Source organism: Cataglyphis hispanica, chromosome 23, assembly GCF_021464435.1.
Source record: "Cataglyphis hispanica isolate Lineage 1 chromosome 23, ULB_Chis1_1.0, whole genome shotgun sequence".
In the NCBI taxonomy this organism is placed as follows: domain Eukaryota; kingdom Metazoa; phylum Arthropoda; class Insecta; order Hymenoptera; family Formicidae; genus Cataglyphis; species Cataglyphis hispanica.
The window spans coordinates 1,006,933-1,116,208 of record NC_065976.1 but is presented as its reverse complement, the minus strand read 5'-3'; the positions used below and the strand labels follow the sequence as shown (position 1 = coordinate 1,116,208).

General features: G+C 32.2%; 16 protein-coding genes and 1 pseudogene across 24 annotated transcripts; 4 read left to right on the top strand and 13 right to left on the bottom strand.

The window, feature by feature from the left end:
- Nucleotides 1-1,443: 1,443 nt before the first annotated feature.
- Nucleotides 1,444-30,272, top strand: LOC126857923 (rab3 GTPase-activating protein catalytic subunit). Its single transcript, XM_050607825.1, has 14 exons — nucleotides 1,444-1,891; nucleotides 2,281-2,569; nucleotides 2,649-2,785; nucleotides 2,926-3,139; nucleotides 3,355-3,760; nucleotides 3,874-4,088; nucleotides 27,755-27,812; nucleotides 27,911-28,004; nucleotides 28,071-28,209; nucleotides 28,529-28,709; nucleotides 28,793-28,892; nucleotides 29,299-29,618; nucleotides 29,759-29,959; nucleotides 30,027-30,272. Exons 1-14 carry the CDS (start codon nucleotides 1,696-1,698, stop codon nucleotides 30,258-30,260), a joined length of 2,784 nt encoding a protein of 927 aa, XP_050463782.1. The 5' UTR covers nucleotides 1,444-1,695; the 3' UTR covers nucleotides 30,261-30,272.
- LOC126857924 (vasorin) lies at nucleotides 4,094-28,018 on the bottom strand. The gene is made up of 8 exons (XM_050607826.1): nucleotides 27,896-28,018; nucleotides 25,542-26,181; nucleotides 8,128-9,002; nucleotides 7,526-7,841; nucleotides 6,708-7,273; nucleotides 5,708-6,140; nucleotides 5,333-5,506; nucleotides 4,094-5,226 (listed from the first exon to the last, which is right to left on the bottom strand). Exons 2-8 carry the CDS (start codon nucleotides 25,543-25,545, stop codon nucleotides 4,943-4,945), a joined length of 2,652 nt encoding a protein of 883 aa, XP_050463783.1. The 5' UTR covers nucleotides 25,546-26,181; nucleotides 27,896-28,018; the 3' UTR covers nucleotides 4,094-4,942.
- Nucleotides 30,273-30,641: 369 nt separating the features above from the next.
- On the bottom strand, nucleotides 30,642-34,587 carry LOC126857922 (transport and Golgi organization protein 6 homolog). 2 transcript variants are annotated; one of them, XM_050607822.1, is made up of 8 exons: nucleotides 34,247-34,587; nucleotides 34,070-34,172; nucleotides 33,744-33,984; nucleotides 33,128-33,655; nucleotides 31,713-32,927; nucleotides 31,444-31,645; nucleotides 31,020-31,171; nucleotides 30,642-30,947 (listed from the first exon to the last, which is right to left on the bottom strand). In XM_050607822.1, the coding sequence occupies exons 1-8, from the start codon at nucleotides 34,305-34,307 to the stop codon at nucleotides 30,642-30,644; spliced, it is 2,808 nt and encodes a 935-aa protein (XP_050463779.1). In that variant the 5' UTR covers nucleotides 34,308-34,587. The 2 variants fall into 2 exon arrangements, with proteins under 2 accessions (XP_050463779.1, XP_050463780.1); XM_050607823.1 differs by lacking the exons at nucleotides 33,744-33,984; nucleotides 34,247-34,587.
- A 405-nt stretch (nucleotides 34,588-34,992) lies between these two features.
- LOC126857941 (WW domain-containing oxidoreductase-like) lies at nucleotides 34,993-37,190 on the bottom strand. 2 transcript variants are annotated; one of them, XM_050607865.1, is made up of 7 exons: nucleotides 37,042-37,190; nucleotides 36,830-36,894; nucleotides 36,346-36,582; nucleotides 36,077-36,272; nucleotides 35,810-35,995; nucleotides 35,464-35,719; nucleotides 34,993-35,226 (listed from the first exon to the last, which is right to left on the bottom strand). In XM_050607865.1, the coding sequence occupies exons 1-7, from the start codon at nucleotides 37,134-37,136 to the stop codon at nucleotides 35,023-35,025; spliced, it is 1,239 nt and encodes a 412-aa protein (XP_050463822.1). In that variant the 5' UTR covers nucleotides 37,137-37,190; the 3' UTR covers nucleotides 34,993-35,022. The 2 variants fall into 2 exon arrangements, with proteins under 2 accessions (XP_050463822.1, XP_050463823.1); XM_050607866.1 differs by having other exon boundaries at nucleotides 35,575-35,719.
- Nucleotides 37,191-37,419: 229 nt separating this feature from the next.
- LOC126857960 (39S ribosomal protein L15, mitochondrial) lies at nucleotides 37,420-39,358 on the top strand. The gene is made up of 5 exons (XM_050607906.1): nucleotides 37,420-37,560; nucleotides 37,768-37,919; nucleotides 38,006-38,171; nucleotides 38,274-38,433; nucleotides 38,519-39,358. The coding sequence occupies exons 1-5, from the start codon at nucleotides 37,453-37,455 to the stop codon at nucleotides 38,818-38,820; spliced, it is 888 nt and encodes a 295-aa protein (XP_050463863.1). The 5' UTR covers nucleotides 37,420-37,452; the 3' UTR covers nucleotides 38,821-39,358.
- Nucleotides 39,359-40,167: 809 nt separating this feature from the next.
- On the bottom strand, nucleotides 40,168-48,527 carry LOC126857961 (homeobox protein mab-5-like). 2 transcript variants are annotated; one of them, XM_050607907.1, is made up of 6 exons: nucleotides 48,472-48,527; nucleotides 44,115-44,580; nucleotides 43,469-43,757; nucleotides 42,655-42,962; nucleotides 40,784-40,941; nucleotides 40,168-40,695 (listed from the first exon to the last, which is right to left on the bottom strand). In XM_050607907.1, the coding sequence occupies exons 3-6, from the start codon at nucleotides 43,750-43,752 to the stop codon at nucleotides 40,606-40,608; spliced, it is 840 nt and encodes a 279-aa protein (XP_050463864.1). In that variant the 5' UTR covers nucleotides 43,753-43,757; nucleotides 44,115-44,580; nucleotides 48,472-48,527; the 3' UTR covers nucleotides 40,168-40,605. The 2 variants fall into 2 exon arrangements, with proteins under 2 accessions (XP_050463864.1, XP_050463865.1); XM_050607908.1 differs by lacking the exons at nucleotides 44,115-44,580; nucleotides 48,472-48,527 and having other exon boundaries at nucleotides 43,469-43,786.
- LOC126857921 (thyrotropin-releasing hormone-degrading ectoenzyme-like) lies at nucleotides 47,063-56,514 on the top strand. 5 transcript variants are annotated; one of them, XR_007688558.1, is made up of 16 exons: nucleotides 47,063-47,197; nucleotides 47,600-47,810; nucleotides 48,458-48,799; nucleotides 48,999-49,154; nucleotides 49,308-49,616; nucleotides 49,831-50,014; nucleotides 50,371-50,799; nucleotides 51,518-51,722; nucleotides 51,985-52,238; nucleotides 53,535-53,725; nucleotides 53,943-54,107; nucleotides 54,518-54,676; nucleotides 54,833-54,905; nucleotides 55,046-55,150; nucleotides 55,471-55,598; nucleotides 55,927-56,514. XR_007688558.1 is itself a non-coding variant. In XM_050607818.1 (15 exons), the coding sequence occupies exons 1-15, from the start codon at nucleotides 47,176-47,178 to the stop codon at nucleotides 55,537-55,539; spliced, it is 2,874 nt and encodes a 957-aa protein (XP_050463775.1). In that variant the 5' UTR covers nucleotides 47,063-47,175; the 3' UTR covers nucleotides 55,540-55,920. The 5 variants fall into 5 exon arrangements, 4 of the variants coding, with proteins under 4 accessions (XP_050463775.1, XP_050463778.1, XP_050463776.1 ...); XM_050607818.1 differs by lacking the exon at nucleotides 55,927-56,514 and having other exon boundaries at nucleotides 55,471-55,920; XM_050607819.1 differs by lacking the exon at nucleotides 55,927-56,514 and having other exon boundaries at nucleotides 47,080-47,197; nucleotides 47,697-47,810; nucleotides 55,471-55,920.
- Nucleotides 56,515-57,516: 1,002 nt separating this feature from the next.
- On the top strand, nucleotides 57,517-72,677 carry LOC126857933 (anosmin-1). Its single transcript, XM_050607846.1, has 8 exons — nucleotides 57,517-58,135; nucleotides 62,022-62,146; nucleotides 68,403-68,595; nucleotides 68,932-69,270; nucleotides 70,841-71,037; nucleotides 71,352-71,496; nucleotides 71,615-71,826; nucleotides 72,078-72,677. The coding sequence occupies exons 1-8, from the start codon at nucleotides 58,060-58,062 to the stop codon at nucleotides 72,300-72,302; spliced, it is 1,512 nt and encodes a 503-aa protein (XP_050463803.1). The 5' UTR covers nucleotides 57,517-58,059; the 3' UTR covers nucleotides 72,303-72,677.
- A 36-nt stretch (nucleotides 72,678-72,713) lies between these two features.
- On the bottom strand, nucleotides 72,714-75,111 carry LOC126858036 (uncharacterized). The gene is made up of 4 exons (XM_050608041.1): nucleotides 74,327-75,111; nucleotides 74,022-74,127; nucleotides 73,011-73,166; nucleotides 72,714-72,914 (listed from the first exon to the last, which is right to left on the bottom strand). The coding sequence occupies exons 1-4, from the start codon at nucleotides 75,109-75,111 to the stop codon at nucleotides 72,858-72,860; spliced, it is 1,104 nt and encodes a 367-aa protein (XP_050463998.1). The 3' UTR covers nucleotides 72,714-72,857.
- Nucleotides 75,112-75,938: 827 nt separating this feature from the next.
- Nucleotides 75,939-78,487, bottom strand: LOC126857952 (uncharacterized). The gene is made up of 5 exons (XM_050607889.1): nucleotides 77,709-78,487; nucleotides 77,257-77,356; nucleotides 76,522-76,629; nucleotides 76,084-76,239; nucleotides 75,939-75,989 (listed from the first exon to the last, which is right to left on the bottom strand). The coding sequence occupies exons 1-5, from the start codon at nucleotides 78,485-78,487 to the stop codon at nucleotides 75,939-75,941; spliced, it is 1,194 nt and encodes a 397-aa protein (XP_050463846.1).
- A 1,538-nt stretch (nucleotides 78,488-80,025) lies between these two features.
- On the bottom strand, nucleotides 80,026-82,007 carry LOC126857950 (odorant receptor 67a-like; annotated as a pseudogene).
- A 1,563-nt stretch (nucleotides 82,008-83,570) lies between these two features.
- On the bottom strand, nucleotides 83,571-85,472 carry LOC126857949 (odorant receptor 67a-like). The gene is made up of 5 exons (XM_050607887.1): nucleotides 84,673-85,472; nucleotides 84,303-84,402; nucleotides 84,053-84,159; nucleotides 83,739-83,895; nucleotides 83,571-83,621 (listed from the first exon to the last, which is right to left on the bottom strand). The coding sequence occupies exons 1-5, from the start codon at nucleotides 85,455-85,457 to the stop codon at nucleotides 83,571-83,573; spliced, it is 1,200 nt and encodes a 399-aa protein (XP_050463844.1). The 5' UTR covers nucleotides 85,458-85,472.
- Nucleotides 85,473-87,435: 1,963 nt separating this feature from the next.
- On the bottom strand, nucleotides 87,436-89,295 carry LOC126857965 (odorant receptor 4-like; the record flags this gene model as incomplete). Its single annotated transcript, XM_050607912.1, has 5 exons — nucleotides 88,526-89,295; nucleotides 88,211-88,310; nucleotides 87,984-88,091; nucleotides 87,567-87,722; nucleotides 87,436-87,474 (listed from the first exon to the last, which is right to left on the bottom strand). Coding segments are annotated over exons 1-5 (1,167 nt in total), but the record flags the coding sequence as incomplete, so codon positions are not given.
- Nucleotides 89,296-90,202: 907 nt separating this feature from the next.
- On the bottom strand, nucleotides 90,203-92,607 carry LOC126857946 (uncharacterized). The gene is made up of 7 exons (XM_050607878.1): nucleotides 92,547-92,607; nucleotides 91,593-92,472; nucleotides 91,293-91,395; nucleotides 91,062-91,169; nucleotides 90,688-90,843; nucleotides 90,494-90,555; nucleotides 90,203-90,239 (listed from the first exon to the last, which is right to left on the bottom strand). The coding sequence occupies exons 2-6, from the start codon at nucleotides 92,357-92,359 to the stop codon at nucleotides 90,505-90,507; spliced, it is 1,185 nt and encodes a 394-aa protein (XP_050463835.1). The 5' UTR covers nucleotides 92,360-92,472; nucleotides 92,547-92,607; the 3' UTR covers nucleotides 90,203-90,239; nucleotides 90,494-90,504.
- Nucleotides 92,608-93,829: 1,222 nt separating this feature from the next.
- LOC126857945 (odorant receptor 22c-like) lies at nucleotides 93,830-96,433 on the bottom strand. The gene is made up of 5 exons (XM_050607877.1): nucleotides 95,546-96,433; nucleotides 95,124-95,223; nucleotides 94,523-94,630; nucleotides 94,044-94,199; nucleotides 93,830-93,942 (listed from the first exon to the last, which is right to left on the bottom strand). The coding sequence occupies exons 1-5, from the start codon at nucleotides 96,319-96,321 to the stop codon at nucleotides 93,892-93,894; spliced, it is 1,191 nt and encodes a 396-aa protein (XP_050463834.1). The 5' UTR covers nucleotides 96,322-96,433; the 3' UTR covers nucleotides 93,830-93,891.
- Nucleotides 96,434-97,664: 1,231 nt separating this feature from the next.
- Nucleotides 97,665-100,984, bottom strand: LOC126857944 (uncharacterized). The gene is made up of 5 exons (XM_050607876.1): nucleotides 99,221-100,984; nucleotides 98,795-98,894; nucleotides 98,339-98,446; nucleotides 98,082-98,237; nucleotides 97,665-98,001 (listed from the first exon to the last, which is right to left on the bottom strand). The coding sequence occupies exons 1-5, from the start codon at nucleotides 100,003-100,005 to the stop codon at nucleotides 97,948-97,950; spliced, it is 1,203 nt and encodes a 400-aa protein (XP_050463833.1). The 5' UTR covers nucleotides 100,006-100,984; the 3' UTR covers nucleotides 97,665-97,947.
- Nucleotides 100,985-101,181: 197 nt separating this feature from the next.
- LOC126857959 (carbonic anhydrase 2-like) lies at nucleotides 101,182-108,528 on the bottom strand. Of its 2 annotated transcripts, none has more exons than XM_050607904.1 (6): nucleotides 108,422-108,528; nucleotides 104,646-104,693; nucleotides 102,652-102,807; nucleotides 101,983-102,206; nucleotides 101,645-101,878; nucleotides 101,182-101,481 (listed from the first exon to the last, which is right to left on the bottom strand). In XM_050607904.1, the coding sequence occupies exons 1-6, from the start codon at nucleotides 108,468-108,470 to the stop codon at nucleotides 101,287-101,289; spliced, it is 906 nt and encodes a 301-aa protein (XP_050463861.1). In that variant the 5' UTR covers nucleotides 108,471-108,528; the 3' UTR covers nucleotides 101,182-101,286. The 2 variants fall into 2 exon arrangements, with proteins under 2 accessions (XP_050463861.1, XP_050463862.1); XM_050607905.1 differs by lacking the exon at nucleotides 108,422-108,528 and adding an exon at nucleotides 106,844-106,991.
- Nucleotides 108,529-109,276: the final 748 nt, after the last annotated feature.

Genomic DNA, 109,276 nt, shown 5'->3' with positions numbered 1-109,276 from the left:
GATACATATTTTACTCTACAGACAGAATAAAAAAAATGACTATATTATTTTATTCATACTATATTTAGAATAAAACTATGAACTGTATGCACATTAAATTGCACGTGACAAATTGTGCAAATTCCAATGAATATTTGCAATTTGATTAACATTTGAAAATCGCTGTTTTTTATGAAAACAAGCATTTTTTATACATACTAATAAATTAATGAAAGATAAAATAATAATAAAACAGACAATATAAAATTTAAAACATCAAAAATTTGACAGCTCAATTTTGCTATTTAACTTCTTTAAATAATAATATAAATAATATAAAATTTTTATTGAAAGATTTTAATCTTTATAAATAGATAACTATAAGACTATAAAATATGAGTTATACAGGTTTTTTTTTATATCATATTAATTAAAAAATGAAAGCTAAATACATTTCTTTAATTGATAGAAAGTAAAATGTTTAGCGAATAATTATCTCTTTTTTTTTTGGAAAAATTAAATATTAATGCAATTGTGAATTTACTAATTTATTGACTGTTCTTAGAGGAATTCATCGTTTGAGCATCACTGCGTGACAGGCTTCCGCCTTAAGCGTACGTTTCTCCCCTTTCTAATCCTCGCGCCGCGAGTTCCCGTGGCGATATAAAAATAAATTTTGACGCCAGCACGCTGATTCTCGTGAAAAAGACACTCTGATTAAAATCATTCTAGTTTTTTTTTCAAATAGGCGGAATAAATGACGGACAAAGAATAGACAGCAAATCTTTCTCCGGCAAAAATTTGCAGGTAATCAAATTTCGAATGCTATAAATCAATGCAAGACGAAGATAGATACTCGTTATCATGACAACAATAATAAAAATGCACCGACATTATCGAAAAACATTGCATAATTGATAGTACTAATTACTCACGCCTAAATATTGTCGCATCGAGAGAGGTATGATGGATAGTTCGTCTTGTAAAATAATTAGATTAATTAGACATATAGAGTGTCTATATATGTAATCAATTTGTGCGTATTATATTCCTCAAATTTGCAATTTTATTAATTTTACATTACCTGCGTTGATTTATGCCCAATTTGCTTTTACGATCACCGTTATGTGTTTGTTCTTTGAAATAAATAAATCACAAAAATATATACACACAGTATTTAAATATAATCCGTTGCTTCAGTTTTGATGGACTTTTTAACATTTATATATTACTATTTATGTTCTATATATTTATATTATAACTCTGTTATCACTATGTATATGTATTCTCTATATTCTGTCTTTTTATTATATTCTCTCACAATCTATGAATCTTTCAATTTGAAAATTTTGTGTACTCAGCGTAAGATGTCGCTAAGATAAGCTAGAGATAGATTTAAGCACCATCTATGCGAGAAAGAGTAAAACGTGAAGGCAATCAGCTGAGACGACCAGCTGACATCAATTGTGGAAATGTCAAATGCATATGTGTGTACAAAGTTAGCAGGATTGTCTAAAGAAAAGGAGAATTTTTAAAAATATCTGTGGAATATTTTTAAGTGACATTAGAATTTATGTCTTGTGAAGAAAAGGGGACAGAAAATTGGAAAAGTGGTGCTGCATTCTCATAAGGATAGATATATTTATAAGCTAGAGACATAGAAATCACGACAAGAGTGTACATTGCTTCTTTAGATTGGAAATCGCGCCGGAAAAAATGAATCACGTGGAGATCGAGGATTTCTATCATCACGATTTCACTACTGTTTCCGAATGGGAAGTGTTCATCGCGCGGCTCGAGGAGATCATGCACGAATGGAAGCTGTCTCATGCAAAGATCGCGGCCCCCCTCAAATCGGGGGACTTTCTCAACTGTCAATGGCATGAAGCTTCGGAGAAAATAAATTTTGCAGGTCACGATTAATAGATATTTTACTTAAAACTTTATCGACATTTTAAAAACTCGAGAACTTACATTATGGTATATACAATTTCAGTATCGGATGTAATAAACAATTATAACAAACCTATTTGATAAGGAAAAAATTCCTAATAAAGAAATATTGATTCTGCATTTTTCATACAAATTGTAGCTAAAAAAAATATAATATTTGTGTGGGAGTATCTTGTATAGAGACATGAGATAATTGGAGCTTAGTTACATAGATTTATAAATTTGTGGCTACATCATTACACATACCATGATTTTAATTTCTATGTACCATATTATAAAATCTGCAAATCTTATAAATGTTATTTTTAATATTTTTTTTTTGGATTTTGACAATTACATATATTTCAGATGTTGAATTTTTGCTGAAACATTACAAGCTAAAGAAGGAGAATGAAGAGGAGGATATGACAAATCCTCAGGAGGAAAGTGACGAGGAATGGATACAGTGTCAAAAAGATGCGCTGGATACATCCAATGATTTTGTGAGACTCAATGATAATTGCATGGAAATAGCTCGTTATTACGGTGTTCGAGAATTTCTCATTTTAATACCAGCTCGAAAAGCAAGTTTAACAGATGAAACACGAATCAAAATTCTACTTAGTTCATTGACAATTGCAGCTAACAATGCGAATTGGTAAGCATAGTTAATTTGCGACATGAAAACTAATTTATATTTTTGATGCAGGAATCTTTACTGTTTCTATGTATTTTAGTTATATTCCTGCGTTGGTGCAGGTACAAGAACTTTGGCAGAAAATGTATCTCGGATGCTGCGCTGGTAAAGGAACTTGTGTGAATCTTGATATGGTACATCTGAAAAAAGTTCCACCACATTGCAAATATCTCACTGGTATGCATCTTTTATATTTTAATTCAATCTAAAATAATGCGAAATTTGTCTTGTAATTAAAATATTTACTAATAATAAATTATATTAATTTTGATAATTCTCACAGATATAAAAATTTTACAAATAGGTATTATTTATAGGTTTACTTGCTCTTTTCAAGCAGAAGATAGGAGAGGGTTGTGGGGTAAAGCTTGATTCCATAATGGTGTCAGTTAGGTTCTCCTATTTGTTGAAGGATTGGACTAACAGTACATGGACACAGGAACCTCCAGATTTCGATTTTATGCAGGGGGAAACATTAGGCGTGGCTGAATTGGGTAAACTTCCCTTTGGAGCGACCTTTGATCCTGTCGGGTACTTAAATTGAATATATTGATTGTCAGAGGCATAGCAATAAAGAAAGCGATTTTTTTTACTTAGCAAGTAAAAAGATAGTTAATAATTGTTAACAGAAAAAAGATAATTTTATTTTTCTGAAAAGGTATAAGTTTTGAGCCGGCTATGCCCTTGATTATCATAAAAAATTTTAATTTATGTGTGAAATATGTCTTATTTTACAACATTTTCAGAGAACTTCATTTATTCACTACATGGCCGGAAATGTCGGATAATGTGGTTGTGGATAGCGAAGGATATTCGGATCTTGATCCACAACTCGCTCCCGAATGGTCAGTACAAGTAAAAATGGTGACTTTACCGGCTTGTCTGCTTGGCGAGTATATGACGGACTTTCTGCATCTGTGCAACAATCAAAAAACTATGGTGGAGCTGCTGGGCGAGAATGCATCTTATATCTATGACGACCAAATGCTGAGTTCGGCTTTCAACATACTAACTGAATCTAGAATACCCACGATTTCGACGGTAGTAGGCAGAACGAGTTCGAAGAAGAATAAGAATGTCGAAGGTCCAATCTCGGAGGAAATATTGTTACCTATACTTTATTTCCTTTTTCCTGACGCGGATGATACCTCGGTACGCGTAACTTTGTTAAAGCTTCAATGTTTTATTTTACATGAACAATTTTCATATAAAAAAAGGTTTATATGTAAACGCAATTAATAATCGTAGATTAAAAAATCTTGCAGAAGTTTCCCTACAATGACTTCACCACATGTAACGTAGAGGACGATCAATGGAAGGGCGTGAAGACCTGCACGATAGACAGCTTGGTATGGCGTTTATCGGTTGTTGCGGCGCATTGTACGCACAATCTCGGTGGCGTGACAGCCCTGGCTCAGCTCTGGCACGAGTTCGTGCAGGAGATCAGATTCCGCTGGGAGAGAAGCATCCTGATACCGGGGTGAGTAGTGAAGTAATTTCTTTTTATTCGTCATTAGTACGCCGGACGAGTCGTTCTCGTCATTGATACGCACACATACGAATACACGTGCGATTACACTGTTATAAAAGATAGACTTTACAGAGAGCTTTATAAAGTCTCTCATTTTACGTCCTTTCGTATTTCCTCTCGTTCAGAGGGATCGAACAACGTGGAGTTTTCACGATATGTTAGTTCGTTTGATCATGATAGCACTTGTCTCTAGAGACGGACACTTTGATTGCAGTCTTTGAATAATAGAATCGCAAAGTCCATCGCGTCACGATAAGAATCTGAAAATTGTGCATTCAAGTAAATCGAAAAAGACACTCAGTTTGTTCGCTTCAACGATTTGGTAATTAAGAGTATTCTCTTACATAAAACTGCTTAGAGCTATACAAAGACATATATCTAAGGCCGTTTCTCAACTTTACACTCCCAAATCGCACTGATTGTACATATTTGCATCAATAGTACACATCAATATTATTAATGCCTGCTGCGTCATCTTAATATCGATCATGATCGAAGCCGGAAGTTTTGAATGTGCCGAAAAAATATTCTTTTATCATACCTCAAACCTCTCAGAAAAAAAGTTAAATTCAGTCATATAAATATTGTGACGAATATTTTCTGAAATAAAACACTCGACGCATTCGAGACTCTTTTCTCCTCAATTGAAACTATTGTCAAGATTACCTAGATTACGCCCGGCATCGTTTCAGCTTGAAAGCGAATTGCACGAACGAGAAGCATGGTCTGTCAAAAGGACTGGATATTCTATTTGAACACGCTTGAGCAAAAATAAACAACAGGATAATTGAGGCCACTGAATTTTAGAGCGGTACGAGGCCGCTCCTCGTAGTTGGATTGCGGGCCATATAGATGTCCATGTCGTGATCGGTCCAGTTGTTCTCATCGTAGTTGTTGAGAGTGTGTGTGGAGTCTGCCAGGCTGTACCGGCTACCGGGTCGCGGCGGATTCGACTCGAGATTGCGGTTGCGCGATCGGGGTCGTTGCCGCCTGGCCGATGAGTGTGGCGGCAGGTGATTGCTGGAAAAATTCGATCGCGACATCCGGTCCGAGGCGGCCGCCAGCGATTGACGCGATTGTCGCAATTCTGAAATGTAAAAATGAAACGAAAATACGTCAATAAGATTCGAAGATTAAAAAAGCTGATGAATACTACAGAAACAAGTGCGAGGACAGAATGACAGTAAACTGACCTGGTCTCGTGTTGACGAGATTGGAAGCCAGCGCGGTATTGGCGAAGTACCGCGTGGAGTTATTGGAGAAACTGTGTTGGGATTGACCGTCGGCGATCGACCGAGCGGCTTTGCCGCTGTAGTGCCCGACCTGGGAGCGCACGTCGTCGATGCAGGATGCCCTAGTGATCGATCCTGAAATCCATTTCGTCACTTATACCTTGGTACAAGATGAGCAATGGCAATCTATACTACTATGCACACAAAAGTACTTGCCCATTTATATTTTTATCTTAAGAAGGATCACACAATAGATAAATACTATGACTGATAACTCGTTTTAAAAATTAAAAAAGAAATAAAGAGGAAACTGTAAATTCTATATATATGGATCACCTTGTCGATCTATAGGGAAAATTCTTGGCCGTGGTATACTTCTGTTACTATAGGCCGACACTTGGTCCCACTCTTTTTGAGCATTGTAAGCGCTCAGGGTGGCCATCGACGACAATGGTCCACCGGGGCTGGGCGTCGGACCCACGTTCGAGCAACAGTTGACCGGCAGACCGGCGATCGGACCACCCATCTTTGTCTGATCGATGTTGTGTAGGGTGTGCAGCTTCCGAGCGCGACGTCGATTCGCTACCACGAAGATGATCACCGCGACGACGATCGTGGCACAGATCGCCGCGCTCGCGGCGATCGTGATCTTGTCCATGTTCGAGGTCGGCGAGTTCTCCGTCCTGACCTCGCGGCACTGATTGTACGGCACGTTCGCTGGTGTGATATTGGTCTCTTCCAGCGAGACCACGCAAACCACGATACACTCCTGCGAGATTAAAAAGTAACTTGGATAAAAATTTCATACTCTAAATAAATTATGATTTGAATTAAATCTCTCTACAGAGGAAATTAAGAATATACCTTATTATTATTTTATTATACATATTATTGAAGAATATTTTAATTATCGTAATTTATTATAAAGCTCTTTATATACTCTTTTTCAATTTAAATTAATGAATATTTTTTTAACTTTGTGTGCTTTTTAATTCGCGAACGTCGAGTAGCTTGTCTCAATACAATTTATTGAAAATACTTTACTAAGACTGTGCATAATATAAAAATTATATAAAATATATTTATATATAACATAGTTTTATATGTTATACATATTTTATATATTATAATATATATATATATATATATATATATATATATATTATATATGTATAATATATAATACATATTTTATATTATATAATATATAAAATCGCCGCACGCGTTTATAAAATCGTATATAAAAATCGATATCTTAATCAAGATATCGATTTTTTCACCATTTCATTATATTTCTCTGGATATCAATTTCTTAATAATAAGATATATTTTCTACCTGTAAAGGCACATTCTTGATCTTGAACTCTCGTTCGCTGGCTTCAAGCGGCGGTGCCTGTTTGAAACTGTTATCTCCGAACAATCGATAGATCACTCTAAAGCCCAGAATATTGGTTGCTTCAGTATCCCAATATATAATGACAGCGTTATCTTGTCTGAGAACATCTTTTACAATGATATTTTCATTCGACTTTGATTTGTACAATGGCGATCCCAAGACCAATGGCGGTCTCGGTTGATGTTGTTGCATCTGTTCCTGCAACTTCGGTGGCGATGGGGTGGTTCTTACAACCACGACATTTCCGGTTCGCGCAACGGTCGGTCGAGTCGTCGGGACGAAAGTCGAGGATGATATCGTTCTCTTTTGCTCGGTCGACGACAACACTGCTACTGTGGTCGTAGACAATGTGCTGGTGATTAATTCGGTAGTGGAAATTGTAGATCGAACGGTTGGAAGATGGCTACTGACATCCCCATCAGCTACCATTTCTGTTGGCTCTCTGGTGTCCACGCTCTCCACAGTTCCGATTCCGATTATTTCCGGTAGTCGCTCGCAACTCATATCTGCAATTGATTTTTATAATCTTTCAAATATATGTAATATTTCTCAACATTGAATATTAATTTTCTTAGAATCGACTTTTTGCTTTGTATATTTATATATTTTATTTATTTATATAAATCAAAGTTAATTTTAAAATTGGAATAATTTAATATTCGATGCATTAAGAAAATTAAAATTTCTGAATTAAAAATATTAAGAATTTTCCTATAAAATTAATTAATTTTCAAGCGAACATTGCGCGCAGGATTTACCCTCAGGATCGATGTTGTAGAAGCGTTTGTCCTGCAAATGCTGCGGACTCCCGCAGAATTGTGGCTTGCGTTCGCGACTGGTGACCTGTAGATCTCGCGTCTTGATCCAATCGACGATCCATCGTAGCCGACAATCGCAGACGAGAAATCGCCCGCCCAGACTTAGGCCGCGTAGGGTACCGTTCAGCCGAGCGAGCGCCTCTTCCGGGACCGTGGACAACGGGTTACCGTCGATCGCCAGCAGCGTGATTGACGGGTTGCCTTGAAAGGCGTTGACCGGTAGTTCGGTAATCAAATTGAATCCGATGTCCAGCACCTGGAGAATAGCTCAATCATTTCATCGGGAATAATATAGCTTGATCGCTATCATAAAAAAAATTAGTCAGTACAAGCAGTAAATAATTCTCAAAAAGAAGTATGCTAGTAAGTCGAAATAGTCGAAATAACTGCGGAAAAAAATTCCAACCATTTCTTATATTTATGAACTGGTGAAGAGAAGACGACTAAGCCTTATTAATAATTTATAATTTTTTGTATAAATTTTCTTTGAAAATTTAAAACTTTGCGGATTTTAGGATTTTTTACAATTTTTTATTTCTTACTCTCAGGTCGTGGACGCTGTTGATAGCGGCTGTAGGGAAATCTGGGATGAGATTGTTCAACAGACTCAAGGAGCTCAAAGTGTTCCTGATGCCATAGAACGCATCCGGGCCGATATTCTGAATCAGATTTCTCTCGAGATTCAATCCCGTGAGGGAATCGAGACCGTCGAAAGCTTTGGTTCCGGATGTGCCCGGAAGCTCGCGAATACTGTTCTGCGATAGATCGAGAAAGGCCAGGGTCTTCAGACCTCTGAGCGCCTCCGGCACCTTCTTCTGCCGCGTTCCCTTGAGGTTGAGATTCTTTAATGTCCTCTCCAGGCCGCGGAACGATCCTGGAGCGAGAGTGACCTCGTTGTCGGAGAGCTTCAACGTGATGAGCTTGGTGCCAACGAAGGCGTTGTCATTCACCCTCGTGATCTTATTCATCGAGAGATCGAGCACGGTAAGATTCTTCAGAGTCTTCAAAGTGGCGGTGGGGAGCTCCGTGAGCTCGTTATCCTTAAGATTCAGACTTTTCATGTAGTGCTCCTGACCCTTGAAAGCTTCCGGCTCGATGCTCCTGATGCGACAGCCGGAGAGTTGCATGTTGTTGATTCTCAGATTGGCGAATGAGTCGTTCCTCAAGACGCCGATCGTACTGTTGTTGATGTAGAAGAGATCGATTGACGCTTTGGTGGCATAACGTCGCATCGTCGACAACAGCTGCTCATAATCGACGATGTCGCACTGCACCGAGAGCTCTCCAGCTAGATTGTTGTCGCAGATGCACGAGCTCTCGAGATCCACCACGTGTTGCGCCCACGGGCAGGCGGACGTCGTCGCCGCGACGACGAGCGCGCTTGCAAGCAGCAGCAACATCTCCTTCGGAATTGCATCTAAAAATTGAAATATAAAAAATAATTCTAATAATTTTTTTGATAATTTTAATTTTAATAATTTATGAAAGGTGAAAATTATATATATGTTTTTTTAAAACAAAAATTATATATGTACAATATAATTTTTACACAGACTCTAATTTTGCGAGTAGCATGGATATTATAACATATGTCATAATGTACCGACGAAAATATATATATATATATATATATATATATATATATATATATATATATTAATAAACTTTCATATAAATAACATTTAAATCTTAAAAGCAATTAACTAAAGAAAAAATTGCTCGCGAAAAAGAGAATTAAATTAATAAATGTAAAAAGATGTTTAAAATAAAAATGAATTTTTAAATCAATTTCTTAAAATATAACAATGTTTATAAAAATATTCTGATAAAACCAAAAGACTTAAGTACTGATTACAAAATGTGACAAAGTAGAATTAAAATCGATAAATGCTGAAGACAAAAGCGTTACTGAAAAAAAATTGATAATTTTAATAATTTATGAAAGATGAAAAAAATATATTATTCGTATATACAAAGTTCTGCGAATAGTATGGATGTCATTATAACACATGTCATAACGCAGATAGATGCAGGGAGCGCATCCTCTTAGAGAAAGCGCCAATTCCTTTGGGCGCGCGTGAGTACACGCGTGATTTCGAAACGTGTCGCAACTCGGCTTGTGCATTCTCTCGCAATTATGTCGCTTTTCATTATAATGCCTTTCGCGCCTCCCTTCGTGGAGCCTTGGGACAGGCCATTTCACAAACGCGAAATACCATCCGGCCATTCTCGCTCATTGTCAGCATTATATTCTCTTATTTTCCCGCTTTCGTCTCGTCTGTGTATTTGAAGAAACGGAGCATGCGATTCCGTGTGTTTTATTTTTTCTCGTAACGTTCTATTAATTTTGAGCCGGTGAAAATTCCAACGTAATGTTATCGTCGGAAAATCTTTTGCCTTAACTGTAAACATTTGGCGTAAACGTTATGTACATATTCTTTTCTAAATTGATTTATTCATACAATCGTGAAATTATAGAGTAGTTAGATTTCTTAGAAGGCGTTGCGTTTTTCTTTGCAAGTTTATTATGCCATACACGGTCAATCGTCACGGTAACGACGAGCATGATCCATTTCTCTCCATATACGAGCGAAGGAAATCATTCGTTAGATCGTGCGACAATGAACCTTCAAAATCTGCGAGAAGAGAAATCGATATGATACTTTGCGTTATAAACAGTATCGAAAAGCATTAACTTAGATGTGCAAATATTATTTGTTATCTGAGCTAAATTTTACTACATTTTTTTTGAAAGTTTACAACAGAAGTTTTAATTTATTTTACACAAATATAAAATAAAATATTTTGATTTATATATTAAATAAACACACTATAGAGGATTTTAGAGAGTAAAGTATTTAGTGATATCGAAACCGATCGTAGTTGCATTAGATTTTGATCCAAAAAGTTCCGCGTAATCGAACTTTAAGAGAAAAAATCAAACAGTCAATTTCTTAATGCTTGCGCAATATAATTACGTAATATCTATTAAAAATTATTTTTTATGTAATAGAAACAGGTTCGGAGAAGTCAAGCAGAGAGATTTTGAGAATTTTCTTTTTTTAATCTTCTAATTAAATTTACAAATACCAATCAATAATTTCATGTATAATTTCTCTTTGCATGGTGCAATCTGTTCTCGATTTTCGGACTTTTGATTCAGACTATTAATAATAATCACGATAGGTAAATTTTTGAAATAGGCACGTAAAATTTCGAATAGGTGAACAGTAAATTTTAATCGATACATCAGCTGGAATAGCTGTCATCAAAACCCACAGGAATTCGTGCACCGTAAGGTGCGTGGTTATCGATAGCGAGATCGGGCTGAAGACACGTATCGCGCGTAACACTCCGGCCGTTGACTCGTAACGGGTTCGTTCTATGGGCTTGGATATGTTCAACGAGGCGTTCTCGAGCGCTGGTTACACCGACTTTTCTTGCAGCGATTTTCCATGGCTATCGTTAAGCTCTCGCAACCACATATCACCAACTGGCCCAATAACCTTTCGACAGCCAGAGGCTCTTTTGTAATTTTTTGAAAAATAATTTTATATATTTATGACAAAATTTTTTAATAAAGCAAATCTTGCTTTTACAATCTCTTTCTATTTTATAAAATAATTTCAAAAGAATTAAATTAAAGAGATGTGTTATATTTCTCTCCTCCTATATATGTATAATAAGTATAATTTATGAAATATTTCTAATATCCCAATTATATCTGAATATTTGCGTATTGATTTTTCTTATCGGTTAAAAATCAATTTTTTTTTTTTTCTTGACGGATCGATGTATCATGCACGCATTATATGCATATGAATAATTGTTTACCACCTATACGCAGTACGCGTTGCGCCGCATTTCCGTTTCAACATCTCACAGCATTGCGACCGGACTTTCCGAGTTTTTGCCGGTCTCACGAGTTTGGTCATGTTAACACGCCCACATCTCGCACGATTTCTCGCGAACGCGTATCGTGCATCATGCGCGGCGTGATTGCAGCGATGCAATTCGTAATCCTGGACAGGAACGCGAACAGGTAGAAGCAAAGTAGGTTGAGTCTTCAACGTAAGGCATATTATTCGATTGTCGAAGAAACATCGGAAGAAACATCGCGTGTTCGCGATGTTAATCGTTTCAGCAGTCGAGAAGGAATTTGAAGATGCCTTTCCACATTCAACACTCGACTGGGAAGAGTTGACACGAAACACGCAAAACATTTATTTTTTTATTTTTAAAAAATAATTTTGTATCGAGAAAGCCACGATGTGTCAAGGCCGATAATATTACGAGAGACATCGCGGGTGTCGTTCAGAAGAATATTCATGAAGGACGAAGCGCGAATATATTATAGCAAAGAATATTCGTTTTTTTTTCTAATAATTCCACGTGAATAAAATTTATAAAGCTAGTTTTTTTTTCTCTGAGATTTTAATTGTCGTTGCTTGCAAACACTTTTTTTCCACACGCTGGGAACACTTACCTAAATACGCGAAACTATTTAACCCAGTTTTAATTACACTAGTCTCGTGTATGTCATTAACGGATAGATTTCTTCGCCGTATCTCATGGGATCGACTTCCGACTACGTTCGCTTAAACGCGCGCGACTATTATAGGCGTAAAATCTGGGAAAATCTGGCTCACCTTTCACGTTTTTCACACTCGCCGCCGCGATATCTCGAGACTTCCGGATTACAAAGGGTTCGTGATAGAGCCGTATCACCTACATTGCCGGTATGCGGTTATAATGCGACGTTCGAGGTCGACGAAAGGAACAACACGCGGACCTTTCACTCACGATCTGATTGTTTCCGCGCAAATACGTTAACGTATTCTTTTCCGATAAACGCGGATATCGCGCCGTTCGGACGCTCGTTTCCTTCCTGCGTGAAAAATGGCTTGGCGAATCCCTCCGGCATAGAAAAAAAATATTACGCGATCAATAAAAATACCGATGATAATATATATATATATATATATATATAACATTATACTTACGAGTATAAAACAAAGAATATTTGAGATTTAAATTCCCAGAGGATGTGACTTATTTAAAAATAAGTATAAAACTCTCTCTCGCTATGAAAACAGATTATTATGGGCGCAAAATGCTAGTGCGAACTAACTCATTAATTACACAATTCATCCTGTTATTCTCTTTATTATTTGAGAGATATCTTGCGTAACAGTCCAAATATTTTTATAATTGGAATTTAAATTTTGCATAGTTCTCACCTGGAATAAAATATGGTCTCATTGTCAGTAAAAAAATTGTTGTATGCTAAAAGCGCAGAAAAATTATTCAATATTTTTCGCATTTATTATTTTGCGTTCTCCGAATGTAAATTTTTGTAAAATTAATTTGACAAACATTGAGCTTTTCATTAATTCGAATAATTGTCAAATAGTAAGATTCTTTCCATTTCTTATTTTTATTTATCTTATTTTCGATTTAATGGTTTTTTTTTATGTGTGATGAAATTTATTAATTATATACGACATAATATATTTTACACATATGTGTAATATTTATACATGTGATGCTATTGTTTTACTCGTAATTTAATAATTGCAATTAATCAAATTAATTCGAATTCAATTATAGTAGAGACTTCAATGACGTGTGATTCGTATGAAAATCCTGCGCTTGTAGCATTCGTGTAAGGAATTTTCAGAGCGCAATGAGCGATTCGAATTTCCGTATCTACTAGAAAAAGGAAAGATAAGAACAAGCAAGTGCGTGTAATGAATTAATTAAACTGGCCATCGTTACGGCGCTGAATCTCGGAACACTTGGTAATGGGAGCACGCTGCTAGTTAGCGCGGCGCATTTATTATCATTAACTAAAGCGTGGAACTCGTTAATAATCATTATTCACTATGACGAATGATTCGCGCGAAAAAATGCACAGAAAATTTATCTTGATGTGTATACGTATTGCGGAAGATCGAGAAGCGATTCCGACAAGTTTCCGGTCAAATCCAAGCCTAACAGATTCTTTCGTCTAATTCCGAGATTAACTGTAAATCGAATTAATTGAGGAATATTTCTGCACTAAATTTTGTTAAAACTCTACATATGTAGTTGTAGAAATTTAATTTTAATCGTTAAATTTTGAAATTATTGAAAAATATCTTTAATTTAATATGTTTTTTAATGATAAACGAATACTGTGCTCTCGCGCGCGTACAATGCACTCGTTTTTTATATTCTCGAGATAATCTTGAGAGTATCGCCTAATTACGTGGTCAAGCCGTTGAAGTAATTAAATCGTAACTGGCTCAATTAGTGCTTCTACCGCACCGGCAATTGATGATCGGTATAAACGTTATCAGAGTGTGACTGAACGATCATTTTCCACTTCCTGATGTTAGTGACTTTGCGTACGATGCTATCGGTGACAGATAGAAAAGTTTAATCATTTGATATTTTTTAATCATAACCGTAGCAAATGCTCTCTTCTTCGCATATGTTCTCTTTTCCATGTAAATATAGATTTTGTTGACTTTATAAATTACAGAGTACTTCTTAATAAATAATAATAATATAATTAATTAAAAAGAGATCTTAATTTTTGGGAGTTTCTCGCAACCATATATTATAAAGCTGTCGAAATTGTTCTTAAAAGATTGAATGAATCGCGATATCGACAAAGACGATTATCAGACTGTAACAGGATTACCGGTATCTGCCTCGTAAAAGATCTGCCTTGACTATGCCAGATTAGCTCGATTCGCTGATGATCATCTGACAGAATGATGAATAATCAAGACTTGCGATACTAATTTTTTAATCAAGAATTATATAAGATCGTTCTTAATTGCGACTATAATAATGTGCGTGTGAAAAATATGGAATTATAAAGATGAAAATATTTTATCGAATAATCGTGCAATTTGTAGAAAAAAACATTTTTCAACGAAGTATGTTTTTTTCTCTTCCTAAAAAATATGTTAAAATTATATTATTGCGAACAACCCCTATGAAAATATTCTACGTTATTCTTTCGAACTAAAATGATTAATTTGATGAACCTTGGCTAACGGATCAGATTCTCCCTAAATGGCGATGCTTCTTCTTCGCGTGACAATGTGATTAGTCATTGGGCGAAAGACCTCTCAGCTGTCCCTGGAGAACCTGTCGGTTGATTATACAGTATTACGACATCCATTGGGGCGGGCGAGACCGGTCGATTGGATAACCTTTCATCGAAGAATGCGACCGATTGTAAGGAGAAATCGCAGAGAAACACGACGCACACCTGGACATGCGGATCCGGCAAGGGCGAGCATCGTCCTCGATTATCGTGTTGATCTGCCAAGCAAGTTAAAGAAGAGGCGGTAGACTAAAGTGTGAGGAAAGAATTATGTCGCGACAAACTGAGTTATTTTAATTTTTTTTTAATGTCAATTTATATCAGAAACTTAAAATCAATTATATTAAAAAATCTATATATCAGTTTTAACAATTTTTATTTATAATTGCCTTTCTTGATTATATCTATATTTTTTTTAATTATTTACAATAATTATCAATTTCGATTTTTCTCTCCTCTCTTGGATACAGACACGAAAGACTCTATCCGAGATATTTATTGACGCATAAGACAGGAAAGATTCTCTCTCGCCATTAGTCAGTAAGATATGTTTCCTTCCGACCGATTCGCGTTCTCGACGATTGATACGGTTTCTCATAAACCGGCATTTCCGCCGTGGCGCGTGCAACGCGTGCAGGGTGCACACACATCCAGGCACGCGTGTACGAGCTCATGCACCTATATATATATATTCGCAAAGGAATCTGATCCTTTCACTTTCGTTCTCTTTCGGCTTTCCGTTTCTTTCATTCTCTATCTCTCCCCCCTCGCATGATGGATACATTATTGGTCAAGATTTATGCGGGATACGGAGATTAGAATGTTGCGATATATTATAGTAATCAATGGTTGGCGAAGGTGTCAATGTTTGGCCCGAGACAAACGATCAATTCCCACGATTAATACGTCGCATTTTTCTCTGTATCGAATAATGCACATAACGCTTTCTCTGCAATGCGATGCATATCTTTCAAAACAATCGAAATGGCGAATAATTCCAATCTACGAGCCAGTGTTTTCCTTTACGAAATGACAGAAATTAGTCATTGTTCGATCTATAATCTGTATGAATAAAAGTTTTAGATTTTACGACAGATATGTGAATATTAGCAGAGAGTACTGCCATTTCAACTAATCTCTTTGTCTAGTACATTTTTTTAAACTAATAGTTTCTTCTTGGAATTATTTTCTTAGTTTAATATTATATATTTTGCAATAAGATTTAAAAATAAACACTTTTAGAGAAGCTAACCAGAAGATAATTTCACAAAAATTGGTAATTATTAATTTTTCTATCATTTGGGATTTTTTTTTTTTAAATACGTTACTATGATAACAAATATGCACACATAAACATACGGGAAATATGGGAGAATAAGAAAGTGCGTATCAAAATGCGAAAGTGCGAAATCGATCCTTGCAGTTCATCTAATTACTAAAGGCGCTATCGCAGAATCGCATTGAATTAAGCAAATACGGAGAAAGTACTATGCTACGCCTACTTTACATCTGTACTCTAATTTAGAGTATTGCAATCGTGCGTAAACGCAACGTTAAAACCGTTTCTCTTGCGTCTCGTATTTTATCTCGTGAAAGCTGAAAGCGTTTCGTCTGAAAAGGAAAACGTGCCGATAAAACGGCATCATCCCTGTATATCAGCTGTTAATTATTTCCCGGCGATGTTTCCTCGCAATGATTTTATAGTAACAGCCATGAAGTTTACCATAAGCTGTTCCTTTGTAAATCTTAACTAAATTAAGATTTATTCAATCCTCCATCTCTTCTTACTTTCACAGCTAAAAAAAGACTGCGCATCGATTAATCTCAGTTACTTTGAAACAATGTTAAAGTTAATAAGTTGTATCCTTTAAATATTCCTAAAAATTATAATTGCAAATAATAGCTCGTGCGTATTTCTCTCAGACAACGTGTCGTTATTTGCGATCGTTTGACATTTGCGAGTGACGCATCTTTCGTTGACGCAAAAATTCCACGAGTCGACTCCGAGTTGAATAGAATCCTGTTAATAACATTTCACGCCTTCTACCGCGCCTTTCTTCGCTTAGTGTTTTCGCGTTTTACCAACAAATGCGTACAAGATCCTGGACAAGAGATCGCGACATTAATCCGCTTGTCGTTTCTGCCCGCGAGAGGCTAAATGTCCACTTTAAAGGTCTGAAAGAGTCGCTCTCCAGAGACCAGCCCAACACTCGAGAGATCTGTCTGTACTTGACCCATCTGCTATTTATCCATCTCTTTCATAGAGAGACATCTTAACTTGAAACTAGACGAGAGCTTGTGTAAATAATAATAGCGAAAATAAAAAGGCGATACAAGAGAGTGAGATCTCTTATGAATCGACATCGAGTCAGGATTAATCGGGATTCAACTTGGATGTAACGCACGTCGCTGCATTTAACTCCTTTGACATCCTTTGGACTGCTATTATCCTCGACGCTTCTCTCTCGTACTTCCAGATAGGATTTTTATATGCATTCTGGCCGCGGCTGCTTTACGACCCGCCGAACTTTCCATATGCCTGTAACGGTCCGCGCTACCAGTCGGCACAGTATGCCAACCGTCTATCTAAGTACTGTTACCTGCTCCATCTCGCAGGACGCACATACACGCGGCCAACGGACCGGTGAACAACCAGGAGTTCCTTCGAGCGAATCGCGCCGCGATTGTAACACGTGCTATTCAATAGTGTATCGTGTCGATCGTTTAGCAGGACCAATGACAAATCGCTCGAAGACAATCCAGTTGTTATCGAATCTCTGGCGGAGTCGTATTAAATTAAAGTCAATAATAAAAATTATATATATAGGGTAGGTCAGAACGTTTGGGCCTCCTTTGTATATAATACATGAAGTATTATATCAGGAACAAATTTTGAAATTTAAACAAGATATATATTGAAAATTTAATTCTTGATATTAATCTTAACATGCACTTAATTTACATATATATATATATATATATATATATATATATATATTAAAAAAAAACTATATTTATAAGAAATGTTATGGCTTTGTAATTTTCAATGCGTCTTGATGGAAGTAGTTTTATCTTCAGAGCGATTCACGTAAAATTTTGATTCTTTGCTATGTCTCTGTTTATTCTAAACACCTCAATTATGCGGATTGCACACGGCGAAAGTTCTCGCAATTTTTACGAAGTATACACTCGGCGGTCAATTGAAAAATTATCCGCGTGTCCCAGTTTCGCTTCTGTAAGTCCGCGATATTTTTGACGTGACGTAACTCGCTCGTCGTCGATTAAGTCTCCAGATAAATAAAGAAAAAGCGAATTCGCCGCTTTGTACATCTTATTTGCGAACGACTGTACGATGTAAATGTCGGCTGTCTTTTCTCCAAATGTCTCGTAGAAAAAGAACAAAAACGGCTCTCGCGCGAAATCGCGGCTGATCGCTATCGACCGCGGCGATTAACATTTCACGGCACGCGGCTCGGAAGAAGACAGTGTCGTGATTTTTTTTTTCATACAAATTGTTCTACGAGTAAAAAGCGGAGACGAAGAAGGAATAAATCCGGATCGATCGCTCAATACGGAGTAATTCTCGACGATGCGGCGATTCACGAAGTTTGACAGACTCAATTCATTCATATAGATATCGATTAATCAAGCTTGATTTAAATCATGATAATAAATCGAAAGTAGTGCACGGAAAATTACTTCTCCAAATATGAATACTCTAAGTGGCTTATTTTAGCAATTTCGCAGCTAAGTAATTCTAAGCAACAATTGTACTGTCGCGACGAATTGAGGGCTCCATTACCGAGGGAAAAATACGCACGCATTACGCAGCTCACGCAGCAAACGATGCAGTGGGACACGTTATGCGGCGGTTTGTTCCGCTCAACGGAACATATCGCTTCAGAGCTTCGAGCATCGATCATCGTACGCCGATGATCATCGCGTTACGGCCGGCCGCGCTCGATCGACGCTCGCTTTTCTCTCGAGAATGCTCGTCTTGATTCTAATGCTCTTTTTTCGATCATCTTTGACCGCGCGGTTTCCCCCCCCCCCCCCCGCGCTCGATCCGAGAGAAGAGGAATAATCGGCTGGCTTTCTCGCCGCCTTCGCGCTTCCGTGAAATAATTTTTCCGATGACTTCATTCAGAAATTAGAACGTGAAAATTTGAAATTTATTAATCTGAATTGTATTAACATGAGAAGCAAAAAAAAATATACATTAATATGTTATTATTGTGAAAATATTTTTCGTCTTAATAAAATAAATGAAAAATTATAAAAATTTTATAAAAATGCTGCTATATAAATTAATAACAAGGAGATAGCGAGTTTTTCTTTAAGTAATCTTTAAGGTTTTAAGTTCTATGAAAAATAAGGAGTAATTAATACACACACACACATGCGCGCACATATATATATATATATATATATATATATATATATATATATATATATATAATACATTTACGTACAAAAATATAACACTGTTAAATTTTACATTTATAGAAACAATGTCAGAAATGCCAGAAATATTATCGTCCATGTTCCGCTGTTTATGTTTACAAACATGTAACATGTTGTCTCGATTCATATTCTACAGCAAGCTTTCGTAAGATGGGGGAAGGTGTTTTGCGAGTCTATAGGGTGATGTTTACATTTCGAGTTTCTCAACAACATTTTAATTTCACAATGCCGAATCGCACAGTCACGTATATATGTGACTTCGATACTAGAAACCGTGACATATGAATAGATTCTATCGTTGAAATTTTGCTCCCTCTCTTTTTCTCTATAGAGTATCGTCGTCCAGAACGTCTCTCCCGGGGATTTCGACATTTCGTAGTCTTTCGACGATTTCGCGACAACAATGCGTCATTCATACGAAATCGTTATATACTCAGAGGTCAGCTAAATTTGACGGATGGTTGATTTGTCGACGAGATAGCGGCTAATAATTAAGGCTGGCTTGTGTAATATCAATAACGAATAAACATTAGCAGCGTACACACCATCACTTTAGATAATCATGTCAGAATCAATTTACATATAAAAATTTCAAAAGAATTTTTATTTGGAAAAAAAACTCTCCTATGTATAAATTTTTGTACATTTTTATACGATATATAAATTTATACTCATTTCGACGAATCAAACTTTGTAAAGGATAGAATGTTCTATCTACCAGCTAATCTCGCGTTAATTATATTTTAATAGAAACTTAATGAGGGATTTTTTAATTAAAATATTTGAAAGTTTAGAATTAAATTCTAAACTCATCGAAATATCTGCATCTGAGAAATTCCATTTGATAGTTATCTAATATACTTGAAGGAAAGCGCGGTTTCAGGCGAATAATGCGTACAAGTTACATATGTAACTTGCGATTTCTTTAACAATGATAGCTTGCAAAATAACTAGTCTAGTCTGCTCCCTCACTGACTTCGCGCGTAAATTCACCGAGAAAGATAAGTAACGCCTTTTCACATACTTTTGTCAGTTTTATGGAAAAGATTTCGCCGAATTGCGTTACGCGAGACGTTTCATTTTATATCGCGTACCGTGAGAATCGTCGCACAATGCTGAGGTGGGCCCGAGCAGCACAATAGCGGGGAAACGTAAGCTAGCACCGATCGTACCCGTTAATTACCAGCTTGAAAATCCGCCGGCGTGAGTAAATCTTTCCGTTCGCGTGGAACGGAAATGCGTCGCCACGCGGCGAATTTGCGCTCCGAAATCGATTCGAGCCCGGCATTCAAGTCTCCGAAGCGTGCGTGTTATACTGGGTGCTTTGAAATAGTCAGACATGCCTTTTGTTAACTTCAACACTTTCGGAAACGTTCCTTGCGGTGACAATAATCTCACACTTTTTCCAATTTAAATAAGCAATATTGCACATCTAAATTATGATTTGAAATTATATTTAAACTAAATTATATTCTAATATATCTCGCGCGCGAGAAATACGGGGGGATTTATTCGCTAAATAAATCAAGTTTCGAGAATACGATGGCGGGTAAATATCGATCGATTCGTGACCGGAACACTTATTGGGCGGCAGGTGCCTACGACGGAAGTCGAGAAGTGGTTCCGGAAATGAGAGCCGCGACGTTAACTCAGTTTCTCTCGGCCTCTGGGATGTGGGTCGCACCGGGTTACACTCTGGAGGATCTCCATGCTGTGACAATCTCGACGGAGATAATCTCGAGATAATCTCGCCGACGCCGACTTTTCTCGACTCTTGTGTCTCGTGCGTCCATTTTATTTTGCTTAACAAATTTTATGTGAAGTGGAAAATAGATATGATAATTGGCGCGTATGAGATGATCCGCTGTTATTGATCGGCGTTTAGGATATGATAATAAAAATGTTACATAACGATGATATTGTATAATATAGAATAATATAATAATCGCGGCTTTAAAGATTTTCAATAAATTGTAGTCAGAACTTTATCCGCTTTTGATTATTGCAATGCGAAAAAGAGATTCCTACGCGAAGAACTTTAAACTTTAAACAATTCGATTCTTTGCGGTTTCTTGCGGAATGAAGTATGTGAGAAACGTGACCATGGGCACGATCGCCGTCCACTGATGCACGTGCCTTTCTAAAACGTAAGCTTGATTGTAGCCGATTTATGATCTGTACGAAGGGTTCCTTTATGGATAAATCTAACGAAGACCGCAATTGCAAAGCCGAATCCTGCCACGCAATCGTAAAACGTAACGTAAACCAAGTACGCGTATATGCTCATATTACCTGTCCCAGAATTATTGAGTCCCTTTGTAAGGATTTTTAATCATTTTATATTTTTTCTAAATGATGAAATCAAAAAGGCTATTGTGTTCTTAAAAATTATTTTAATATTTTAATAACTTTATATATTTTAATAATTTTAATTGTTTTAATAATTTTAATTATTTTAATAACTTTAATTATTTTCATAATTTTAATTATTTTAATTATATTAATAATTTTAATTATTTTCATAATTTTAATTTTCTAACTGTGCATATATACTTATGTAACAAGATACATTTTAGAAAATTTTGAAAAGCACGTCAATGTTTTATAAATCTTTTGCACATACACACAATAATTGTATTATTCAAAATTTTTTTTTAACATCCGATTATCATTATTTATATATATTATTTGAAAATATTAATCGGAGTATTTGATCCGTATTAATTTAAATCGTCGCTAATACGCCAATCGGAATTATCAAAGTGTCACAATCTGTGACGTGAAAAAAGCTAGCGCGCGTTATATTCAAACGTACACCTTAATCGTGTAAGTAGCAGGTACAAAACAATAGCGCTCACTAATTGCAATTGGCATAAAAGAGTGCCGCGACTCGTTAAAAAGCGCTAACGCGAGTTGACATCAGTTCTCGCGATAACGACGACTACTTCCCTCCGATGATTTACGATTTACATCACAACACTAAACATGTTATATACACACACTGAAAGTATGTGTATTTAATTCAATTATACTTTTCAAGATTTTATGAAAATTTTATGAGCTATAATTGTGCGTGGTATATTTAATCGTGATTTATAAATCCTTTAATTATTTGTTAATCTTTTCTTAAATCAGACATGAATTAATCAATATAAAAATTTCAATTATGTTAATATATGCCGTTCGAATATAGCCCTCTTTTATCTTTATTTCATTAATGAGAGATGGCTGATAAAAGATATTTCTGCGAACAATTCAATTAATGCGCTTCAGGTGAGTCTCGCGATCGGATTTAGCCGGCGATTGTAGAAGTGCAAGTAATGGAAGGGGGATGATGCGGGAACCGAGGCAGGAGAGCATCATGGTCCGATGATCACGACTCGCGGACAAACCGACCACCATACCATCGGTTCGTCGGCCGGTTCGCGGGTAAATCTCGGCAATTTCTCCGTAATGATTGCCAGACTGGACGCCATTAGCATACGCCCTGATTTTTCTCGTCAGACCGACCGTGACGGTCGGTTAACGCTTTGCTTGCGCTCGCATGCGATTCGAAAAGTCATTCCGGTGCGTTGAACCGGAAGCGGACTATCGCGAAAATTCAAGGGTTTGGCCGATGAATTTTGTGAAACGAAAGTGTTCGAGGCGCTTCAATAACGCGTATTGCTTCCTGTAATTCCCATAAATTACTTACATTAGGAAATACACATATGTATATACTATTTCACGGAAGAGTACGCGCGAATGCTCGCTAAAATAAAGATTCTTCGATAATTTCTTTGAATATATTGTATGCATTTTGTAATTTCGTTCTTCTCGAACTCTCTACATTTTTTTTTTTCAGAATTATATTTAATGATTAATTTAATATAAAGAGAAAGAGATCGACTTTCAAGTAATTAAGTATGAAAATTCTTTTTAATTTAATCGAACGTTCTCTACTTAAAAATAATTAATCGCGTGATTATTTTAAACTTTATCAAACGTTTTACTTTAAAATAATTAATGGCCATAATTGATTTAAAATGCTCCATTTGTTAAATATCCAAGACTTGATATCAGAAACCGCGAGAACAATATATGTCAATTGTGCATATTTTAAGACACTTCTAATCTTAATCGCGAGCAATGTTATCAGAGTTATCAGAGCAAATGTACATTTTTCATGCCCGTATTAATTCGCTCGCAACGTGTCATTAAATAAAAAGAAATATTCTCCGATCTACTTACGCAATGCTTGCGTAATATTGTTACTCGCGTAAAATGATTCCAGTAATAATTTAGCAATAACGGATAGAGGATATGCAATCCATGAGAAATACTATTCGACTTTTTTTATTCTTTTGCTTTTATTAGCCTTTGAATCTTTGCAGCTTCTTTCCAGCCTTCCTTTATCGTGTATATAAATTTTCCACTTATTATTCTTTTTTTCGATATCTCATCTAATGACGCGGATGCGCGATATCATTCCTGATCACTTAGTCGATCGGGCGGAAATAAAAAATAAACTCTCTCTAGGAAGCTCGGATTACTTCATGCACATTTATGCAAAGTGTAGAATATTGTCGCGATAAACTTGCATCATTCATTCCTTTAACATTGAAGAATTCCACGCGTTTCCTGTGGCATCATATAAATTATGCTATCCAGCTCTCAATCTATCGCGACACAACGTAATTCATTTCTTAAATCAATCATCTTTGAAGATCATGATTGATGATTTACAGCTTGTCCACGATTTCGCGACTTCGTCGATCCATTTTTGCGATGCCTTTCAATCAAAGATGTTGAAGAAAATTAAAAAGCAAGAACGATGTAAATTTCATATTTATGTAAAGTTCACTTTTATATAATAATCTGAGCTAGATTTTACAAATTATGATCTTTTTTATCTTTTTTGTGTATTAAATACTTCAATTTATAAATTAGACAAGAAACTTTATACTTTAAATTACTTTAATTATAAAAAATTTAATATTTAATATTTTATGTATATATTTATAAAATATCACATATATTATTTTATGTAATATGAATATCTATAAATAGAATGATTGATATAAAAAAATACCAATATTTGTTATAATTTAATTATAAAGGTAATAACATATTATTCTTTTCTGATCGAAAGATTTACGTTTTATATTTCTTTAGTATCTCGAATAAATTATCTGGCTCTGAAAGAATCTTTGGCTTTGCGCTTCGTAAAGGGTTTAAAACGCGTACGTGAACTTCTCGAACGTAGCGCAAACTATTCGATATCCTTGTCTGGATATGGGAGGTACCAGTACATCGTGTATCTATAGTGCGGTTCAAGGTCGGACGGTGTACGTTGAAGACGATAGCCGTACGATACGCGCGTAGGTGCATTAACCCTTCGAAGAGTCCGCCGCCACGCGACGTGGCTATAGCTTCACAAAGAGTATAATACTGGCGCTTGTGAAATAAACCGGATAAAATGAATATTTTTATAGCTGAGAGGCAAAAGAAAGTAGATCCAGTGTTATCACTTTTCGACACATTTATCATGAGAAGAATAAGTTAGAAAATTCTTCAAAAGAATATATAATTATTTGAAAATGGTGCAGTAATGCAGTAAAAAGATCTGATGCAACAAAAAATTTTTATCATTTGCATAAACAAATTTTATCTTATAGAAAAAAATTTATTTAAGCAAACAATGAAAATCATTTTTATTTTTCACGTAATTTTTTTTTTTTTTAATTTGACTAAATATACATACTTGCTTATATTTTTAATTTGATTTGATAATAAATGTGCATGATTCTGGAATCTTTATTCTGACGAACTGAGTTTTTGTATTTAATTGTATCACTTCTACAAATTTATTTGGCACGGTGCCTTGAGGTAATTTGATGAGAGGTACTTAATTCTCTTGGTATGTTGAGCTAACTAATACCGTTAGATGACTATTAACGAGTCAAGAAAATTCAGGATATAAATGATCGATGGATTTTTTGTAATCCTTCAATGCGTATGATTCAATCCTCATTTTGTTTAAAAATAGTATAAGATTCTACTAAAATTAAGTGCGAGAAAACGTTTATATGGCTATCACAATATATTTGAGTCATCTTAATTTTTCCTGAAATTATATTCGCATAAAAAATTATGCTATTACACTGTAGACACAGCACAATTTTACCTTCAACCAAAGAACCTAAACATTTTTCAAAGTTCAAAACACTATATAATGATGTAATATCAAACGGTCCTTAAAAAAAAAAGTTTTGCGAAGAAAATTAAAAGATTAATTAAATTAAAAAGAAAATTAAAATTAGAATCAAATCTCTCCATAAAGTTGCAATTTCAGATGCAAACACAACATATGAAGTGTTTTTTATTAAAAAAGAAAGAATCATTACTCACTCATAGCTGTTTATGTCGTCCTCTACGAGAGAGCAGTCTGGGCCATGGTGCGCCGACGAGGAAGTTTGGCCGCACCTCGTGGGGAATGCACCTGAGCGCTCGCGGGCGTTCCCTTCGACCCTTCGCAGAGGCAGGATCGTAGGCGTAATAACCGGAATCCACGGAATGCGGTTGCAATCACGTCTACGAACCGATCATATCCCGCTCAAAAAAAAAAAAAATATAGATAAAAACGAAGAGAAAAAAATCGGAAATCCGATTATGCACTCCGCGGTGAACTTCCGATGCGAGCGCGGATGTGGAAGACGAGGTGCACGACTTGTCTCTTCACCGTTAGCTCGGCCGCCGCATCGCGGTCTTGTAGTCGACTGCAAGAACCGAGCACGGCCGCGTCCGTCCTCGGTAGAAATCCTGTCCCATGCCTGAGCACCGTAGCAGCGTGGTAGGGCAGTAGCCTTCGGCGGTAGGCCTCGTCGTAGGCTGGATACAAGCTTCGCCTTGACGAAGTTTGCCGGCGGCGGAAAAACCTTGTCGAAGGGCGGAGTTGACTCTTGACAATCCCGCCGTGATCACGTCCAGTACTGGATATCATTCTTTGATCCGATGATATTTAAATTGTCTCGCACATCTTGCTTATGCCCTAAAAAACATATCTGATGAAATATAAATAATGATAATTGAAACAAATATAAATATAAAGAGTCTCAAAATTATAATCGTTTAAAATAGGAAAAAAATAGCAATAAGAGAGCATACATGTTTTATTATAAAAACAAGTTTTGTATTTTTGTTTTGATTTTTATTTTCTTGACTTTTTTTGACTATTTCTTTCCTATCTTAAACTAATTATGATATGATAATATTACAAATACATATGTAGTAATATTTTCTTATCAATATTATTATAAAAAAATATAATATTAAATAAAATGTATTATATGTAATTATACTTTCGGCAATTTTTAATTACAATGATTTATCAATGCTATTTTATCAGCGTGTATGTCAAATTCTTTTAATTTGATAAACAAGGCTTAAATCGATCAAGCTTATTGTTAGTCATTTAAAATGCGTCTTCCTCTATCATGATTGCATTGTATGCCGTCACTTTTTTTAGAAAACCTTTCGAAGGTTGGAGACAAGCTTATCCCACACCTGTTGCTTCCTCGACTTCCAATCATGTCCTTGAGCTAACTATACGCGACGAGATTTTATAAGTGCATTATATGTACGATACAATTGTTTCTTTAGTTTCGCGGCTATTCGCGCTAGCCTAATTTTCTATCGAAAGATTTGATAAATTATTCGAGAAAAAAAAGAATCCTTTATTAAATGAATCCTTCTTTATGTAACAAAAAATATTTGAATTTTTCTGAATAGTTTGCAGCTTCTTCTTGCAAAAAATAAAATGAAGTTAAAATAGAATTTTGAATTTGTTTCTGGAAAATAGAATATACTCTTTTGGAAATAAAAGTTTGAAAAGTGAATATATTTTTATTATCATTACTTAACAATGAAATTAAATGCTAAGTATAGTGTGTGAAAAAAATATCAATTAATCAGTTTTGAAAAAATAAATAGTTTAATATAATAGAAATAAAAATAGATTTAACTGTTATAATATGTTAATTAGCATCATTTTATTAGTTATAAGATATAGAAATTTCTCGAATAACTTTGACGATTCCAATAACATCGCGCGCGATTTGATATACGTAATTAGCACAATTAGCACAATATTTATTGTCGATAGAAGATGCAATGTAATTCGTTGCGACTGCAGGGATACAGATTATTGATTGCGGATATACGGATTACCGCTATGCGCATATATGTTAAAATGTTGATATAATATATGAAAGGCAAGTGATTACTAAATTAATGACCGATGTCACATATAAACCTGTTCGTTTCAATATTTCAGCATTCAATATTCTTTCGTCATATGAGCACTAATCTGAGGTCTTTCAGACCGCATTTATTTATAAATGCGTTACTTATCGATATATTTATCTATAAGATATATTATGTATAAGATATACATCAAATTTCTATTTACAGTTTTCCTTTGACGACGTTTAGAAAATTTATCTTTCGGGAAAGCACAGATGTGATGAGATTTATTTAGGGCGATAGATTTCGACAAAATGATGCTCTCAAGTCAATCTAATATCGTTTCACGATATGTAACAGTTTTTGTACTCTTGTTTCAGAGTCGGGCCTGGCTTTCCAGATTCCATTCGCACGTGCTTATTGCATCAAAAGTTGCAGGTACGTGAATTACCAAATATTTTATGCAACGCTTATGTAACTTATGTATCTTCGAGAAAGAAAAAAAATGGCTTCATTCTTACCTTTCGCGCGTATAGATGATGAACTGCTGCATAGCAAGGAAGAAGGCGAGGGAGGATAATGCGCAACATAGATCTCTAAGCATGGAGATTGACGATGTAGAGGAGACAGGTAATATTCGCAATAATTGTGTAGAAAATGGAGAAACTTGAAAGCTCTTCGCTTCGGTTTCCGCAGAATCCGAGGAAGAGGAATTCTTCGAATGCTCGAGTGAGGAGCAAGCGAGTGAGGAGATTTCGTCAACGAGGCAATTGAAGGCGAAGCATCTGCTGTGGAACAAACCCGCGGGAAGATTAGCTAAACATCCGTCACTCAGGTTGGCTTATTTTAGCGACAATGACAAATTGGCTGAGATTCGTGTGAAACTTATAGAATGAAATTCCACTTCCTGATTTGCAAAGTTGAAGTATTTCAATTTGATTAACTGAGAAAGAAAATTAAATTATTATCTTGAAATATATGATATATATTCTTTTACTAGTGTGCTAACTGCTAGCAAAAGGCATTTAAATGAACAGATTTAAATATCTCTATTTTTTATAATCACGTATATAATATTCGCATTACCTGCCGGCGGAGTAAGTTTGAGAAGATTTATGATTTTGTGACTTAACGGGATGGAAATTGATGCGTAGGCTGATTCAAACTGGAGACCCTCTTTATCTACCAGTCACACAGGATCCCGTACCGAAGACGGAGGACCAGTTGGAGGAGGACGCGCAGGTGATGATGCAACTTGGTACCGACAAATACGCTTCCGAAATGCGGGCTCGAATGATGAGCGCATCTCTGCTATCTGACATGGAATCCTTCAAAGTTTGTATTGATCTTAAAATCTTATGTATTTTGTTTATACACATAAAATGTATATATATATATACTTTTATTATATAATACAGGCGGCAAATCCTGGCGCAGTGTTGGAGGATTTCATTCGATGGTATTCCCCAAGAGATTGGATCGATGACGAAGGCATCGATGAATGGGGGCAGGGAAAAGGTCAGTATTGTTTTCATTATACATACAAAATTTCTGAAAATATATATAAATATCACTTTTTGAAATCTTTGTTATTTGTAATCACGTTTATATTTATCTCGTCTATCTCATTTAAATAATCGAAGATTTTTTGATTAAAAAAATTTATTATGACTGCGGTATTCGCAAAAAAATTATTATTTTTTACTGAAAAAAGTTTGATGTCTTAAGATATAGTGATATGCAAAAAATTGCACATCATTTTCATTGCATATTACTTATAAGAATACTTATAAGCTACAAATATTTAAAAAAATATAGTTTTTTAAGCTTTTTTTAATTGAAATATTATAATATAAGGAAGAATGTAAGGAAGGCCCTGAGATTTTTATTGATAACCTTCATTGTTCTTTATATCGAAATACAGGTCACTTGTCGCCGCGTATGATGATCCCCGATAATCCGTGGTCGACGACGTGGGCATCGGCGCAGCCAGTTCCCGCGCACCGGCAGAAACGATTGTTCGACGATACGCGAGAAGCGGAGAAGGTTCTGCATTACCTGTGCTCGAAGCGAATAGGTCAGGTCGCGCAACTTCTGCTGCCGTCTTTAACGCATGCCGCACTCCATACCCTGAGCTTGCAAAAGCAGGAGGCTCTACCAAGCCTGCCTGACGTAGCGCAGAGCATACTCAATAAATTACAATTTGCGACGAAACCGATTTATCAGAAGCTAAAATTGTATGAGGTATGTGCATCATATGTGATGATCAGAATCTCTTTGATCTATAATTAGAATTATTACGATTATTAATAAATGTGGATTATTAAGATTATTTATAATGAATATTATATAAATGTTTAAATAACATGTAATTTCTTTTCTAGGAAATCACGCGCGACATCGAGAGCGTGGAGGCACTAGTCGCACAAGTGAATTCGCTGCAGCACAAGCTAGGCGGTAAAGACTCTAAAGAATTTACATCCTTTTTGATTCAGTTGATGCGAGGAAAGGAAGTTAGCGTGCCCGGCGGTTCTCGGGGAAACATCGGAGCACGAATAACGACGATGTTTCGCGATGCTCAGAAGGTGGCAATTTTTATAGGTCATGATCATTATATATTTTAATATAAAATACTTTTATTTTTTGTCTCAGGCCGCTCACATGATGACGTCCGTAAGCAACAGTAACAACGATGCAGCGAACGCCGCGGGAGATAACCGACATAAAACTTTTCCGGAGCCGTCGTGTAAGGAGTTTATTCTACGGGCAATAATGCCGCGACCTTCGCCCGCTTCCACCCCGCTACCGCAGCGACTATATGCCTGTCTTAAACGAGATCACATTCGCTTGGCCGGTTTCTTCTCCGAAGATACGACATTCTTGTAATGTGGACCGGAATTCGCCGTCGTGGAATTTACGTAATTGTCTGCAACGTCGAGTTTGCGATAACTAAAAGTGATTACGAGCTATATCATGCGTCGTACTTTTTCGTTTTTTCCAGGCATCTTGGACAGTTTGCTCAATAGTTTATTTCTCCAACATATCAGACGACTTTCGATTTTGTTCCCGTGGTAGAAACAAATGCAAGAAACAATCGTGTGCGATATTTTTTAGTCAGGATTTAATTTGTTCTATCGTATTGCATGTTGTGAATAGACATTTTTTATAGAAAATATTTATCTCTAAGCTTAGAGAAAGAAAGAGAAATTGAACATAATTTACATTGGAGCATTGTATATACAAAATATATCGCGTATTTAGTTGGATTCATGGAATTGACGGTGGATCCAACAAAAATATTCTTTTTTCAAGTTTAGACGGTGCGGATAGAAAATCCCGTACAATGTAATCGATCTCCTCCAAGGCCAATTGAGCGTGAAGCCGTAGTACGGGATCGTCATCATTATCACGCAAGTACTTTAATCCACGATACAAGTCGACTAAATCGCTACCAAGACTACTCAATGTATTCCGGCCGAGGCCGCGAAATAGAAGCGTAGCTACTAGCACAGCGGCACGACGGCATTCGGGTATTTTGTCCGATTTTATTATACACGTGATGCAGTAAAGAATCTAAAAGTTTTAAAATCAAGTTTTCAGAGACTTTTTTTGGTAATCTGCATTTTAAACACATCAAATACGTACCTCGATGAGAATGTTTCCTAATCGAAAATTCAACACCTTGCAGAGTTCTCCCAAGCAAGAGAGACTGGAGGCTCGTACCAAGGGGTCCGAATCACGCGTCGCGCATAAAAAACCGTTTACTAGAGTGTTCTTATGAACTACGCTCATTTCACCTGTGAAATGTCACGTTTCGATATTAGTACATCTGGTTCTTGCTCGAAACTCACTCAGAAGTCGTTAGTTGCATTCTATTTTATCGCTTTCTGGGTGTATGTATTTTCGTTAAATAATGATAATTGATTAATGATATATTATAATTTTGTCGATATTTAATAATTTTGTAGAAGAGAAAAGAAATTAATATTTTTATTAGATAAAAAAAAATAATATAATTTTTTAAAATTATGTAAGAGAATAATAAAAGAAGGGATCTTTTTACGCGTACCTAAAGCTCTCGTTGTCTTGACCAATATTTCCCCGAGTTTTATCCTAGTTTCGACGGTTATTTCCGCGTCTGCACGATTAGGCATATCGATGTATTCAGGCATTAGAATCTCTATGATTTCTTTCGGGAATGCAGTTGCCAATATGCATAGTCCATTAATAGATGCTAGATATACGAATGAGTCTTCATGTTTCAAATTTTCCTGCAATCAAACGTCCAAGTAACATAAATTGCGAAACTCACAGTTTAGCGAGAAATTTAAACATTACCTGGAACAAACGCAGAATGATCCCTTTTCGTGCGACGGCGCAAGGATCTTTACTCTCGATTAGTTTCGTAAGCGTTATGAGACCATGCGCACGAACAGGAAGTAACGGGTCCGCGAGATCCTTAATGGCTTCGTCAAATTTATTTGACGTGATTGGATTTATTGACATGTCTTGATAATATTTTTTTCCTTCGATACTGACTCGGGATTTTTCATTTGGATCATACATTATGATGCAGGCTACCACTTCGTCAATCAGTGACCTAAGTTGTATCGGCAAATTCGAATTCCTGCGATGGTTCTCTAAAAACGTAGCGAAATCTTTTAAGAGGTCGATTTCGGGAGCAGTTTTTTTCTCAACCAAAAATTTTATCAACATTAAGCTGATGTACAGCATTTCGCAATCGTTTTCTTCTGTTTTGCCTTGGTAGCTTTTTGTATATGTATCGAACAACGACCTTATAAACGAAAGCAGTGGCGTGGGATTTTTTACTTGTGCTTCTTGAACGGTACTAGTGTTGGCTAGTTGCGATAGAAGTTTGTGAGCCGCAAATAGCATCGTGATGTGTTCTATTTTATCATCTTCCGTCTCCAGCATTTTTTGTTGTTCAACTTTGTTGGACTTATTTATATTCGATAGAAATTTTAACATATAACAGAATAAGCTGGGAGATAAATCTTTTGCAATGGATACCAGTTCAAAAACGGTATCAGCTAATTCTTCGTATTTCAAATTTTTATTGAAGCCAATAATCTGGAGACCACCGGTTGGTCCAAACTGTGCCATCACGTAATCTCCGAATTCTGCCGATGTATCATGTCCTAGAAAAGTTGCGTAAAGTTTTTCTCGCATAGCTTCTTCCTCAAGAATTTTCAATAACAGTCGTCGTAAATTTGTTTTTAATATGCAAGCACTTTCGCGAACTGTATTGTACAGGCAAAATAAAGGAGTAGCGACATGCAAAATAACTGTGCAAGATATATGCTTAAACTTGGCATCTTCCGTTAAAAAACATTTTGCTAAACAATCTATACTCTGTTCTATTTCCTTCTCAGATTTTACAACGTATGGTTCCTTTGTTAATAAAGGTGCACAAATAACTTCTACGATATATTTCTGACAAGCATCCGGATTGTAATCATACAGGGCTTTGATACAGCAATTTGCTATCATTGAACCATGGTTTATATTTCCCGAAGAGAGCAGATTTAAAATCTATAAAAAAGAAAAAAGAAATGAAGAAAAGAATCTGTGAGAACAATCGGTGTTGACAAAACATGACAAATTATATATATATATTTTTATATAAATATATATTTTTATATTTTACAAAAAAAAAATATATATATATATATATATATATATATACATATACTGAATCATTGACACATATGCTAATATGTATATCGATATACCTGTGGACATATAGCTTTATAATATTCTTCGGCATTCTTTCCATGTGATGCTGCTATCAACTTAGAAACTGTTTCTAATTTCTTCCAATCTGCACCTAGATCCAGATCATTTTCGCAAATTGCGGCGATTAACGATAAGACTCCATTTGATTGTACAAGTATTTTAATTAAATAATTCTGAGTTTCTTTACGCAGCCATTTTGGCGCGTTTTGCATTCCAAGAATTATCATTAATTCCCGGAAACATATATATTGCGGGCAATTGTTTAATAATGAATTAAATTTAGCATGAAATTCTTTTTGGCGATTTTGCAGCTTTTGATATTCTTCTATTGTCATATGAAATTCCTGTTTATTCAAATTTGAGATTGATTGAACTTTGCTTGATGGTTTAGCCAGTGGAGCATGAGACAATTGTAATAGAGCAGCCATTAGAGGGCCAATTTGGGAAAGTACAGCTGGTCGTAAATTGAGATCATCAAAAAGATCCAGGAGTGAATGTGTTGAAAAACATAATCGTTCATATTTCTGAAACATAAAATTTGTATAGAGTAAAAGTTTTCACATAAATTATATAATACATATTTTATTTCGCAAGAATTTGAAACAATTTTACTTCTAGGCAGCTTAATTCCTCTTTCTCTTGAAAAATTTTTACAGCTTTGGGACATAATTTAGTCATATCTATACCAACACCAGGTAATAGAAGAGGTATAATTCCAATTGATACTATTAATTCTACTGCAATATTTAAAGAACGATATTGCTTCACACTAATGAGCGCATCAGTATCTATTTTTGCATTTTCTTTTTTAATATTGTGTAGTATATAAATTATTATTTGCAGATATTGATCTCTGTAAATAAACACATATCTAAGGTAATGTTTCTATACATCTAACCTTGCAAGTGCATCGTACTTTCAGCAATATAAAATTTTACCTGATATTGACATCTCTTATCAATTGCCTTACATCTTCTGGTAAAAGCGGCATTATTTTTTCCAATATTCGCGCCAGCTTGTCATCAAAGTTCTTAGCATGATCTATCAATATAAGTTTAGTTGGAAAATGCAATATATATTGTTTTATTAATTTATTGTTATCTTTAAAACATTACCATCATCACTATTAGATATCAATGTGGATAACACTTCGTAATAATCCGTTTTCTCTGACATTTCTTTTTGATCACTTATAAAGTCAGTTTAGGTTAGATTCCATTAAACTCTACACTACACAGAATCACGTGATACGTGACAAGCATGTTACTGCAACTTTACTGCGTAACTTATATATGCCATTCATATGTTAAAAAATTAATTAATTTGTATATAATAAAATGAATAATAAAATGATAATATAATAAAATGAAATATAATTATGTTGGTTACATATGCTTTTGTATTTAAATGCATCATTAAAAAATGAATGGAAATCATAGGAAATTGAGGAGAAAATCGAGAGTAGACAATTCACATGATTTATTACTTGGTCCCAATGTTTAAAATTAGACTCATTTGATTGAATCTATTTATACACATTTTTATATTATTATTATTAATATTAATCTAAAAGCTTTGTAAATTATTAATATTTATTTTTCTTGCAAATACAATATTGTATAATTATAATGTTATTAAAAACATTCTTTTCCATTTCACCTGTTGTTAATGGTTAGTAAATTGTGTTTGTTTGTATACATACTATTAAGATAAGCTTTGTAAATTATTAATATTTATTTTTCTTGCAAATACAATATTGTATAATTATAATGTTATTAAAAACATTCTTTTCCATTTCACCTGTTGTTAATGGTTAGTAAATTGTGTTTGTTTGTATACATACTATTAAGATAAATCTGTCTTTCTTTTTCTCTTTCTCTCTCTCTCTCTCTTATTCATCTTTATGATTATCCCCATTTCTTTTTAAAAAATCTGTTATCATGTCCTGACTGAGAGTCCACAATCGCTCGGCTAATGCAAGATTTAATGCCGCATTCGATGGTTGACAACGATAACAGTTGTTGAAATAGCCTCCTGTCACACCCTCTAACTCGGGCGCTGTAGCACAGAATACTACTGTACTCGCTGCTTGTTGCTGCAATGCATTATGTGTTGTTATCCTATTTTTTTTTTTTTTTTTTTTTTCATAGATTGTCAAATAAAATTAGAATATAATGAATCAATAAAATATTAGAAAAAAGTGCAATTATTTGAAAGAACATAAATTTAAACAATCACATTTTTTTCTCGCGCTCTTTTAAAAGTCGCTCTTTGTATTTTATAACATTTATACTGCACTTTATATAAATTTATTAGAAAATTTATCCCATACCACTGATTTTGTGAACGGCCGTACTAAAGCGAACAACAATCGATATATCCACCACTGACGCGATATGGACGTAGACACCAAATTACCAGGATGGCAAGCAAATACGCTTACAGAAGGCCACTTTTGTGCCAGTTCTTGTGCAAATAGAAGATTACAGAGCTTTGAATCGTTGTACGCTCCTATCGCCCAGAATTTATACGCTGATGGAGATAAAGTTGATTGGTGAATATCTTCTGGAGTACGTATCATTGAAAATCTGTAGATCATATAGTTATAAGTTATTACATAAATCATTCAGTTTTAGATTTCGATTTTATATTTAAAGTAGAAAATATTGAGGTATTACCGATGAGATTCACTAGAAACTATTACGATCCTAGGATTGTTGGAATTCTGTATAGTATGTTCCAACAAAAGCGTCAAATAAAACTGTGACAAGTAATTGACTTGAAATGTCGTTTCATAACCATCTTTTGTCAGTTGATAAGATAATCCAAACACACCAGCGTTTAATATGAGAAGGTGGAGAGATCTGAGGAATGAGAAAATTTAATTATAAAGTAAACTGATTGATGATTATAATATTTTAAAAATATATGTGTAATGAAATTACTTAAATTTCTGCTTGAACTGCTCGACAGCTTCTCGCACGCTACGCAATGACGCTAAATCCATTTCTAAAGCCACACAATTTGCAGTCTCCTTTTCCTGTTGAATGCGTTTTATAGCTTCATTAGCCTTTTCTATATTTCTACAGGCTAATATCACTTCACAACCATGTAAAGCTAATGATCTAGCTGTTTCATATCCTATATGCAGATAATTTTCTTTAATTAATAAAATTGTAAGTATAATTATTATATACTAACAACTTTTATTTACCAATTCCTGTATTGGCTCCTGTAACAAGAGCAACTTTGTTACGTAAATCTCGGCCATGCAACACTGCAAGAGCAGTGCTACTTCCATCGAATCTTTGTCGTATTGGCTGAGACATCTCTCTATATTCAGTAGCAAATGCTAGGCGTGGATCGGTGTAGGTTGTTGTACGATTTGTATGGTCAACAAACAGCACTTTACCATCAACTGATATACATCTCTCCCATCCAGGTGGTAATTCTGATAAATTTTAAAATCTGAATCTCTGTTTTAATTAGTGCATATGATCATTAATATCATTGGTAATTTTTTGCATTCCTCAATTGAATTTTGTGGAAAATGTAATTAAATATTGTATATTCTACTTTTAATTTGATATTGCTCAATTTTTGTCTAATATAATATAATTATTAGGATGACAAGTAAGATTATACACATAATGATCATAAATTATGTTGAGGTACGACCGTCAAAATCAAATACATACCTCCGTCAACAATCTTCTTACGACCGGTTCTAGGATGCGTCCACTGCGTACCTTTCGTATAATGACTAACACAATATATAATATATTATAATATATTATAATATATTATAATTGAATAAATTTATGCACGTTCACTTTTTATTATTAACGTGTAACCTTGACTTTTAATCTCTTGTATCAAAGTATTATTCTTATCGCAAAACATGACTTACTTTACGTAATAAACATTCCCGTCTAACGTTGTTCTTTCCTCCCATCCTGGCGGTAACTCGTCCTCGCTATCGGAATCATTAAGAACACCTACCATCTGATAAAATTCTATATAAGCTCTCTTTCTACTTTTTTAAATAATATTTTCCACGCTCTATTTCTTCCATCAAAAGCTTAGTTTATCCATATCTCTATATTCAATCCTTTAAATGTCATTTGCAATAAACCCATGCTTTCTACATATTTTCTTACGTGTTCATTCATACATCGTACATGTGACATATGATATACGCTTATGCTGAATACGCCATTAGAACTTGTTTTGGACAAACTCCATTGATGTCACCGCGTGATATATAATTTAAGGTTAAGAAATCTGATTTTGTCGATCAAGGAATTATTTATACATTGATATGGCTGGAAAAAAAGGAAAAGAATTAGCGTTGTCTATGTTGAGAGTGTTACCTAGAGTGACATTATCAAATATTCGAGATAATCCTGGTTCAAGAAAAAAGACAGGCGTAAGATATTATAATTAAAAAATATAAAAATGTAACAATTTATATACGATCTCTTACAAAAGTTTAAATAGACACATGGTTGTAATTAGATTACAATGTTATACTGAATTAATTTTCTATATGCTTGTTATATTCAAATGCATTTTCAATCAAAAGTTATTACAATGATATTTTATTGTCATTTTACCATTTGTCATTTTTGTACAGCAACGCGGCAGAGGTCAACATGGTGGTAATAAACACGGTGCTGGAAATAAAGGTTCTGGGCAAAGACAAAACTATATGCGCTTGGGATATGAGACTGGCAATACCCCTTTTTATCTGAGATTTGGTGCAGAACCTTACTACAAGGGTCACCAGTGAGTTTTTCTATTTTATATGATTACAAAATATATATATATATGTGTGAAATTTCTGAAAAGCAATGTTATTTTGTGCATTTCAGTTTGAGACGAGAATATCCACCGCTTAGTTTACAACAACTACAGATGTTTATTGACTTGAATCGGATAGATATCACTAAGCCCATCGATCTTGTATCACTCTTAAATACTCAATTATATTCTATTAATGTAAATTGGAAACACGCGGGCGTTCATTTGACAGACGAGGTAATGCTTTAAGATTTTGTCCCAAAATTTTGTTTTATTTTAAATTTTAATATTAATATTACATATGTATCTCTGAGATTAATATAAAAATTCTGTTTCAAGGGTGCACATTGTTTTAAAGCTAAAATAAATATAGAAGTACAATGGGCTAGTGAACCTGTAATTGCAGCAATTGAGAGAAATGGCGGTGTAATTACAACTGCTTACTATGACATGCAATCCCTTCATGCCATGTGTGACACAGAAAAATTTTTCCGCAAAGGTAATTTCAGAATGAAATATCTTTTGTCGAAATTCCTAAAAAATAATTTTGTATTGTATATAATCCTTATATAAAATATGTCTAGGTGAACCGATACTGCGTCGATTTTTACCGCCAAATGATTGCCTGGAATATTATTCCAGCGCCACTACAAGAGGATATTTAGCCGATCCTGAAAAGATTTCTCAGGAAAGATTGGTTTTGGCGCAAAAGTACGGCTACGAATTACCGAAAATTGAGGACGATCCCGATTACGAAATGCTATGCGAGCGTAAGGATCCGCGACAATTGTTTTATGGTCTGGAACCAGGTTGGGTGGTCAGTCTTACTGATAAAGCGATATTGAAACCCAAAGCCGAATATCTGAAGGAGTATTATGCAAGTTGAAGTATGAGAATATAGAACATAGTGTAAATGGACTAGATTTAATAATAAATAATATTCTAATGATACAACATACACACACATAAAACTGCTCCTGTTTAAAATTATCCGACTAAATATATAATTAATTATTAAATATAATATTTTAGTAAATACCTTTTAATAAAATAATTAACAGCGATCGACTAACATTTTTAAATTTGATAGCACGAAATCTCGTAGAATGTAGAAAATCAAAATTTCGTACAAAATCGATTTTGTAAAATTGATTTGTTTGACGGTGATTGATTGAGATCGAACTGCGATTTAATCGATTCTGTAGTCGGAACAACCGCGTACCACTACTCGCTCGTGTCCCATGGTAATGTTTATGTTCAAATACAAAGCAGACAGTGCTGAAATTTTAAACATTTCCAAAATGAATCTCGCGCATCTTGAGAAAAATACGAAAGCAAAAAAAGATGATTCAATGCGAAAAATATTGAGGCCAAAAGGTGGTAATTTGGAAAGAGCTGTCAAAAATGTGCAACAAATCTTGAAGGTTAGTTGTAACCTCTGATAGAAAACATAGAAATATATTTTATTTTATTTCTATGATATTTTGTATTTATCAGATCATTTTATTATATATTTGTAGCATGTTGATTTGTATTATTTTACTAATATTAGTAATATTTTTACTAATATTATTAATATTTTGTAATTTATCATCGCGTAATTATTTTAATATTTGTCATTGTAATATTTACTGTGTTATGTTAATAATTATTACTATTGTTTTAATACAATTTTTAACAAGAATTTAAATGACCTGAATGTTAATGAATATTTATTACATTTATTAATATGGAAGGCTTTTTTTTTCCAGAAAAAAAAAGCAGAAGCAAAAGCTATAAAAAAAAAGAGAATAAGTTCACAAAACATAAGCCTAAAAAATTTAAAGTGCAAAAACCAAGACGAAGAGGAATAGTTTATATAGGACACATACCTCATGGATTTTATGAAGAACAAATGAAAGATTATTTCAAACAGTTTGGGAATGTAACAAGAGTACGAATGGCATGATCCAAAAAAGTATGCATAAATCGAAACGAGTTGTAAATTGTTTTATGAGAGTGCAATGTCTAACTTTTAACAATTTTATTTAGACTGGTAAAAGTCGTGGCTATGGTTTTGTAGAATTTCTTTATCCAGAAGTTATTCAAATTGCAGCAGAGAGTATGAATAATTATCTTATGTGTGATCGATTATTGAAAGGTATTAAATTTTAAAATTAATGAGCTAATTTGCCTTTTTTTATCCATATAATATATATACTTTTTAACCACATATATTTCACCTGTGAAGCAGCATTTTGGATTTTTCATGGGAGTAAATTGGTCAGAAGATAAATATCCTAAAAAAAAACAAGAGACAGACAATTTTACATAAAAACCGTATTCAAAGTGCTGAAGTTTACAAAAAGTATATTGAAAATTCGCTCAATAAACTTTCTGTGTTAGAAGATAAACTGCACAATAAAGGAATTAGTATAAAATTTCAACCTGTTGATGTGCCAAACAAATAGTTAAAGGTATTACTTTATTTTACTTTTTTAAAATATGTATAGTCTATCATTTGTATATTGGAGAAACAATAAAAATTTATATGGCAAATACAAGCTTTTACTATACTTGTAACAATAAACATGTATATTTTTAATGCTTCTCTAAACGATATCTGTGTAAATCATTATGTACAATTAAATCTAAATATTGTATACTATATCATTAATACACTCGAAACATATCACGATACGATAGCTGCTTCCTGTACGTTCGTCGTGCTCCCTTTCGTTCGCTTCCATTTCATACGTCTATTTTGAAACCACACTTTCACCTATAAAAATATGATTGAACGAGATAAGTGGACGTATAAATGGACGTAGAAATTCTAAAGTCTGTTCATTAAATCCTTCATAATATACCTGACGTTCCGTCAAATCTAGTGCTACAGCAATTTCATAGCGACGCAAACGTGTTAAATAATTACTATGCGCGAATTCGCACTCGAGATGACGAACCTGTTGCTTCGTAAACGCGGTTCTCTCCTTCCGCGGCTTCTCGCTTATCCTTTTTGTCGTTTCTGTAATCAGTGAATGATCAAAGAATTATAGCAATGTATTCACTAAATATTTTTAATATAATATTTTTTGAGATGATTGATTTTTCTAACGCCAATCTTAATTATAAAATTTTTTATAACTTTCCTGATTTTATTATTTAAAAAAAAAATGCTCGAATATGTCAAATAATCTTAAATGCATATAATATATTAAAAAAAGATAATTTTAAATTGAATTTAAAGAAAAATTATACATGTTTGTATTAAATCTGAGATAAAAATAATGAATTTATAATAATAACATTAAATTTTTGTATTTTTTCAGCCATCGAGATATAACTATTTGATTTGGAGTATATAATAAATTGCAATCAGCAAAAAATGAATTTTTGGTTCTGAAGAATATCTTGTTTTTTATAGATAATTCTCGATTTAAATGCGAATCTTTTTCTGCGTGTTAGGAGGCTGGTCCAGTTTCTTCCTGGACGGTGACATAACGCTCATCATCCGGCTGGATCTCGCTGCACCGTCCTCTTGCCGCGCGGTATTCCGCGGCAAGATTTCGCGGCAGCGGCGACTTTTTGTCGCCGGCGAGATGAAAATAGCCGCGCGTACGATGCGTCAGTGCGTGGTTACACCCGCTTGCAGCTTGCGAAATCCACTTTTGCTGGAGAAGCGCGGCTTTTACCGCACAAGTACACGTGGCCACTGAGAAATAGAGAGAGGTGGGATATTTTCTCCCTTTTTCTCTCTCTTTTTCTTGAGGCTCTTAACTTTGCTTCCGTGCCGCTATCTCGGCTCTAATTGCTAGCTGACGTCAATTGCGAGATCTCTCGTATAATCCTGAGCCGACATCGATGGTCACTATTGGACCAGTTACGAGAGTAAAACGATACATCAGACGGGGATGTTAAAATGCGTCATTTTTGCGAGTTGGATTTCGATGCGATCAAATTTTGCAAACTCAATGACTTTTAAATTCTTTATACAATATATAATTTCAATTTATGATATTTAAGATAAATAAGCAAGCATACATTAATTAAATTCCCATGTATATAATTGAAATGCTGGTTTATAATATAAAAATGTATTTGATTTTTTTAAATTTTTAATTGTGAGAAATGATTTCTTATGTTTATTCTATTTCATTCAACGATATAAGAAACCGATAAAAATTTTTCAGCTTGAGAGATTTATTTACTGTTCATCAAATCAAGCAGTTTGGAGAGAGACAAAAATTAAATTGACATTATAAATGTCAGTATAATAGAGAGAGATACAATACACACACACATACACATGACATTTATTACGCAAGATGTATATCAGCTCGAGATACATTAGACATTTGATAAATATTTAGATTGTACTGGGCCCGTTATGGCCGCATTGGCGACGCTAAAGACATAAACCAATTGTACTGTCAACGATTTACATCGGAAATCCGTCGAAGCTGCACGATCCGAAATGTTTCAAATTAATTTATTACATACATCTGTGCACAGCATTATTAAAATTTCTGTCTAATAACGATTTAAAAAATTAATTAGAGAAATGGCACATATATAAGAATCATTTTTCAACATATCTATTAAAATCAATTTTGAATAATAGATAGTTTGTGAACATAGCTTTTAATATAATTTTAAAAAATCAGTTTTTTTTTTTTAAATTTAAAGTGGAATATAATAAGTATATACAATATTAGGATTGATAACAATAATGTATTACCTTGTTCTCGATGGTGCGGGCGTGTATTTTCTCCGAAGTATGAATTTGCATAGCTTTTATTGTGTTGCGAATCTTGCCAAAATTGATATTTGTTCTTATCTTCATTATTTATAATCGTATTCTGTAAATGAGGCATTTCCCAAGTACGAAACATCGTTTCTGTATTTGACGAGGCCATCCCATGCCGATCTTGATTCTCGTATAATAAATCTTTGGATTCGTTCGAAGATGTCACATCTTCCTTCTCATTTGACGGATCGATCATCGTATGACAGTTTGCGGTATCTTGATGGAAATATTGCTCCCACCTTCGAAAATAAAATATTATAATTATAATTAATACATTAATGAAATGCAATTATATACATGATAATGATAATTATGAGATACGGATATTATGATGTTTTTCGTTTTAAAAATTTGGAAAGTTAGTATAACAAAAATTAAAAAAATTTTTTTTGTAATAATTTTTAATACAATTGAAATCATTAATTTTAATAAAATATGCGATTTTAAAAATCGCATACGAACAATGTGTATTTTTTATAAAAGCAGAGATAATTTTTGAGAGAACAAATATTCTTTAAAATACAAAATATATAATGAAATATTTATAAACATAGCAATAATATTAAAACTATTATTTGATAATGTTATAAAATAATACTAAAAGATGCTACGTGCCTTTATAATATTTCTTATTTTATTAAAATAAGAAAATACTCAAATATTGCTAAAAATGAAATATCAATTATTCCGTTAATCACATTTTCTATATCTCTCTCAATCTTTTTATGCAAATATAGAGCTTTACCTGTACATGCGATAATTTTGATTGGTATCGGCGCTTTGAAGAAAATTCGCGATACACGGTGAAGAGTATAAACGGGCAGTTTCGTCGGTTGCAATGTCGAATCCGCTGCAAGGATTGCTCCAGGACCAGCTGTGACATGAAGATGTCATCTCGCAATCTGTTGTCGCTGATCTCGGATTTTGTCCTTCCAAGTGAAGACACGACGGCGTCGGCGGTGTCGGTGGTAATTCAAAATTATCAATCGTCCGACGGCTGTTTGTAATCGTGCTTTTCGACCACGACATCACGACTAACAATGAGATAAATAAAAATTTCGACAGTTTTTTTAGCACGCATAAAATGCACCCTGTGTATATACGAGATTTTTTTGCAAATATTTTAAAATTAGCAAAAAAGCAATTAAGCGTAATAAATTCACGATTTTTTAATATATAATTATTTACATATATTCTGGTTTTCTATTGATTTCAATTGTATCTTAGAATTATATATAAGAAAAAAAGAATAGAGAGAAAATATAGAAAAAAGTTAATTTCTAATTATTTATATCTAATTGAAAAGCAAGTTTCTCGTTTGGACATTATAAAGCAGTTTTAAAAGCTTTACGATTTTTAATAATATTGATTTTTTATTTTCTTGCTCTTACTTTTCTCTCTCTTTTGCCTTTATATCTACTTTTCTAGTAAAGTTACATAAAATTCCGAAGATGTGTCAAAAACTATCTCATGTATTTAACGTTAAATATGTATAATAATTGGGGAACACCGTATCTAATTAATTGTTCAAGAAAGTCACATGGACGAGCACAATTTCACTACAGGATCACTCCGCTCGCGGCTTGGTGCGAATTGCTTTAGCGCCTACTCGGAAATGTCAAACGAGCACATGTGACAGCGTCGTCCTAAGACCCGCGGTAACATTATGGAGAACGCCGTTGGAATCGTAGGAGTAGGGTCTCTCATGGAAGCTCCGTAATCTTCTTCCACGTTTACTTTTGGCTTTTTGACCAATCCTCGTGAATCGTTTCTCGCAGTGAGTAATCGGCGAAAGAATTTAATTGATGACACGCGAAGGCGGTCTCGTCGAAATTTTTGCTTTCCGTACCCCATTTACTGAAAATAAAGAGAATTTTAGATGACGCACGCGTGGGAATAATGTTTTTACGAATTATTTTATTTATGAATTGCTAAAGTTTTAATGATATATTTTCATTATCGTAGAAATTTGAATGGAATCAAAATATGTTAAAAGTAAAATTAAAATTAGGGATATATTCTCATATATATCCTGGTTGCTTAACACATTTGTAAAAAATTTAAATAGATTTTTAAATATATATTTAAATTTTAATATTTATTTTCATAAAATTTTTAAGTAAATTAAAAATAGACATACTTAAATTTTTTATTATTTCTTTATTAACTTAGCTTTTAAGCAATTAAAAATTACATATATTAAAGGGCTGTTCTTTTATTTTAAGTTGTGATATTTATTGCGCTTTTCCTAATGATATATATAATAGATTAAGTATTATTAAAAAGGTTAATTGTTGAAACCAATCGAATAATCATGTTTAATATTAAACACGGGTTGCAAATTTGAGTTCATGCGTGATTTTCTTATCAACAGAATCCAAACGTAAAGAAGATATAAAAGAAGGAAATTAAGCTGTTTTATTTTCTCGAGGCGATTCATTCACGAATTCGTCGTCGAATGTTTCATTGAGGAAGACCATCATTCTATCAATGCATAAGTCTATCGAGGGAAGGGGAGGGAAGGAGAAACCACCTAAGAAAACACGGAGGGCGAGAGCGAGAGTGCGAGTCGGGAACCGATGCGGTGTTTCGAGGGTTCGACCTCTCCTCAAGGGTCACGCGTCTCCATTAGTCATCAGGCATTGTTTGGCTTCCTCTTTCAGGATGGTGGTCACACGCGTGCCGAAAGAGACGCGGCAAGAGGCCCACCACCTCGTCAAGCACTCAGCTCTCGGCACAGGAAGCGGGATTCCCTGAAACGAGATACTTCTAACTGTGTAGCGGTGCCAAGCAGTCTCGATGGACGGAAACGCTGTACGAACCCGCGTTTTCCGCGTTTTACGCCTTGCAACTAGTTCTTTTCAACGCACACATCTTCTGGATATATTCAATAAAAACTGAAAATTCCCATGAGAATAATTAGATCTTCATAATTAATAAAAATTATTTAAATATATTATAATCAATGTTATTATCAACTATAATGTGGATTACTTATTATTTTTTAGGTAAATTTCAGTTTACCTAAAAAAAAAAAGAATTAAACGAGATATCTGTGTTTTTTGAACTTGAGACTAAATATTTTTCTGATGTATAAAGCATTGAAATATACACGAAATAATTTTCTAAATCAATACATGAAAAAGCCGATAGAACCGGCCGAATTAATCGTAAGGTTCTCTAAAAAATAGAATCTTCTTTTTCCCACGAATTTTATTTTTCATGACAGACATTTAGATTGGACAATATCTTATAAATTCAAGACTTTTTTCGTGAAGTCAAGTTTCGTGCGACGTAAAAAAAGCGAAATCCCACAATGAATACTTGTCGCGGTCTCGGAATAGTATCTGGCTTTCTCATTAACAGTCAAACCAAGATTCTCATGCGACTAACTCAAAAGCTAGATGCTAATGTGTAGACGTATCTAGTCGTAGTCGTAGCACATTAAGCGCACATTAGATACCCACGTGTTTGTTGCAATTATCCAACCGGTCTATATTTAAACGATTTAACTGTTGGTTTATAATTTACGCAAAAATTATTAATAATAATAAATCGTTAAATAATTATTTATTCTTAAAAAAGACATGTTAATAATTTTTTTAAATTTTTTTAAAAAACAAGTTTATATTTATTTTTCTTAAAAATAATTATAATTTTAATTTCATTTTTTATAATTTCCGTAATTTTAATTTTAACTCTACACAATTTTTACATATAATTGTAACTTTTCAAATTTTTTTAAAAATAATTTTCTTTTGCTTTTCCTAAAAATAATTTTAATTTAATATATAAATTTATTTTTAAACTTCCTTCAAAATAAATTTATATATTATATTATTTATATTTTAATTTTATTTCTAATTTCTTCAATATGGCTCTCAATATTTTTACTTGCTTTTTTAATTTCCTAATAAATTAGCGAAAACTTGCGACTAATTGACACAATGTTGAGTTTTATAGATATCTAATCAAATATATTATCTTCAATTTCGCATTATACATATATATTTTGAAATCAGCGAATTGTTTTTTAGTTATGTCGATTCTGTTTATTTTGTCGATGGTGATTAATGGACACAACGACCCCGACCTTCCCTCGGTTCTTTACCGGAAGCTTATAAATTACAAGTGCAAGATGACGACGTTGCCCATCTGTATTCTTGACGATGCATTGCATAACGAAACGCGCGCTTGTCACGACGGAGCGATGCTCTCGATTTCTCGCGAGTTTTGAACGTATTGCGATTGATGGTAAAATACGCGTAAATGATGATATTTGATGTCCAAGTGCCTCTCTTGGTGTATTTTTGGCGGGCACATCTGGCCGAAGCATCGAGCCTTTGACGCGTTTCCCGCCTTTCGAACGCAGTCGCCGCTAGTTACTCGTCGTGGCAATGCTCGTCCGTTCGCTAGATCCTGTGGCAGCGTATCACCTGTTCGTCGATAAGTATGGAGAATCGCCAAGCACAAGGTAACAGCACAGGGTAGGATCAAAGGAAGAAGCTATCAAAGGATGTTATTATGCGATTAGAAAGACGATGTGTAATTTGGGATATTTAACAGAATCAATCGTCACACATAATACTTTACAATACTTTTACAAATCGCGAAAAATTTTTTTAAGAACGCGAAAAAAATACAGCTTATTCTGATTAAATAAAAACACAATGCATAAAATTATCATTAATTTTTTAACTGAAGTGATATTGACAAACGTCATATGCAAGAAATCGAAAATTAATTAATATATCTTGATTACTAATTATTCTGTCGTTTCTATTATTTATATTATTTTGGTATAATTTATGTTTATTTTATTGTAAACAATAATTAATGTGTGTAAAATCTCTTGACTGATAAAAAAATGCTTTAGGAAGTTCGCGTCACGGATGGCACGTGAGAACGCGAATCGCGATAATGATATTCATCTGCTTGATTATCGGTTCGATGATCATTTTCTGGTTCGTTAGTTCGATTATAGAGAATCGGCGGGATGGTAAATGCAGGGGATCGATTGGTGGGAAATCTTATAAAAAGGCCTTTTTGGAGAGACTATCCGATCAAGTTTTACCGTTGGAATACACGTAAGCACGCTCAGAATATTTTTTTCGCTTTTTTTTTACCAGCTTTTAAACCATCGGAAACAAGAAAAGAGATATTTTTCCGTTTATTACAGTCCTTGAATTAAAAAATTTATCCGTCTTACACTAATGCGTATTAACATCAATGTAAATGTCACTCAAAGTTTTTCGTATCATTTTCAACATCAATCAAATATAAAAAAAACTCAGTGAATGCGCACTAAATGTATTTAATCGAATTTGTTATTGAAGACTTCTTTAGATTTTTTTTTAGCAAAAGAAAATACCTGTAATATATGTAAATGAGTTTTTTCTAATTTTAAATCGAGAATTGAAGTAGCATACAACGTAAAATTAACAAGTTTGTCACATGACAGACTGACATTGAGTTTTCTGCATGCGCCACGTGTCAATCAATCATTTGAATGATTGATATTGCAGACATAAACTAGAATATTTGTAGCGCGTGACTTTACTTGCTCAGACTAAGATTAAACGTTAGGATCTAATCATAGCGAGGAAATAAATATTTATGTTTAGAGCAAGTAGCACATCTAAATTAAAATGACTAAAATTAATATACGCCACTTTCTCTTTTCGATCCTTCACCTCGTATAATCTTTTTATCTTTGGAAAAAATTGCGTTGCAGCTTGAAAATAATACCTATACTAGAAGAAAAAAATTTCACGATGATCGGCGTCGCACAGATCCAATTTTACTCCAAGATCCCGACTAAGCACATACGCTTTCACGCCCGCCAACTCCTTATACAAAATATTAGAGTGGAAGAATATCGTTCGCCGAACGGATCGAAACTGATTAGCAAATACGTCGTGATGGATGAGAAGGATTTTATCGATGTGTATTTTTTGCAAATACTAATGGCGGGAGAGACTTACGTTTTGCACGTAGAATATACAATTCCATTGCATGAGAAATCGACAGGATTTTTTAGGAGTGCGTACATCGACCGCGATACCAACGAGACCAGGTAATGATTGATGCAAAAATGATATTAGATATTATCTCGTTACCGTTCACACAATCTATCAATATCGGCAAAAATTAATTTCTTCGTAATAAAATGTTTCTTTTTGTAATAAAATATTTAGTGCAATTTGTGTTTGCGTGTTATACATATTTGCATCTGATGAAAGCAAATATATATATATATATATATATTTTTTTAGATGGATAGCAGTGTCGAATTTCTCTCCAGATTACGCTCGCACAGCCTATCCATGCTTCGACGAGCCATGGATCAAGACGCCGTTTCGCATTTCAATCGGCAGAAAGTCCAACATGCGATCGCACTCGAATTCAATGCGAGAAGTCTCCGAAGAAATGTAAAAGAGACCCATTCAATTTTGCTTCATTGTAATGTACCGCAATGTTAATCCGCACATCCGATTGCTGCAAAGACTTATATAATGTATTCACGTTTAATTACGAAGATTGATTATATAATATTCAAATTTAATCCAGTTTCTTCTCCCCAGTCGGGATATGCCAGGATATGTTTGGGACCATTACAAGAAAACGTTACCGATGTCCACGTACTTGGTCGCCTTTATGGTCACTGATTTCATGAGTTACGAAGTTGCCGTCACCGATCGACCGTCGCATACGATCTTTTTCAGGAAAGATGTCGCAAATAATACAAAATATATCGGCAATTTGATACCAAAATTGCTTCGTTTAATTCAAAACTTTACCAAATTTGATTACGAATTGAACAAGTTGGATGCCATTGTGGTTCCCAATTTTCTTTATTCCGCGATGGAAAATTGGGGCCTTATAACGTTTCGGTAAACAAACTTGCTATAGTTCAGTTTTTTGTAAAAGGTATACTAGGATCTTTCGTCTCAAACGTGATTGCCATTTAGTTTTCTTAAAAAGAAAATTGTAGAATTATTTTTTATGTGTAATACTATAACGCAACATATATATATCAATTAACAAAATTTTTAATGTAGCTGAAGTTAAGAGCTATAATATTATATATATATATATATATTTTAGAGAAGATTCCATCCTCGTAAAAGAAACTGACGGTATCGCTGACGTTAAAAAAGAATTTGCTAGTATTGCGGCGCACGAAGTCGCCCATCAATGGTTTGGTAATCTCGTAACACCGAAATGGTGGGACGACGTATGGTTGAAAGAAGGATTCTCCTCATTTTTCGGATATTTAGCATTAAGCGTGGTAAAGTACATATCTTAATTTTTTTAATTAATGCTAACCGTCCTTCCGCCTCTTTTCAAAAGTTACAGTCATAATCACGAGTATTTCTCTCATATTTATTTCTCTTATACTCATACTTTTCACGTTATAACTTTCATGTCAGTCTTTTAGTAATTCTATGTGATTGCTATTTTTTAATTTTTTTGATAATTAAAACTGATAAATAATTTTAGTATAATAGTGTTATATAAAAAATATGTTTATCATATCTTAATGGTTTATGAGAAGTAATTATTAATTTTTATAGTTGCGCAATTATAGTGTTGTGCGGCATTTACTCGACAATTACTTTGCGATTACCTCTCTTAATATTCCAGCTCGAGCCTGCATCCTGGGATGTGCAGACCAGCTTCCTGATCGAGTGCTGCGACGTGTTTGACAGCGACGCCGACGAAACGGCACACCCGTTGCATATTGATCTGAGGAAACTGAGTAAGCTCGCCGATGTCTTCGATTTGACGTCGTATGTCAAGGGTAATTGCATGGCATACATGATCTATCATTTTCTGGGTGAGCGGATCTTTCTGTCATCTATGCGCCGCTACGTACATACATACCGCTATCGCAGCGCTAATCAAACGGATCTCTGGAGCGCTTTTCAGGCTGAGATCGATGGAGCGAACGGGCTACCGGCTTCTTCGGGGCTCCGCATGAAGGACGTTATGCGAACTTGGACGTATCAGGCAGGCTTCCCTGTCCTGCACGTCCGACAGAATCGTGAAACCGGTGCGATCGAGCTTACGCAGGTGCGCCTCATGTTTATCGCAGATCGATCTACACAGGCGTGTTTCTTCATCTCTCTCCCTTGTTTCGTCGACGACAAATTATTTATCGATGGAATGCGTTTATACGACGATATTAATCATCGTTATTCCTTCAATATAATGAGAGAAAAAGGATGTTATGTGTGTTTCACGTATAAATTATATAGAACGCTTCTGTGTACATTTTAATCTCTCGGCTACAGAGATTAATCTAAAATCGATTACTTTTTACCAAAAGTTTGATCGAGTTTTATATTTAGCCAGTCTTTCAATATTTTAGATTAATTGATAATTGAATTTTATATTAAAATTTTATTAATATGAGTATTATTTGATATTAAAATCATTTATATATTTTAAATATTTTTTGACTGTTAAAAATTAAATAAAAATTATTTATTAATAAAAATGTAATTTAAAAATATAATTGTCAAACTAATAATTTTTATATTAATTTGTCTATATATATATATATATATATATATATATATATATATATATATATATAATTTAATATATGGAATTGAATTAATATTTGAAGTTAATCATAAAAGCTTTATAAAAGCTATTATGGATAATATTTATAGAGAAACATCGCAATTTATAATCTCCATCATTAAATAGATGTAAAACACAGCCATGAAAAATCTGCCGTGGACGTCGATAAAAATTGCTCAATTATGCGATGTTTGTGTTTCAGGATCGATTTTATCATTATGGCATAAATAGTACGAGCAAAGAGTTATGGCATATTCCGTTGACGTGGACAACCGAAAATGAACAGCAATTTGGTAATACTTTGCCGAAGGCATGGATGGTCAAGAAACGCATGAAAATTAACGATACTGTTCTGAGTCGGGCGACTTTCAACAATAAATGGATTCTGTTCAATATCAATCAAACGGGTAATATCACTGTCGCAACATCTGCCGTTCAATTAAGAAGATAATATCCAGAGCAATATTTTTACTGCCAATGTCGATCAATTTGAAAATTTGCTCGAGCCACTTGATAAATTCACAAATATTTCTTTTATACATAAAATATTCTAGAACTATATATTATTTAAAGAGATTAATAGTCTATAAGTTACAATACAATTTTTCTCTTATTACTTTCAAATTATGCAAGATTTCTATTAATAATTTATCGTTCTATATTGTGCAGCTTTGTATCATGTCAACTACGATATAGAGAACTGGAAATTATTAACAAAATCCTTTCGAGCCTTACCGAAAGTAGCAAAAGTGCAAGTACTGACCGACTCGTCTGCGATGGTTAATGGTGGATTGCTCGATAAAAGAATCATGTGGAGTATTCTTGAGAAACTGGAAACGGAGAGCGGAGAAATGTTGTGGACACCCGCAATACCTTTATTGACAATCATCCAGAGTCGTCTTTGGGACTCAAGTGTATTCGAGGTAATATCCGAGATCGTCAATGTCGCATGTTTATACTTAATATCCATGTAATAAAAAAATGTCGTTAATTATTATTAATAGTTCTTCTCCGACAGAACATATAATTATACATTTATAAATCGCAATTTACGCTATATTTTTCCTATATTTATAGCTCATTTTGCATTTTTTCATTGTGGATAACATTTATAGAGAAACATCGCAATTTATAATCTCCATCATTATAATAGATAAATAGATGTTTTTCAATGTGATCATAGATTGTAAGGAAAAAATTCGAGCACATTTCGTTTTATTATTAATTTATACGGTTGCGATGTGCGATAAGATATGCGAGATATAATCGATGCCGCTTCGCGCGATCTAAATCGTCTGCTGTGCAATTCTGCCTTATGTCGTTATTACGCGCAGTTAAGACTTAAGTATGGTATTATAAAGCGTATGATTATCCCTGAGACAGATATATAAGCGATCATCGGCCCATCGGCCGTCGTTACGATTCGACGTTCTCAATTAGGTCGGAGGACTCAATCATTATTTGCACCGAAATACGAGTCACGTAACATTTAATTAAGCACTCGCGCCGACCAATGTTGCCGTAACAGTGTTCTTTTCACAGAAGCCATTATTGCAAAAATATACGAGAGGAAGGTCTCACCGTAAGTAAAGAGGCGGATCCGGCGCGCGATTTCTTTGGACGCTTCATGTCCGTAAGCCTAACGTGCCAAATTAAATAAATACGCCGCGGTGTATCTTTGCGATTTAATCCACCCGGTTTATTGCTCGTAAATTCTGAATAAATGGAATTACTCTCTTATTCCTTGCGCGAATCAACTGCAGATCTTCATAATGTTGCGATAAATATCTCCGCCGCGGTTTACTTTGCCTTCCTTCTTGCAATTTCATAAGAACATTTTGATGTTTTGCAAAAATATAAAAAGAAATCTTGAAACAGGAGATTGACATTTCCTTAAACTGTAGCAGCAGCTTGTAGTTTGTTCTTTATTTTTTTTTTTTTTTTATAAAGAAAATAAAACCCTGCAATACATAAGAAATGAAAAGAAGGAGAGAAAGAAAAAATATATAGTTTCAAAGTTATATCTGAAGCAATAATTTTAGAGATTCTGTATTTTTAAAATTATTCTTAAATTATATAATAATTAATTATCTTAAAAAATCTTAATATAATTAACATTTCTTAAAATATTAATGTAATTAAATCCGTTTTTAAAAATCTGTTTACATTACATTAAAATTTTGCCGTCTAATTAAAAAATAAAATTTCACTTCTTTCAGTTCGTGATGTGTAAATTCATAGACAAGGTATACAGCAAAACGGCACCATCGCTAGTCCATAAAGATCCTGTATTGTGGACAGAATTCGAAGTCAATGTAATGAAATCAGCATGTTTAGCGGGTCATCGGGCATGTTTAATGGAAGCTGTCAATTTTACTAACAAAATCCTACGAAACGAATCGTCAAACTCGTAAGTAATTAGCGCTACAACTGCTAATATTGGTCGTATATTTAATGCCAAAAATAACTGATTATTTTTGCAATTTATTTATTTGTTATTAATACAATACGTTAATATTAAATATAATATTAAATCGCATTCGGTTAAATATACAATGAGAATATGAACATGTTTTAACTGTATAGAAGACGCTATTATGATAGGAAAAAAATCACCATTGAATTAGTATTCCAGAGAAATTTCGTACCTGGACGTATTGTACATTTATGAAAATTGCCACGAACGAACAATGGCTAGCATTCTGGAAGAGGTACAACGAATCAGCGATATACGAAAAAGAAAGCCTCGCCATCGCATTAGGATGTCATGAAAATCCGGATTTATTGAGAAAGTAAGTTACATATATAAAATAAAATTATTTACGCACTAGAATTTTTTATATGATTATTATATAAAAGGACTCAAGAATTAGTTTTAACTGCTTTGAATTAGAAATATTTCATTTTTTTTTATATGTAATATCATCATTTTATTTAGAAATTTATTTTTTAATATTCAATTAATGTTTGGTTTTTTTACATAAATTTTTTTACATAAAAATCATCTCACAATTTTATTATAAAATAAAATAATCATATCAATTTTAATTTTTAATTAGTTTTAAAAAATTAAAATAAAAAATTTAAGTAAAAAATAAATGTCTAATTAGAAGATATAATACATATACAAGAGATTTAATATTTAATTCTTATAAATTATAAATTATGTTAATATATATATATTTATATAAATAATTTTCAGATATCTGCCCGTGATATTTTCGCAAAAGAATATTGAACTTGCAGAAAAGGCTCTAACATCCGTTATGTTAAATCCACATGGATATCATGTTGCAATGGAATTCTTAAATCAACATTGGGATAAATTTAATACGAATGCAATAGAAAAACATAATAATTAGTAAGTTGAATAAATTTACGCGCACAACAAATATCTCTGTTTCACTGTTTTCTCGAAGAACTAACGATTGAAAACTTTTATTTCAAATAATTGATTCTTCTATATATTTTATATTCATATTTCAATTTGTTAATACAATAATTTTATTATTTTCAGCGCGAATGTTATTCTGATCAATACATTGCGTGCCTTCGAGAAACGTATTCGTCAAGAAGAGGAAGTGGAATGGGTAAGAAAATTGCGCGAGTGGTGAAACTTAACGAGGATCGGAAAGTGAACGATCGGCGTTCCCCGAAAACGGATATGCATACCTCGCGGGTATAAAAAGTGGCGAATTATTATGTAACCATCACGTTCTTTCTTTCCCAGCTACGACGACTAAGAGGCAAGAGCGAGAAATACGATACTGTGATCGGACAGGTTATTAATAGAGTCCGGACCAATGTCGCGTGGTACAAGAAAGAAAAAAATGAGGTAACTGGTCTCTGATTATTCAGAAAGTGAAATGAAGTTCCGTACCTGACAGCCAAACTTCACTCGATCCAAAATCCCGTCTTTTTTTTTTTCATTCTCGCTGTTTCATCAGCTAGTCGGTTATAAAGATTGTTACCCAATGGCATTTAATTCATTCTGATATATTTACCACTTATCGTAATTTGCATGATAAAGTAAGAAGGCATATACGTGATAAAACGAATTCTTTCATAGCTGTTTATGTGCTGTCAGTTTTAAAACAGAAAGTTTGCCTGCAAAGTGCTAACACATTTGATTCTTAAATACATATTCTCTTACAGACGTTGAAGATATTGAAGGAAATTTATACGAGATACGCCGAAACAAAAAATTGCAGGAAGCAAAAGTAACTGTATTAAAGATCCAGGCTAGCGTATATATACATACGCCATTACAAGAAACCAACAATGTAATTACAAATAATTTATGGAACATTTAATTATGCTATGATATTAATGCCAAGACACTATTTTTCGTAAAAACTGCGTTTACATTTTCGTATTAATGAAAATTATTAATGAAAATCCTTACTTTTCATTATTAATGAAAATAATTACAAAATAAAGAATGTCTTTTTTTTATAACATTATTAAATGTAAAAGGCGTTCTTTGTCTCTCTTCTATAGAATTGAATGCTTCTTTTTCTTAAAACACGAAAGCCAAATTGATATGAAAAAAATCGATAGTAAGCAAGTATAAAATATAGTATAAAGAAGTATATTCGCCGAATATTCTAGAATTATGGGGGATGCAGGAGGTGACATTTTTCGTTCCAAATCATCTCTCGAGTATCAACGCGTCGACGCCAAAGTCGAATATAAGAAATAATCAGATGCCAGGTTATCGATTCTACTACTACTACGCGATATGCGGATAATCGGGGTATCGTCAGCATCCCCCGAGAACCGTTGCGAGAAATTCTTGCGGCGAGAAGCGCCGGCGGAACCCCGCTCCCAATCGGGCAGTAACGAGCCGGGCTTTCGTGTGGTCGAGTGGAGAACGTTGCAAGTAAGGGATTGATTCACAGGCAGTTATAATACCGCCAAACCGAAGGCCCTAATAGATTCAGGTCAATGCCACTACCGTTCTTCGAAGTCGTTTATTATGTGGGAAGAGCGGACCCCGTTCTCATGCCACACAGGTCGCCGGTAACCTGTGTGTGCAACGGACTCTTCGCCGCGGTAGGATTCGCCAAGAACGCCGAAGTCGAAGGACCCATCGAGAGAGCCTCTCTCTATCCACACGGGGGGATTCTTCCTCCGCAAGGTATCTTCTTTTATTTCTACGTGCGCCTCTCTTAATGCGGTTCATTGGACAAAAATGAAACACGATTCAATTCATCTTTTCCTTTTCATCTTCATTCCTCTTTTTTTTTTTTAATTTTGATCACATTGTGCGATCAGGAGAAAATATATATGCTAAATTGAATCAAAATCGACACACTTGTTGATCTGATGTAAATTTTAAAATAAATTTAATAATAAATTTTTAAAATTTTTTATGATTATAATAAATATTTACTTTAATACAGTTTTTTGGAGAGTCCTTTTTACGCAATATAATATGCTTGCGAAAAAGAAAACTGCTAATAGTAATATATATCTTCTTTGTCGATTAAAATTGTAAAGTTTGCTGAGGGAAGTTGATTGGTAACTTTCTCACGCCTGAGTGATTACTTTTTGAAAAAAAAAGTCTCACGCCAAGTTGTTTTGACCAGTATAGTTATATGAGTGGCGTTTAAGTTCATTTTTGAAGAATGTTTCTAGTAAAAGTCACGTATCGGTTTCTGGATTAATATATATATAGGCTATATGTGTACAAACGATACGAAAATATAAACGTTACTTTTCTACATCAAATATAAAATAGGAATAAAATTAATATATAATTGTAATTTATATTAATCGTAATTCCTACTAGATATTTTGAACTGTCAAAAATGCATAATTGATGAATAAATAAATTTATCTTTGAATAATTATGTTTTCATTAAAAATTGTAAAATTGCTTTGTTTGATATTAAAATAATATTAGATGATATAAATAAAAGAAAACCTTATACATTTTAATAATGAAAATAAATAATGAAAATAAAATAATAATGAAAATAAAATAATGAATAATGAAAGACTCTCCATAGAGCTTTGTTCGATTCACGGTGTACGGTCAGAAGAAATGAGAACGGTTAGATTAAAGAAAGAACCCTCTTCTCCCTCAAAAAGAGGGGTCAAAGAGCGCTACCGTGTCCTCAAACGCGACGGGGACGTGCAAAAGGAAGAAAGGAAGGAATAGGAAGGAAGCTCTGCCGTCGCCGGTTCGGCGAACGCGCTCCCTGCGCGTGTACTCCTCGCTTGCGCGTGCGAGCCCCAGGACCCTTCCTGAAGTTAATGATTCGGTCATTGCGATGGGTGGCGGTGACGGAGAGTGGTGGAAACCAAGTGGTGTGGGCCCGGTGTGTAGAGTAGGAGAAGAGTGCGCCAGGAGGGCGAGAGAGCAGAAGGAGAAGAGGATCGGCCTGCACAAGAAAGTAAGCCTGATCCCAGTTCGAACGCTTCGGCTCGATCTTACGGGTTTAGTCTTGTTGCGGATTGTTGGCGTGGCTGTGTGGTCGGCGGAAACCCAGAGATAGATAACGTCCCACGCGACGCAGCCGTTATCAATTGGCGAGCGAGCCTGATAGTCTGGCGCCATGTACCACCGATCGTGTCTCCTTTAGTTAAGGACGACAACGACAGCGTCGTTCGCGGTGAAACGAGAAGCGCCCTGATCCGAAGAGAGGTCCTTGGCGCTTTCCACCCCCGTGGGCAGAAATCCGCGTGATAAGATTCACGGTCGAGCAAGTCGCTTCCGGAAAGTCATTTTGCGATCCGATGCCGCACGCCGGCAATTCAACGTCAGCTGTAGCCGCGAAGAGAAGGCGGAGGCAGCAACCGGTCACCCTCGAAAGTACGTATGGGGAAAGTACGTAATGAATAAGAGACATATATCCACGATGACATTAATCAGTCAAGGAAGAATTAGAATAAAAATGTCAATCGCTTTGCATATTTTATTGTCTAAAAAATAAATTTAGCATTGACATATTTCTAATATATATTAATTTATATAATTTACATTATACTATTGTGGGTGTGTGAATTAAGAAAAGTCCACATTTATGAATTAAAATGTATAGAGATTAAAATTGTTATTGATTAGGAGAAAATGTAGCTATGCAATTGACATTTCTATCTAATTAATTTTCTCGTTAAATGTAATATATATTTATATGATTTGCATTTCATATTTTTGATAAAAGTTTTTTGTAAATTCATACGGCATAGGTCAGAAACATTCATTTTTAATGATAGTTTATTTAAAAATGATTAATTTAATTCAAATAATAAATTAGTTACAATAATAATTCAAAATCAATTTCAATTGCAATCTTTTAACTGCAAAATTTTGATAAACAAATAGTTTAAAAAGAAGAAAATAAAAGCTCTCTCTTTCTCTTTAGTACATATATGAGAGAAGAATTCTAAAAATAATACATCCTGATATGAAATAAGACATTTCGCGTATTCAAGTGAAAAAAGCTAAAGTGGATTGACGAGAACCACTTACAGACTCCGGTCTTGCCAAAGTACCGTTTTAACTCAAAGCTTCCCGGAGTAGCACATTCGAACCCTTGAAGTATTCCCTTATTACTGAAATTCGAAGATTATGATCAAAGTAAATTGCAAACATTAAAGCTGTCGTCAAAGATAAATTAAATTTTAATTTTACATCTATATATTTTAAGGAGATTCTTTGAAATAAATTTTAAATTAATTTGACGACTTTATTATTTCAAGAAATAATGAAGTTGTCGCACACAAGTATTTATTGTAATTTCGCAAAACCTATTGTATTTTAATATACGTGTAAAAATCAATTTGTAGAATGTATAGAAATATAAGTGTAACAATCAAATACCAACATTTTTTATCTGCAAATCGATAATAATAAGAATTTCGAATCTAACGTTTCGAAATAATATGAAAATAATGAGAAAAAATAAATTAATTAATTTCTTAAATTAGTAGCACTTTTGCTAGCGTATAATATTTGCAAAGCGGCAAAGCTAATATCTCGGGGGTATTGGGTAATGTGCGCATTCCAAAACGCATAGCGTATTTTCCCGCAAAATACATTGAGATAAGCATAATGAGCGAGAAGAGCGTTGAGACAGGAATTATCGGTAAGATTAGAGACATGGAATAAATCCAACTGGTATTAAGGAATAAATATATGAGTCATAAATTTCTATTTCAATCGTTTGTGCGATATGCACTTTAATTAAAATAATAATAATAATAAAGGAAAAATTTTAGACGGAAAAAATAACAATCAGTTATCGAAATCAGCGAATTATTATATCCCGATTTAACAATTGCTTAATACTCGATTATGCTAAACTATTTTTGCACTATGTTGAAATTCTAGAAATTATATAGTATAAATTAAATAGAGACTTGTGATAATTAGGCAGATGAATTTGTTACTTATTCTCTTCATATTTTTACTACTAAATATATCAACTTAATTTTTAGTTTGTTAGCAGAATATACGCAAATAAAACTCAAAATTAGATTTATTTAGCACAGTATAAAGTATATTACGCGGACCAAATTGCTTTTCTTTCTCTCTCCGTTCCTTTTTCTCTGATTCATATGTGAATCTTTTTTCGTTATAACAACAAATAGACGTTAAATTAATCTTTAAATTCACGGTGTTAATTCTTTGGAATTTGAACAATAAATTTTTTTCTTATCGAGCAAAATTGACAACATTATTACTTTCTAACGAGAAGTATAATCCCACATAGCAAGATGACGTTAAATGATGTTTTAATGACGTATTATTGATGTTGGAAATTTCATTAAGACGTTATTAAGACGTCAGCTTGCTACTTTGGGATGATTTTAATAATCAGCGGGATATATTCGCGCGTTAGAATAAAGCGTGAATGCTTGAACAGACTTTCAAGAGGTCTGCGTTAATTAACTAGCTGAAGTCGGGGCCATTAAACGCACGAATTGACAGCTGGCAAAAAATTAAAGGGTCGTCATGTCTCCTTGACGTTCGTTGTCGCTGGTAACCGACTCTTTCTCGGCCACTCTTTCAGAACGAGCACGTCCTTCTCGGTGAGAGAAGGCATTAAAGTCACCGACAAACGCGCTTCTTTTTGACGACCGATGTCGTAACATAAATCGATCATATATTAATATCCAGTTGGTGTTACCTATAGGCAAATTTGGAAAATTGAGAAAATAATATAAAATTGTTATAAATACATAACAATTTTATAAATATATATAAAGACTTCATAAATATATATAAAAAAATTATGATAAAACTTACAATTATAATGCAAGTTTCAATTTTCTTAATATAATATTTTGGTTATAATAGTATAATATAATATATAAAAAATGTAATTGATATTTTTATAAGTAGTTAAAGTAATAAAATAATAATTGATTATTTAATAATGTCGGAAACTCACATATTTTTGCATATTTTTTTCTTGTTAGCGACATCCGCGCAAGGAAATCGACTCGCAGATCTAATTTCTTACTTGCTTTCCCGCTTATTCGTACGGACATGATCGATCGCAATCGTCGCCGGTGTCCATGCATTTTTCACGTGGTTCTCTTTCGCGTGGTCTCCGTCGTATCATTCCGGTCTCTGCATTTACGTGAACGGCGAAAAAGCGGACGCGATCGCATCCTACCTTCTTGTCGACAAGCCCCAATCGGAATTCCGAGGAGACGCGTGGAATCGGCGCAGGTAGCACATAATTCCGCGATCGCGATCGCGACCGCGATCTGGCGACCGTATATGAATCGTATACTTTTGCGCTAAAAGAGGGAAACAATCTCTGGGAGCCGCGCATAGCGACGGCGGACAGCTCGTTCTCTTGGTGCACCGGGAATAAAAAAAAACAACGAATTCTTAAGATGAACTAAATGACGCTCGGAGTTAACCAAGCGAGTAGTATATATTAACAGCGTACACATATCGCGCTCCCTCAGAACCTACCGTCGTGGGAGTAATGCTGATAGCAAACAGAAATGCGAAAGTGTTGAGAAAGTGCAAGTGCCGATAAACAAACGCTGCGTATAAGCATTGATAATTAAATAAAAAGTGAAAATTATATAAAAAGATTAAATTATTAAAATTTATATCAGAGAAAAGGGAAAAATTTAAGAAGAGATTAATATTGTTATTAATATATAATATGTTATTAATAATAACATTCTAGAAAGTTATTGATAAATTTTGTTACATGCAGTTATCTGTGTTTTTTTATTAAGAATCCTTCTTAATATTTAAAACATATCTTAAACATTTATCCTTTTTATTTTTATTTCTTAATTTATTTTTATTTACATTTTTTAATTTCTATCTTTTTATAAATTTTTAATTTCTTCTATTTCTAATTGTTATTTTATAATTTCTATTCTGTTCTATTGTATTATTTTTTATATATTTCTCCTTTTATTTTCTCTTTTGATTCATTTTTATTTTTTAATTAATCAAAACGGTGATAATATCAGCTGTTTATTTAGAAAGTGTATATATTAAGAAATGTAATATTATTACACAGAAAAAGAGAGAGAAAAAGAGAAAGAATTGTTTCAACAAATCACATGCATAATAATATATAGATAATAAACGATTTAAATTATAACTCACGAAAAAAATTTGATTGTAAAGCTCTATGTTTACGTATCATAAAGAAATAAAAAAATATACTTACATCAGTGGATGCTAATAAGTAATTAATAATATGATGTCTGTGCAGAATGGTGGCTGTGGTGGTTACTACTACCAGGATGTTTAGCATCGTGGACGCGTTATGTCGAGGAGTACGACTTTATTAGAGTGGCCAGGTGTGATGCTCGATGCGGGGAGAATTATCCCGACGAGGTATGTATATGATGGCACGTGTTGTGCAAAGATTACTTCATCTTATCTCATAACATCTGTAATATTGTTATTGCTGACAAATTTATAATCGTTATAAATCTCAATATAAAATTAACATATGGAAAATGTGTTTTCCGTATAAAATATTTTTCGATATTTTGAATTTCGTTGGAAAATATTTATATGCGTCTAAAGTGCATTTTAAATAAACATCGCATAGAAAAATATTGTCAAAACGCTATTATATTTGAAAGGATTAATGTCACAGGGTAGAATATTAGCATCGCATCGAACAGCCATTATCCCTCGACAAGCTCGAGCATTGGCGTTTATGGCATCGATCTGCGCGTCGCAATCAGCCGAAATAATCAGTTCGATTAATCAACGCGCTACATTGTACACGCCGCTGTCCGAGTGGAAATCGATTTTAATTTCGATGGCCGATTCGACACTCGATAGCGCCGCTAAATAAACTGGTTTCCCGCAATGCTTTGTCGCGTCCCGAGAGAGTCGCACAGACGCGCTCGTCGATGATTCATCCGAGGCTTGTCCAGGTTTTGCGGGTTCTCGCTCGTGTGTAATTAGTTATGCGAATCCCGAGCGTCCCTGAGTCCGCGCCCACTTGAATCATCGTCACGCTAGACGATTTATGAGGCACGCCGCGCCGTGGGACTTGACTCGAACGATATGCTAATTCGGCGGTCAACAACGGCGGATCGATATAATACCTTATTTGGGCCATCTTAGGCCAAAAGGAAACTTGCACTTCTCAAAAACGAGTTCTCGGAAAGTAAAGGCACTATCCAACCGCTGTAATCACGGTTGACATTATAACATTCTCTTCCAAATTTGTTACGTATTTTAACAAGAAGAATAAATATATTGACATTACTTTTATTTATTAATTGTATTCTCCGTTTTGAAATAGTGATGATGTTTCTGAATTTCTGCATCATTGAATACAGGCTTGTGAATCGAATTTTTCTAATTTCTTTAACATCTCGCGTTTCTGAGACCATTCGTCTGCATATCGCAAATGAAAATAACGCGTATTTATTAAGCGAAAGCATAAAACATTTTAATTGGCATCGGCGGGACGATAATGATATGAAAGAATACGAGCAATAACACTCATTGACTTACCAGTAACTCACCACCGGCGCTCTTACCGCGCATTATTGCCGTTTTTTTTTTTTTTTGCCGGCATATATACACACGTCATTACGAGCCCGAAATGATTTCGAGAGTCGATGGGCAGGGTGGATGAGGAGAAATGACGAAGAGATAGCCCCCGAGCTTTGACCAGCGGCCGACAATAAAGTCCCGAAGTAATGGCCTATAAAAGGATTGCGCGCGCGAGCGGCAACGCACCAAGTCCGGATGCGCGCCTATAGCGCACTAGAAATGTATCTTCCGACATTATCGGAAACAGGTTCCTATCCCGAAGCACCGGATAATCAATCTTCCCAATGGCATTCGATTGTATCCGCCGCGCGCTTCGAGAATTTCGCGAGTGAATGAGAAGGCTCTTCACTTTTCCGACTTCGTTTCTGCCTTCGATCTCGATCGTCCTTGATGACGAAATTAATTCTTCCGTACTTTCAATCAACGATGGATGCCTGCTGTAAAAAAATATTAAAATTAGCGAAATATATTATAATTATGAGAGATTGAATACAAAAATGAGATAATTTAGAAGATTTGTTCTAGAGACGAGGAGACTTTGTATGAAAATAAACTCGTGAATTATTACCTCTCATTTTAGTGCTGAATCTTTTACAATTATTGATCGATAGACTAATATAAACTATCTTGGTAACTTCAATTTCCTTGGTGAAAGTAAAGCGCAGCATTTAATGTGCCAATTTAATAGATTAACCATTACTTTTCCAATTATTTTCAGAATAAACTTTGAACACTGGGCAGTTTCTATTTTATATAAGACTAATATTATTTTAAATTTATAAAAGTAATTCTATCTTTTTTGGCTTATATTAGTTTGCATTTATTGGCATATTTTTACGCCATTGGATATGTGACGTATATTTATAAAGTATTCATCTCTCGTCATTCCAGTCAAATATGTTCTATCAAATTTAATCACGTCACATTTCTATCTTTGCGCTGCCTATGTTATATAACCTTCCGCATTCTTTTAATATCGCTCGCTGCTACTATAATTAGCTGACGTAATGGTGGCCGTTGAACTTCGTTAGGAAATTAAGGACGTAAAGATAGGCAAATGTAAATTCCACGATATGAAACACACGGCATATTATCGGATATTAATCATTGATTATTTATATAAAAAAGTGAAGAAACGCAAAGAAAAAAATAATTAACATATAATTAATTTTGTTAGCGCGACCGTCAAAAAGGAATTCTGCTGGTAACTTTCTGCACGCATGTTATGAAAATCTTAAAGAAATCGAGGAGAGAGAAGAGATGGAGCGCTTGCTGTTATTACAATTAACTTCATTAGCGTGATTGTCATTACGAAACTTCATTTTGGAAGTAACGTTTAATAAGCGGGCATGAATTCCTCGGTATCTCAATGCGGCGGCGTCCTTTAATATGTTGATGAAAAAAGATAATCCGCCGCCGTTATAACAATCGACTTCGTTAGCGCATTCGTTATATCGTGGAGGACTCCACTGGGAACTCCACCGTTCGCCGATCAAATGCAAAGTATCCCGTACGCGGCGCCCTTTCGATTGTTAATTATCGGTGTCGCCGCTGAGAAAAGAATAAGTGGGAAGAAGTGAAGAAGTGCAGAAGAAAGAAGAAGATAAAGAAGAAGCGAGAAGAAAACGACACTGGCAAAACGCCAATGGGCAATATAATTTTCTTAACGACGTCGATCAGCGGCCAACCAATTCTCGCGATGAACTTCGATCGAAGGCCGCCTCAACCATACCGATCTTAATGAATACTTCAAACCGCGAAGTCTTTAATTGGGATAGCCTACCGATGCGAGAGAAGGAGAGAAAAAGAGAGAAGAAAGGGAGAAAGAATGAAAAAAAGAAAGGGGCCGCGGTGGAAGCGGAGTGAGAAGGAGCAACGATCGGCTTGCATGATTTTTCAGTATTGCCGATCGACACTATCGCCGATCTTTACGGCGGACTACATTAGTCTCCTGCCATACCCTAATCTTCGCGATCACTTCACGACGGCCGCGCGCTTCGATCTTCACGAAGAAGCTCTCGACTGGAACAGATTGACCCTTGTGCGTCTTTGGTTCGATCGATGCGGAGGGCGAGAGAGGGAGGGAGAGAGAGAGAGAGAGAGAGAGAGAGAGAGAAGAGCAAGATCTGGTGAACTTCATTAGCCTCCTTGTATACTTTGATCCGCGCGATCGCCTCGGATATCACTCAATGATCTCGGCGTGCATCGGCAAAGTTAATTCTTCGATCGTGACGACGCTTCATCAGATCGCCCTGCTCGCTCACTTCGGCTTGCTCTTTTCACCCCTTTTATGTCCTGCAGGCGATTATCACTCGCGATGCGAGCATTGCGAAACAGTCGATCGTTATTTCTTTTGATGGGTATCGAAAAAAGCGTGACAGAGAAAATTGCGAACGGATATCTTCAGCTTTTAAGATTGTATTCTGTACTTAAAACTTGAATTCTGTGTCTAAAAATAATTTTCACATTAATATCTGTTTTTTCCACAAGTTCAATTTATATATATATATATATATATATATATATATATATATATAAATTGCAAATGTGATGGAATGATAAAGCAATCCTTACAAAATAACCATATCCTGTTTCGTAACAATACCGATGATATTTATTACGTAGCAGCCTGCATAATAGTGCGCCTTCTTTGTCGCTCTTTATATTATCTGATATCACCGAATCACACGCAGGCGTAACTTTATTGGAGAATGGAATTCCTGTCAATGATAAATAGAGCCTTTAGATTAAACTTTCTTGCAGTGTTACTGCATACACAGAGATTTATATATAGAAATCTGTGATATATAGAGATCTATGATAAGTTCAAAGTAATTACGTATTTTATAATTTTATCCGTTCTATTACAATGTTCTATATTTATAATTTCATATTATTCACACTCTTGCACAGCGAACGCGTGATTTTGTTCTGCGGAACGACCGGCGCAGATTCTCGGGCGATATGTCCCAAAAAAAGAGAGTAGAGCCTGTAATACAAGGGTATCATAAATACCATGTATGATTTCACCAACAATGCCGAGTACTACCGATACTGTCGACGAGATGCGATTCTCGCGAAAATCGGTGAACTTTATTAATCTTGGTCAACGGCCTCGGGTGATCACTCATCATCGATCGACGTCGCGGATCCGTTCTACTCTGCTAAGCTCTGCTCGGAGTGCTCGCTTCTCCCTGTAAAAAGTAGGCCAATAAGTAAGTGAACCAGTTTCCCCGACTTGCAATGATATATGTCGCGGTCGCAGCAGCGCGATAACAAGTACACGCTCCCGTTGTTAGGCCGCAAGAAAGCTTCTTCTGGATCTCCTGCGGGAAGAGTCCGCGATTGAAAATCTCATCCCGCAGTACATTAGGATTCTGCGCAGATTGTCCAATCTCTGAATTTCTAGGATACTTAATAACACAACTATATGTTATAGTACTAATCATGACTAAAACAGACCGTTTCGAAGAAAAAGTGGAAAAAAAAAAAAATGTTTTTCTATTTCTTCTCGAATAATTACGTAATATTTTGCGTGCTTTAAATGACATTTTTAAAATTTTTAATATTTCATATAAATTTATTATCATTTTACTGTCTTAGTTTATTGTTTTTTTTTTTTTTTTTTCTTTAATACATGATGCACGTTTCTTTCGCTTATATTATATTAACAAAGCGTAATAAAATAAATTATATAATGTCATTGACAATACCGTATTTTTTATTTGTTTGTGAATTGTGACTTATAAAGAAATTATTTGCACGGTGTTATAAATCTTTTGCATGCTATTTTATAGCATTTATTCAAAATCTTATTCCTTAGAATTTGTTATTTGCTTATTTAGGTTAACAAACGTAATATGTGAGATATGTTTTTCTGTGTGTGTGAGAAGTCGTATAGAATTAGCTTTACTGGTTGTCTAAAATGACCATCAATAATGTGTTGATTACATGTCACGAAGTTTGATGGCGTAAAGTGCCATATAACGTTCTTGCCAAGTGTGCTTATTTGCAACGAGAATAATGCGTTTGCCTGTAAAGTGAGATTCTTTATGGACCATCGATAGTCATATGCGCGCGTGTCACTGCACGACAGCAGATTATAAAACGAGCAGTATCCGATATGGCACTGCGAAATGAAGCGCAAAATGTTTATTGCGTTTCGATCGTAAACAACTATTAGCAATTCTATCTTCGGCAATGTCGGCACTGTCTTTTTAGAAGCTAACAAAGTATGTCACAAGCATGAAAATTCGATACGATACACTTACTTTATAACGTGACTACTAAAAATTTGCCCCGAGTCTCGCGCTATTAAGCTTAACTTGTACTTTGTAAGGCTCTATATGACGCTTGTAATCATACATCTTATTGCGCCGTCGGCGCTTATCTTATATGTTGAATTTTTTTCGATCAACTTCATCGGGCCGGTTCTCTCTCGCGTCTACATTGTACGAAAATAATGACGGGATAAAAACACGGCAGCGCGCACCAATTCGAACGTGCATTAAGTTGAAATATATATGAATAGGCACCTTCGTCCTGACGATCGGGAATACGCCTCGGGGATCGTTTAAAGGATCCGGACTCGCATTTCGCATCGGAACAGAATCGACAAGTGGCAGTTTCGTAACTGTAGCGAGAACTGGCTTCCACGAAAATGGCAGGGAAGCTCTCAAACGCGGGAGAACTCGATATCTTTTATTTTTTTCCGGCAATTGACCGTATCTTTTTCGGTATCGACGGGATTGGATCGGATCGCGAATGGAGGAGATCAGGAGTGCTCCGATTAAGGCGGCATGCGGTGAAGTTCGAACCGACCTTGATAAACCCGCTCGCGGAATGAGCGGTAAAGTAACAGCCTTACACTTATTATTGAACGAAATCATGGTACGAGATTGGAAGAGTAACATTTTTGGACTTACACCAGTTTCCGCGAATGATGATTCTGACAGGATAAAAATTTTTCAAATATTTTCTAATCGCAAAATCTTAAAATTCGTATCATATTTTGTGTCTTAAAAGTATTCTAAAATTATAATAGAATTACTGTTTTATCATTGTGTCGTAGTGCATGGAAAATTGCCTAGTGTCAAATTACACAAAACCTGGTTATTGCCCCGAGAGAACGTCCATGACGCCCTTCGAAGCTGCCTGTTTAATCGCCTGCGTCGATGACTCCCGTTGTCCGGATTTAGCCAAGTGTTGCTCCCACGATTGCGGTATCACGTGCATGCATCCTGTCGGTCTGGACAATCGAAACGGTGAGTGTAACAGCGCAATCAGTGCCTTGAGACAAGACATTTTCCGTCAATCAGACTCCTTTGACAGAACTTACAAAGATGCTATATTATTATTTTTTAATTTTTATTTTAAGTGGACTCCACTCTAACATATGTAATTTAATAATTAATCATAATAATATTAATAATAAAAATGACAAATTTAATTAGCACCAATAATGATTTACGTCGATATTTTCGTTACAAGAAAATTGATCAAAGATTCCGCAGATAAAATAGATTATCAGAAATTAGATTTTAAAGATCGTAAACCTTTGCCATGAGCTTATTTGAATCATAATATTTAATTAAAATTAGATCTACCAGCTGTGCCGGAGAATCTACAGATACAACAACAGAAGAGAAACCAGGTGCTTCTGACGTGGCGCAACGGCAGGCCGGGAGTCAGCAATGTATCTGTCAACGAGAACGACAATGACGCGGTTCGGTATCTAGTGGAGGAGCGTCATCTTGTTGGTCCTAGATACTTGGAGTCCAGATTAAGTTCCTGGACCGTTTGTCACGTATCGACAAAGCCGCACGCGACTCTTCGGGGCAGGTTAAAGACGGGACACTGGTATCAATTCCGTGTGGCGGCTGTCAATGGAAATGGATCGCGCGGGTATTCGCAACCTTCCAGACCCTTTAAAACAAAAGGTGCGTATATTTAAAGACGATAAGAGTAAATCAACTATTCGCAATTATTTGTCGTGTTGGATGAAATGTTCAAGCTAAAAAAAAAATGATTCTTGTAAATAATTTAAAAAATAAAAAAGTAGTTGTCTGAAAAATAAATAAGTTTCTTTGCAGAAAACTGATATATAGCTCGAAGAGAAAATTTTTAGAAAATACCAAGAGCATTTATATGTATAACATATTATACATATATACATATTATATCCATATATTATATAGTTATAAATATTATAACATTATAATTAATATTAAAAATATATTATATGAGATATATATATATATATATATATATATATATATATATATATATATATATAAAACATTATCAGAAAATATTACCAGTAAAAAAATATAAGATTAAACTTCCAAATGTCATAAATTTTTACATTCTAATTTATTAGCCATTATATACATATATCGTTAAATAAAAATGTACGTTTTATCGTCGGCTCAAATTGATATCAAATATTCGTAGAACACTTTGTTCATCATTTCTGCATTGTAAATTGATTGACATAAGGGAACAATAATTTAAGGATGTTATGGAAGGCTAGAGCTATTATTGTTGATTGTACAAACTTGTGGAACAACTCGTTTCTCACGCAAGGTCGTCACGCTTCGCCGAAGAAAATTTACCTGTGAATACGTTTGTATTTGTTTGTTAACTGGGAATTCGGGTCATTAACCCGGCAGCGAAAAGTTCCAGAGTCGTGTTAATCGCTTGCGCAAATCGCCACGGTAAGTATATTACTTACCATTGGCCTCTCGCACGCAAATTAAACTTCACAGACCAATAGCCAACGTGAGAATAAACATTGAAAGGATTCGACAAAGAAAATTGTGATTATGTGCGAGACTGAATATTAGTTTAATTATTAATTAAGCAACATAAATAAAAATTAAAGTGTCAATTATTTTGAGTGGCTGTCTCTCTCAAACAAATCATTAATACATTTTCGTATAAATTTTCCATTTCCATCGCAACCATGTCAAACAGGTTTAATTTATAAAAATCAAATGATAATTAGTATGACGAACGCATCAACAGATCATGCAAAACCGGATTAAGTGTTCAAGTTGTTTCAAAGTAGTTAAAAAATAAGATAAAAATCAAATATCCTGGCGGTTATCATTCCACATCAGCCAAGCCAGAATGTTTCTTTTATTATTTCATTTATCATTTATTTCTTGAGATTCCCTTGTATGTATAAAATTTCCTTTAATTATTATTCCTTAGATTATTAAAAAAAAAAAAAAAAAACTGACTCTCGCTCTTCCTACATTCACAAATAGTAATGACAATTTCTATCTCTCTCTCTATTTTTCTTTCTCTTTCTCATAACATTCTATGTTTTGATTCATTTTATTGTTTTTATATTTTAGATATGTAATTATTATACAAATAAATAAAGAATTAAATGAAAGAGAAATATAATTTTATGTTATGAAAAAGTTGTCAATGTTGAAATTTAATTAATATTATACATTAAAGAGCAATTACTTTAGTACGGCATTTTGTCGATCGTTGCAGAGCCGCGAAATCCGAAGGAACCGCAAAACTTGACCTTGTCTAATGCGCGACTCGTCAGCGGAAAGCTGCGTATTAACCTACGATGGGTTAAGCCGGCATCGGATGTGCCGATATCGTTCTACAAAGTGTTTTGGAGCAGACTCATTCATGGACCAACAAACGATTCCATTCTCGTCTACCACAAGACGATTCTCAAAGTAAGCTTATTAGCAAATCAAAAAAATTTATTTTAATGATTATCTTATTTATGAAAACTAGAGAGAAAATATTGCGTTAAATAAATATATATAATTATAATTAATTAATTGTTGCTTTATGCAAATGTGCAAATGTTTTAAACAGAGAGTTCGAGCGGATAAAATCTATAAGATTTATATTTTAAACCGATAAGCTTCACGAAAGGTGAAGTAATTTACGAACGTGATCCATTTTAGCTCTAAACGCTCGAAATTTTACCGATAATCTTAACATTCTTTTGACGTAATTACGATATTCGTGCCGCGTTTTTCAGGACAAGACATGTTATGAACTAAAGAATCTGGAGCTCAAGTGTCAGTACTTTCTGCAAGTGCAAGCGGTGGCGGTTTACGGCGGTCGGCGTCTGACGTCGCGCAAGGCATCCAAGGTCTTCAACAGCACAGACTACATGGCATACGGTAAGGTATCAAACTGACTCATCTTCGGCGCGATAAGCTCATCAGTCCTCCCCTCAGTCTCCCTTCTAAGTCCAGTGTAGTTGGGATAACCAACGAAAGCGGTGACCTTTCATTGAAGCCGACGTCGGGAGACGTTCTCGCAGGTGCGAGCGAACCCAGGCCGGCCTCCACGTGCGTCGCATGAACTGTCAGTGTGGAGAAGTCAAGGCGCGTTTAGTTTGGCCGACGAGCGGCGATATCAGTGCATATAATGTCACGTGGCAAGAGGAATCGTGCTCACGCGAGAAAGGCTCGGAACGATGGAAATCTGCTACTTGGAAAACGGTTCAGGTACAACGATCTCAGTTTCTTCTGTCTTGTATTCTTATAGGAATAATATTTATTGCAATTATTTTTATCTCCGTAAAAAGCGTACAAAGTGAAGTATTAAGTTTGATTTCGAATTATATAAATGTGTACCATCGGTATGTAAAGAGAGAGAGAGAGAGAGAGAGAGAGAGAGAGAGAGAGAGATAATAAATATAAATTAATCAAAAAATAAAAAATTTTAAGGTCCAACTTATTATTACAAATAATTTCAGACATCATATTATGATCTGCGGCAACTTCGATACGACTGCATGTACAGTGCAACTGTACGAAACATATTGAAAAACGGCGAGACCGACGATCATGGGACCAGTATAGAATTTTATGCGACCGGATGTCAGGGCGATCAGAAGCGAAAATATTCGCGGCGGAAGACAGGACGATGTAAGAAATCGTCCAGATCAAGAAGGCAATTCTCCGGTTTATTTGTGATATAAATTTGCTGGCTGCGTATGTAGAACAGATAAACTATAATTGTAATATTCATAATATATGAATATTTTAATAATAATCTTTATGGAGATTATGAATATTGTTTTAGCATTATTGTTTTATCATCTTATATCTTATTCATGTGTTTTAGTTTTTTATAGATCAAGATATTTATTCTTTTACCATTTAATTATATAACATGATATATGATATATTTCAAATCGATTTATATTTTTATGTAACATAAAATTTTTATAAAAATCAAATTGTGTGTGTTTTACTTAAAACTCATCATCGCCTATGCTTATAACAATTAGATTCTAATATCAAGATTAATCAAGATAGAATTTCCATATATTTTATTGCTTTATCATCATTAGAGGTGATTTTTTTATCACTAACTTTAGCTAAATTGCTATTTGATATTCTTTTTTATTGAAACAAACATTAAATTTCTATGACATTTGAAAAGTTATAATATTTTCAACTTATTGATTATTATTTTCTTACCTGCAATATAAAGCTTATCTTATTTAACATATTTGCAGTGTATCTTCCTGTCATTTTTTAATTATTTTCAAACACAAAAGAGTAATTGAGTATGCTTGCTTTATAACCTAGAATATAATTTAATAAAATCATGAGAAAACTTTTAACATTAATAGAATATTATAAGTAAGTGTAACAAGTAATATTATACATATAAATCTTACTGTCATAAATGATGGTAACGAGAGATTGAACCTTTTAATTAAAGCAATTTCACACTTTAGATTGTTACTTAATATCATCAATATAAATGAACGTTTTATCGATGATCCAAATTGATACCATTTTTCGTGAAATGCCATATCTGTTATTTTCGTGCTCTAAATTAAATATAAAAGATTATACATAATAAATATAATTACTTGTCAACAATATCTCTGCATTTAAATTCAGAAATGTTTGTATTTTGCAAATATTCTGTATTTTGTCAAAATGTATAAAGTAATTTTTATAAATAAAATTTTGATTAATAGTTATTACAATTTATCGTTGTTATTGAATAAGCGCATTGAAAACATAATGTGCGGCGATTCAAAAATGATTTTTGTAGATCTTTGATATAATAATTAATATTCTAATCATCTAGAAAAAATGATACTCATATTACAGCAAAATACTTACTGCATCCAATAATTGTTGTATTGCAAAACATAGAATGTAATATCGCAATATGTCACCGCATGCATGTATGAATAACAAAATTCGTTCAAATAAAGTTGTCGGCAGTACCTAGGGATTTACGAATGTAAAAAAAGAATATATTATTTTTATATTACATATATATAAAGTGTTTCAAAGTTAAATAATCAAACTTTGCCAATATATTCTTTAAGTAAAAAGAAGAAAAAAATATCATATAAACAATAATTCGCATGAAAATGTTTCATTATTACATTTGCTTAATTTGCTACATTTATTTCAAAATGTAGAATTTCGTGTTTTGAATACAAGCAAATTAAGTTCAATGAATATCAAATTAATCTCTTTAATAAGTTCTTATCACAGATTGATTCTTATATGATACACTTGTGCATTTACAATTTCATAAAAAAACACACAGCTAGAATAAATAGAGTAGATAATAAAATTATATTTGCTTATATAATAATTCAACAATTTGAATTGTGAAAGAAATATTTCTAGATTTAATTATAATTAATAAATATTATACTTACTACATTACTTGTCAGTATGACACCGATGAAAGAAAATCGCAAAATAGTACTTATATAAATTAAACTAAAATTTAAGGATAAAAACTTCTTTAATATTAATGATAATCTGAAAAAGGTACAGAAAAGTACAATGTATATATGTATATGTGAAGCATTAAAAATTATAATTTGTGATAAAATTTTTTTTACAAAAAGAAGTTAAAGATTTAATAATTAAACGATCTAAATAGTCACGACAAAATTTTGTATTTTATTATAACTTTTTAAATAAAATTTTCAATAATTTTCAATATTCGTCGACTTACTCCATTATCGTAGACTGATGCGAGTATATTGACTTCATCTCTCTCTCTGTCCATGAATCTATTTTTCCAGAAGAAAGTTTCTTTCGAGAATGTATTTTGCCTTCTTGTAAATTTTTTTTCTGAAATACTTTCCTTAACTTTACCGCAACATATCGATATTGCGCTGTCATTAATAGTACCAGATGCATCATGTAGATATCCGCAGCTGCTTTCTTCATAATAATGATTATGCTACTGAGCATCTGACATAGACTTCCTAGCGCAAAGATTTTCATCGAAAAGGGCTGTTCGGTGATAACGAACGGCAATCTGTAATCTTCATAAAAGAAGGAATTCTTTTTAAAGATCATTATGAGTGGCATGCCTGTCCACATTGTCACGGTTATCATGCTGCTCATCCAGTAGAATTTAAGCGGAGAGTGCATCAGTTTTAAAGTTGCCATCACGATACACTTCATAGTCTCGTCCTGGACGCGGAGAATGTCGTTTATCTTTTTGATGAATTGCACGACAAGATCTCTACACGCATAAATTCGCGTAAAAATGAAGCACACTTCTACAAGGATTACGATGCCAATCATGCCATCACTTATAACTTTTTCCTTTGACACCTTAGTAAATCCAAAGAAGAACAAAATGTTCATGCTTATATTAATTGACCATGTAATAATGCTATATATTTTCCAGCCAATCGAAAATCGTGAATCATCGGCTGTCATTGGGAACAAATTGCCCGAGAATATGTTTATTTGCACATTTAGAAGATTGACACTTTGAAAATCCATGGTCTCGATACTGTTTCTTCGAAAATATTCTATTGAATGATTCTATTATATAAAACTAGATCAAACTCGCGTACAAAAAATATCCGATACTTTTGATGTTCGCGCTTTAACTTATATTAAGCAAACGAGCACATTATTTTAGTTAAATATTTGGAAAAAATTGATTGTTTTTTTTTCTCAATTACTTAAACGACATTTCTTTCTAAATTATAATTTTGCTTAATAATACTTGAAATTGATTGTTCTTTCTTTCAGTTAACTAAACGACATTTCTTTTTAAAAACTATAATTTCGTATTTATACAGAAAGAGAAAGTTTAACTAATTACATTTAATGACCAAGCCGTTAACACAAATTGAGACAAATAACTATTTTTACTACTAAACGTGTTTATTTACCTTCAATTTCCATGTCATTTCCATGTCCATTTCATTGTCGTGCAAACGTTTTCTTATTTACATACAAAAATATACGATTCTCAAGTTATTTAAATATGAAAATTATTAGGAGAGAGAGAGAGAGAGAGAGAGAGAGAGAGAGAGAGAAAAAAAAGTAAAGATTTTATATATAGAGTGGTCTAAACGTTTCGGCCTACTCTGAATATATATCATCATCATTAATAGTAATTTCCATCTATCTTTTTTTATACTATTTTAGTTCACAAATTATACTATAATAAAATTGGTTTTAAAATTATTTTATTTGTTACGTATTTAAAACGCTATTTAATCACAAATTTGTTAATTGTTGCCTATATTAAAAAATAAAAATTTGATGCAAAGAGTATTACATTTAAAAAGTCTACAAAATGTGTCCATCATTATTACTCAGTTCACCCTTAAGAGCAGAAGAGCGATCGAATATGATTGATTTAAAATCTAAAAGTCCATTAAAAGATTTAAAGATAATAAAAAATAATATAAGTTTTTAACAACATCATTACATTCGAAGCTATAGAAAATATAGTCTTACCGTCATGAATGAGGGCAAAGATAGATTAAATTTATCGCACATGGAAAGTTTGCATCCTAAATTATTACCTAATATTATCAACATGAATGTACGTTTTACAGATGGTCCAAATTGATACCATTTTTCGTGAAATGCTTCATCCGTTATTTTTGTGCTCTAAATTAAACATAAAAAAATAATTACAAGTTATATGAATAATTATTTTATGTTCAATATTGCTTTGTGCAGTGTTTATATTTGTGAAAATAAAATTGATAATAAAATTAAATATATGTGTTTTGACTATTCATAATCATTTTTCAAATATTCAAAGCCAGAGAAGAGTATAAACTTTTTAAATCGCAGAACAAAATGGTAATTAATATTGTAGTAAGAATTTAAATTTGAAATAGAAGAAAGGGAAAACGAAAATAAACACTACATCACGACAAAACTTACCGCGTCCATTAATTGCTGGACGCAAAAGCACAACATGTAGAATTGAACTATTGAGCCACATGCAAACATAATGATCGAGGAACCTTCCAGAAAAGTTGTTGATGATACCTGACAATACATAAATGTTAAAATATATATTGCTCATACACAGGTTTAAACGTTCCGACCAAACTTTCAGATTTTATTTTAATTCCGAACAAGAAGTTTTCTATAAACATAAATCGTAAAATGCTGTCAGAAAGACTGCCAACAAACACTCTGAGTTAAACAATCTTTATTGTGGTATTTGTCTTTTGACAGCATGTGTGACTCACTTTTATTTGTTGTAATTTTTGATAATCTTATATTTATGATTCATTTCTGACATCACGTTTAAACAACTCAGTTTCTATTCTTCATTTACTTTGTAATTGTATTAAAAATGATCAAAAAAAGATCAAAATTTATGCGTTTTATTATTAAGTCTATCATTATTTTGTTATAGTTATATAATTTGATTATAATAAAAATTTTACGAATTGCTGCGCTGGCTTTTAATAGTCTTCCCTTCGTATAATTAAAAATATTATATTAAAAAAATATTAATATTAATATTTTTTAAAATAATAAATTTATCATTTAAAAAAACTGCAAATAGATTTATATACACACAAACACACACGCACACACATATGTATGTGTGTACATTAACTGCTAATATTAATAAAATAATTAATGTTAGCAATTACTACTCACTGTACTTAACATAACACCAATGAAGCAAAATCGTAAGACGCTGTTCACATAGATCATACTAAAGTTCAGAGATAGTAATCTTTTAAGCATAGAAGATAAGCTAAAAACAAAACTCTTGTATGTTTATATAAAGTATAATAATTTTATGTAACTTAAAAAGTAAAAATAAATATTTAATTAAATTAAATTAATATTAAATAATTAAATTAATATTTAATCATTTCTCAAAATTGTTTTATTTTCATTGTGACTTAAATTATATATTAAATTATAAAATTGCATTTTAATTTTGTAACTTGAAAAAAATAACATATTACAAAGTAAGCACATGTGCTGTAGTAGAAATTTTTTATGATAAAATAAGCACACCATTGATGCACTTTGTTCAATAATTTTATCATTAATACTTTTTAGTACATTTTTACTGATCACAAACTAATTCAATAACTTACTGAATGACAGAATTGTGATGCCGACATAATGCTTGCATCTCTTTTTTTATCCACTGATCCTTAAACCGATATTCCTGGCGAGAATCGTCGAATTCATTTTGCTGATTTCCATCTCGAAATATTGTCGTGAGCTTCGTAGCGATATATCGATATTGCGCCGTTATCAGCAGCACTAGATGTATCATATAAACATCTACCCCAACTTTTTTCACAAAAATATATACATTACTCATCAGCAAAAATACGCTCCCTATTAGGAAGACATCGATTGAGAAAGGTTGCTTGGAAAAAATTGCTGGTATCCTATAATCCTCGTAAAAAAAGGCAACCTTCTCGAAGGTTAATAGAAACGGTAAACAGCACCATATGAAGACGGCCAACCAGCCAGCTACCAAATAAAATTTGAGTGGATCTTCCATAGGTTTTAAGGTGGTGATCACAACATTTTTCATGGTCTCATCCGCAACACATAAAATATTGTTTAATTTTTTAATCAATTGATTCATCAGCTTTCTGCGGGCTTGAATCCTCATGACCATAAAGAACACCTCTATGGTGACCACGCAAGTAACTGTACCGTCTTTCAAGATCTTCTCTCGCGACACAAACATAATCCCGGGAATTAATACAATCGCTTGAATTATTTCAAGCAGCCATACAAAGACGCTGTACATTTTCCACGTTATAGAAAAACGCGAATCATCTTCTGACAAAGGTAATAAATTACCCGAAATAATGTTTATGCGAACATTTAAAGGGTTTATGCTTTGGAAATTCATGTTTTCGACACAACGTTTATTTCTCGTGATAAATACAAAAATTCACTTCTATTAAATGTTCGTGTTTTCTCAATATAGTTTACTTACTCCATGTTGATTATTACTATAAATTTAAAACAAAATATGCGAGTACCATGTAAAGATCGTGTGCCTCGATTCCACGCTAGCTCTTTTCTACCCAGACTGGCGTGCGACACATTTCTGTCATTCTTTGAAGGTTGCTTTAACCGTCGATCTACTGTCATTCATTATTCTTCTTGAATATTTCTGCTCGGCTATTATTAATATATTATATGTGACCATGCGAGGAAAATCTACTGCTCTTCAATAACAATAAAGCACGCGGACAAAAGTTAAGATGTAAAGAATACTATTAATCTCTTCTGTAGAAGAGGACCTAGAAAGTTTTTGTATATTATTATGGATAAATGAAAAACGTGACTATAAGTGTTCCGATAAAATAAATGATAAAATTTATTACAGATCCATTTCATTCTATTTATCGTAGAAAAATATATGTGATTATAAATTTGTCTCTAATTACCAATGCTCTGTGAAGTGGCGATTATCTTATAGCTCTTTGTCGATCAATGAAGAGCAATAAAATTCGCAAATACCGTAGAAACTCATGTTGTCTAAAAACGCGAATTTCGCTGCCTTAAAATTATTTTTTAATCTAGCTTAATATGCTATTGCAAAAATATTTCAAAGTAGGCTTTCCTGTAAATCACTTCTTGATTATCTCTTTTATATTACAAGCCAGTTTTGGGAGGTAATTTCTCATTTTTAAAGAATTCTATAAAATATTTTTACAAGAAAAATAAAAAAAGAATTTAAAAATGATCTTAATATAAATATAATTGTCATACTTAATTTAATATTACCTCATACTTTTAAGATAATTAAATATAAATCATTCCTTATATTTAATTGCAAAAAGTATCAGCTTGTTGTCATGTTTTTCAATTAAATAATTGTGATATTTTTATAATTATATTTTTCTACATCTTTGTCGAAAACAAATGTGGGAAAATGTTAAAAAATTTAATACAACAATATTACATACAACATTAAGTAAGTAGCAGAATAAAATACTATATTTAAAATTACAAGTTATTTAATTTTTAATTATATTTTATGTACACTATTAAAAAAATAGAAAACACTTATCCTAAAAATTGGACTATTTTTAAGCCGCTGAAATTTGGTAGAAAATCATCGTAGACAAAAAATTAAATTAAAATTCAAAATATAACATATTGTTGTAAATTATGTTTTACGTTAGCATACATAGTTAAAATTTTTATTTCTTGTAATAAACTATGTATATTTTATTAATATTATTACTTACATTTTGTGATTTAATTATTAGTTTTAATGTGTTATTGTATTTTATAACATGTTTCTACTGTGCAAAGTTATATATTTTATAAAAATGTAAAATTAATCTTGGATATTTTAATTCTTACATACATGTTTGTGATATAAAAGAACATGCACTTACTAGTATATAAAATTTACACGGAGCTCATCATTTTTTAATTATTTTTTAATAGTATAAGTGCGATTGAATATGATTGATTCAAAATCTAGAATATCGTTCGAAAATATACAATAATTATTTTACAAAATATTAACAAAAAAAGATTAGAATACAAAATACATTGATACTTACTGCCATGAATGAAGACAGGGACAAATTGTATTTTTCAAATGTTGAGAGTTTAAGTTCTAAATTATTAGCCATTATCAACAATATAAATGTTCGTTTTATAGATGCTCCAAATCGATACCATCCCTCGTTAAATGCTTGATCCGTTATTTGAACGCTCTAAATTACAAAAAAGGTAAAAAAGATGTATAATAATGTATAATAAAACAACGTATAATAATATAACATAACAATATATAATAAATGTTTCTCTTTCTATCTAATATCTGCATAATAATCTATTTTTGTTGATTTCTGACAATTCTCGATTTATACTACTTTGTGATTTATATATATATATATATATATATACAAAAGATACATATTAAAACTAAATTTACCGCATCTAATAGCTGTTGTACACAAGAACATATTATATAAAGCTGCACTATTCCTCCAGACGCGTACATAACGATCAAGGATCCTTCCAACAAACTAATTGATGGTATCTAAAATTTTAAGAAAACAAGAAAAATTATGATATGATCGGTGACTCATTATAATTGACAATATTTTGCGGTAAAGTACATCGGTGATATATTTATCTTTATATGGCCAATAATTTCTAAATGAGATTGTTCAGATTGAACTGATGTTAATATTTTTACTTACTGAAATTAGCATGATAGCGATGCCGCAAAATCGAAGGATACTGATTACATATATTAGACTAAAATTTAAAGATAGCAGTTTTCTTAATATTATTGTTACACTATAACAAAATTTTTAAAATATTATTAAATTACATATTATATAAAAAATAAAATTAAAATCTCATATTAAATGCACATTGCAATAATAATAAATATCTACATATCTCTTACATATCTACATATATCTAATTAAATATTATAGTAAAGCGTTTAAAATTTATTTCGTGCAATTAATTTATTTTATGCAATTTAATTATTTAAGTGCAGATTTTACTAATTAAAAAACATAATGGAAAGATTTGTATTAAATCAAAAAAAGCTTTAGCAAAAAGAAGATCTAATGACATTAAATTTTTAGCTAATGAATTTACCGAATAACCATGTTATGATGTCGACATAAAGATTTCATCTGTTCTTCTGCATCATAATTTGTTTTAGAATAATGCTTCTTTTGATTAGAACTATTGTGATCAAGCTGCGAAATTTCATCGTGAAATATCATGGAAAGTTTTAAAGCGATGTATTTATATTGAGCCGTTATTAATAATATCAAATTTATCATATAGCTATCTACGCTGACTTTTTTTGTAAAAATGTACATGCTGCTGGTCATTATAATAAAACTTCCAAATACAAAGATACTGGCCGAGAATGGTTCTTTAGTGTAGGCAATCGGCATTCTGTAATCCACGAAGAAAAAGGTATCTCTTTGAAAGACTAACAGAAGAGGGACGCCGCTCCATATAATTATGGATACAATGCCGGCAATCCAGTAGAACTTAAGGGGAATCTTTATCGGCTTCAACGTCGCCATTACCGCGTTCTTCATCATTTCGTCTTCTACGCATAAAAGCTTATTTAATTTCTCGATCAATTGCTGCATTAATCTTCTACGCGCGTGAATTTGTACGACCAGGAAGACGACTTCTATTGTGACGACAATAGCGACTAAGTCATCTTTTAGAGCTTTTTCTTTCGGCACAAAAATGCATCCGGGAATTGTTATACATGTTTGAACTAAACCAAGCAACCACACGAGAGAGCTGTATATCTTCCATAATACGGGAAACGATGAATTTTTTGCAGTCATCGGTAAAAGATTACCTGAGATCATGTTAAGTCGAACATTTAAAGGATTGATATTTTAGATATCCATGTCGTCCTTTGTCATAAATTTTATTCTATATAACACGAAAGATATGATAATAATTGAAACGTTGACCTGGTGGATTCTATTTTTTTATGATCATGTATTTTTACTGTATATTAAATAAAATATATTAACAACTATTTATTTGATTATTTCTTAGCTTTTTATTTCTATTTCTGAATAATCTCTGTTTTTCATTTATAATCAACGAGCTCGCAATTAATAAAGTTAAATTAGCAATATTCTTTTCTAATCTAAAGCTTCCAAAAATAAATAAAGACAGCTTCTTTAGTTTCAGTCATAACAATTGTTCCACAAAAGTTACTTTGATATTATATTTCAGATAATAATATGTAGACACCGTATATGTATATACACTTACTTCTGCTTTACGTTCTTAGATCGCTCACGCTCCTTTCTGTCGAAATATATAAAGATATTTCTAACAGTATTTAAAAATTATTGCTGTAACTTCAGCAATTTAATATTTCTCTCTAAGAATTCTCCCCGTTTTTCAATACCCTATACGCTACTATTATGCGACAATATACATAAAATTTGTTCCTTTCATTCTAATCGATATTTGTCCTGTTATCATGCTCGAGTGCATCGCAGATGAATGATTAATAATTATCACAATTTTCTGAATATTTGATAAATCAGGAAGACTTCGTGCATTAGTGTATAAATATAAAAGAATTTGTAAGAAAAAGAAATAGAAATGTTGTGATAGACAATAATTTATCGCAGAAAATTGCATTGGATTCAGTATATAAAGAAGTACTATAAATTTATTTTAATATCACGTTTTTATAAAGCTATAATTATCTTATGGTATATGGCTGCGACTGTCACGGACAATCCAATAGATGCACACAACATACTAATGTCTAACTTATGGTGCATCAATGAGAAGACTTTAGATTGACTGGAATAATACTCAGTGTTTTAGTAAGTTCGTATATGATATGATTAATAATTGTATACACACACATATTAATATAAAAAACGTAACATTTTTTCTTCTTTTATGATTCTGGAAAATTATCAAAACATCAAATACTAATCGTAATTATATATCAATTTGTTAAAAAAATAAAAAATATATATATATATATTTTTTTTATTTTTGTAACAAATTGATATATAATTACGATTAGTATTTGATGTTTTGATAATTTTCCAGAATCATAAAAGAAGAAAAAATGTTACGTTTTTTATGCACTAAAAATAATTAATATTAATTGAAAATGTATAAGTGTTATTTAATGTAAGATAAGATTAAAAAATAAACTTTGTTATAAGTTCACCATTTTACGTTGTCATAAACTTAGAATTTATTGCTTTTCAATTCTCCATCACAATAAAATCTATAAATTGTACTAGCATTTTTACTAACATTTCTAATTTGTTTTTTTTTTTCTTTATTATCTGTAGTAAAAAAGATACAAAATTTAGAATAATAAAAATTTATTTCAAAAAATTAAATAAATTTTTAAATATTTTATTTGTTACAATAAAATAAATACTTACTGAGCGTGAAACCAATAAGGTAATATCCTTATTTTTTCAATTAGTTTTTAATAATAAAAGCGCGACGGAATATGATTGGTTTAAGATCTAGAATATTATTCAAAAATAATTTTAAAATACAAGAAAATGAAAATATTAATAAAAATGATAAGATATTAATAAAAATAATAGGATATTTTACAATATGTGATGTACATAACTTACCACCATGAATGATGGTAGAGACAGATTGTATTTTTCAAACGTTGAAAGTTTAAGTTCCAAATTATTAGCCATTATCATAAATATGAATGAACGTTTTATAGAAGATTTAAATTGATACCATTCTTTGTGAAATGCTTGATCCGTTATTTCAATGCTTTAAATTAAATAGAAAATACAATACATATACACATTCACACACACACACACACACACACACACACACACACATATATTTCTTTGTTAAGTTTTTACGTTTTTTAATTTTGTTTTGCACTTTTAATATCTATATGTACAAGTATATTATTGTAATTACCGCATCCAATAATTGTTGCACACAGGAACACAATATATAAAGTTGTACAACACCACCGGACGCATACATAACGATCAAGAGCGCTTCCAACAAAGTAGTTGATGGTATCTGAAGTTTCACGAAGATACAAAGTTTCATGAAGAATAGTAATGCACTATAAATCATGATAAAATTATACCAGCATTATATTGTCTAGCTATATTTAGCAAAAATATTATTTCTATATTAATTAGTCAAAAGTTATTGCTTACTGAAATCATCATAATAGCTATGCAGCAAAACCGAAAAATGCTGGTAATATATATTAAACTAAAATTCAAAGATAGCAATTTTCTTAGCATTAATGATATGCTGAAACAGAATCCACAAAATATTATCACATTATATATTATGTTAAATAATAAAATTAAAATATTGTATTAAATGTCAATTATAATAAATTTATCTCAATAAATATTACAAGAAAATATTTCAAATCATTATCTTGTTTATAAAATTTAATAAATTAGGGATATTTTTTTATATTAATTAGATAACGTTATTATAAGATTTTTATTAAATTAAACAGTTTTGACAAAAAAGCATTTAATTGTATTGACAACTTTCAGCTAATAAACTTACCGAATAATCGCGTTATGATGTCGACATAAGGATTTCATCTGTTCTTCTGCATCATAATTTGTTTTAGAATAAAGTCTCTTTTGATTAGAACTATTGTTATAATTCTGTGAAATTTCATCGCAAAATATCATCGAGAGTTTTAAAGCGATATATTTATATTGTGCCGTTATTAACAATATCAGATTTATCATATAGCTATCCACGCTGACTTTCTTCGTAAAGATATACATGCTGCTGAGCATTACCACGAAACTTCCCAATACAAAAGTTCTGGTCGAGAATGGTTCTTTGGAAAATATGACCGGCATTCTATAATCCACGTAGAAAAAAGTATCTTTCTGAAAGACTAATATAAACGGTACGCCGCTCCATATAATTATGGACATCACGCCGGCTGTCCAGAAAAATTTAATCGGCATCTCTATTGGCTTTATCGTGCTTATTACTAGGTTTCTCATAATTTCGTCATCCACGTGTAAGATGTCATTTAATTTTTGGATCAATTGCTGCATCAATTCCTTACGAGCATGAATTTGTACGACCAAGAAGACCACTTCCATTGTTACCACAATACCGATCAGGCCGTCCTTTAAAGCCTTTTCTTTCGGTACATAAATGCACCCAGGAATTAGCACACATATTTGAATTATTTCGATCAACCACACTAGACAGCTGTATACTTTCCAGAATATAGAGAACGATGAATTGTCAGTAGTCATTGGTAACAAATTACCTGAGACCATGTTTAAACGAACATTTAAAGAATTCACATTTAGTAGATCCATAAATTCAATATTGCTCTTTGCTCACAAATAAATATTTTTCTGTAAAACAAAAGGCCTAATAATTAAGGCTTCTGATTGATTCTATTTTTTCGTCATTACGTGTTTTTACTATATATTAAGTAAAATTGTACTAAATGTAATCATTTCTTAAAACTTTGTTTATGTCACGTATTATTGTATGCAATGTATTATTTTAATATAATATATAAGATTTCTTAACATACTTATATTTAATTAATTAGAAATATTTATTCTTTATAAAGTTTGAAAAAATAAAAAAAACTAGCTGTTTTACTTTCAATTTTTGTGTAACTTTGCTCTACAAGAAAATTACTTTTAGTACTACATATATTTTAGATAAAAATATATAAATAGTTAATATATATATATTTTATATATATTAATATTATATTATATAATATATATATATATATATATATATATATATATATATATATATATAACGTATATGAACTTACTTCTACGTTTCACGTTTCTCTATCGTTGTTTACGCTTCGTTCTGTCGAGAAGAACAAGGTATAATAAACAACATGTGAATGTTATTGCTACGCTTTGAACACACACAATTTATTTTTCTTTTTGTATTTCTCTTGTTTTTCACCGATGCACTATTCGCTATCATTACGCGGAATTGTACACAAAACAGAAACATGCTTTTATCATTTTAATGATCCATCATTGCTTTATGATCACTGAGTATGTATGAATTATTTGTGGCAACATTAGAGCATTGGATACCTCATAAGTTAAGAAGACTTTTCTATGAATTAAGTAAAAAATTTTAATTTACGTTTATAGATATCTATCGATCATAGAAAATTGTATTACAGGAATAAACGCGATTCTAAACGTGCTTGTAATTATTACTGCTCGACAAGATAATAATTATCTTATATGTCTCTCTCTCCCTTCTCTCTCCCTTCTTTGCAGAACATCAAGACTCAAAAGACGTTGAAAACTTACTACTGACTGACTATTATATATCGATTATACATTAATCTGGAATATACTATAATAATAAAAAAAAGTATTTCAGTTGATCAAACTGTTTCTACAGATTACGATGTTTAATATCTGATATAAATTATTTAATCATTTCTTTTTCATATATCGCAGTCTTTCGTAAGTTATTATATTTAGTTAATTATTATTTAATATTCTATTATTATTAAATTTTCAGAAGTATTAAGAAAATTTTCTAGTCTTGAAATCCAAATCGGTACCATCCCTCGTGAAATGTCCCTTGCTTCAATGCTGTTATTTTAATGCTCTAGATTTTAGAGAGAATATAATACAATTTATACATAGTAATGTATTTTTTGTCAATAATAATTTTTTGATTAAATATTCGTTTGTATGTAAATTTTATACAAGATTTTGTCTTCCAACAAAGTTTACCGCATCTAGTAATTGTTACACACAAGAATACAGTATGTGGAGCTGTACTACTCCACCGGACGCGTACATGATAAATATGGCTTGTAAATGTAATAAAAATTTTGTGTTGCGTGTTAACAGTTGCGCCTGCTCTCATTGCCTTTAACCGCTTGATTATCTTTACTGGAGCTTTTCTGAAGCTTTACTGGAACACATTTCTATTTAGTATGAATTTGATTCTTCCAAATGTAAGCTATAATAAACTTCATATATATATAAATATATTGTCATAAATGATTGCTATTTTATTATCCTATACTATCTATATTATCCCATGCTATACAAGATTCAATCGTAATATGTAATATTATTAGCATTTTATTATCATTAATTTTTAGCAAATTATTTTCAGGTATTTTGCTGAAGTAAAAAATGTCTCAACAATATAAATAAATTGTTCATCCTCTATTATTAACTTTTATTATCTTTTTTTTAAGTAATAACAATAACAAATATAAATAACTATTATATACTAAAGAAACAATTATTGCAGATTTTTTATTGCTTTTTATTTCATTTTTAGAAAGAGAAGAGAAATCGAATACGCTTGATTTAAAATCTGAAAAAACAAATAATTTTCGAAAATAAATAAGATATATGATATTATAGCATAATATATAAATACAAAGTGAAAATATATAAAAATCTTACCACCATAAATGAAGGTAGAGAAAGATTGAAATTTTTAAATGTTGCAATTTTGCATTCTAAATTATTTGCCATAATTATTAAAATAAATATACGTTTTATCGATGGTTTGAGTAAATACCAATTTTCGTGAAATGCCTTATCTGTCATTTCTGTACTCTATATTGTATACAAGAAAATTAATTTATATAAAGATAATTATTAATCACAATTTGTAATTTTCAAAGTTATTAATATTTTATATCTAGCTTTCTTAAATTTAAAAATATATTTTATTTTATATTTTATTTTATTATTTTTTATAAAATAAAAAAGTCGATATTATGATAAATTTAAGAATACATAATTGAGAAATCTTGAATTAATTTAAGTTTTATGTTACAATAAATTGAATCAAAAAAGAAACGTAATAAAGCTTACCGCCTCTAATAATTGTTGCACGCAAGAACACAAGATAAAAAGTTGCACCACTGCTCCTGACGCATACATGATGATTGAAATCCCTTCCCAGAATGTCGTCGATGGTATCTGAAATTTTACAAATCATAAGTAATAAAAATATTTATTAAAATTTAATAACACAATACTGATTTTCATAACATTCGGTAAAATTTTCTATATAATTATTAATGTTGATTGTTACTCACCATGCTCAGCATGATACTAATGAAGCAAAATCGAAAAACGCTGTTCATGTAAATTAAACTAAAGTTTAAAGACAACAATTTTTTTAGCAACGAAGTTATACTAAAAAAAAAAAAATATTATATGCAAAATATTATGAAACAATGCACTAAGAAATTAGTCCAAAATTAAATTCATAATTAATAAACTTAGAAATTAACTCGTAAACATATACAAAAAGTTTGAAAAACTTTCTATATTAATTTTAACTGTGCTCTTATTATTATTATAATTAGGAAACTAGGAAAGTCAGTCTGATTCAATTTTACAGTACTCACTGAATCACAACGTTGTGATGCCGACATAGCTTTATAATTTCCTTTTCTGTCTTCTGATTTGATTCAAGAGGATGCTCCCCATTATTTTCATCACTTTCTTGAAATATCATTGCAATTTTCACAGCTATATATCGATACTGCGCCGTTGTCATCAACACCAGATACACCATGTATACATCCACACCGACCTTCTTTAAAAACATATATACGGCACTAATCATTACGAACAGGCTTCCCAGTAGGAAGATTTCAAGTGAAAATGGCTGCCTCGAGAAAGCGACAGGTATCCTGTAATCTTCGTAATAGAAAAGATTCTTCTCGAATACTAATACAAGCGGTATACAAGTCCACGCTATTATCGATGCCACGCCGGCCGACCAGTAAAAGTTGAGCGGAGCTTCCACCGGTTTCAGAGTCGCCATTACGACGCTCTTCATGGTCTCGTCGGCCGTGTGCAAAATGTCATTCAATTTTTGAATCAATTGATTCGCCACATCCTTACAAATATGAATTCGCGCGATCATGAAAGACATTTCTATGAAGACGGCGAAACAAATCATGCCGTCCTTCAGAACCTTTTCCGTTGACACGTACATGCAACCCGGGATTAATGCGGCACCTATGATCAGTTCGATCATCCACACAAAGACGCTATTTATCTTCCATAATAATGGAAAAGATGAATCGCAGCTAGTCATCGGTAATAAGTTGCCCGAGAATAAGTTCAATCGAATATTTAAAGGATTCACGCTCTGGAAGTTCATGACTCTTTTCAATGTTATCTATCAGAATCGTGATATGATGACTCTCTGTATTTGTATCCCGTTTCATATCGCTTTGTCATAAATATATATATATATATATATATATATATATATATATTTCCGTTTAAAAGAATATGCGTAACTTTCCTTTCGAATTCCTATTTGATATTGATATTATTGCACTGGCAAAAGTACCAAAGATAAACGATGACATTCCGCTCTCTTTATTATAATCGTCCACGTTTATTCTGTTATTATCGTGTACATGAATATTACACAATAAAATATGTAGAGAGATTAACAAGAATAAAGCCTTCTTTCATGTGAAAATATGAAAGTTGACAAATAAATGCTTCGATGTGAAGAAATGAAGGGACAAAAAAATTAATTATTATATTCACAATGATGAACTATCGGTTTTCCCGTAACTACAGACTACATGCTTTATGAAGCGATGATTATCTTATAGTATTTTGTCCACTCTACGGGAATCACAAAATTACAGAACTGCGAAAGGCTGCAATATGGAATGCCATTTGAACGCGTACTTTAGCAGTTGAGAACAGCGAGAGAAATAATTCGTTGTGAATTAAATCTATGAATTTATTTGTCATTGAATTTGTCGAATGTATAACAATGTTGGGTATTTAGAAGCAGCTTCAACATATCCATGGGTAAGAAAAAACGATTCTAATCGATAAATAACTTCTGGGAAATTTGTAAGTTGACACCTAATCTGAGAATAAAAAATAATATATATGTTATAATAATGTTAATCGTATTTAATAACTGTTACACAAGAATACAGTGTTATATTGCACTATTTGATGCACACTGGATGCATGTATGATAATCAAAGATCTTTCTAACAAAATCGTTGGTAATATATCTGAATTTTGACGAAACAATTTTTTATAATATAAAGTTTTTTGTTTAAACATTTTTATCTTCTGTTCTAAAACAAAATATAAATATATTAAATGCTTTTTAACAACATAAATAAAATAATTATATAATAATTATTCTATTATATAATATATACATACACACGTCAATAATTATAATATAATTATAAAAATTATACATATAATAAAACTTTGTAATTTATATAATATAAGTTAGAATAATTTTACACGATTAATAGCAATTTTAAAAAATATAAAAGTTATAGTATAATATATTTATAATAAATAAAGCAACGTACCTTATAAATTTTTATTTTATTCTTAAAAATAAAAGAGCAAACGAGTACGATTGATTTAAAATCTAAAGAAACATGCAAAAAAGCAATAATAATACATTGATAGTAGAATTAAAATTTTAATAATTATTATAAAAGTAATAAAAATTATTTAACGTTGATGTAGTGTATGTGCTAATAATATTCATAAATCTTACCGTCATGAAAGAAGGAAGAGACAAATTAAATTTTTCAAATGTCGAAAGTTTGCACTCTAAATTGTTAGACATTATCATCATCATAAATATATATTTCATTGATGGTTCAAACTGGTACCACTTTCCATGGAATGCTTTATTTGTTAATTCTGTACTCTAAATTTAAAACAAGATAACAGTACATAAAAGAGACAATAATCACAAGATTTTTTATAGAAAATATGTATTATCGATATCATCTATTTTCACAATTGTTTTTAGCAATAAAAAATAATTTTCCTTTCTTCATATAATTATTTTTTATTTATTTATATTAACTTCTAGATATTAAATTGATATAAAAGAAAAATGAACGTTTCTTCAATAAAACTTACTGCATCTAATAATTGATGAACGCACAAGCATAGAATATAAAGCTGTACTAATCCGCCGGATATGTACATGATGACCATAATTGCTTCTAGGGTAGCCTTTGATAATATCTACATTTAACACATTAATTGTTGAAAAATGTTAATGATAATTCAATAAAGGTTGAATTTTTATTTTTAATTGTTTAAAATGCATTTCTAGTATAATTAATAGTTATTAAGTATTATACTCACCGCACTTATGAGCATGATGGCAAGAAAGCAAAAAAGAAAAATATTTATCAAATATAATAAACTCATGTTTACAGATAATAATTTCTTCAGCATTAACGTCATTCTGAAAAAGATTATATATATTTAAAATCATATGATGACATAATGATTTATAGATATTTATGTCTATCAAACACTATTTGTAAGCAATTATGCTTCGGTAATGATATGGACCGAAACAAATGAAAATAAATGATTCTAAGAATATATGAAGCAGCAACATTAAGAAAATAAATTAGAAAATGTTCACTGATTACTTACTGAATAACAACATTATGATGTCGACATAACGCTTTTATTTCTCTTTCTAACGAATCTACAGGAAAAGTATTTTTTTCAGATTTATTTTGCAAAGTGTTTTCGCAAAATAATATTGCAAGTTTTGTCGCAATGTAGCGGTACTGCGCTGTTATCAGTAAAATAAGATTTATCATGTAGACATCCAAAGCGACTTTCTTTAGAAACATGTACACGCTGGCGACAGATGCGATAAGGTTTCCCAATAGGAAAATTTCTGTGGAAAATGGTTGTCTCGAAAGAACAATCGGCAATCTATAATCCTCATAGAAAAAATGTTTCTTCTTCAAAACCAATGCGAAAGGTAGACAGCACCATATTATTATGGATCCAGCTCCCGCTATGCAGTAAAACTTGAGGGGAGTTTGCACCGGCTTTAAAGTTGATTTCACTATAATTTTCATGGTCTCGTCTTCCACGCATAAAATGTCATTTAGCTTGAGTATCAGCTGATTCAAGAACGATCTATGCACATGCATTCGCCTGAACAAGAAAATTACTTCTATGGTGACAACAATGCCAACCGTTGCGTCTTGCAGAGCTTTATCTTTCGGTACGAACATGACTCCAGGAATTATTGCACTGGTTTGGATCACTTCAATCAGCCATATAATAGCGCTATATATTCTCCACACTGCAGGGAACAGGGAATCGTTGCTAGTCATTGGTAACAAATTGCCTGAGAGCATGTTTAACCGAACGTTTAAAGGATTTACGTTTTGAAAATTCATGCTGTTCCTTTGTGTCAAATGCAAAATACAATTTGCCAAAACCGTCTTTAATCTTTTTCTTTATGTTATGCGTTTAATATACTGATGAATATTATTTTAAGATTTTAATTAAACTAAAAGAATATTTAGTTAAAATAAAACAATTGCTTTTAATATGTAAATTTGTTAATTGTATATTCGTATTTACCTCCATTTGATCGTTTTCCATTATTACACACAATCTTTTGTCGGAAGAATGTATGGAATATATGCAATGTGCAGAATGGCGAAGGTTGGTCAAGCAATCTTCAATCTTGAACAATATCTTATTTTTCTTGAATTTTTATTTATTCGTATAGCTTCCACTAAAATATGCACTACCATAAAACAAGCATAGCGATATCGTTTCTCATTTATAAAAATTATGGACTTTTGTACTATAATGATAATTCAGATATGCATGATAAATTAATTTTCATCGAGAGACAGAAAGCTTCCACCTGACTTTAATGTAAAGGAATGAAAGATTATAAGTTATCTTCTTTATAATATGTGCAATAAATTTAAGGTATGCCATGATTCTCTTCATTCTATGAATGTGATGTGAAGAGGATGTGAAAGCGAGTGTAAGCGCCTTTGTAATTATTCCTGCTCTATAAAGTAACAATTATCTTATGGCACTACATCTTTTGTTGTAGACTCAAATTCAGAAGACGCTGCAATATCTAATGCTGTATCTGATGTACTCTTGATTGAGAACATAATAAAGATTGATCTTTGGCCCGTTACACCTGGAATTTAAAAGTGACAATATCATTAAATAATACTTAAAAAAAAATACGTATGTATAATACTAAAAAATATTTTTAATTATTTTGTTCTGCAATCAACCGCAGTGAGACCTTTTTTTTTGTCATTAATAGATATCTTAGAATTAGACCTTACCGTTTGTTGCAGAGCCATGGGTTTTAAACTAATAGTATTTGATGTTATCCGATGTACGTTTCGTCGAGAAATTAAAGGCTTGCGATAATTTAACGTGCTGAAATACTACTTTACAAATTGTTCCAAAGAATATTAATTTTACAGATTGACAACTAAAGTAAACTGCCTTATTTATTGTCAAATTTTACAAAAAAAAGTTAGACATGTACAATATATATATATTACACACAGATATTTTGATATAATCACATATTTGAATTACACATATGCGTATATTTTCTTCACTGAAGAGAAGTATTATATATATATTATAAACATCATAAATTATCTTTAAGTGTATAAATTTATTTTCCAATTTAAAAAAAGTAAAAAGGAAAAAGATTAATAAAAGAAAAGTTCAATTATTTTTTTTTAATAATATATTGTTGACAATTCTAAACAACTTAGAACATTATGTTTGTTAGATCCATATTGTCTGAATTATTATACGACACAGATTTGTGCAGACTTTTCCTTTACATAATGTTTCTTAATTTTCTTTTTGTCTTCAATAACCATTCTTTACCATATTTTTTATAGTTTTAAATATGCGCGATGTATCTTTTATTTCAATTCGCTTTTAAAAAGAGAAGAGCAATCGAATATGATTGATTCATAATCTAGAATATTTGTTAATAAAACAATTAAGTGACATAAGAAAATTAAAATATTAATAATTTCATGTGACGTGTAAATAATAAACATATATGTTCAAATTTACCGTCATAAATGAAGGCAGAGACAGATTGAATTTTTCAATTGCTGCAATTTTGCACTCTAAACTGTTAGCCATTATCAGTAGTATAAATGTACGTTTTATTGATGGTCCAAATTGATACCAGGCTTCATCAAATGCTTTATCCGTCACTTTGGTACTCTAGATTCCAAAAAATAATATATAAAAAAAAAGAAAAAAAAGAAAAGATTGTTAATTACATATTAATTTTGAATTAATCTTCTCAACATTTACAGTAATTTTTATAAATAAATATTGTGCGCGCACATACAGCTATTTTTTGTTTACTATTAATTATTAATTTATATATCTTTTGCTTATCAAAAACTGTAATAAAAATAGTATAATAACAAAAAATCTATAGACATTCAATTAGGACATATAATATTTAATAAATTATTATTCTTGATATCTTATTGCTTATACGAATACGTAATTTTAGTAATATAAAACACAAATCTTACCGCGTCTGATAATGTCTGCACGGAAGAACATAACAAAAAGAACTGCATTATTGAACCTATTGTAAATGATAAGACCGAAATTCCCTCCATGAATGTCATATATGGCACCTAAAAATTGATAAGTACATTTTCTTAGAAAACGAAATAAAAAATATAGAATCTTCACTTGCAATTTCTCACATGCCTAGTTGAACAAATTTTCTGTTTATGCAGAACTAAATAAATTATTTAAATTTTGTACATTGCTTATTTCTTTAATTTAGAATTAAATTACATAAGCGGAATATTTGTCACATTTTTGTCTCAAAATAATACATAATAAAATAAGGAATAAAATTTGCAATTACAATTCAATATCAAACAAAATTGAAAAATGTAAAATTTCCTTTTGTTACATATTAAAATAAAAATTAATTTAAAAATAAAATCTAATATAAAACTAGTATAAAACATAATTAGTTATAAGTAAGTTAGTAATAGTAATATAGTAGAATTGCTATTAACGATAAGTATTTAGAGTACTTTTTTACAAAAGTACACTTTTCAATTTTCTATTCTTTATTTACTTTAAGTTTTATTAATGTTTGCTATCGATACTCACCGAGCTCATTAGGATACCTATAAAGCAAAATCGAAAAACGCTGTTGAGATATAATAGACTGAAGTTCACAGACAGAAGTTTCTTTAACAAAAACGATATGCTGAAACACAACGTGGCATATACAAAGGGTATAAAATAATATAAATGGTATATACAAAGGATATAAAATATTGAATATAATAGATATATAAAAATATACATCATAAACTAATAAAGTAATAATAATAATCTATAATAATAATAATATTCTATATATTAGACTTATTCTATTATATTATTAAAAATTATGAACAAATATACACGTAATCACATAAGGTTTGAGAAATGTTGCAATTTATAATTTTACAAGTATTTTAGAAATATAATTATTTAATTACAATTTCATAATTAAAGTGTCTCAAAAAATATTTTTTATTACTCACTGCAAAACAGTATTTTGATGTTGACATAACGCTCTCAGTTCTTTTTCTGCCCATCGATTTGTCATAGGATGATGCCCTTTTCGAGACTCGTCACGAGAATCTCGAAATAATAATGATAATTTTATTGCCATATATCGATATTGTGCGGTCAACATCAACACTAAATGCATCATGTATACGTCCACGCTGTATTTCTTCAGAAAGCTGTATACACTGGCAATCGTCATGAAAACAGTCGATGAAATCAAGACACTGGTAGAGAACGGCTCGGCGCTAATAGCGGTTGGTAAATTATAATCTACGTAAAAAAAATTATTCTTCTCGTAAACCAATAAAATAGGTTGTAAGGTCCATATGGTAATAGATAACGCGCCAGCTATCCCGTAAATTACAAACGGCATTATTATTGGTTTCAGAGTCGTCTTCACAATATCCTCCATGGTCTCATCCGCGGTTTCTAGGATGTCATTTATTTTCTGAATCAGTGACATCATTAATTTTTTGTTTACGTAAATACGCGTGAGCAAAAAACACGACTCAATGATAACGACAACGGCAACAGTACCGTCCTTTAGAGCCTTTTCTTTTGGCGTCACGATTATCCCGGCGAGCAACACTATCGTGTAAATCAGCTGTATTAACCAGACGACGATGCCATGTATGCGCCATAGTATTGAAAACCGCGAACCATCGGCTGTTATCAGGAATAGATTTCCCGAGAGTATGTTCGCTCGATCGTTTAAAGTATTCACATTTTGGAAATTTATTTTTCTCATGCTGTATTATTTGCGAGGAATCGAAACTACCTCGGTAAACCTAGCGTATAAGAACTAAGGTTTTTGTACTTGCATTAATCCCTGTCTCACGTTCGACTGTCGCGTACGCTTCTTCCTGCACGAATGAAAATGCATAAACGGCATCTCTGTCAGTATTTGAAAATTATATCTACGTCAGAAAATTAACATTCTTTTTGAACTTTTGTTTTTGCCCGCTATTATTAATTCATTATACGCAGTCATACGATGAACAGTGAGATTCGTCTTCTATTGTTCTATTGCTTGGTCTGTAATCTCACAGTGGTTCGATATTTTAGAATTTAAATATTCTCCAAGGTATGTTTTGAGCGGACAGATAATAATTTTAAATTGTTCTATGCCTTATTATAAGGAAGCATAGTTTATAATTAAATATCGCAATGTACTGTGATAATTCACTGGATGTGGTATCTTTTGTACACCGTTTACTAAGAATATACATACGATAATTAAATTTCTCGCACTACTACCTTACATTGTGAGGTAGTAATTATCTTATGGTACTTTGTCGAATGTTGCAGAATTGCCAGAATTCAGAAAAATCACAGAATAATTTGACGCGTTTGACTGACGCGTGCATTGTCAATTAAAATATATATAGTTTATTTTGCAGAAATTGGGCAAAAATCGATTGCAAACAATGTTTTACATGTTTTGTGGCAAGCTTAATTATGGATCAATTAATAAATTCATCTGTATTAAACAGTGATTGATCTTCACAGTAAGTTTCTTTCTTTGATTAAAGATTTGTGAATAAGCGTAAAATAGGAAATTGTGAAATTAGCAAATGCTTATCGATTACTTTCTGAATCACTGCGATATGGTTTCGATAGTACACTTTTATGTTCCTCTTTCAATGTGTTTAGATTAAAATAAATAATGTTTTTTTTTTTTTTTAATTTGTCGATGGAATTATTATCGTGAAATATTGCAGCAAATTTTATCATAATATAACGATAGTACGCTATCATCAATAATGAAATTTATTATATATTCAAGATCTTCTTCATAAATATGTACTTGCTGGAATTTTATAAGATTTTTCATTAGAAAGTTTTATAGACAGCTATCAAATTTCAGCATTTTATTATTCCTCTTCACGTTTAATTTTGGCAGAAACAAATATTACACATGTGCAGTATATATTTTTACATATTTCTCTTGATAATTATAATGATATTTTGATAATATATATTACATATATGTGCTAATATTTTCCTTATTGGAAAAAATAAATAATAATAGTACAAATATTGTATGCCGTAAAACGGTTTATATGCTAATATATTATTTTCATTTCCAGCTTAAAAAATAATAGGAAAAAGATATAGGAAAGATTATAAAAAGAAAACAAAAAAACCAAAAGTAAATTTCTAACATCTATCATTCTAATATCTATTTTTAATAATTAAATAATATTATGTTTGTTATATTTATATTTCTTGAATAATTATGCAAAATAGATACATTTATCTCTCTATAAGCTTTTTTCAAAATAATTTTCCTTAACTTTTTTATCATTGATTTGTTCTCTCATTCCAGTGCCTCTGTCTATTACATTTACGAATGCACCATATGTTTTCTGCTTTATTTATTTGCTTTTAAAAACAAAAGAGCGATCGAATATGACTGATTCATAATCTAAAATTTTATCATAAAAAATGTGATGTAAGAAACTTCAAATTTTATATAAACAATAAACGTAGTACGTTAAAATTTACCGCCATAAATGAGGGCAGAGACAAGTTGAACTTCTCAACCGCCGCAATTTTACACTCTAGATTATTAGACAATAATAATAATATGAACATACGTTGCACCGATGGTTGAAATTCATACCAGCTTTCACCAAACGCTTTATCCGTTATTTCAGCACTCTATGTTTGGATAAAAGAATGATGTATGAAAAAAAAGAAAGTTATTAATCATATGTTATTTTACGGTTTACTTTTCTCAACATTTATGTAATAAGTCTTACTGCGTCTGATAACGTCTGGACGGAAGAACATAACAGATAAAATTGCATTACTGAACCAGCTGCGAATGATAAAATCGAAATTCCTTCCGCCAATGTTAGAGATGGTATCTAAAAATTCATAACACATTTTGTGTTAAAAAACTGAAAATAAAAAATATAAGAAGAAATGATACAATTTTCACTTTTTTAATTGAAAATATTTCCCCCGCATATACAAAGTCAAATAAATTGCTTAAACTATTTTATCTCAGAATTGAATTATAAATGCAAAATATTTATTTTGTTTATCAAACTTATAAGAGAAAAACAATCTTTAATTTTAATTCAATTGAAAAAAGAATTGGATTTATTATAAAAATTATTATCTATTAAATAACAGATAATTTTACAGTAAATTTCTATTGTCTCTATTCTCTTTCTAAATTCTATTAAAAAATGTTTGCTACTGTTACTTACTGTGGTCATTAGGATACCTAAAAAGCAAAAGCGGAAAACACTATTGAGATATAGTAGGCTGAAGTTCACAGACAGAAGTTTCCTTAACATAATTGATATGCTGTAACACAACGCGTAAAATATCTATAAACAGAACATATAAATATATTGTATCATATACTAAATATTATATGCAGAATATAAATATCAAATGATAAACTGCTATTTTATCAAACATAATAATTTATAAAAAAATTATAGATAAAATATATATTACAAAATTGCAATAATGTTATAATTTATAATTTTTCCGATATTTTCAAAGTGTAATCATTCAATTACAACTTTTTAATTAAAGCATCCTTAAGAGTATCTTCCTATTATTTAATAATTATATTTTTTTTCTATTTTAATAATTATGTTATGCTAACTGCAAAAAACACATACAACAAAATATTATTTTGTTGCTGACATAACGCTCTCAATTCTTTTTTTGTCCATGAATCTGTCAAAGGATGATGCTTTTTTCGAGAGTTGTCACTGTTACCCTGTTGCGAACTGTCAAATAATAATGCCAATTTTATTGCTATGTATCGATATTGCGCAGTTAACATCAATACCAGATGCATCATGTACACATCCAAGCTGTATTTTCTCAGGAACAGATAGACACCACCCAACGTCATAATGATAGTCGATGGAATTAGAACGCCAACTGAAAACGGTTCGGGGCTGAAAGCTGCTGGCAAATTATAATCCACGTAGTAAAAGGTAGTCTTCTCGAAAACTAATACAATCGGATGTATGGTCCATATAGTGACCGATATCACGCTGGCCACCCCATAAATTATGAATGGCATAATTATTGGTTTCAGTGTTGTTTTCACGATGTTCACCATAATCTCATCCGCAGTTTGCAGAAGATCGTTCATCTTCCCTATCACTTGTGTTGTTAACTTTTTCCGCGTGTAAATACCCGCGAGCAAGAAAGTTGCCTCCGTTATGACAACGACGGAGATAATGCCGTCTTTCAAAGCTTTCTCTTTTGGAGATACAATTAATCCCGCGATTAGCCCGATTGCGTGAATCAGTTCTATTGACCAGACGACGGCTCTATATATACGCCAGAACATTGGAAATGAATTATCAACTGTCATCGGTAATAGATTCCCTGAGAGCATGTTTGCTCGATTGTTTAAAAAATTCACGTTTTGAAAATTTATTTCCCTCATGTCGTAGTCGCGATGAACGAATCGAAACTAACTTGACAAACGTAGCGTAAAAGAATTAAGACTTCGATTATTATCTTTGTTTTATCATTTGCCCTCATGTATATTTCTTCCTTTGTTAAATATTTTTCTTTGTATTTTAAAACTACGTCCAGCATTCTAAAGTTTAGAAAAATTTGCCATTCTTCTTGAACTTTTATTTCTGTTTGATTATTATTAATATATAATGCCTGTCATGCGATAAATGATAACATTTTTCTTTCTCCATGTTTTTTTAGTCTCTAATTATTGTATAGATACTTTGAAACTTAAGTATTCTCGATAAGGCAGGATGTCTTCGAGTAGATAATGATTTTAGTTAGGGTTTTATGTTTTATTATAAAGGAGCATGAGAATGTATACTGATCGATATTTCATTTACTACGGCGCCCCATTTTTTATTCTGTTTATTGAGAATATAGATGGAATCGTGAAATTCTTGTGCTACTTCCCTATATTGTGAGGTGGCAATTATCTTATGGCTCTCTATCGAACATCGCAAAAGCCGGGATCTAAGGAAGCCACAGGACAATCTGCCGTTCGTAATTTGTGTCAACCGAAATATATCTGTGCAAATATTAGTATGTATGTAGCTTTACTGATTAAGTTTTACAAAATATTGTGGAGCAACGTTAATCAATGAACAAATGCATTTCGTTTATTAATCATGAATCGATCAGTAAGCTTATTTCTTTAGTAACGATATTTTTATATATAAACAATTTTAGAGTTTATAAATGTTTTATAATTCTAATAATATGTTCTTATTTAAAAATATAAAAAAGTTATTTTCTTATATAAAATTATTACTCCTAAAATTATTACTCTTAATTTCTTCACATACTTAATTTTAGAAATAAAAATATTTTTGCACAAACAAGCGCAAAAATTTAATGTTGAATTAATTTAAAATTGTTTTGAAAGAATGTTATACAAAAAAAATACAAAATTTTATGTATCTTATGTATTTGCAAACTACAAAATTTTTAAGTTTTGTTTTCTACTTTTTAAAAAAAATTTAATTCTATTTCATGTTAAGTAGAAAATCTGACGATTAAAAAAAAATTAATATATATTGTATATCACGTATAATACTATATGATGCAATTTATCTTTTAATCATTATAATAAATACACATCTTTCGTTTCTTCTAGAGCAATGTATATAACAATATATCACACGCAGTTGTTATGTCTCATTACACACGTTGTAACATAAAGTTCAGCTTTGGTATTTCAGAACTATTATAAATTCTTGCCTAAAAGACTGACTAGAAAAACATTGACAATCATGCAAATAATACTCGAAGTATGCAAGGACGATGCGCTGTTATATCCGTCCAGACGATGGTACACCTTTCTATTCCCGAGCTTCTGTATGGGTCTGTAATTGTACTTCAGTGTGCCATTATTGCTCTGAACATGTTCGAACACATTCACCTGTGTGTGCACGTGATTACATATTAGACATTAAAAAAAACATTATTATATTATTTCAAGATATCTCAAATAAAAAGAGTTACTTCATGTGTGTGATAAATCCTTAAAAAATTGTATGTCTATTAAAAGAAATATCTTGTGCACATTTTTATGCTCAAATCACCTGCGCCTCCGATATCGGGAGTTTTTCAGTCATGACAAACCACATTACAGATTCCTGGCATCCCGGCGTGGTCAAAGATCCCTCATAATGATAATATGTCGTATGATCCTTTGGTAGAAACATCAGAGGTATTAGTTTAGTTCTTATCGGTACCATGTTCTTTCCCACCCAGTTTGATACCATTTTCGTCGACTCTAGAATCGGCATTAAATCCGGATTGTCGTAATTGTTAAACTATAATAAAATATTACGAACATTAACGTCGTGTCAGTAATATATTTAAAAAAGTTATTGATATGAAAAAGACGACGAGCAGCCAACAAATATTATTCCCTTACTTCAAACAGAACCGCGACAACGACAATCCCGTTCTCATGCTGCGCGGCTTCGCTAAAATTCGCGTACTGATTGTCGTAATGTACTAAATGCAACTCCAACGGATTACGAGAACCGTCCACGGTATGTTCGGCACTCCAATGAAAATGCATCTGCTCCAGAGTGTATACCGATGGCAAACTTCCTCCGCTTACATGGATCGGTATACCATGCAATTTAACTTGTACTGTAAAAAGAATTATCTTTTCCTTGTTAAAATAATATATAATATGATTGGATTATTGATAAACACAAATAATGATAAATTATATTCTTTTTCATTACATTTATTATGATAAGAATTGATTTCTTTCGTGAAAAAATGATTATGATAGAAATATTAATATGCTTTCATTATTCTGAAATATATTTATCTGAAATAAAATTATTTTATACCTGTAATATTTTAAATTTTCCTTATTTAAACAATGCAAATATAAATTATCAATTATACACAAAATTTCTAGAAATAATGTTAAATATATATACATAGAAACTTTTAAAATATAGGATAAACATAATTAATGAAAGAAATAATAAATATATTATGATACTGACAGTTAGAAAAAATAATTGAAAAATATACGTTTAAAAAAAAAATATTGAAACTTAATATATTGCAATTTACTTACTGGTATGTCCATTGTTAGTAAGTGTACCAGAAAACGCGAAATCGTATCGATCGAATTTGAGAGCACCAAGATCAATTCTTATGGCATCTTCCGTCACGATATCAATCGGTGATTGTTTCTTTCCTGTCCTGCACATTCCGGGCCAGCTTTTTGGTCCTGTGAAGTATTTATAAAAATTCGCACGCACATAATAATTTTTATGATATGATGCAACAATGTTTAACAATTATATAGTATCATTACAGATATATTTAAAACAGATATTGTTATATATGAGTTAAAAGAGAATTATAGTTTGGACCTCACATCACATACATAGCTCTTACGTCATTTTTTAAAAACAGCTTCTACATATTTTTCCATTTTTGATAATATGTATATTAAAATAAATTGCATATAAATACTAAACAAAATTAAAAGCATTTTTAATTATAGCAAAATATAATTTATTTTTTATACATTAAGAAGTATCGATAATAATATTTTGTTTAAATAATAATTATTTAAAGAAATAAGAAATTATATTTTAAATTTTAATTTTACATAACAAGTTCTTTTTATCTCTTAAATCCGATAACCAAATAATAACTATTAATATTTTTCGGTTTTTAAAAGATACGTCATTGTTAATATTTTATTTTAAAACACACTTTAGCGATAGAACAATGATGTGGCGTTACAGTTGAACGTGCAAACGTGCTATTTTAATCATAATACATAATATGTGTTATACATTTCTAAAATTATCATTTATACCTATGCGCTATGATTACATCGTATCGAATTACAATTCTATACGAGAAAATGATAATGGCTTTAATAAAGTATTTTTTAATAGAGAGAAGAAAAAAAATTAAAATTATAATAAAAATTAAGGAAATATAATAAGCGATAAACGTATTAAAAAAAAAAAAACGTGAGTCTATAAAAAAGATTTTTGAGGTTGTTTTATAAATTACAGCAATATGTGAAATAAAGCTTTTTTATATTTATTACAAATATATTTTAAACGAGAATATTGATTCAAAGTTTTTTAAGCGTTTGCATTAAGTAGATAACTAGTCTGTAGTCTTACAAAAGTCTAAAATTATTTTAGACCTTCGCACTAATTTACACAATAATTTGCACACACATGAGCAATTGTCAATGTTCACTCGCAGTGAGTGAAGCATCTATAGTTACCACAAATAAGCGCTCTCAATATACATATAATCCATGCATTATAATAAATGTTTATATATATATATATATTGATGATTTATATTAAATATTATGAATATGTCACAGTAATTTAAAATATTATATTATTTTTAGCATAATAGAGAAAAAAAATTTTTAGATTTTTTAGAAAACATATATAGATGTTTTAGAGCTTCACTTTAATCATAGATGCTTCAATTTCGTTAAAGAAAATTTAATTCTGATTTTGTTCTTTAAATATCTTCAACTGACATTCAAGGTTACTAAATCGCTAATAGCTTACATGTGAGTTTCGCATAAGCTAAATGAGAACAATGTGGTTATCGTATTTGTGTGTTTTTTGCAAAGAAATTCCGAGTATTGAGATTAAAATCACGACGATCCGTCTTACAATCGATAAAGAGTATTGTAAAATAGATAAGCATCGATTGACAAAACAGATTGATGCTTATGTATTCTCTTTTGTGTGTATATATCCTTGCAAGATGTATCGCCATAAATGACAAAATCATTATACATTCAATGTTCTGATAAAGCGTCTCTGTGTTGCAAAATAAAAAGATTATAAGCAACTAATTGTTTTTTTAACTTGAATGGCTCAATATATCAGTAATGATTTATATTATCTTTATTTAAGAGACTGATGCTCTCTGTTTTAGATAGGATTAAATTTTGAAAAAGTTGTATTCTAATTCAATGCTAAGTTTATTAAAGAATCGTCTTTAATATTAATCGTGAATTAGAAATGCGCATAAAATGCAGTATAAAAGTTTTATCATAATTATCGTAATTACCATATTTGCCCCAATATCCCCATTCAAGTGCTGTCACTGCTTGTAAACCTGAAATAAAGTACACTATGTTTACTTTTTTTTGTTTAACAATATTTATCTTTTGATTGATTATAGTTAATCAGGGAAGAAATCTTGTTAGCACAAATAATGCAATTACACATTCATTCCACTGTCTCACGAGCAAGTGAAATAATGAGACGCAAATTAATCTTCACAAATCGTCTCAACACACATACAGATGGTAATTTTTACGTTAAATTGCTAATTTTAAGGCATTTAAAAAAATAATAATTTTTATATTTTAGAACAACTTCTTTTAAATTAACATGTTAATATTTTTTAATATCCACTCCGATTATTTTTGTATTTGATTCAGATTTTTTAAATAAAACCCTGTGTATTATTACAAAAAAAATTTAATTTAATTTAGTTTATATATATAACATTATTTATAAATATTATTTAAATTAAAATAAGGTTTCTAGAGATATTATTGATAGGAGTCTTCGAGTATTAGTATCAAAAATAATAGCTGTAATTAGTTGTTAAAATTAATTTATATATATATGTAAAATAACTATACACACACACAGTACATATGATAAAATAAATTCATGTAGTGAGCAATGTAGCGTTTCGTTGAAATTACTTTGATTAACTTGAATCCGGTTGCTCAATTGTAGTGTTAGATGCAGTATATGCAAATGAGAATTCTGAATGAGATTTTGTGGAGAACGTGTGTGCTATAATAATCGCGAGTTAAAGCCGGCGCTGACTTCGTCCTCGTGGAATCAATTTGCCGAGTTTGCACGAACTGCCAATAAAATAATCGTTTTCACGCTGCCACCACGCGAAACGGCTCGCCATCATATCGCGAGCGTGTTCGTTCCGTTGGGCTTGATAAGTAATTGAACGCGCGCGACAGGAAACAGAATTGACCCCATTGACCGCTCGGGCCACATCAAATTTGCGCTTCTTCCCCATCGTATTCTATCGTCGCGGCTAAAGAGAAAAAAAAGGCGGCAAATCCGAGCAAAAGTGATCGTTCTATCAAAGTCAACCGCGCGCCGGTCAATTGGATCACAATCGGTGGATAAACGCCGGCGCTTTCTGCATTAGCGTGCCGGCCTCAACAACGGCCGAATCATTCAAACGACCCGCAGATTTTAATGAGCATAATGCATACTTCCGCTGCGGGGATAACACGCAAGATCGGCCGATCGGAGTTTTGTACGTAGTTTTAGGGATGTTCAAGATAATTCAGTATCAGATAGACATATATCGCGCGATATGTATTTCGTCTTTGATTTTAAATATTTTACTCGTGGGAAAGTGATAGCATTGTTTAGTTAACTTGGTAATATGTATATTGACTTTTCGTCGAACGCACATGTATTATAATAAAACTAGAAAATATTTATTTTTATATTCTTATTTTTAAATATTTATCCTAGCGATATTACCAAGTCTGGAAATAAAAAGTTTAAGTGTTTGGTGATAAGCCCATTTTTAATAATTGTAAGAAATATTTCTTTATATTATTTTTCAAATCTATCCATATGTGATAATATTTTTTTATACAAATATCATTTAGATATTAGAATTTCTTAGTAGAAAAATTTATAAATGTCATTGTATATAATATATTATCATTTTAAAGTGGAGCTAAATAGAAAAATAAAACACGAGCATTTTGCGTAATTCACGAACTAACATGCAAAACAGTAACAAGGTTATTTTAAATAGATACACGCATGTTTGCGTGACATAACTAAAAGAGATATGAAATTATCTTAAAACTATTTCACTTAAAACAGTCAGCATAATAATAAGTATAAAAGAACATTTAAGATAAATAATCGTAAGACAGCTACATCAGTAAATTGAATGAGCTGATAAAAGAAGGAGAAAAACGCACTGACTTATATTATAAATGTCTGGCAATGAACTTGTATGCAATATATGCAAAATTTATCGCAACATTAGAAGATAAATTAAATTAAATTCTAAATGTACTGTCTACATCAATATTGCACACATGTATAATTAAAATAAAATTAATAAATTAATCACAAAAAAGATATTGGAAGATCTTTCTTTTCAATTAATTCTTTTATTCATATTGATATATTTTCTGGATAAATTGATAGACGAAATGAAAAAAAAAATAATGACAGCGGGAATGACAGGGCCCTTACCTAGAAAGGCGATTAGACAGAAGAGATGCATCGCGGAGAGCCACCTGAAACGATCGCGATGGGTGACACACGAACGTGATGACGACAAGTGTACGACTGATGAACGCGACGTAAATCTAACTAGATAACCCCGAGATTACACGAGGAGAGCTATCGTATGAGATTTAGCATGCACAGCGGTATGTGGCAGGGCATTGCAGCCACAATATGACGCGGACCGGTCAACTGATTACCAGTATATTCTATTAGATAAACATTTTTTAATATCAGAATTGAATTGATTTGCCCAATCGAGTGCGTTCATTTATTTGCACTGATCTATCGCGAATTTAATAAATGATGGCGAAATAATTTATTCAATCTACATTTTATTTAAATAAATTACATATTTTTTTAAAGAAGATTGAAACAATAAAAGAGATGAAACAAAAGATATTTCAATTATTTGATTATTGTTATCCAAGATCAAAGCTGTTTTCTTTAACAAAATTGCTTCTACAATTTTTTGTTATAATTTTATCTTTTTTTTTATAAGAGATATGATATATACTTTTTATATTAAAAATATAACATATATAAAAATATAACAAGATGTTAAAAGAAAGAGAATTTAGTTATTATTTTACTCGTAAGAAATGAATAAGTCATTATATTATCGCTGCATGCCGATGCATCTAACCATCGTACTGGTCCATCAAACTGATGTGATCATCTGAGTAAAATTAAATTCGCGAACAAAACATGGTCCAGATTTTAAATTTAGACGCGCGCTTCATGCATTTATCAACCGATTGAAGCTTTTAATCAACAAGTATCAGCGTAGTTCCTATATCGTAGTGTTATACATGCATTTTTTTTGTTAATGAAAATAATTATTGGTCATTCGTGCACAAGCCGTTTTCACAAATCAAATTTACAATAAAAAGAAATTTATATCAAAGCCAAATTAAAAGAGTGCAATATAGTATATACCTTTGGTATTCGAAAAATATTTTGAGAAAACCTTTTAAGCAAATTTGTGTTATGAAAATGTAATTATCTTTTTAAGCTTAAAATAAATTTTGTAACAAAAAAATAAAAATAAAAATGGATTGGTATATTAAATTAAATTTTCACTTTTTTTTTATAACAGATATATTAAAAAAACGATCGTATCAGGAATAAATTCAGCAAATAATGTTTAATCTTATTTTTAAATCAGATTCGATCTTAATTATTTTTTTTTTTTTATTTTTAATAGATACTTTTTTTAACACATACATGTACACAAAATGCTGTCTCTGATTTTTAAATAAATTGTTTAATATATATATTTTTATATATTATTAATTTCTGTCTCTTTTTTTCGCAGAAATAAATCGATTTCTTAAATTTATTCTTTCATACTCTTCTTTTTTCCATGTTTAATATAAATTTAATATTATTTCTCGCGCATATTGAAATGCTTACTTTAACTTGCACACATATTAATTTATACACTCAGAGATAAAATCGATTTTTTGGTATCCTTCCAAAATCTAATAATAATTCAGAACAAAAGAACGCGGAATACTATTGAAAAATCATCAAATGTTTTACCTGTGCAAAGCAATGTTAGTGTGACCATTAGCAAGTGAACTAAACCCATTTTTATACGTGATGTGCTCGCTATTTTACCGAGAAGCAGCTTGGACGACGATCGTTGTTCGACTGATCTACCTGGCAAATTCCTCGTCGAGAAGTTGACGTAGCCAACCGCCCTGGTAGACTTATAACTATCGCGAAATTGTATTCTCGATCAATCGATTTGAGAACTGCGTGTGTCGAATCGATTGATCAATTGCACACAAGCTCGACAGGATGCCAAAATACGCAGCGTATCTCCATAAAATATAACTTGTTTATTTTAGAATACAAATGAATGGAATTTTGACAACGACGTAAACTTTAAATTTTCCAGTAAAATTGCGTAAGAGTTGACGTGAGTACCTATTCAAGTTAAAGTAAGCATTTCAATATGCGCGAGAAGTAATATTAAATTTATGTATGCATATTTTCGTGCATAGTTTGCAACGAGTAAATAATTTAACAAAGGGAAGAATTTCCCCCTTTTTACGATGATGCAATTTATTATATCACACGATCCTCTCCATCTCCCCTTCAAGTTCTAATATATCCCGTGATGCTATTTGGAATGCTGATAAGAATGGCACTCATCGCGCCGTTAAAGTTGCTTTTACACTTAATATTGTTTCACAACCATCCTTTTGCATATATTTTATATGATTGGCATAATAAAAACAATAACACGATAAGAAGAAACTTCTTCATAAACCATTTATCTCACGTTTTATAATATCACGTATATCTAATAATGACACACATCTGTGTAATAATTCTTCGTGATATGTTTTCTTTTAGGATAAAAGAAATCATTTTAATCATCATTTGCTT

Excerpts from the sequence above, each read along its gene's own strand:
- LOC126857922 (XM_050607822.1), bottom strand. The coding sequence starts at position 34,307 with ATGTCAGAGAAAACGGATTATTACGAAGTGTTATCCACATTGATATCT. Across the intron at positions 33,656-33,743 it reads AGGAATTAAGCTGCCTAGAA|AAATATGAACGATTATGTTT; the intron begins GTAAAATTGTTT and ends TTTATGTTTCAG. Across the intron at positions 32,928-33,127 it reads ATAAAGCTATATGTCCACAG|ATTTTAAATCTGCTCTCTTC; the intron begins GTATATCGATAT and ends TCTTTTTTATAG.
- LOC126857959 (XM_050607904.1), bottom strand. The coding sequence starts at position 108,470 with ATGGGTTTAGTTCACTTGCTAATGGTCACACTAACATTGCTTTGCACA. Across the intron at positions 102,808-104,645 it reads GGGATATTGGGGCAAATATG|GACCAAAAAGCTGGCCCGGA; the intron begins GTAATTACGATA and ends AATACTTCACAG. Across the intron at positions 102,207-102,651 it reads TACTAACAATGGACATACCA|TACAAGTTAAATTGCATGGT; the intron begins GTAAGTAAATTG and ends TTCTTTTTACAG.
- LOC126857949 (XM_050607887.1), bottom strand. The coding sequence starts at position 85,457 with ATGGATCTACTAAATGTGAATTCTTTAAATGTTCGTTTAAACATGGTC. Across the intron at positions 84,403-84,672 it reads CATCATAACGCGATTATTCG|CATATCATTAATGCTAAGAA; the intron begins GTAAGTTTATTA and ends ATTCTGTTTCAG. Across the intron at positions 83,622-83,738 it reads CTCTACCATCATTCATGGTG|ATCTTAAACCAATCATATTC; the intron begins GTAAGTTATGTA and ends ATAATATTCTAG.
- LOC126857941 (XM_050607865.1), bottom strand. The coding sequence starts at position 37,136 with ATGGTAGGTGTTCTTAATGATTCCGATAGCGAGGACGAGTTACCGCCA. Across the intron at positions 36,895-37,041 it reads GGGAATGTTTATTACGTAAA|TCATTATACGAAAGGTACGC; the intron begins GTAAGTCATGTT and ends ATATTGTGTTAG. Across the intron at positions 35,227-35,463 it reads GGCCGTTCACAAAATCAGTG|CAACAAGCAGCGAGTACAGT; the intron begins GTATGGGATAAA and ends AATGCATTGCAG.
- LOC126857960 (XM_050607906.1), top strand. The coding sequence starts at position 37,453 with ATGGCTGGAAAAAAAGGAAAAGAATTAGCGTTGTCTATGTTGAGAGTG. Across the intron at positions 37,561-37,767 it reads GTTCAAGAAAAAAGACAGGC|CAACGCGGCAGAGGTCAACA; the intron begins GTAAGATATTAT and ends ATTTTTGTACAG. Across the intron at positions 38,434-38,518 it reads AGAAAAATTTTTCCGCAAAG|GTGAACCGATACTGCGTCGA; the intron begins GTAATTTCAGAA and ends AAATATGTCTAG.
- LOC126857924 (XM_050607826.1), bottom strand. Across the intron at positions 7,842-8,127 it reads ACAGCGTCCACGACCTGAGA|GTGCTGGACATCGGATTCAA; the intron begins GTAAGAAATAAA and ends GCTATTCTCCAG. Across the intron at positions 5,227-5,332 it reads TCTCGTCAACACGAGACCAG|AATTGCGACAATCGCGTCAA; the intron begins GTCAGTTTACTG and ends TTTACATTTCAG.
- LOC126857961 (XM_050607907.1), bottom strand. The coding sequence starts at position 43,752 with ATGTCGTGGTCGAAAAGCACGATTACAAACAGCCGTCGGACGATTGAT. Across the intron at positions 42,963-43,468 it reads CAAAATTATCGCATGTACAG|GTGGGAGCAATATTTCCATC; the intron begins GTAAAGCTCTAT and ends TTATTTTCGAAG. Across the intron at positions 40,942-42,654 it reads CCCGCACCATCGAGAACAAG|AAACGACAAAAAGGATAAGC; the intron begins GTAATACATTAT and ends CACTGATTACAG.
- LOC126857921 (XM_050607818.1), top strand. The coding sequence starts at position 47,176 with ATGGAGAATCGCCAAGCACAAG. Across the intron at positions 48,800-48,998 it reads CGCGATACCAACGAGACCAG|ATGGATAGCAGTGTCGAATT; the intron begins GTAATGATTGAT and ends ATATTTTTTTAG. Across the intron at positions 50,800-51,517 it reads GTGCGATCGAGCTTACGCAG|GATCGATTTTATCATTATGG; the intron begins GTGCGCCTCATG and ends TTTGTGTTTCAG.
- LOC126857933 (XM_050607846.1), top strand. The coding sequence starts at position 58,060 with ATGCCGCACGCCGGCAATTCAACGTCAGCTGTAGCCGCGAAGAGAAGG. Across the intron at positions 62,147-68,402 it reads GGGAGAATTATCCCGACGAG|TGCATGGAAAATTGCCTAGT; the intron begins GTATGTATATGA and ends ATTGTGTCGTAG. Across the intron at positions 71,827-72,077 it reads CTACTTGGAAAACGGTTCAG|ACATCATATTATGATCTGCG; the intron begins GTACAACGATCT and ends AAATAATTTCAG.
- LOC126857946 (XM_050607878.1), bottom strand. The coding sequence starts at position 92,359 with ATGAATTTTCAAAACGTAAATCCTTTAAACGTTCGGTTAAACATGCTC. Across the intron at positions 91,396-91,592 it reads CATCATAATGTTGTTATTCA|AATGACGTTAATGCTGAAGA; the intron begins GTAAGTAATCAG and ends AATCTTTTTCAG. Across the intron at positions 90,844-91,061 it reads TTCATCAATTATTAGATGCA|AGTACAGAATTAACAAATAA; the intron begins GTAAGTTTTATT and ends TTTTAAATTTAG.
- LOC126857944 (XM_050607876.1), bottom strand. The coding sequence starts at position 100,005 with ATGAGGGAAATAAATTTTCAAAACGTGAATTTTTTAAACAATCGAGCA. Across the intron at positions 98,895-99,220 it reads CAACAAAATAATATTTTGTT|CATATCAATTATGTTAAGGA; the intron begins GTATGTGTTTTT and ends GTTGTGTTACAG. Across the intron at positions 98,447-98,794 it reads TAGGTATCCTAATGACCACA|ATACCATCTCTAACATTGGC; the intron begins GTAAGTAACAGT and ends ATGAATTTTTAG.
- LOC126857923 (XM_050607825.1), top strand. The coding sequence starts at position 1,696 with ATGAATCACGTGGAGATCGAGGATTTCTATCATCACGATTTCACTACT. Across the intron at positions 3,761-3,873 it reads CTGACGCGGATGATACCTCG|AAGTTTCCCTACAATGACTT; the intron begins GTACGCGTAACT and ends AAAATCTTGCAG. Across the intron at positions 28,210-28,528 it reads GCTAAACATCCGTCACTCAG|GCTGATTCAAACTGGAGACC; the intron begins GTTGGCTTATTT and ends ATTGATGCGTAG.
- LOC126857952 (XM_050607889.1), bottom strand. The coding sequence starts at position 78,487 with ATGAATTTCCAAAGCATAAACCCTTTAAATGTTCGCATAAACATTATT. Across the intron at positions 77,357-77,708 it reads CATCACAATTCTGTCATTCA|CTTATCTTCTATGCTTAAAA; the intron begins GTAAGTTATTGA and ends TTTTGTTTTTAG. Across the intron at positions 75,990-76,083 it reads CTTTGCCCTCATTCATGACG|ATTTTAAATCAATCATATTC; the intron begins GTAAGACTATAT and ends ATGGACTTTTAG.
- LOC126858036 (XM_050608041.1), bottom strand. The coding sequence starts at position 75,111 with ATGGATTTTCAAAGTGTCAATCTTCTAAATGTGCAAATAAACATATTC. Across the intron at positions 73,167-74,021 it reads TCATACTGACAAGTAATGTA|AGCACGAAAATAACAGATAT; the intron begins GTAAGTATAATA and ends TATTTAATTTAG. Across the intron at positions 72,915-73,010 it reads CGTTACCATCATTTATGACA|GTTATAAAGCAAGCATACTC; the intron begins GTAAGATTTATA and ends ATTATATTCTAG.
- LOC126857945 (XM_050607877.1), bottom strand. The coding sequence starts at position 96,321 with ATGAGAAAAATAAATTTCCAAAATGTGAATACTTTAAACGATCGAGCG. Across the intron at positions 94,200-94,522 it reads TGCAGACATTATCAGACGCG|AGTACCAAAGTGACGGATAA; the intron begins GTAAGATTTGTG and ends TTTGGAATCTAG. Across the intron at positions 93,943-94,043 it reads CTCTGCCTTCATTTATGACG|ATTATGAATCAATCATATTC; the intron begins GTAAATTTGAAC and ends CAAATATTCTAG.